Raw genomic sequence first — 144,179 nt, forward strand, 5'->3', positions numbered from 1 at the left:
TTGATTGTTAGCGAGGGCAGTAACGTGTGCAAGGGGAGCCATAGCCAGGCCCAGCACAGGAGCAGAGCGGGCTCTGGGGCTCACAGAATGAGTGACTAGGAAGCCATATGCTGCAGAACATTCTGCAATATTCCAGCATTCTGAGGCTTGTATGCTCATGGCCAAGGTCCCAAGGCAGAAGTGAGGTTCTGAAGCCCCCTGCCTGGGAGAGCTGGCTGAAATTCCTGGCTTTTGAGCAGTCTTTTCTACCGAATGCTGACCAAGAGAGGACTTGAGTTCCCTTGGAAGGTTGGAACTCAGGTGACCAACCCACCCATGTTTGCCTGGGACTTTCCTGGCTTTAGCACTGAAAGTCCTATGTCCTGGAAACCCCCTCATTCCCAGGCAGACTGGAATGAATAGTCAGCCTAAGGCGTGGTTTTCAACCTTCCTAATGCTGCGACCCTTTAATACAGTTTTTCATGTTGTGGTGACCCCCGACCATACAATTATTTTAGTTGCTACTTCATAACTGTGATTTTGCTACTGTTATGAATTGTAATGTAAGTATCTGTGTCTTCTGATGTCTTAGGCTCTACAGCAGCGGTTCTCAACCTGTGGGTCGCCTAAGACCATTGGAAAACACAGATACTTACATTACGATTCATAACAGTAGCAAAATCACAGTTATGAAGTAGCAATGAAAATAATTGTATGGTTAGGGCTCACCACATGAAGAACTGTATTAAAGGGTCGTGGCATTAAAAAAGCTGAGAACCACTGTCCTAAGGAAATAAGAGCCACACGCATTGACTGGGTATTTCAGTAACAAACCACAACAAAAGTCAGCGGCTTACAACAGCTGCCATTTTATTTGCTCACCGTTTTGCACTCTCGGTTGGGTTCAGCAGGGCAGGTTTTCTGCTCGCCTTCTTCAAGGCGATTGGTATGGCTGCATTCAGCGAGTGGTTCCGCTGGAGGCTGGGCTCAGCTGGGACGCAGAGACACGTGGGCCATGTTCTCTGTCCAAGTAACCTCAGGGCCTCTTCCTTCCCAAGTGCCTCTTTATAGCCGGGACGCTGAATGTCTACATAGAGGTGCAGGGCTCTTCAGAGTGCAAATCCTGCTTGCCTTCTTAGCCTTAGGCCTGGAACAGGCACAGCGTAATTCCACCAGATCTTATGGGTCAAGCCAGTCACAGTGCCATGCTAGCATCAGAGCGGAGGACTGTACAAGGTGTGACTCCCGAGGGGCAGTTCATAGGGGGCTACCGATGTAACAGTCTGTTCCAGGGGTGCAGGTGCTCACAGGGACTCCCAGGGGGCTGATGCACCCTAACCTATTTGCTAGGAAACCTTCCTTGCTCTCCTTATACTCTCAGAGAGAACAGAATATGAATGGCTTGACTGTTTTTTTTTTTGTTTGTTTTTTAATATATTTTATTGATTTTACACAGAGAGGAATTGAGAGGGACAGAGAGTTAGAAACGTCGATCGACCAGCCGCCTCTTGCACACCCCCCACTGGGGATGTGCCCGCAACCAAGGTACATGCCCTTGACCGGAATCGAACCTGGGACCTTTCAGTCTGCAGGCCGACGCTCTATCCACTGAGCCAAACCGGTCCTGGCGGCTTGACTGTTTAAAAAAAAAAAAAAAAAAAAAAAAAAAATATATATATATATATATATATATATATATATATATATATATATATATATATATATATATATATTGATTTCAGAGAGGAAGGGAGAGGGAGAGAGAGAAACATCAATGATGAGAGGGAATCATTGATCGGCTACCTCCTACACAACCCCCATTGGGGAATACCATCTGGGCATGTGCTCTGACCACAAACCGAACTGTGACTGCCCTCCCGCCCTCCTCCCCCATTCATAGGTGATGTCACCCACGGAGCCACGCCTGCAGGCATGACTAGTTTGACAATCAGAGCCCTCAAGAGCTGTAGGTTGGTGGAGGGCAAGTTTATCCCCATCATTCCTATTTCTGCTAAGCATAGAGCAGAGGATGGTACATCTCTTTTAGGTTTCTAGAAGGTTTGCAAGAAGCAACAGGTTGGAGGCCTAGGTTGACACTAAAAGGCCCGGGACGGACTCTTGCCTTGCACGCAGCACGCACCGGGGAGTGAGTGCCTCTGTCAGGGTCTCTGCTCAGGGCAGGGGTTACAGAGATCACCGAGGCACAGCACCTTCTCAGCATGGAACCTGCTCACCCAGGCCCCACGTCTTGTCTTAAGGTTTAAATGAATGCCGAAACCGGTTTGGCTCAGTGGATAGAGCGTCAGGTTGGATCTGGGCAAGGGCATGTACCTTGGTTGCGGGCACATCCCCAGTGAGGGGTGTGCAGGAGGCAGCTGATGGATGATTCTCTCTCATCGATGTTTCTAACTCTCTATCCCTCTCTCTTCCTCTCTGTAAAAAATCAATAAAAAATATTTAAAAAAATAAAAAATAAATAAATGAGTGCCAATATCGGCCCTCCTCTCAGTCCCCTCTACCTGCCTCTCTCCTGCCGCTCTGACCCCTGCACGGCCAGGTTTCCCAGCAGCTCCCCTGAGCAGTGCCTCCCTGGAAGGCCAGGTCCATTCCTTCTTCTCAAACAGGGAAGGTGAGGGTGCACTGGCCAGAGAGGCCCAGCGGGTACTCCTAGGAGACCAGCCCTGCCCCCTGCACTGCAGAGCAGCTCCAATCCTGCTGGATCCCACTCCCCCTGCCTTTACCTTTCTTCCCCCCACCCCCCCAACCTGGAGAGAATTGGACCCCTTCCCACCGCCCCCCCAAACTCCGCCTTAAAGCAATCCCTGAGCTGCCTGCAGGCTGTGGGGCTGTCGCTGGCTTCATCCCCTTTCTCTTCCTGCCCCTTCCTCCATCCCTGTGGGCGCTATCTGGTAATTTTGACTATCAGACCCCTTCCTCCGTGTCCTCTCCACACCCTGCCTGGCGTAGCCTCCAGTCCTGGCTCTGTCGCTTTAAGCCGGGTCCCCGCCGCCGCGCCGCTCCCTGATCGCTCCGGGAGCTCCCGCCGCCGCTCCCGCACCTCCCCTCCCGCTCCTCCAGCTCTCGCGCTGCTCCTCACCCTCCTCCTCCTCCTCCTCCTCCTCCTCCTCCTCCTCCTCCTCCTCCTCCTCCTCCTCCTCCTCCTCCTCCTCCTCCTCCTCCTCCTCCACCTCCTCCTCCTCCTCCGGCCTCCCCCCCTCCTCCCCATCACCGCCGCAGCCGCCCCGCGCCAGCTGCTCGAAGCCCGGGGACCCGCAGGCAGCCATGGCCGACATCAAGACGGGCATCTTCGCCAAGAACGTGCAGAAGCGAATCAACCGCGCGCAGGAGAAGGTCAGACCCGGCGGCGGTGCGGGCGGTGCGGGCGGCGGGGCCGCGGCGGCCGGGAAGCGGAGGGAGGAGGCCCGGCGGCGGCGGGGCAGGGCCGCCGGGGGCGCGGGGACGCGGGGACGCCCTGCGCTGCGCCGCCCGCGGGGACTGCGGCGAGGCGCCCTGGCGGATCCGGGCGCTGCGGGCGCTGCGGGCGCTGCGGGCGCTGCGGGCGCTCCGGGCGCTGCGGGCGGGAGGCGCTGCGCCAGGGGAGCTCGACCCGGTCCCCGGGCCCCGGGCGCGGGGTCTGCGGAGCCTCCCGTTCCCGCGCCCCCCGCGCGGCTGGGCCGGCAGCGCCGCCCGCTCTCCCGGCGGCGGCCGCGCGGCCAGAGCCGGTGCGAAGGTCGCCGCCACCCCGGGCTGAGCGCATCCGCCTCCGGAGCCCGCGCCCCGCGCCCCGGAGCCACCGCTAGGGATGCGCCCGCAGGCTCTGGCGGGAGGTTGCAGCAGACAGCTGTCCTTTCTCTGGGGGATTCACTGGTCACTGAGCGCGGCAGGCAGAAACGAACCCGTTAGCCCAGCAGACACCCCCAAATCTGTGTGGATCCGTAGGACTGGCCGGGGAGTGAGCCCTGGAGTTCAGCGCATACCTGCATGCGTGCACACTCTCCCTTCTGAGGCCAGTGACCTTCTCTGGAAGGTCAGAAGTACATGTGACCTGAGCCTAACAGTTCTTCTTTGCACATTTTTGTGCAAAGAAGGACGTTTTGTTAAGAAACCTGTATTGCACGGGTTGGTTCCCGAGACCCTCAGTCGCGTGGCCACGTTGGATGGTTTGTTTTTCTCACCCAGGGATGTGCACACATGGATCCCAGGATCGTTCTGCACAGCCCTGAGCGGCGGGAGAGGGACTGATGGGATCGGGCACAGGCTGGCCTGGCTGCCCAGACACTTCTTATAACGAAGACCTTCGGGGCCCTGAGGTCCTCGTCCGTGTCCCGAGCAAAGGACGCTCCTATGGCAGCTGGAGCGATGTACTTGAAAATGAACTTCATGGTTTCGGTCAGTCCCACTGTGGCAGGATGCTCCATCCCCGGGACGCTGGGTGTCTAGCACTTTGCTGTTTTACGGAAAGTCAGATGTACTGCCCTGCTCTGTGACAGGCTGGGCTGCCCCCCACTTCCTGCTGACCTAGAAGCTGGGCGGAATGGGGCGCTGGTCCCTTGGCCTGTCTGTGGGCTGAGTGAGACTGGGTGGCTGCCTCTAGCCCCTCCCTGCGCACATGCACACTCTCAGTGCAGTAAGAGGATTGCATTTCTTTTAATATCTAGCCCAGCTCAGCCTGCACTAGCCGCGGTCCTCTCCCGCTGCTCCTTCAGCTCTTGAGTTAGCAAGGTGCCTGCCCCCTTCTAGTCCCCAGTTTCTTGTCCCAGAAGTAGCCAGGATCAACTGGGACCTGAGCCAGGTTTTGTCATTTTATTTATTTTTTTCACACTGCATTTTCCCACTTGTGGGTATTTCCCCTGTCCCTCCGAGTACCTAACTTGAATCTTTGGTCTGAAGCTTTTCATTGAATCCACTTCCCATCTGTGAAGGAATTTAGTGATACAGCCTGCTTTTCACATGTTATTTCTTAATCTAGGTCACCAGCTGTCAATATGCCCAAAATAAATGAAAAGAAAACGTTACGTGTCTTTACAGAGCCCCTATGAATTGTTGAAAACTCGCTTCTTCGTTAGGAAGGTTACCTGTGTATCGTGATTGCCGTTGTGGCCGGGAGTGTTCCGTGGGCGTGGGGGTAGGGAGCCTTGCACAGGGCTTCTTCATTGGCAGAAGTTGCTGATGAAAAGTGCCCGTGGCACCTCCTTTGGGGGCTAAGACACCAAGAGGCTGGGAATATAGGGTCTGCCTTTGGGTAAGTCTTGTGCCCTTCCCCTGCCTCTTCAACGTGAGGGGAAGGGGCATGTGGGAAGCCACGGAAGGGAGCCCAGCCAAGCCCAGCCAAAGGAAGCTACTGGAGAAGGGAAAGCACAGTGTGGTGCAGGTTTCACTAGACATCACCCCGGTGGTTCCTTCTTTTTGCATTTTTGTCTCCTCCTCTTCTTCGCGCACAGACATTACTCCATCATAATAACTGTCTGCCACATATGGTCTTAAAACCCGTTCTCCTTGTTTTTACAACCAAAGGTTCTGAAAAGAGAGTCCACTCCCTGGGCTTTCTCATTATCTGTGCTCTCCCTAACAGCTTGCATGATTTTAGTTTCAAGTGCACGAGTGCAACTACTCTGAGAGGCTTTTAATGAATTTGAAATACATATTTTTTTTCTATTGAAAAATCCATAAAAGTTCACTGGAGACAGAATGAAATATACATATAGGCAAAAACAAAACAAAACAACAACAACCCTGCAACAAATTAGGCCATTCATAATTCTACCACCCAGGGATTTCACTATCATTTGATGTGCATCCTAGTAGATCTTTTCCCATGTGTATATTTATACAACCAAAGTGTAGACTTCTACTACAGTAGTTCCCCCTTACTCTCAGTTTTGCTGTGTATGTTTTCAGTTATGGTACCCATGGTCAACCACACTCTGAAAATATTAAAAATGGAAAAATTCCAGAAATAATCCATAAGTTTTATCTCAGACGTTATGGTGGGTATTGTGATAAAATCTTATCTTTCTTCTCCGTCTTGCTCGTGATGTGAACCATCCCTTGGTCTGGTGTCTCTAGCTGTGTACACGGTATCACAGTGCTTGTGTTCAAGGAACCTCTATTGTCTGAAAGTCAGTAGTAGCCCTAACACTATGTCACAATGCCAACATCATCCACCTCACTTCATCATCACAAGAAGAGAAAGTGAGTATCTATCTATCTATCTATCTATCTAAAATCTAAGTGACTGTTATGATGAACGACTGTAAGGCCAGTCAACGGGTCAGGATAAGCAGAAGTGGAGCTGGCTCCTCCTCAGCTGCCTGCCACTTTGGCCACAGGCGAGGATCAGGCTGAAACCCAGCAGTTTGACATCGCCCGAGGAGTCCCCAATTGTGAGAGGGCACAGAGGGACCCCACCCATGCATGAATCTGGGCCTCTAGTAGTACATCAGATATTTTGAGAGAGATTAGATTCACATGACTTTCATTACAGAACCTACCTAATAAAAGAGCAACGTGCTAATTGACCATATCTTCGCACCCACCAACCAATCAGAAGTGAGTATGCAAATTAACCCAACAAAGATGGTGGGTTAATTTGCATATACAGGTGCCAAGCAGCAGGGGGTGGGGGGGTGACATGCATCCCACACCACCCCAGCTGCTCTGGGCTTCTGGGCAGTGTGGGAAGGTGGAAAGGCGGCTCCAGCCAGAGCAAAGGTGGTGCCAGCAAAGGAAGGCCCATTCTTGCATGAATCTTCATGCATCTGGCTTCTAGTATTGTTATAATTGTTTTAGTATTAGTTTTTGTTATTAATCTCATTCTGTGCCTAATTTTTATTTTATTTTATTTAAAAAAATACATTTTATTGATTTTTTTTACAGAGAGGAAGAGAGAGGGATAGAGAGTTAGAAACATCTATGAGAGAAAATCATCAATCAGCTGCCTCTTGCACACCCCCTACTGGGGATGTATCTGCAACCAAGGTACATGCCCTTTTCTGGAATCGAACCTGGAACCTTTTAATCCAAAGGCTGATGCTCTATCCACTGAGCCAAACCGGTTTTGGCTGTGCCTGATTTTTAAATTAAAATTTATCATTGGTAGGTATATATAGAAAAAAAGCCCAGTATATATAGGGTTCAGAACTGTCCTCGATTTCAGGCCTCCACTGGGTGTCTTGGAATGTATCCTCCATGAATTAGGAGGGAATACTATATATGGTTTTGTAAGCTGTTTATTTCATTTAATAATCATGAACATTCTTTAATACATGTATATTTTCAATCAACATTTTATTTTTTAAAATACACTTTTATTTATTTCAGAGAAAAAGGGAGGAGAAAAAGATAGAAACTTTAATGATGAGAATCCCCTGCTGAGGACTGAGCTTGCAACCCAGGCATGTGCCCTGCCTAGCAGTTGAACTGTGACCTTCTGGCTCATAGGTCGATGCTCAACTAATGAGTGACACTGGCTGGGCTCAATCAACATCTTAGATGACTGAATAGTATTGGAATGTATAGATTTTATTGAATCCCTTATATTTTGGACATTCTGTTTCCACCATTCCTCTTTATAAATACGTACAAATCAGTGAGAACATGAGTAGGGGAAATGTATGCATACACCTTAAGCATCTCCTTAAGTAAATTTCTAGAAGAATTATTGTTTCAAAGGTACACTCATTTTTATTATAGTTATATTAGATTAGGGTTATTCTCAATTGCCACACCCCAGCATGCTGGTTCTCCAGTCTTCTCAGCTCTTCATTAGTGATCTGTTGTCTCCATACTTGCACATATGCCCACAGCTTCCCCTCCCCAAGATTTCTTATGCTGTCAGGATCCTAAAGTTAGGATTTTATCAAACATCGTACCTAGAGTTATTCATTCCGTTCCACTCCACTCTATTCCATTTTTAAGAAAATGCTCATGTGGGTATACTAGATTGATTTCAAGCCTGCAATTTGAAAACCATTATCCTGAAGGAACTCTGGCATCCTTTTCTATGTAAGTTGGCTTTCTTTTGAACCATTTTGTCCATCCAAGGATGTGTGTACGTGTGTACATGTTTGTGTGTGTGTGTGATTAAGTTTCAGGAAATAGTGATGACTATCACTTTAATTTTGCATAATACTATGTATATAGTCTTATAACAGTCTTCCATTGGTAAATTCTTTGAACTCTATGATGATGGCACTTTCAAAAAATAATGTGAGGTACTTTGGAGGTGGTGAGTATAGGAGGGAAAGGATGTTTTAAAAAATATGTTGTTCTGACTTTTTAAAGTTGGGGATTTCTATTTTACTGTTTGGGTTTTTTGTTTGTTTGTTTGTTTGTTTGTTTTGTTTTGTTTTTGTTTTTTTCCTAGCCATTTACACTAGGGGGCATCTGAGTAGAACTCCAGAGGAAATAAGTGGGCTGTGGAGTTCTGTGAAGGGGATAACAGATGTAAAGATTTCTTGTGTTGTGGATATAATCTTCCAGATATTCTCAATAATAGCTGACATTTGCATAATGAAAGTGCCATCATCATAGAGTTCAAAGAATTTACCAATGAAAGACTGTTATAAGACTATATACATAGTATTATGCAAAATTAAAGTGATAGTAATCATTATTTCCTGAGAATACATCATGGGCCAACTTTTAATGTAGAGGTCCTTAAACTTCATTCTTATTAATTCAAAATACAAATTTAAGTGTAGTATTTAAGTGGATGTACTTCCTGAATGCGAATTTCTTATTAGGAATGATGTTGGATAAAGCTATGGATGAGATCTTAGTTTTGAAATAGTTGCTATGATATAATCATATATCACATTTGATTACCCTGAAGCTACTTAGAACAGATGTAAAAAAATCAGCAAACCACCATTTTGGTCATTTCCATCTTATTCTCATATAGGTATTTAGTTGAAAGTTTATTTCAGAAGTGGAAAGAACCTTAAAGTGCTTATAATGATTTAATAAAATACACATGGGCCCATGCATAGATGCAGTTTTGTTATGGCATCTAATGCTTCTTGAATAAAGGATGCTAAATGTGCATACTCTAATAGTTGTGTATTCCAGTGTGAAGTCAATCTGGTAGAATCAATTCATTCGAGCCATTTATTAAGAATTTAATGTGTGAAAGGCACTTGCTAGGTACTTGTAATAAGCAGCCAACATGGATATTGAGCATAGAGACCAGTAAGAGTTACAAAACTTTGGACATAGTAGCTACATAGTTATTAATGAAAAATCATAATGAAAAGTTCTGGGTAAAGTTTCCCCTTGACATGGCGGCAGGACACTGGTTTAGAGCTGACTTGCTCTCTGAATTGTTGGTTATACAAAGATCCTTTTGCACAACCACAGAGAACTCCAACCCAGTCTGCTTTCATGGATTTGTAGGATCTCTTATCTTAAGCCATCAGAAATTAAAAATAAAAATGAAAGCCCTTATAAAATTCTTAAATGTCACACATCTAGAAAGATTAGTTTGTCTGTAAAAGATTTAATTTTGCTTGGATTCCCAACCTTTAATGAGAGAGAGGGAGAGAGAGAGAACACACACACACACACATAGTAACAGCTGGCATCAACTTGACTTAATTATGTTGTGGGCATGAACTTGATTATCTTGCAGGCAGTTGGTCTTGAATGTAGGAATAATCTGGTTAGTGATTTGTGGCTTAGAAAGAACCTTACATTTGACAAGGACTCTTCTGCAGCACAGCCTCTTCTACTGGCTAATGGTTGCTAACAGTTGAATAACATAGACAGTTCTAGAAGAATCTTCCATGTTGTGGTAGCACAGCCCAGAACAAAGTGGCACCTTTTATATGCCCTATAATTCCTCAATATTTGAGACATTTGTACAAGAAATCCTGCCTCTTTAACCCACACACTTCTGTAGCACACTGTCAACTTCCTGCCTGCTCTCTGTCTAGTGGGGTCTTCTCTGAGTCTCTAGGAAGATGTGTCCAGAGTTTTCTTCCCACCTCTCTAGGAAATGCTGTGAGCAGGGGGCCCGCCAACATTTCGAAACAATGGAGAGGGCTCTCCTGAGACATATGTGGGGCCTTAGTTGCTCTTGTCAAGCATAGAGAATGAATCTAGAGATTGTATGACTCCAGGGAAGTGTTTCCTTAAACTGTAATTAGGACTATTTGGGGAGCGGGTGAGTTAAAATGCAGATTCCTGGGCCTAGTTACATATTTACCAGAATTTCTTAAGTAAGTACTTGGAAATATGCATTTTTAGTATGCCCCTCTGGTAATTCAAAAGCTTAATGAAGTTTGTAAAGCACACTGCTTTCGGAATGGGGGCTTTGTTGAGATTTGTGGTGGCTGTGAGTTGCTAGGTCCATGAGTTGCTAGATCCACGTCAGGGTGGTAATATGAAGAGTAAGCTTTCTACCACCCAGTGTTTAGACATTTATCTGCAGTGCAGGAAAGAGAAGAAGGTGAAAAGCAGTGTTCTTATGGAATACTCAAAAATACCCATAATCTGATAAGAAGAAGAAATAAAAGGCATTCAAATTGGAAAAGAAGTAAAACATCCTTATTTGCAGATGACATGATACTGTACATTGAAAACCCCAAAGACTCCATAAAAAAAAAAAATGACTAGATTTAATAAATGAATTTGGCAATGTAGCAGGATACAAAATTAACACCCAGAAATCTATGGCCTTTTTATACACCAATAATGAACTTACAGAAAGAAAGACTAAAAGTAAATAAATAAAACACACACAATCCCATTGACCATTGCACCAAAAAAAATTTAGATACTTAGGAATAAACTTAACTAAGGAGGTAAAAGACCTGTACTTGGATAACTACAGGACATTGAAAAGGAAGACTTATTAGTAAACAAATGGAAGAGCATACCATGTTCATGGATTGGTAGAATCAACATCATTAAAATGTCCATATTACCTATAGCAATCTACAGTTTCAATGCAATCCCCATTAAAATTCCAACAGCATATTTCAAAGACCTAGAACAAACTCACCAAAAATTCATATGGAATAAAATAAGACCCTGAATAGCCTCAGCAAACCTGAGAAAGAAGAACAAAGTTGGAGGAATCACAATACTAGATATCAAAATGTATTACAAAGCCATGGTTCTCAAAGCTGCCTGGTACTGGCACAAGAGCAGACATATAGACCAATGGAACAGAACAGAGAACCCAGAAATCGACCCTAGCCATTATGCTCAGTTAATATTTGACAAATGAGGCAAGAGCATACAATGGAGTCAAGACAGTCTCTTTAATAAATGGTGCTAGGAAATTTGGTCAGATATATGCAAAAAAATGAAACTAGATCACCAACTTACACTACACATAAAATCAAACTCAAAATGGCTAAAGGACATAAATGTAAGACAGGAAACCATAAAAAAATCTTTGAAGACTACATAGGCAGCAAAATATCAGACATATGTTGTAGCAATGTCTTTACCGATACAGCTCCTAGGGCCATGGTCTGCAAACTGCAGCTTGCGAGCCACATGCGGCTCTCTGGCCCCTTGATTGTGGCTCTTCCAGAAAATATCAGGGCAAGTCTATTTTGAAGAAGTGGTGTTAGAAGAAGTTCAAGTTTAAAAAATTTTGCTCTCAAAAAAAATTTCAATCATTGTACTGATGATATTTGGTTCTGTTGACTGATGAGTTTGCCGATGACTAGACTAAGGTGTTGCATAGATTAGCAATATGATTTCAGAGAGGAAGAGAGAGGAGAGAGATAGAAACATCAATGATGAGAGGATCATTGAATATCCCCCACTGGGGACCAAGCCCCAACTCAGGGCATGTCCTATGCTCTGACCTGGAATGGAACCTTGACCTCCTGGTTCATAGGTTGATGCTCAACCACTGAGCAACACCAGCTGGCTGGCTGATCCTTTTTAAAATTTTTATCTCCATGTTTATGTTTCCTATCTTTTTGGTGATATTCCCATTGAGTTAATCTATTATTTCCCTAAATTCGCTGAGCATTCTTATAACCAATGTTTTGAATTCTGTGTATGGTAGGTTGCTTGTCTCCATTTTGTTAAGTTATTTGTCTTTCATTTGGGATATGTTTCTTTATCTCCTCGTTTTGGCTTTTTCCCTGTGTTTGCTTCTATGTATTAGGTCACATGTGTCAAACACAAGGCCCGCGGGCCAAATCCAGCCCGCCAGGCCTTGCAATGTGGCCCGCACCGCGCTGTCATCACTGCACTCCACTGTCAGTTTATGACATTGTCAGTTTATGACTGTTCAGTAAACCATTCGGCCCGCGATTTAGGCTGGATTTTAGATTTTGGCCCCTTCTCTGATTGAGTTCGACACCCCTATATTAGGTAGATCACTATGTCTCCTAGTTTTGGTGGGGTGACCTTAGGCAGTGGGTATCCTGTGGGGCCCAGTGACACAGCCCCCTTGGTCATCTCAGCAGGAAGCTCCAGGTACCCCTTCCGCATTCTCATCCTCCCATGTGGGCTGTGCGCACCCTCCTGTAGTTGAGCCTTGACTGCTGTTGGCACGTTAATGGGAGGGATGGGCCCCAGGCCATCAGGTGTGAGGACCATTGGAGACTGTAAGAGAGGAGGTGCTGTGCAGGGCCCCATCTCACAGAGCAGAGCGCACTTCAGCAGGACTCTGGTGCCCAATGAGTCTGTTACTTGCATGTTGCTCATAAAGGTGGTTGGGTAATGTGTGGCTGTCGTCTGAAGCTATTTACTGGGTGCAGTGGTTCTGGAGCCTCCTGGGAGGTGAAGGCCAAGGACAGCTGCTTCATGTGCCCTGCTTGGGGCCACCCACCAATGAGCTACAAAGTGATTGGCAGATGGTTACCACTCATGCTGGGCTTGGAGGTGCCAGGGAGAGGCTGAGCTGCAAACTGAGACTAATACCTGGAAGTGGAATTACTGATTCATTGGGTTAGGCATTATTTAGTGTCAAGAGATAGTGCCAAAAAGTTTTCTAAAGCAGTGTACCAAATTTGCATTCCTATCAACAATTGTGAGAGTTTAGAAAGCCTCTATCTTCAAATGATAAGTTTGGTGTTGCAAACTAAGTTGTGTATCCCCATAGGACTCATATCCTTTGATGAATGAATGATTTTTATCTTTGTACTTTTTGCACAGAATCATAGGAACTTGCTATCTGATGTGACAGGGAAATGAGATATAAGTAGCCTGGGTCCTTCACACTACAGAACCACTGTCACCTCCTGGGCTACCTACATTAGAACAGTTGTATGACAGCAAAGAGAATTCTATCTCTGTAAAAGCTTCTGTGATTTTTTGGCTTTTATTCCTGTAGCTAAACTTCTGTACCAAGGTTTAGTTTGAACCGTTTGAAAATGCCATTTTTTTGTGAATCAAAAATGGTCAAATATCATAAACTTCATATAGTTCAACGTAAAAACATACAATCATTTGATCATTATTTTGCACCTACTGTCTGCAGATGCATACTGTGAAAGTAGAGAGTGTTTTATGGAGGATGCAAAGATGACTCAGACACGGTGGAAAAATACTCTCAGTACAGAACACAGGATAATGAGCAGGTGCTTGATAACTTAGAAATTATTCAGTTTCTGTCAGTTGAAAAGATTGATCCCTTTAGTTAAGACCTCCTGGGTTAGCATGTAAGATCTTTTCATTCTAATTAGTTGAAAGGCAGCCACCTCAGCAGCCAAATATATCAATGGATGGCCTTGAGGTTTGACCTTGGGTGGTATTTTCACTTGTGTTGTGATGTGAATGGCCCATCTATCCCCATTGTGTCTTGTGCCAGTGGTAGGCACTGATGATGCTGTCAGGGACTGTTTAGAGCTGGTCATGGTACTTTAAAAAGGGCTACTTTTCTTGTATTTTCCAATGAGGCAACTTAGTGCTATATTTATATGTTTTCAATTTTCCTTTAGAATAGGTAGCAAAAGGGATCTAAGTACATATTTCATACATCTAAGTGTCTTGTTTAAACTGGGAAAACCTGGTACATAACATATATTTCTTCTGGTTACATGCAAGTTTGCTAAAGAGGTGCCCCAGACAACAAAATTATGAAGTATTTTGCTCTCCTGTGACTGACTTATTTCAGTTAGTGCCATGGTTGGTAAACTGTGGCTTGCGAGCCACATGCCGCTCTTTGGCCCCTTCATAGTGGCTCTTCCACAAAATACCATGGCCTAGGCGAGTCTATTTTGAAGAAATGGCGTTAGGAGAAGATTAAGTTAAAAAAATTTGGCTCTCAAAAGAAATTTCAATTGTTGTACTGATGATATTTGGCTCTGTTGACTAATGAGTTTGCCGACCATATGGAAAAAAAAATGCCCTATGCCATCTTTTTTTTTGTTGCTTTATTTTATTTCTTTATTTATTTTTTGGTTTTAGGCACTTCTAGGAAGTGGTTTTCATGGCTGTGATAGGGAGGGACCATTGCTTGGAAGCACATTCCTCTGCCCAGGCTCCTGGAACTCTAGGGATGGCCTCGGGCAGTCTCCACGTGCCAGATTATTTCTGACAAAACGCCTAGACATGTTCTGAGTCAATGGCTGCTGCTGCTGAGTCTGGGCAGGAGGGTTTCTGGATCTCATCAAGCATCAGGAGGGAGGAGGGAGCCTAGCAGATGTTTCTCAAGTTGGCTTCGAGGGGCCCTATTTCTGGCACTAAGTGAACAGAAATACAGGACCATCTCTGTGGAAGAAGAGAGTCCTTGCTCATCCAAGGCCCTATGCCTTAGCCCTCATGCGTGCTGCCCCTTATTCCTGCCTGTGCGGACTGTGATACTGTTCACTGGCCCTGGACTCGTTCCTGTTTAAGAATCAGGTCTGAAAGCAGAGGGCTGATTTCAGCAGCCTGCCTCTCCCTCAGCCTTGTAATTTGATGATTAGCCTCTTCTTACTAGACATCTTACCTTCCAAGCGAACGGGGTTGGTGCCAAGAGCCGGTGATGGGTCTTTGACCAAAGCTTGGCTTTTGCTTGAAATAATTCTCTTGGCTTCATGATTATTTACTATTGACTGAATACGGCACAGTTAATACAGTAACAAAAAGAAAATACTCATTCAAGCCGCCCATTATGTTGCTGAGAAAACACACTTAACCTTTCTCGTCACCTGCTTTCCCGCAGGAACGTTCCTAATGCAGGCTTGCCAAGGGGAGCTGGGAAGACTGAGAGAAAATGGTCCTGGCAGGATTTTGATTGTCGATGCAGGTGGGCAAGTGGATTAAGAGGATTTGCTGCTGAAGCATTTTTATTTTGCATAAGAGGGAGGCAAGCAGAACACTTTAATCAGCTGGTCACAGCATCTAGCGACCAGGCCTTCACCTTGACTTATTTGGATGTGGTCCTCATCTCTGGGCCTTCGGTTTGATGTCAGTATTGATAGTTGGTGTTGGAAGTGACAATGAGTGGCATCAGTGTATAGGGGGGTAGGGGAGATACATAACAGAGATAAAACTATCAGCCTCCTTCCCTCCCTCCCTCCCTCCCTCCCTCCCTCCCTCCCTCCCTTTCTCTCTCTCTCTCTCTCTCTCTCTCTCTCTCTCTCTCTCTCTCTCTCTCTCTCTCTTTTATCTGGGGACATTGGGGGAACTGATCAGGATAATAGTTATAGCAGTTGCTACAGAATGGAAAAAGCCTCAACAGAGCTCAGAGTAAAGAATTAGGAAGACAAGGAGCTACTCGGTAAAGAAAAGGTGAAAGAAGGAGGCAAGAAAGGAAATTTATAATTTAACTCGAGGCCCAGTACATGAAATTCATACATGGGGGAAGAGGGGGGAGGTCCTTTTAGCCCACCTGCAAAGATGGCAGCGCCCTGTGCACAGTTAGCATCTGGGCAGAGGCCCACCAGCCTGCCCTCCCTCCCTCTATGGGCCGGGGTGTGCAGGACGCTGGGGGTCATCGCCAGGGCACCACCACCAGGGTCCAGTGCCTGGGCCACTATGGGTGCCACCATCTTTGTGATGGAGTGATGGTTAATTTGCATATTACTCTTTTATTAGATAGGATTTTCACAACAATATTGGGAGATAGAGAGCTTTACACTGACTTTTACAGATGAGAACATTAAGGTGCAGCGATTATAAAGTGGCAAAGAATAAGAACAGCTGGTGTGACCTTGAGGTCGCATCTAGGATGCCTAGGCCATGGATACATGCTCAGACTCCCACAGTCCTGCACACCTTTACAGCTATGTCTTATGCAAGCCAACGCAGGAGCTGTGCACACTGATTTTATGAGTAGCAACAAAAATTGCTTGATTTATATCAGTTTTTGCACCAAAGCAGAAGATAAAAGAAAGTTCTATCTTTTAAGTAATTTTCAAAATGCTTTACAAATAGAGTTTTAAATAGATTTAATGTTTGTAACATTAGAAATTAGTTTCACAAAAGCTTAGATGTTACAAGTCTTAGATCCTTTCGTGATATATGCAATTAAAATAAAGTCCATTACCAGGAAAATGGTGCAAGTTCCTCCTTGTCGCACCCCGCACTTTCATTTTATTGTGCAGTCATGGAAATAGATGACTTAGGAGACACTAGACCATTTTCCAAAGATAGACACAGAACCTCTTGGTTTCTCTCTATCCAGCTAGTTCTTGCTTCACTGGAGGCCCTAAAGGGCCATCTCATACTGCTGCGTTTGACTACTATAGCCTCTTTAATGCTAGCTTGAAATACTGCTTAAAAATACTCTGCCTTCAAAAATTGGAATGCATCATTAATATATAACCCAACGAACATGTAACTATTGTAGTTTTTTGGGTTGTCTGCTTTGGAAATTTCATTACAGTGGAGTTTATAATTAAGAAAATGAAGTCACACCTGTCAAAATGACTATCATCAATAAATCAATAAACAAGTATTAGTGAGGATGTGGAGAAAAGGGAACACTCATGCACTGTGGGTGGGAATGCAGATTGTACAGCTCCTATGTGGAGCTTCCTCAAAAAGTTAAAAATGAAACTGCCTTATGACCCAGTGATTTCACTTCTGGGTATACATAGGAAGAAATCCAAGACACTAATTCAAAAAAAATCTATCCACTCCTGTATTCATTGCAATATTATTTACAATAGCCAAGATATAGAAGCAACCTGAGGTCTTATCAGTAGATGAGTGGTTTAAAAAAGTGGTGGTACTTATATACAGTGGAATGTTACTTGGCCATAAAAAATTATGGAATCTTACCATTTGTAAAAATATGGATGAACCTAGAGGTATTATGCTAAATGAAATATGTCAGACAGATTTTATATATATATATATATATATATATATATATATATATATATATATATGTATAATTTCCCAAATGTGGAATCTAAAGAACAAAATCAACATGCAAACAAACTCGTAGATGCAGAGACCAGACTGATAGCTGCATCTATGGGGGTTAAGGGGCTGCGTGAAAGAGGTAAAGATATTAAGAACTACAAGATGCCAAAACCGGTTTGGCTCAGTGGATAGAGCGTCGGCCTGTGGACTGAAAGGTCCCAGGTTCAATTTCGGTCAAGGGCATGTACCTTGGTTATGGGCCCATCCCCAGTAGGAGGTGTGCAGGAGGCAGCTGATCGATGTTTCTAACTTTCTATCCCTCTCTCTTCCTCTCTGTAAAAAAATCAATAAAATATATTTTTAAAAAAAGAACAAGATGGTAGTTACAAAATAAGTATGGGTTGTAAAGTACAACCTAGGGAATATAGCCAATAACTGTGTAAGGTGCCACGTGGGTACTTGAAATATCAGGGAGACCACTTAGTAAAGTATAGGATTGTTTGACCACTATGTTGTACACTTGAAACTAATACAAGGTAATATTGAATGTAAACTATAATTGAAAGATAAAATTTTAAATAAAAATTCTTTTTTTTTAAAAAAAAGGGGGAATGAAGTGACTTTAAATGCTGGCTAGATTCTTTGGTGTTGGGGGCAGCTTCTATAATTATTTGGGAACTTCAGAAATTAGTAGTGAAATTGAAAAGGTTCGGTTGGTAGGATCCAGGACCTTTTTTGAATGTGTCATTTTTAAGTCATTCTTCCATCAGCATTTACGTACTGAGCCTTTTTGGACACCTTGCTCACTGCACAGTGGCTGTCATGGGAATCGGTGCCATTTGGAAGAGTCAGGGCAGTGCCGTGATTAAAAGTATGGGGTTTCCCAGAGGAACTGAAAACAGGTGTTCCAACAAAAAGTTAGCCATGAATATTCATAGTAGCATAAGTCATGATAGTCAAAGGTAGAAGCAACTCAAATGTCCATCCAATGAGGAATAAATAAAAGTGGTATATACATACAATGAAATATTACTTATCTTAAAAAAGAAATGTGTCCTGAGACATGCTACAACATGAATGAACCTAGAAAAGATTATGCTAAGTGAAAGAAGCCAGATAATAAAAGCAATTTATTGGCTGAGACCATTTATATATATATATATATATATATATATATATATATATATATATGAAATATTCAGTATAGGCAACTCCATGCAGACAGAAAACACATTAGTGGTTGCCAAGGGCTGGGGGGCGGGGGGGTCTCATTGCTTAATGGGTACATTATCTTTTGGGGCGATGAAAATTTTCTGGAACTAGGTAGTGGAGATGTTGGCACACAGTATGAATGTATTTAATGCCACCAAATTGTCTATTTCAGCTAGTTAACATGGTGAATTTCATGTTCTGTGCAGTTAACACGATTTCTTTAAAAAAAAAAAAAAAAAAAAAAAAAAGTATGGGGGATGGAATTGGACTGACCTGGGTTTGAGTTTTGGTTCTACCATTTATTACTTACTGTGTGAGCTTGCGTGTGTTACATAATATCACTGAGTTTCTGTTTCTTCACCTCTTCTCTAAAAGATAGAATTTTCTACACTACCCAGTTGTGAGGCTTAGGTGAGATAGCACATATAAGGGAGAGTGGTAGGCCCGTGGTGATGAAGCTGTTTTTCTAGCGAGGTTTGGCTGCAAATACTCAAAATAGCAATGTTTGGCTCAGTGGATAGAACATCAGCCCATGGACTGAAGTGTCGGCCTGCTGATTCCTGGGATTCGCTGATATTGGCAGGAACACCGCAGAAGTGACGCAGTGTTCTCAGTGTGTTGCGTCAAGGCCTTGGATAGTGTAGTCAACACAATAGTGTTTATCCACATCCTGATTTCTGGAATCTGTGAATAGTTATCTTACCTGGCAGGAGGGGCTTCGCAGATGTGACTAAGTGAAGGATGTTGAGATGGGGAGACTGTTTTGGCATATCCACGTGGGCCCCATGTCCTCACAGGGGTCCTTATAAAAGGGAGAGGGAGGCAGGAGAGGCAGGGCAGGAGATGGGACGAAGGAAACAGAGGTTGGAGGGATGTAGGGCCCTCAGCTAGGGAATGTAGGAGGCTTGCAGAAGTTGCAAGGCCTTAGAGCCCCTGGAAGGATGCAGCTCCCGACACCTTCGTGCTGGACTAACAGAACCCATGTAGCCTTCCATCCTTCCAACCTCTGTTTCCTTCGTCTGGATTTCTGTCTTCCAGAACGAATAATGGATTTGTAGCACCTTAAGCCACTAACTGTGTGGAAACTTATTATAGCAGCAGCAGGAAACGGATACAGAGATCTGCCTAGAAAGCTGGACTCCTAGGTGATGTGGAGAAGGTCTCTGAGGAAGAGGGCCTGGTGACCAGGTCGGGCCTCTGTGGCCCTTGGGATCGGGGGTCCCATCCTCCTCATGGGCTCTGCGGCACAGTCCACTGTTGGCCAGCACGGCGGTCCTGGTCACCCTCAGGCATGTGGCTGTTCTTAACATTTTCCGTCATGGAGAACGCTAGCTGGGGTAGGATGGACAGTGGACTCCAGAAACTCATGCACTGCCTTCACCTGGGTTTTCTTTCGTATCTATGTAGAAAATGTGCTGGCAGTTTCGCATTGATACTTGCAGGTAATCACTTTTGCTTTTGGGATCTAAGTAATACTCTGGGTCGTCTGTAGCTTTCTGATTTTTGTTTGTTTTTGTAGGATGTTAGGATGAGATGGAGATTCAAGAGGGTGAGGAGCCTGCTTGCTCTCCTTGAGGGACTATACTTTTTCTTCCCGAGAGTTGTCAGCAGTGTGAAGAGGCAGCTAGGATTAGCCCATATTCCAAAAGTGGAAGCAGAGACCCGCAGGGCTGGAGTCACTTGCACAAAGTCACACGGTGGAGCCAGGGTCTCAAGGCAGGGCCGTGGGCCTCAGAGGCCCTGGTCTCTCCGCTGCACCACCTGACCTCAGAGAAAGGGGATTATGCTAATGTTTTTAATCCAGCAAACACTTAACAAGCAGTGCTGTGCTCCACACAGTGAAGGGTTGAGAGAATAAACATATGATTAAGAGACAGCTTGGACAATGGATGCAGACAACAGGGGGTGAGGATGAAGGCAGGATGGGGGGGATTGGGAGGACAATGGGGGGAGAAGAACACATTTTTAATACCTTAATCAATAAAGGGGAGGGGGGATGAATGAACAGGGGAAAGAGATAAAAAAAACTTAATTATAAGCACAATGTTACAGATATCAATAAAAATGATCTGACACAGTAAAAAAAAAGAGACAGCTTGTATTTTAACTGTCTTATAAATTTGTTTTTTAGAGCATACCTTTGAGTGGCCTGGCCATGAAATCAATACCTGTTTGATTATTAAAGGGCCCTTAACAAAATGGAATTTAAGTTGAATTGAGCAAAATAAAAAAATAAATGAATTTAAGTGGAAGTATGGCAGAGGTCTCTGGCCTCGTCAGCCGAGGGAGGCTGCTTTCAATGGGGTATTAGTTTAGCCAATCCAGACAGAGGAATGCAGACACCTGCTCCCAGTTAGTGTCAGGAGGAGCTGCGGGACAACTCTCGCCATGGGAGGGGGCCTGCGATGGCAGCTGTGACCTGTGCCTTCGTGTTTGGATGCCTGGCCATTCTCTCCGCACGTCCATCACAACAGGATGGGTTTTGGCTGGGCCTGGCCAGCAAGGTGCCCCCATGCTGACAGTGGAAAAAGCTGAAGAGGAGAGCCACTGGGTGACAGGAGCCTCGGGAGAGGTCAGTCTCATACTAATGAGCTTCAAGGAAAAGACGAAAATCGACATAACGAGCAATCATTTGTAATGGCCTTTGAATACTGGCCACTTGGTAGAAGAACATGCTGTACCTTTGGCTCAGTGTCAGCATGGGGAGCATTGGTCTAGGTCGGTACCTGCCCCTTTATAAGCGTCTTCATGTTTTATTCAGATTGCCTTGTCCCAAGATTGAACAAAGAATGCTTATCTCAAGCTCACTGATGAAAATAGATACAAAAGCCCCATATAAAAATGCCACAAACAGAATTTAGAAGAGCATTAAAGGAATGGATTATCCTCTATCAGTAGGATTTGTCTCTTAAGTGCAGGGATGATTTAATATTTAACATAGCTTTTAATCTGTTATATTGAACAATAAGGAATTATCATGTTTCCTAGGTACAAAATGGTTAAATATTGACATTTTCCTATGGTTCAATGTAAAAATGTAGCCAATCAATAGGTAACAATTTCAATAGGTGTATAAAAGTCTATGATAAAATTCAGCACTCATGATCAAAATATTCTTCTTTCCATGATAAAAAATAACATTAATCATAGCCATTCTATTTAAAATAAAAAATATAAAAAGGGTTCCCTAATTAATATTATTTAATGTTGATCCAGTATTTCTGGCTAATTCAAAGAGATATGAAATAGAAGTAATATTATAAAATGAATGTGACATGATTAACAACTACAAAGAAATTTTTAAATATTTAACTAAAACTCATGCAACTATTTAAATTATTCAGTGATAAACTTAATACATATATGTACTAAGTCTCATATATACTAATTATACTAATACACATTAGTATATATGAGACAAAGAAACAAAATTTTGTCATCAATATTTAGAAGGTACGGTAAGAAAAAATATTCTATCTAACATAACAAAAATATAACTCTGGGCAATCCTACTAAGCAGTGTGTGGGAATTACATAAAGAAAATTGTATATTGAGAGTCATAGTTATTAGCTAAGTGATGGATAAAAGTATCTGAATGCATAGACCCATGTACTGTGTTCTTTAGAAGGACAATGTTTTAAGGATGGCAACACTTCCCAACTTAATCTCAATTTAAAAAAAATCCTAAAAGAATATTGTCAGACAGGAGTACATATGAAATTTTGGATTAGTATCAGAAGACTCATCTAAAAAATCTATACACAGATTAGATTAGAAAAAAATCTTCATGGAATCATCATATGATAAAGGGGAACAATGAAAATATATTAAAGGCATAGTCATTAGTAGTCAGTTGTAGAAAAATTGGCTAATGGGTAAGATTGTGAATTATGTAAGTCAACATTATAAATATAGTTATATTATAAATAAAAGACTTCAGATGGATGAAATATAAAAATGAAATTAAGTAAGAATATAAAAATTAAAGATGTATATATAACTGAATCTGTGAAGAACATGAATTTTCTAAACATAAAAGCAACAAAACAATAATGTAATTTTGATCGCATAAAAATTTAAATATAACTTTGTTTAAAATGTATGAAGCAATATTTAAAAATATAACTAAAAAATATAATTTGCAACATATGATAGTACTACAATTCACCTTTGAACAACATGGGTGTGAACTATGCAGGTCCATTTATATGTGGATTTTCCTCCCCCAATTGACCTTTGCAGTTCAAACCCATGTTGTTCAAGAGTCAACTCCATGGCTGGGGATCTGAGTATGCTGAGGGCCGACTGTAGTTATGCCTGGATTTTCCACTGCAAGGGAGTTTGGTGCCCCTAATCTCAAACTGTTCAAGGGTCAACTGTACATCAAAAGGTCTTATAAGTTAAAGTGACTTCTTTCTTTCTTTATTTATTTAAGTCATAAAACCAATTATTTAATTGAAGCTATAAAAAAGAGGCAATATAATTGGTAAAATAATTAGAAAAAGATATTTAGCATGTTTCAAAGATTTAAAACAGTTAACAGGACACTTTACAAAAAGTTGTGTGGGAAATAGAAATTCTTAAACTATACATAGAAATGTAACATTACAGAGTATCTTATAAAATACAATGACTGAAATATAAAAGGACTGTGTGTACTCTAAATCTGACTTCTTTAAAATTTAAGTGAATTATTTAAACTGAATGTGAAATATTTAAAATAGACTAGCAGGGAGATGGACTAATGACTAGCTAAGGTGGTTCTTCAAAGCAGCAATAAATATGATTTAGAAAGATATGAAAGCCGAAGCCAGTTTGGCTCAGTGATAGAGCGTCGGTCTGCGGATTGAAAGATCCCAGGTTCGATTCCGGTCAGGGGCATGTACATTGGTTGCGGGCACATCCCCGGTAGGGGGTGTGCAAGAGGCAGCTGGCCGATGTTTCTTTCTCATCAACGTTTCTAGCTCTCTATCTCTCTCCCTTTCTCTCTCTGTAAAAAATCAATAAAATATATATTAAAAAAAAAGAAAGAAAGATATGAAAAAGGTCAGATTAATTGGTAATAAAAGAAATGCATTTACATTTGGATTTTCACTCTCAAATAAAAAAGAAAATGAAAACAACTCATTCCTTGTTGGTGAGGGCCAGGTCAAAAGGTCACTCTGCCCAATGGCTGATTTGGAGTGTAGTCCCTGAAACTATGTTCAACCTTTGATTCAGTAACTCCACTTTCAGGAATACTTTGCAGTAGTTCCCTCCTCATCTGGGGTGTACTTTCCAAGACTCTGAGTGGACTGCCCTTACGTGACATTCGGCATGCAGATGTTTTTGTTTAGCCCATTTAGTGTTAGTTTTTCAAAAATACATATTTAAATGTCAGGAGGCCTGGCATTCTCTCCTGGCAGCAAACTGCTAGAGCGGAACAGGTGCCCGCTCTAGATGTGCTCTCTCCTGTCCAGCTTCAGGCCGATCGCCTACCTCTGCTGAGCCTCAAGTGTCTTTACCATAACATGGGCTAACAGTCACTACCTCACACATTGTTAGTGTGGATTATGTGCACACAAAACCTCTAGGAAAGTGTCTGATCTGAGGTAGCTAAGCAGTCAGTGTGGAGTATTGTCCCCCAAAGAGCTAGTTTGTAGGGTTCAGTTGGATATTTTGGGGACGTGTTTTGGGGGTATCAGAAGGGATACTTTGGAAGGATCTTGGAATTCACTGGGATCATACATGTATCTTGTGTACAGACCTGGCAGAAACTTTGTCATCTTAGACTCCTCTCTCTCTCTTGCCTGACATCCAGTCCATCAATAAATCATGTCAGCTCCACTTTCAGAACATACCTGGAATTTGACCGCTTCTCACCATTCTCTCTGATCTAGGCCACCTTCATCTCTCACCTACTTATGGGACTAGGCTCCCAGCATGGCTTCCTGCTTCTGCCCTTGACCCTTGCAATCCGTTCTCCACAGGACCACCAAAGTGTGTCAGGCCTCTGGTCAACACCCTCCATGGGCTCCCCATGTCATTGGGGTAAGAACTATTGTTCTCACCATATCCCATCAGCCCTCACGATCTGGCTCTTCCTTATCTCTTTAACCTCATTTCCTACCACCCTACCCCCAGCTCTCTCCACTCCATTTTTCTCTTCTCTGGGTCTCTTATTGCATCTTGAGTATTTCTGCCATCTAACACTACATATTTTACTCACCGTCTGACTATTTCTCTCACCAGTTTCATACAAGCTTTGGGAAGAAACTTTTGACTATGTGTTCTCTACTGTACCCCCAGTATTAACAGTACCTGGCGTTTACTGGGTACCTCACAAATGTTTGTTGATGAAGAAACAAAAGTTAATGAAAACATGTAACTAAGTGGGATCTAATGTGGCATTCCTTTTCCCAAAGGGAAGCTGTAAAGTAATGCAGCAAATTAACACTTGCTATTTCTTACAGAGGCTCCTGTGACCGAATAGAGAGTAATAAAGGGGAAATTATAGGTCCTTTAATATTTTTCCTTGATTAAATGGAAGAGCCACCCAGGAGCACTGCTTGTTGACCCTTGCTTGGTGCTGAGTGCTTGCTCCCTTAACACACACATTCATTGGGAGCTCCTGGAGCTTTTCTTTCTTAACCAATGTCAAAGCAATTTAGTGGATAGATTCTACGCTGAAATAATAGATTCTCTTTCATCAGAGTGAAATGGATCCTTTTAGACACACAAAAATGATGAAATGTTTGAGATGCTTTATGGTTTCTTTCCTCTAGAAAGCCTTTCATTTATATCAGTTAGCCAACATATGTATCATGTCCCTACTATGTGCCAAGTGTTTTGTAAGATATAAAGAGAAGTATTAAAGTGATGTCTGCACTTCAATAACTTGTAACTCATTAAGAGATAATGTGGGTCCATAAGCAATTGCCAGGGGAGGTAAGTACAATAAAAGAGATCCAACCTTAATAGTCATTGGGGACTTGGACTATGCCAGATACCATTCTCAGTGTGGGTCAAAGCACATGCCGTTCTTTAATCAGCTGTGAGGCAAGTATTCCCACTTCATCGATTACTGAAGTGAACTTAAAGTAACTGGGTCAAGATCACACACAGGATCCTGCAGTGGGAGGAACCAAATGTGAATCAAGGTCGTTAGACCCCAAGGTCATTTCTCTTTCCATTCTACCATGCTTGAGAAGGTGCCATGGTTTGTGAGGAAGGAAATGTGTGCAGGGAAAGACCACAGAGAAAGTTGACTGTCAGGGCAATTTACACACCAGTAGTAGTAACTCAAGAAGATCAAGCCCTAATTTTCCCCTGGAAGCACCTCCTCTGCAGCACTCACGGGTGGTGTCACTGTTGTTTTTGATGGCACTAAATACTCCTAACTGCTGAACCTTGTGCCCCACCTGCCGTGGGAAACACTGGCGTCCAGAGCTGTTTCTTAATATCTAAGGTGGTCTGAAGTGCAATTAACGAAGGGCATGGAGCCCAGAGTACAGAATGACTTGGCTTCAGCACCTTGATTTACTTGCCCTCTTAAGGAGTCTTAAAAAAATTATAAAATTAACATTTCGTTCATTAATACCCAAGAGTTTCAGAATAGATGTGGATACTATATTTGTGTGTACATTAATATAATTTATATTTGGGTCAATGTTACTTTGGACCCAAGTGCGTTCCAGGGAAAAGAATGCAGACTTTGAAGTCAGAAGGACTTTATTTATAATGTAGCTTCTACTGAATCAGTGATGTAATCTCGGCAAGCCTCTATTTTTCCACCAGCAAATTAATAAAAGTGGCGATTAAAGAGATGTGTAAAGCGCTTAGCACAGGATGCAGGACTGAGTGGGTCAGCAGTAAATGGTTCTGATGGGGGTGATGATGATGGTAAGTAAAATGTGGATCTGTGTTCCCAACATGTGTGGCATAACATAAACTACTGGTTTTCCCGCGTTGAGACACACGCTTTCACCTTGCATACTGCATTAGCTTTAGACCACTCCTTCCATCTTGGACCTTGATTTCCACACGAATTTGATAAATGTAGGAGAAAGATCAAACCATCTTGTCTAGAGCTGACTCACTAGCAATTAGCACATTCGTAGCTTGATTTGTTGCCAGTGCGAGTTACTATCTAGAGTATTTTGGAAATTGAGCAGCTGCTCTTGACTTGGGATGCTTCGTGATTCCTGCCACAGGATAGAAGTATGAAGGAATTACTGTCACTCACAAAATCTCAGACACCACTGGTATTCTAATGTAAGGTGTATTTTGCTAAAAAAAAAAAAAAAATGCCTTCTTAAAAAATTCTGGTGAGAATTCTGGATGGAGAGGTGACAAAAAAATAGCAGAAGCTGGGTGATGGGTATATGAATTTCATTATATAGTTACCTGTACTTATGTGTAGGTTGGAGAATTTCCATATTAAAAAATTTCTACATTAAAAAAATTCTGGGCTGCTTGCCTTTCTGTTGAAATATTCAAAAGCCATAGGCATGCTTTAGTCCCTGTCTGGACTTTGTGCAACCATCTTTTAGATATTGCTTCATGTATTGTGTCATTATTTGTAGGATGAGGTGTTTTAAAAGGGTAAAAAACAAAAGGTGAAAGCTAATTTCAAAAGAAATGTGAGAACATTATCTCAGTGCAAAGAGATGAAGCTTAGAAAAAAAATCTCTCAGGATAGCTGCAACGTGACTGTCCCCTGATTTAAGGATTTTGTAAGTAAAATCCTCCATGTATCCCAAATCCTTAGCTTAGCATACATTTATATTTAACTTTCCCATCAGAAGTAATCAATGCTGAAGCATTATTGAAATTTAGAAATTCTACTCTATATGGCACTTACATGATAAAGGATGCTCAAAACTAGCTCTCTCTGCATGTAAAGAGCCTGTCAGAGTAGATACAGGAAAATTCCATGGACACGGTGGACTGTCTGTTTAATAGGTCCATGTATTAAAGGCTTAGCCTACATTTGGGTCTGTGCGTGCAAAATAACATCAAAACCTAGTATAAAGTGCTTTTGTCACATTGTTTCCTCAAGGATGTTTATATATAAATAGAATGGATTTTTCTTAAGCCGGGAACGTGTCCATGGGACTTGGTGCCAGAGATGACCTCAGGGCTTGTGGTCACCTTCAAGCTCCATCCTCTTACTTAGCCAGAGTCTCTTAAGTGCCCTGCCAGAGTTAACATGGTGTATGCTTCTCTCCTCCCCTCCAGCTAATAGCTGGTGGTCAAACTTCTGTCTCCTGCCCTATGCCATGCCAACCAGAAAAGTGATGTTTGTTTTCTTCTTTCCAAATGAGTTATGGTGTAGAACAGGGATCGGGAACCTTTTTTATGCCAAAGGACATTTGGATATTGACAACATCATCTATTTGATAGGATACATAATATAAATTTATGTTGCTATGAAAAAGCTCCTAAGTTTATTGAATTTTGAGTCCCACCTGGGTTTGCTTTGGCCAAAAATGATTTTGTGTGCCTTTTACTGCCCTTAGGCCAGACGTTCCCCACCCCTGGTGTAGAGCTTGGATCTTGGAGTCAGACAGAACTCGTTTTTAGGCCCTGATACAGCTTAATAGCTCTGATACTTGGGTCTCATAAATTCTTAGGTTCCTCATCATAAATTGGAAATAACGGCGGTATCGACCCCATTGCTCTATTATGAAAGGAAAATAGATAGTGTTCCTCACGTAACTGGCACCCAATAAATGTGTGAATAACGGTTGTTATTATGATGATTCTGAATCATTGACTTAGAGGTCTGAGTGTTTGAACATGTCACTTGCTGCTGCCCAGAGTTGGATATTGCCATCTTTTTTGGTTGCCATGGAGAATTCAAAGATGAATATTTTGCCATTCTTACTTGGAAGGGAAGAGATGAGAAATTTCAGTCTGAAACCAGAAGCACATGGGGGGAATATAGACCCTCGTGGCTATTTGACCAACTTACACATGTGCCCTTGCACACTGGATTCAAGCCCAGATCTTTACGTAACAGCATTTTATTTAGGAAGACGTGAGGACACAGCTCCATCTGCTCAGTCCCTGATGACTCAGCAATGGAATCAGGCCGTGTGCCCAAGAGAGTACAGAGGGAACGCCTGCTGCCCATGCACATCCATTGCCCAGGTTTTTCACTAGAAACCTGGCCTTCTAAATCCCTTCTAAATCCCTAGGTGGCCCTTTCCCTTTTCTACTACACGATGAGATTCATGGTTAAATGCCAAGAATTACTCACCAGAGAGAAACAACATATTCCTGAGGGTGTGCTCTGTTGTACTCAGAAGCCAGCCACTGGGTGTGTTTTTTCTGGGGCCACTTAGTAGGAACTCTGGGACAGGTCTATGTCAGACGCTGCCTGTGACTGGCCTGCGGCTACCTAACAGGAGCTACAAAGTTATTCATGATTGTTAGCTGCCTTCACTGGGGTGTGCATGGGAGAGGTGGGCCATGCTGTATGCCAAGGCCAGCCTCGGCAGGTCAACCAAGGTCCAAGAGCCCATGAGACCTGCCTCCCCTGTCGCCTGCCCATAAGGCTCACTTTCTGAAAGATTTGCACGTTGGATAAGGCAGGGTTTTGGAGAGTCACTATAGTTGGGTGAGTGTTATTACCAAATAAATTTTCAGATTTGACACCAATGCTGTGCCTGAGGCTACTCAGCAGAAGTCAGGGTACACCAATCCCAGCTGCGATTCCTCCCCTTTGGCCCATGGACCTTTCCAGTGGGTATGGTCCCAGGCCTCGTGCAGCTCACCAGACTAATGCAGATTCATGTTTGACTATGTGGGCAGAGGGTTCAATGCAGGGACAATGGCAGCCGTTCCTCCAGCGCATGTCTGGAAGCCACAGGACTCAGTTTCCTCCTGTATTCCCCTCCTCCTTTCTGCCCTTACCCCAGCCAACATCCCATCTCCTGGAGCCCAGGGTGTTTGTGAGCTGGACCTTTTGGGATATACCTGGGTTTTCAGCAGCCTTCTGTCTCACCAGGTTGGACAGAATCCCTGCTGATTTTCACAGCCAGATGTTCTATAGGCTTTTCTTGTCAGCACTAGTGTTCCAGGCTAAAATTCGTTTCTCCTCAGAGGGGACCTCTGCAGCTGAAATACAGTTCCAGATACTCGATCACCACATGTGAGTGAGAGCCAGCTCACTTGGTGTCTTCGGCCCTCCTACCAGTCTCGACATGGCTTCTTCTTTATATCTTTCATTGTAGGACTTCTGTTCAGCTAGTCTTCAGATAGTATTTCAGGTTGATTGTTCTATAATTTAGTTGTAATTTTGATGTGGTATGGGAAGTGGTGAGTATACCATACATACCATACATCTATCTTTTCTAGAACCACCTGTTTGTGTTTTTTAATTGATTTTTTCTTTTTCTTTTTCTTTTTTTTTTAGAAAGAGAGAGACAGACAGACAAAGAGAGATCAGTGTGAGAAAGAACATTGATTATCTGCCTCCTGCATGCTCCCCAACCAGAGGTACAATAGAACCTGCAACTCGGGCATGTGCCCTGACCAGGAATCGAACCTGCCACCTTTTGGTTTATGGGATGATGCTCCAACCAACCGAGCCACCCTGGCCAGGGCATGTGTTTCTGTTTTAAGCTAAGTGTGATTATAAAAGAGTCCAAAAATGTTTTTTTCCCAGTAAACTAAAAATATTACAGTAAGCCAAGATTAATTTATTATTGATGAAAAATAAATTTAGTGTGCAGTGTTTATAAAGTCAACAGTAGTGGACAGTAATGTCCTATACTTCACCTTCACTCCCCTCTCACTCACTGGCTCACCCAGAACAACTTCTAACTCTGCAAGCTCCATTCATTGTAGGTGCTTTATTCCAGCTTACCATTTTTTTTTTTTTATCACTTTAAACTATATTTTTACTGAACTTTTCCTATCTTTATCCAATTAGCCTGTTATGCTTTTATTTTAGGAAAGGTGAAAAAAAGCTACAAGGGATGGGGGAGATTGCAGGGGTACCTTTGCTACTGCATTCCGATCAGGTTTAGAGAGGACAGGCATACAGCCACTCCTCTGCTTGGCTCTGATCCCAGCTGAATGCCTCATAAGAACAAAGGGAAGGTGGCAGCAGAGGCTGGGACATGGGGGGCATGCCAGGTGGAAAGAGCATCAAACTGCCCTTTGATGATTGCCTTAGAATCCTGGCTCTGACACAAAATGTCATTATTTTTTAAAAGGCATTAAAAAAATTAACATTTAATTATACAAGTATTCATGGCTGTACTTCCCAGGTTAAAAACCAAATTATTGCAGAGAAGACTAAACATTTTTTATTCTTTATGTCCAGTGCCCGATGGTGAGTCTGCACAGAGTAGGGCTGAGCGCATATTTGCTCACAGATGAAGGACACTGGAATTCATACTTATCCTACTCAGTCATTGTGAAATGTTTTCATAATGATTTTTATGAAGGTAATGGTAATGAGTGCTATTTCTGGATTTTGGAAAAACCTAGGAAAAATAGAATTAAAAACTTACCCATAGTCCTGCCATGTGAAGATACTGTTGGTAAACACTATCATTCTTTTGTTCTTCCCATAAATATTTATTTTTGTAATAAGGGGCTTTTTTTGTTTGTCCCATTTTCCAGGCCAGCTGTTTCTTTCTTATGAGTGGCAAAGGCTGTGTGAATGTCAGCTGCAGATTGTGGATCTCATTTTCGTTTTCTAAATCTTATAATCACAGGAAGAGAGAGTGAGAGTTGGCAGGGATTCTTACCTTCTGTGTCGCTGTGAGTGCTCACCTGTGTGTTGCGGTCCCTGCTGTTGGAGCAGGACCTGGCAGGCTGGTGCACAGATGCTGTGTGTGGGAGCAGCAGTCTCCAGCTGCAGGATTCTGATACATTAGCTGGGGCCATGAATGCGCCATAGGAATAACAAAGCACTGCTCATCTCTGAGGTCTTGCACATTTGTGATGTCAAAGAAAATGAGATTGTCTGTGCTTGAGTGGTGACCCTAATTGTGAAAATAAAGATGATTCAGTAATGTTGCTAGGATTGCAAGGTGACCCCTTAGGAACAACAACAACAACAGCAACAAGAACTTCGGTTCGTTGCTTTACACTTTACATCAAAACCACCCCAGAGACAGCATGGCTCCTACTGCGTTGGACACTGAGAGTCTAGAGCCAACCTGCATGGCTCCAAATCCTGGTTTTGCCACTTATTATCTGTGTGACTTGGATCACGTTACTTCCCCTCCGTGTGCCTCCATTTTCCCATCTGTAAAGTGGGAATGATAATAGCAGCTATCTCAGGGTAGTTGTGAGGAGGAGTCACTAAATTAGTTAATATGTGGAACTATAATTTAGAACAGTATCTTCCACAAAATGGGTTTCGTACAAGTTATTGCAATTGTTACTATGATTTAAATAATTAAATATTTTATCTAAGGAAACTGTAAATAAACCATGAGGAAAATTAATATTAATTTGACTTTATGAGTGGGAAAGGCTCCTTAAGTGTGTAACAAGTGCAAGAAATCACCAAGGACCGATAGATTTAATTACATAAACATTAAAGTTTATATTGTATAGGATAAGAAATAGAAAAATATTTACCATATTAAGAACTACATTAAAAAAAACAACAACACCAAAGTAAATAGTTGCAACAGGCTTGAGAAATAGAGAGATGATAGTTAGGCTTCAAACCCAATTTGGTACAATACTAAAGTTCATGCTTTGGATTTATGTTACATTATATTATGGTTCATATACACTACATTTTTAGGCTATGTTCAAAACTGTTCATGAACATTTATCTGAGTGTATGCATGTGTGTACTTACATATATGTATTTCTTTCTTGCTTGTTTCATAAATGGTATGTCATCTTACGGTGCCATCGAAAGTGAAAAATGCCAAGTGTTAAAGACAGGGAGAGAAGAAAAAGTAGGAACAGTGTAGGAAGGCCAGAGGCTGAGCCTCAGTACAGCTGTGATTGACAGGGCAGCGTAGGAAGTTGAAGCAGGTTTGACTGCCATTGTCCATAGCCTGAATCTACCAAATTACTTAAGGGATGTAGGGATGGATTTGACAGTACGAGGAGCAGAAACATTTCTCCTCAGTTTTTAAATGACTTACTGGTCATTTAAAAAATATATATATATATTTTTATTTATCAGTGATGAGAGAGAATCATTGATTGGCTGTCTCCCGCATGCCTCCCACTGGGGATCAAGCCTGAAACCCAGGCATGTGCCCTGACCAGGAATGGAGCCAGTGACCTCTTGGTCCATGGGATGACCAATTCAACCAACTGAGCCTCACCAGCCTGGCATGACAACAATTTTTAAGGGCTTTCATTTGAGTAAATATCTGTTACCCTTACTTCGGCTTAGGCTTGCTTTTAAACTGCGGCTTTGGAACTCTGACTCAGTGTAAGATGGACTTAAATGAACACTAGTTGATGTGCATCCAAATGGTGTATTTAGACCCTCAGCAAACTGTTCTGAGAGACCAGTTTTGTTCTATGTCTATGTGTGCGTGCACGTGAACTGTAAAACTGTACACATGCCGCCCCTCCCCATGGGGTTAGGTCATCACATGGGAACAGTGATGACCACGGCTAGAGATGTTCTCCTGCCATCAGCCAGGCCCTGGCAGGAGATGGTTAGATGGTTCAAGATGGTTAGATGATTCAGCTTAGATGGTTCAAGAGGTTTAAGTGAAGGGACTGTTTGCACACGTATGGGAAATGTTAAGGGAATCAATCAGAGACTATTAACAACAGCAAGAAGCTGTATCCAAGCTGTAAGCCTGAAGAGGCAAGGGGAGAAAGTTGTGCAGGCAGACCCAGTGAGAGCTGGAGTCATCAAGGAGGGGTCTCTGGACAAGAGCTATAGGGTAAGAGACATAAGCACTGCCAGAAACACTCTCAAAGCCAGGACAGAGCAGAGGTTGGCCTTTCTCTCCTTGCCCTTTTCGTCCCCTGCTGCTGCTTCCCTTTGGCTCCAGAGATCAGAGCCCATTGCTTCAGCCCTACAAGGTGCTGGGATCTGCAGAGAATGGGTGTGGGGCCGACATATGGTTAGGTCTATGGAAGGTCTTGAAGTGAGTGGGTTATCACATGATTTTATTTCATTAACTGTCACCTAAATGGGGGGAAGAGACAAGAAAACTTTAGTTTGGTTATAAACCCCCCTCACCCATTATTTGAGCCTGGTTTACATTGATATTCATATAGGTCCATTGATGGCAGTAGGAAGTTAGTATTTCAATAACCTGCAGGGGGCAGGGGTTACACTGTAGGGATTTCGTTTGTGAACAAGTGGTTTCAGGCTCCTGTGTGGGCCTCTAGCCAGGAGACAAACAAGGGAGACTCATGGACTCTCAGTGATTCATCCAGGTGCTAGAGCTTGTGCCAGGCAGAACCTGGACATTAATTATTTGCTTACTAGTGGCCCGGTGTACAAAATTCGTGTGTCCCTGAGCCTGGCCTGCACCCTCTGCAATCTGGGACTCTACAGGGATCAGGCCTAAACTGGCAGTTAGACATCCCTCTCACAATCCAGGACCACTGGCTCCTAACCACTCACCTGCTTACCTGCCTGATTGTCCCCAACTGCTTCTGCCTGCCAGCCTGATTGCCCTTAGCTGCTCCCCTGCTGGTCTGATTATGCCTAACTGCTACCCTGCTGACCTGATTGCCCTCAACTGCCCTCCCCTGCTGGCCTGATTGCCCACAACTGCCCTCCCCTGCTGTGACCTGTCTCCTCCACTGGGACCGACCTCCACCATGCCAGGAGCTGTGGGACCCCCAGGGCTCACTGCATGGAGCAGCTGCTAAGACTCCGCTTCTGCTGTGCACGCAGCCATCTTGTGGCAGCCATCTTGTAATGACATCACACGTGAGGGCACAAGGACCACCTAGGCTTTTATTAGTATAGATGTTCCTGAAAGATGGCTCATTTCCTCGTGTTATATAGATTTGGCATTAAACTAAAATAATTACTCCTTAGGAATAAGCTTAAGGCTTTGCCCAAATCAGAGTTCTGTGGTCATCAGAACATCCTATGTGACAAATCAGAGTTCTGTGGTCATCAGAACATCCTATGTGACCTGCTACAGCAGAACCTGCCAGGTGGTCCAGGTTGAGGAGCCCCATTTTAGAGGTGCCAGGGCTCCCAAGTCAGCTCTCTGTGGTGCAGCTCAGAGTTTCCCCTATTGTGCTTAGAAGAGCATTGGTTTTATGAGATACTCCATTGACAAAAGGGTTGTCTGGTCATAAATATTTTGGGCAACAACTACATTCTGCATCATCCTCTTGGAGAATCCACATGCAGTTGGCATACTAAGGCCATTTGAAGTCATCTAGTTTCCTAGATAATTTTCTCTAAGAGTGAGTTATTATTTAAATCTACATTTATTTGCTTATCTTTTGTCTTTCCAACTAGTTATGTAACCCTTTAGAGTGGCCCTCAACCCCGTAAGAGAGTGCATTACTACAGTCCATATCCAGAAAGAAAGCACATTTTAGTTGTATATGTGTGTACTTCAAGATCAGAGTATAGCCGGGACCGGTTTGGCTCAGTGGATAGAGCTTCGGCCTGCGGACTGAAGGGTCCCGGGTTCGATTCCGGTCAAGGGCATGTACCTTGGTTGCGGGCACATCCCCAGTAGGGGGTGTGCAGGAGGCAGCTGATCGATGTTTCTCTGTCATCGATGTTTCTAACTCTCTATCCCTCTCTCTTCCTCTCTGTGAAAAATCAATAAAATATATTAAAAAAAAAAAAAAGATCAGAGTATAGTGCAGACATTACTTTTCTCATTTCCTAAGTTTGTAGCTTAATATTTCATAAGCAGCCTATCCAGCTATGTATACTATCCATCCCTCCCTCCTCTTCCCTCAGGGTTTTTTTTTTTTTTTCCTTTGGCTCTTCCCCAGGGTCTCACATTCATTGGGGAGAAGGGCATTTGGAGTTTCTGAGGCCCTGCAGATCCTTCTAAGACAGTGGTCGGCAGAGCCAAATATCAACAGGACAATTAGTCAAATAAACTCATTAGTCAACAGAGCCAAATATCAATAGGACAACGATTGACATTTCTTTTGAGAGCCAAATTTTTAAAACTTAAACTTCTTCTAACGCCACTTCTTTAAAATAGACTCGCCCAGGCCGTGGTATTTTGTGGAAGAGCCACACTCAAGGGTGCCAAAGAGCCGCATGCGGCTTGCGAGCTGCAGTTTGCCCACCGTGGCTCTAAGATAGGGGTGTCGAACTCAATCAGAGAAGGGGCCAAAATCTAAAATCCAGCCTAAATCGAGGGCCGAATGGTTTACTGAACAGTCATAAACTGACAATGTCATAAACTGACAGCGGAGTGCAGTGATGACAGCGCGGTGCGGGCCGCATTGCAAGGCCTGGCGGGCTGGATTTGGCCCGCGGGCCTTGTGTTTGACACATGTGCTCTAAGAGAATTAGGTCCTTCACACTCTTTGGAGACACCTCATCAAAATGGAACTGCCTCCTGCTAAAACTGGCTGCTTTTCACAGCACAATTTAAGTATATTTTCTGCTGACAAACCCTGTCATGAGACTCCAGTAAGAGGTGATGAGGGAAAGGGAAAAGAAAAGAATATGAAGGGGAGAGAAAAACCCTATTATGTCCAGAGGAGGGAGTAACTCTTAGTATTTGAAGATACAGAACACGGTGTCCTGCTCACAGCCAGTGCTGAGTGGGCATTGGGTTACTATTGCTACTTAGGTTTGGGAGGAAGAAGCAAGAATTGGTTCAGTGCTAATGATGCTATAGCATGCAAACCCCTGGGTTAAAGCCTATTTTCTATTTTCTGTTTAAAAAAATCACAGGGCATTTCACATAGATTTGCGCTTATTTACAACTCTGATTGTCTGATGTTAAATCCCTTGTTTGCAATCCAAGTTGTTTGAAACATTGGTTCTGAGATACAAAACCAGATACTGCTCATCTGGTTTCAGTTGTTGCTCCCACATGAAAAATCGGGAACATCCATCAGGGGATGTGAGCAAGTAAGCAATTACTTGTCATTGGGGGCTGGCCAGGAAATACTTCATGAGGATGTTTCTGTTTCCTTTATATTAAGTTGTTGAATGTCACTGAGGCAGAAAATTGAGTCTAATTCACATACTGTGGACAAAAATGTCATTAATCAGAATGATTCTACTTCCTATGGAATGGATTGAAGAATAATCTTTTCATAAAAATCTCATTGTGATGATTTTACTAAAAGGCAAATTAAACTTGAAACAACTAGAACCCAGCCAACCATCCAGGACATTAAAATATTTGGGCATTTTTCAGTAGTCTGCTTTAAGAGAATGGGGGGAACACTACTTGAAGACTATGCATTCATTTTATTAACCAACGTTCAACGTGTATACTGTGATCATTTCAGCTTCAATCTGGTTGTCTTGATTTATAGATATCTATAAATCTATCTATCTACCTAGATATCTATCTATCTATCTATCTATCTATCTATCTATCTATCTACAACAAATGCTGAGAATAATGACTTTGGTTCTTTCATTTACCTGTAGGATTTGACACTTGACATTGACTTTGGAATTTCTAGAGCAAACTTCCCAAACTTGCATGTGCAGATGAATCGCCTGGGGATGTTGTTAAACCACAGAGTCCAATTTAAGGGGTCTGGGATAGGATGGAAATTCTGCATTTCTAGCAGACTGCAGGGGAGGCTGTGGCTGCTGGTGTGAGGCCCCACTGTGAGTGGCAGGGACTCAGAGAAGGCAAGGTAAACAAGATGAAAGGATTCCATCAAATAATCAGTTTTACTGATTGCTTAATAAATTTATCAGGATGGCCAATTCTGGGAAGGCATGCAGTAAAAAATTTGAAAGTGTTTATACATCACTTCTTTCAATTAACCTGGCCATTATATGGATCAGACAATAGTATTCTTTCAATTTTGTGACTAGCCAAGTATTATATACTGTAAATTACTGTTTATCTTTAACAGGCACATGGAAGCAGTAGGGAAACAATCAACATTTTAGAAAGCGAACTCACACCTAGATGTTTTTAAGAGAGCAAAGGATTCTACAAGATTGTGTATAATAAGGTGCTAAACCAGTGTACCAGTGAATCTAAAGTAATTATCTCATGAGAATGCAGTCTGTGGAGACATTAACTAGAAACATGCCAGTTATTTTTCCAGAAGCACAGTCCCAGTTTTTTTCAGTGTTGATTTCTGTTCTACACCAAGGCTCTGTGTTGGATTTGATTTCCCCAGGAACATGGAGTAAGACTTATAAGAAGCTATTTTTGTGGATTTATTTTCTTTCACTGTGCTCAGGCTGTACTAGGCACCAAGATCAAAGGTTTAGAATGAGATTGCCATTTTTGTGGGACAGGAGAAAGTCATCCCATTTTGAGTTTTCTATTCTAAAAGTTTGGCAATGTCTCTAAAGAGCTTTGGAGTGGGATTTAGCATCATTTTTCATTCCTTTTCTCAAAATTATTTTAGCTATTCTGTGTCTTTATATTTCTTTTTAAATTTTATTTAAAATATTTATTGTTCAGAGTATTACAGATGTCCCCCTCCACCTCCACCCCATTTCTCCCATCCATTTTTTCTCACCCTGCCCCAGGCCATCACCAACCTATTGTTGTGTCCATAGGTTATTCATATCACTGGAATAAAACCAGTTCAAATGCCATAAGATGTAAGCATAACAAATAATACTAATGTAATATGTATATATATATAAGCCCAGCAACCAGAATGGCAGAACGACCAGAACTACCAGAAAGACCAGTGGCTATGACACCCACTGCAGCAGTGAACAGGCCTGATCTGGGCTCCCAATCAGCCCCCACACCCCAATCGGGAGCAGGGCTGGCCAGCCTACTGCCTGTGGCCCCTTCCCTCATATGGCCCACCCACAATCACTCCCCCCGCCCACTGGCCCAGCTGATGAGACCCCATTGGGGCAGGCCGGCTGGACCCAACTCATGCACGAATTTGTGCACTAGGCCTCTAGTATGCATATAAAGATCTTTAGTTAATCTCTTCCCACCTCTACCCCCAATCCTCTTTCCTCTGAGATTAGTCAGTCTGTTCCATGTTTCCATGCCTCTGCTTCTATTTTGTTCATTAGATTTCTTGTTCATTTATTTTGATTTTTAGAGTCAATTGTTGATAGATATGCATTTATTGCCATTTTTTTAATTTATTTTTTTATGTTCTTCCTCTTCTTAAAGAATACCTTTCAACATTTCATGTAATACTGGTTTGATGGTGATGAACTCCTTTGGCTTTTTCTTGTCTGTGAAGAATTAGCTTGTCAATTTCTTCAGAAAAGCCTGTTAGAATTTTGATTGTGATTATGTGAATTCTCAATGGTAGAAAGTTGTCATCTTAGCAATATTTATGAAAGCATGGGAAAAGTCATTTGGTAAAAGGACAAACAACTTCTGCACTTTGATGCCTTCAACCGAAGGCTGACAACAACCAACTAAACACTTTGTAGTGATAATTATCCTTTGTTAATTATCCTTTGTTAGCCTTTGTTAATATGTAGGGCTCATATTCCTGAAAAGTGCTTTTGTTGACAAAATCCCATTAGACTTGCTTATTGTGCAAATTGTTTTTGGAAAGATTATTTGTGTTGGCTTGTTTTTAGACCATCCCTACAGGGTGACACAACAGAGGCACTTTCCTAGAAGTGTGTGGATTGTTTTCATTCATTATTTGTCACAGTTGAGAGGTCACAGGATGTGGGAGACACTAAGCTAGGAATTTTGAGACCCCAGTTTTCTAATCCAGGATGCCCTGTGGGGAGGGTGAAGGGAAACAGCAAGGGGTTTGATGGAGGCCCTGGGCTGGCTGCAGTGGAGGTTGCTGGGGACCTTACCCTCCAAACCTGAAAGGAAGGGAAGGGAGCTGTTGTCAGGACTCCCAGAGATGAGATGTATTGTAGGGGGAACCACCTGCAAGGGAGAGTGTTGAGGTAGGGAGGGAGGGAGCCAGGGGAACGAGTGCCCCAACCTCTTCCTCCTCCCGCCCTGCCACGTCCTGCTGGCACTTTCCCGACAAAAAGCAGAGGGTCAGGTTGGGAGGCTGGCCCTTGGGGATCCACTTCCTGGAGCACTGAGAGCGGCATGTGGATCTGGCAGGGTACATGTAGCATATGCACCATAGAAGCGTCTGCAAGTATTTATGGATGTTCCAGATATAGCTTTCACTTATGCAAGTATTGTATGGATGTCACTCAGGGCCTCCAGAGCATTAGTGTGTTTTCCCCTCCCATTTGGTCATGCAGTAGGAATTCTTACTCATCAAACTCTGCTTTTCCAAACACCTCCCTAAAGTATTCCCACATGGCAGATAGGAGGAGTCTGGTAATACAGCCCAATGCAGCACACTCATAGCACAATATTCCTTTGAAGTCCTTATTTTGTTTTAAAAATTTATGTACATTATGTGTGTCCAGTTTGAAAAAATATCCATGTTAACCACAGGAACATGGTGATTTCAGCTCGAGGAGCCCACATGGAGTCTAAAGAGTGGGCCTCCTACAGAACTAAGGAATTTCTCTTCCGTGCTAATCAACTTCCTGCAGATAAGACTTTTAACATCGCTCTAGAAACTTGCACTGCTGGTGTTGCTTAGTGGTTGAGTATTGACTTGTGAACTAGGAGATTATAGTTCGATTCCCGGTCAGGACACATGCCCTGGTTGCAGGCTAGATCCCCAGTGACGGGCACGCAGGAGGCAGCCAATCAATGACTCTCTCTCATAACTGATGTTTCTCTCTCTCCCTCTCCCTTCCTTTCTGAAATCAATAAATTAAAAAAAAATATATATAGAAATGTGTGCAAGAATAGTGCTGCGCAACTTACTTATTTCTTTGTTTATTGTGTTTGTTGTTTGTTTGTGGCAATTGCATGTTCTGTGGGTGAGAAGTACTTTCAGCTTCGATGCCCAGGAGCGGGAGGCCGTGCGCTTTGGCCCAGGTGGCCAGAGGAGCAGCCTTCTTCCCTCCCAGGTCTCTCTCTCCTGCACCGCATTGCCCTCTGTTCGGTGCTCTTTAAGGAGAGGTTATTCAGGCACTCGGAGTTCCTCCTTAAGCACACATCTTTAGAAAATAACCACAAGAACAAACTGAACTGAAAATACTGTGTCCACCACTTTATCAGAACTCATTTCCAGAAAAAGTACGGTTTGATTTTCAGTATATTAGCAATCTCTCCCTTCCCCTTCCCTCGAGTCCCCTCCACACCCTCCCCTTCAAATCTGCTGTTTATATAAAACTTGTCTTTTAAAAAAATCAGATTATTGTTCCTTTTGGATCAATAAACATTAAAGATAGAAATCACCAGTGAAATCACCTTGGGCCAAGGTCCCATTGGTCTATCTGAAATCCGTAGTAATCGTGAGCCCTGCCATTTGGCTTTTAGATGACTGTTTATGAACTTGTGGAATTTTTGGTTGTTCTCCAACCTGAGATTATGCAGATTCCCCCCCCCCCAAAAAAAAAAGTTCTCTAAGTGCCCCACAGCCTTTCTCTTTTCCTTTTTTCTTTATTCACAATGTGTTTGTGAAGCAGCAAGTGTCAAATTACCATAAGGCATTATTTAATTTTAAAAAAAGAGGAAAGTTTGCTAAAGAGGGCGGTGGCCTTCCTGAGGTCACTCAAGGGCCCCAGGCAGGACCGCAGTGGGGACTGTGGTGTGAGGATTCTGGTCACAGTATTCTTTCCACCAAAAACACCAAACAGGGAGAAAGCAAACTGTTCTTAGTATTGGGCCAGATGCCACCTCTGTCCCCAGGCCGGTTTTCCTGATTCCAGAGGAGGGGCATTAGCAGGTCTAATGGTGGTGTTTAAAGTTCCATTCCTGTTCATCTGAAACTCTCCTAAGTTGCTTCAGTAATGCAAGGACTCACCAGTACAGATGGTTCCTGGGAACCTAAATAGCTGGCTACTCCAGGCTTTCTTGGTTGTACTGATAATGTTGCTGACACATAGGTATTTCTTGGAATTAGAGAATTGCTCAAGAGATATTCATCGAATGGCAGAAAGAGAATTGCCAGCAAATCATGCTAGAAATAAAGATGGTTCCTTAGTCTTTACAATGTCCTGTAGCCCTACTAGGATCCTCTGTATCCTAAAAGGTTAGAGATGTGACCTCAGCAATACACGTAACTTTCTGCCATCTCATCTGTTGGATGAGCAGATCGGATTGCATAAAGCCGAAGCTCTCTGTTAGCTGCTTCTGGGTTAAGATGAAGGTATTAAAGAGAAGAATTAAACTTCTCTAAGCACCTTTCAGAGTCAGCCATTAAATTAGGCACTTTTGCTGTTGTTCTCATTTCATCTTCCTAGCTCTGGTATTCCTAAAGAAGAGGAAACTGAGGCTCATTGAAGTTGAAATTTTGCAGAGATGATCCAGGTCTCATTGGTAATTGTGTGGGGCCCAGTTTTATTTGATTCTCACACATTTTCTTTCCACTGTGCCCATGCTGTCTCAGAGCAGTGGGTCTGACAGAAGCTATGAGCCCCTCCTAAAAAGGCACATCCTTATTAGATTAGGTGGACAATTTCAGGTCCCTCATGGGCAACTTTGAATCTCAGCTCAGTTACACCAGTTATACCAGCTCAATGACTGATCAAGCTAGTTAACCTCTCCAATTTTCAGTCTTCTTATTGGTAAAATGAGGACATTGTATCCTCATTGTATCCTCGCTCATAAGATTGTTGGGAGCATTCATTCATTTTTAGATATGATGTATTTAGAATGGTGCTTGGCGTATTTTACATTCCCATAGATGATAGCTCACAAATTAGGGAATTATGGAGTTACGAAGGTGGGGTATTTTTACAAGGGGAAGTAAAGCAGGTACAATCCCCCCTCCCCCTTTTCCGTACTCTCTTTTTGACCTGTTTCAGACCCATCAGCACTCACAGCTCCCCTCTTGCCTTAGGCCATTTATAGTCCCAATTGATATCCAGGGTAGGGTTTCCTGGACTTTTTGTTCTACCAAGGGCAATGTTGTCCTTCATATTTGTAATGCAGTTCAGTGTTTTCAAATTGCTGATTCATCTTCTGCGGGTACAGTGGGTACCTGAGTCAGGAAGAGGGCCTGAGGAATCCGTAGGAAGGAATCAGGAACAGAGCTGCCCCCGGTGAATTCCTGGGTGCAGGCCCTCCCTGGCACTCTGGCCGCACATCTTGCAGCAGTTCCTCTGTGGGTAGATTGCCACTAGTTCAGCAGGCATGTTTTTCCTCAACTACATGGCCGGTGGTCAGCGGAGGAATATTTTCCTCGCACTAAGGAGCATGAGGATTAATTTAAAATGATCTGATGAGGTTGGAAGATCACTGTATTAGCTCTGCAATGTTGGCGTGAGGCAGCGCTCTATCCTTGCAGGAGGCCACGGAAAAGGAACATCTGGTCCCTCTCAGAGCCTCAGGGGATGACTCAGAGGCTTTAGCAGACTTCCTCTTCAAGGAATTTTGGTGTAAGTGTTGCATTCTGGGTTGGATACCGGAGGTATCAGGTTTCATAGGGAAGCTGTTCTGAGGCAAGGTGACCCGATGCAGAGGGAAAGGGCACACACCTGACTCCCTGAAGAAGAGGCTTTGGATGCCAGACTCACACCACATTCATCTTCCTCAGGCTACCTTTTTCCACATGATTTTTTTTTTTGGTGGGGGTGGGGAATGTAAGTTAGAGGACTAAGATGTTCTTATACATTGGGGAGGATAGAAGAGAACAGAATTCTGGAGCGTGATACCTCAGGAGGCAGGTGCATGATTGCGAGCAGTTGTGACCAGTATTCCCATATCTGCATTTTGGGACCTGTTCTCACACAATTTCCCTTCCTAGGCTTCTGGACTTTCTTTCCTCCATTGTGTTCTAATTCCCATTCGCCCCTGTTTAGGATAAACCTGCTCACGTCTGAGGCTTATGCTTCCCTGTACTATATGTTGTCCTCAAACAATACAAATCCTAAGGCCTCTCCAACGGGACCGAAGGCTGTGAATGTTCCCTCCCTCATCTGTTCTTGCTTCTCCAAAAGTGTTCCCCAGAATTAGCAGGAAGGCTCATGCCAGCCTCTGGGAGCCTGTGGCTGGTGTGCTATCGAAATCTGCCAGAGCAAGAGTGGAAGTCATAACGGTGCAGAAACACATCCCGCAGATGGCCTGAGGGCAGGACCTTGAGGGGCACACGAACCACACCAAAGGATGATTTATCCTTTTCCTCTCAAATGAGGACCAATTAAAACCACTTTTTAAAACCCGGAGGCTTACTCAGAAAGCAGTCCAGGGGCCAGTATCCTGAAGGGCAGTACATGCCCATAGACCACTGCAGGACAAACCGCTGCCCTGCACCTGCGTGTCCTTCACGGCCTCCCTCCAATCCTAGGCCAGGGCCTGGGCACAGTGTCAGAGAGCATGTGACACCTTCTCTCTGAACTTGCAGTGCAATAGGTGGGTGTGTGAGTCATCTGGGCATGGGCAGGTAGGCACCAATTCTCCATGTCCTGTGCAGAGACCACGGTCTTCCCATGCAGTTTGACTCTTGGATTTAATGGATATGCACATAATTTTATTCTCTCTCTCTCTCTCTCTCTCTCTCTCTCTCTCTCTCTCAATAAAGACAAAGTATAATGAGAAAGGTGCCTCCTTGTTCAGAGAAGACTAATTGCATTGTGTGATTCTCTTGTTGGCTTTCACAGTCTGGCTCAAAGTAACATGAATCACCCAGAGTCTGAGCCTTCATTCGATGCATGAATTTAAGGCACCCCAGGGGCCAATCCTGCCGTATTCTTGTAACCATTACTCTTGTCCAGGTATCCAGCTATATATAACCACATGCCTCTGACACCCCCAGGGCCTGCATCTTGACTTTCTTTGTGGTCCGTATCCTTTCCTCTTACGTTTTCCCACTTTTCATTGTAGGATTTGTTTTCTTGCTTGGGGTCACACCTCACCATAGTTGACCTTGCTTTGACCTTTGCCCCTAATTACAGAAGTCATTTCCACATGGAATGGAAGATTGTAATTTTTTTTTTAACTTAAAATGCCAACAACTTTTTAAAAAACTGCCACATCTGAGGCTTGTGCTTCTCTGTACTATATGTTGTCCTCAAACAATACAAATCCTAAGGCCATTCAAACGGAAGTGGCCTTAATTAAATATTTTATATTTTTATAAATAAATTAAATATTTTAATATTTAAAATATTAAACTATTTTAATATTTTAAAATTTATTTCTTATTTTAAAATATTAAGAGAGGGCAATATTCTCTTAGATAGTATTTAATTTGCATTGGACTATGAGGATTTGAGACTATCAGAAGTTTGGCCTTACGGTATGGGGAAACTGCGACCTCCTTGGGCACCTTACACATGAGCAATTGCTCTAGGAAAAAATGTGAGATTCACATCACTGGAGCAGCCCTTGCAACCCCAGCTGAGGACCTACCTGCTTTAGCAGATGCTGGGAGAAGATCTATTAGTTGAAATATTCAAGTTCCATGTTCCCACTTTTTCTTCCTACTGGATTTTTTTTAATTTGCCTATGTCATGATATGTATTTTCATCAGTTCAGAGCTTCGGCACTGCAGGCGGAGGGGATAAGAACAGGGCCAACCTGAGAAGAATATTCAGAGAGGAATATCCAGCATCACCTTGAAAAGAAAAGCAGTTTGGAAAGCTTATTCAACCTAGGGCATTATTTTGCATTTGAAAAACAGCAGCAACAAAAGCAGCTAAAGAAAGCCTATTGTCTCAAAAAGAGCAACATATCAATGTAGATACAATTAGCATTGAAAGCAAAAACCTAAGTCCTAAAGCAAAATTCAAGAAGCATAGCATTTTCTTCATTTTGCCTGTAGATGGGAGGTGTGTCATGCTGTCAATATCCGAATATCAGGTGCAGGAACATCCAGTGATCCTCCTGTAATATCAATGTGCCAAACTGTTTAGGCTTAATTGGTATTTTCATCAACACCAGTGGAGAGGTGAAGGAGAGGCCACCTAAATTATAAACTCGCTATCAAATATTGTGACAAAAATAAAACAAGATAAATGGCTGGATTTTGTCATCTCAGTTCTAGGCTTCAGTGTTTTTGGTGCCTTAGATATTTGCTATGTAGCCCAGCTGGGAGTGGCTTAGTGGTTGAGCATCGACCTATGAACCAGGAAGTCAACGTTCAATTCCCATCAGGACACGTGCCTGGGTTGTGGTTCGAACTCCAGTGTGGGCCGTGTAGGAGGCAGCCAATCAATGGTTCTCTCTCATCATTGATGTTTTTATCTCTCCCTTTCCGTTCCTCTCTGAAATCAATAAAAATATTTTTTAAAAAAAGATATTTGCTATGTAGAGATCAATCCTGTCACCTTCATTAAAGCTGCTGGAGAAAACACAAACTGCTTAAATGTAGGCAATTGCACATCCCTGGTTTTTGTCTCAGCTGGGCCTTGAGTTCCATCTAATTCCTGTGGTGTGTTTCTGATCTTATCTTTTCCAGTCCCACATTTGAACCATTTCCCTCCTCTGGAGTCTTTACCACAACCAACGCCCACCCCACCCCACCCCCGCCACCCTCCCAATTGGAATTCTGGGCAGATGAGCTACTCAGCCTCCACAGCAGAAATGTGAGGTCATCCTTGTTCTCCTCATCTGTCCTAATGTCATTAAGGAGCACAGATCTGTCCATGTAGCTGACTCTGGGCAATACTTGGTCTGTCCAAGGAAACCACAGTCTTTAGTCTTGCAGGCGGAGCCTTTCCATAGTCTGCCCTCTGTTTAACATGCCAGCCTCGTCTTCTCCCATTCCATGTCTCACACTTGCACACTCTTACACCATCCCAGTCCCCAGGCTGCAGCTCGCGTTTCTACAGCTCCTGGCACAGTGCGTGGCATGCAATCGGTAGTAGGTCAATATAAGTTGGAGATAGAAATGAACAGACTTCCTTCTCTGCTTATTACTCATTGTGATCAGCATTCTTCTCCAGGGATAAAGTCTAACATGAGAAATGTATTATGGATTCAAGAATTAGAAGATATTTGAACTATGACTCATTCCATTCACCCGTTTGATGAATAAGTCTCTTCTCTGACGTCTCAAACTATTTGTGAAGCTCAAATAGCTCTTAGGTCAATGAGCTAATTACCTCTACCAACAACCTATTTAATTTCCAGGAAACCATGATAAAAATTTTTAATGCAAAGTTTTTCTTTATATAGCTTTTATCTGCCAGTACTAGTTCTCGGTCTTGGCTTTTGATGGGACATACCTAATCCTCCCTCATGATGCTGGTACTTCAGGTTTTGGAAGACAGTTATGCTCTTTCCATCAGGGTCTCCTCTTCTCCCTGGTAACATGCCCAATTACATAATCTGTGCCTCTTACCTTCTGGTGTCACTCTCTCTGCTGTCAGCTGGCCCACAGAGACGCACCCGGACCTCCCTCCTGTCATGCTTATTAGTGCAGCTGAGATTACACTGGAGGCTTTGATGGCAGCATCCCTTTGCTGACTCATTTTAACTGAAGTCGTTTCCTTATTAAGTACAGAAACTGTGTATTCCTACCATCCATTCTGTTGCATTTCAGTTGAAAGTTGAATACATAAATATGAAACTTGAACAATTATATTTTTTTAACTTAAATTTCATCTCTTGAATTTCATCTTGTTAGAGAGGATTTTTTTTGTGTGTGTGTGAATTCTAATGATCATGACATTACATATCCAATATCCTTCCCTGCTTTTTGTCAATGCAAGTTTATGCCATGGATGAAATTATGCAATAGGGTTAGATAAAAATACCTGTAGTAATATATATTTATTGAAAATTAAACATATGCCAGGCATCATAGCTTAGCATTTCCATGTGTATTCTAGGTAGTTCCACACAACACATTAATGAATACCCTCCACCTTACACATGAGCCACTGAATCGGGTATAGGTCCCTGAGGGCTGCCTCTGGAAAGATTTCTTCCAGCTGATATTAATTCACTCACTAGTCTTTCAACTACAATAGTTACTAACAAATAAACTTACTTGTACTAGAATTTAATTCATAAGTTTGTTATATAAAATAACAGTATCACAAACTCCTTTTATTTATCTTTATGATGTTCCTGATTACTTTAATGACATACAACCATTGAAAATTTATGGAAAATATAGAAAATTATAAAGAAAAAATAATAATCACCCTGAATCTTACCATCCAGAAATAACCACTGTTAACTTTAAAATATTTATTAGTCGTTTTTGTTTACACTTATACATGATCTCATGTGTCTTCTTATCAATTCTTCCCTAGTTACAAGAGCCCAATTCTTTCAGAAGGCAGCATTTTTGGCTGCCTTTCAAAAAACAAAACAACCCTTATATAAGTGAGGATATTATTAGTTAATAAGAGTGATTATTTGTCCTTTTAATATTTATGTTACTGGATCCCTCCAGCTTTTTTAAAATAGTAAATTTGTAATGAGGAATAATATATATTTTATATTTTTCATATGTAATATTGGCTTGTGAAATTGAGCAATATATCAATAGAATAATTGGTAATGTGTATGAATCTGTATACAATTTTACTTTTAAAATAACTATCTTTGTTATTAACTACCATATGCCTTACCATCCCTAAATGACGTTTTAAGGACTGGGACCTTGGGGTCTCACCATCCTTCTAACCACTGCTCTTTCCATTAAGCGCTGTCTCTCTTGATCTATAATAATTGGGACTTTAAGGTCCTTCTTGAGAAATTAGAATTTGATTCAAGAAATCATAACAGGACTTAAAGGAGAGAAATAACAGGTCCAAAGGGGCATGTTAGAAGAGAGTTTGGCAACACTGGGAAATGAGAAGAAAGCTAGTGATGGTAGGATCTGATGGTTCAGCAAAGTAGGCCTTTAATCTCAGGTAAGAGGTTAAAAGTGCAAGGAAAAAGGATAAACCTGCCAAAACCGGTTTGGCTTAGCTGTAGAGCGTCGGTCTGCGGACTGAAAGGTCCCAGGTTCGATTCAGGTCAGGGGCATGTACATTGGTTGCGGGCACATCCCCAGTAGGGGTTGTGCAAGAGGCAGCTGGTCGATGATTCTCATCGATGTTTCTAGCTCTCTATCTCTCTCCCTTCCTCTCTGTAAAAAATCAATAAAATATATTAAAAAAAAAAAAGAAAAGGAAAACCTAAGTTTTGTTATTGTAAGAGGAATCATCATGGTTTTTGATTGATGCACTGGATATCTGGAAATAAAGACAAGTAATGCAGCCCCTGTGTTGGATATCACTCTCTATGACTACATTAAAAGTTTGACCTCTAAAGAAGCTTCGCATTTATATTTGAGGACCATTTTACAGGCATCTATTTGATGGGCTTGATCAGCCCATTGGTGCTGTCTTTGTGAGGAGGGCACTGTGAGGACTGGGGTGGGAGTATCTGGTTTGAATCTGGGTTCTGTTCCTTACAGAGGCAGGTTGCCTGCCCTCTCTGAGTCTCAGTTTATTCATCTGTAAAATGGGGATGAGCAAGTGGCAGTGAGAATCAGCTAAAATAGTAGACACAAAGTCCCTAACCTAGTAATTGACATGTAGAAAGTTCTCAGCAAATGCTAGAATCTCTGTCCCATCTCTCCTTTGTCATCTCTCCTCTGTGGCTGCTGCTATCAGGAAGCCACCATCAAGGTGTGAGTGTGCTATAACTCATGGGGTTCCAGGTCCTTTATTATTTCTTTAGAAGAGAAAGTGCGGGCTTATAATGTCATCTAATTATAATTTATTTATCCCTTTTTATACTCAGGATTCGTTTTTGTTGTGGTTGCTGTTTTATTTATACTGTTCAGTTGCTTTTCAGAAATGAAAAGCAAGGAATCATGATTTGAAATTCAAATAATGACTTTCAGCAAGAGTTCTGCCAGAGATGTCCACTGCTGTAGATGTGCAGCCTAGGAGACGCAATTTCTTGGAGTAGCCTGTAAGAATCCTGAATGAAAATATTAGAATAATAGTTTGACATATCCCTGTTTGCTTTCCATGAGAAGAAAAGGCTATCTATCTGTGGTAGTGGCAGAGGTATCAGACCTCAGAATGGGGATTTTCTTGAGGATAGCTAATCAGCCACTTACTTACTGTGTGATCCAAAGTAAGTACCAGATAGGGGTGCTGAGAGAACTGAAGAGGTAATGTGTAAACTACTTTCGGCAGTTTCAGGCACACACTAGGTCCACAATAAATGCCTGTCTCTTTCTTTTCTCCCAGTCTCTGAGACAACAGTTCCTTTTCACTAACATATAAACATGGGGAACTGAGCTGTGTGCTGCTTGCTCATTAGAGTTTGATAGCCTTACCAGGCCTCTGTGAACTGCTAACAGCATTGCTGGCTCTCAGTGACTAACTTTATCTAGGTAGACCAAACATTTATGAATAAGTAGATTTTAAGAATTAGGAAAAACCTTCATGTGATAAATACTAGATGCCTTTCCCCTGATACTTGAGTGTTTTGTGTGTGGGAGGTAATTTGGGAGACTTAGCTTTTCTTTGAAAAAGATTTAAAGGAAAATAGAAGCAATCAAGCAAAATTCTTCTTTCTTAAAGTTATTATGCTTAGAATGAAAATACGAGAGTAGATGAGAGGAGGTCTGGTAACAAGGCCAACAATTCCTATGTCGTTGAACTGTACTCCTCTTGCAAATGGCCTGTGTAATTTTGCTTTCCCCTGTCTTTCTTATAACAATAGTAATAAAAGTAATAATAACAATATTTTACATTTTCCCAGCATTCTTAAGTTGATCCTGTTATTGAACTATGATGATTCAACATCAGAGACAAGATTTTCATAAAAATCATGAAATAAACATGTGCCATACATTTTAATTCAACTCATCTATATATAAAAGCCAAGTGACCGATATGACCAGAACTGGAATGACCGGTCGCTGTGATGTGCACTGCATCTGGCCAACCACCCCAAGGCTGGCGCCTTGTTTTATTTGTGTTTGTATTTCTGGATACCAGTGCTTAGCATGGGGCCTTGTGTAGCCCAGTGCTCCTTTGAGTATTTATTCAGTTGGAAGAAATATCATTGGAAGATGGTGGAGGCAAACTTTCCGTATGCCTACCTCCAGTCATTCTAATACCATCCCTATGGAGTAAGTTCATACTGTAGTCAAGCAACGTTGGTTCACTGTTTCACAAGAATGTGAGCACCTATTCTGTATCAGGTATTGTGCCAGATGCTTTGGACAAAAGGACAAGGACTAGCTTTTGTATTTAAGTCTTGTGTCCTATTGGGGGAAACAGATACGTAAATAAACAAATTCAACCTCGCATGACACTTGCTGGAGGTCACACAGCCTGAGAGTGGTGGCACTATCCTTGACATCTAAGTGTGTTTAGCTCCAAAGCCACCAACCCAAGATGCTTCCAGAACAGAAACACTAGCGAAGCTCCGCATGAATTCTTTGCTTTATCATTTGACACCATTATTAAAGCAAACCATTTTGTTGTATTTGCAAATTAGGTCCTTCAGAAGCTTGGCAAAGCTGACGAGACAAAAGACGAACAGTTCGAAGAATATGTACAGAACTTCAAACGGCAAGAGGTAAGTGCCTTTATCTAGCTTATGGAATGGACATGGGTGGACAGTGTTTGCGCTTTAGCATGTAACCAAGATGCTTTCAGGCTGAAGAAAGAACTTCGTTGGGTTTGGTGTTAACCTGAGGGTAAAGCTTGTCAGTTCTCTAAGGCTTTCCGGTGGAGGGTGAAGGAAGAGGCGGCAGGCACTGCAGGGAGAAGACTTGTGCTTCTTCTCAGGAGAATCTCAGGAGATTAAGACTTCACTTCTCTGGAGCTTTTTAATGTAGTTTATTGATTTTTTAGGAAAGACGATGTTTTTGGTGATTTATATTCCACTAAGCATTAGCAGTAGTTATGTACTTTTGGCAAAATTACTTTAATTGCTGCCTGCTTCAAGATCATCCATTCTCAGTAGGGAGGCTATCTCCCCTATGGGGGTGAAAATTGCTTCTCGGTGGATGAAAAAATTGTACTCTTTTTATGTGTATATATTATATAACCAGATTTATAGTATATCTGTGGTATTAAAATTTCATGGGGGGGGGGGGTACATAAAAAAAAATGTCGGAGGAGACCATGATGGAAAAGAGTTGAGAAACACCATTTGCTTTAACGGACTGCTATGTGTTTAACAGACACATGAATAAAGGCACAGTTTTTGAAATTACTTGTTTATCTCGCTAAGGCTTAGCCTATCACTCTTTAGAGATCATGCATGAGGGTCAGGGAGAGGGAAGATGCAGATGGGGTCGCTGAGGTTAGAAGTTTCAAATCTAGAGGTCTTTCTAGAGGTGAGAAGAAAGCTGGGCCATAAGAGGCTTTCCAGACCCTCTGGCAAATGGAGTTTGGACATGGAACAAGGTAAGGACATGGGTTACTTTCCTGCTGCCATTTATAGCTACCAGTGTCCACAGATGACATTGGGGGCTTCAGGAATAAGTATTTGAGAAAAGAGAGAGAAGAAAGCTGTAATAGGAGAATAAATCATGTCCAAATAACCAAGAGAGCGTTGGATTTATAAAGATAGAAAATGGAATTCTTAAAGAAATGTTGGATCCAGGTCCATAAAATTAGGTATCTCTCTCACCCCCTCCCATCCCCTCAGTCTTCTCCAGCAGAACAAATTTTCTGTGTCTTTCAATGCTCTCATCTGGTGAGTTTTCATCCATTCTCTCATGCATTAGCGCAACACGCATACAGGTCATTGTCTAAGATCCAGACAACTTCCCACAGAAAACCTTGTCCATCAGCTCCCTGGATTATAGGGAAATCCCAATGTCTGCTTTAAGGGATTGGATTTGGATAGAAGTGACTCATGCTTATAGTTTTCTCTACTTAAGTATTTACACTCTATCCTTTGAAACCTAGTGTTCCCACTTGGTATATCCCCATGGAGCTAATTAGTTCTTTGTTCTTGGATTTTTTTACCTCTCACTTATATGACATTGTGATGTTAGCACCCCAGAAGGCTAACCTTGGGAAGCATCAAGTTTAAGAACACATTCATGACAATGAAGTGCTTTGCATTTTGAAAGTGCAGTGAATTTTTATTGCTCTTATTTGGACTTTGTTGACTGAACCAGATGAGGATTTTGTTTTGTTTTGTTTTTGTCTAAAGTGCTTTATGCTTTTTGCATAAGAAAACCAAGTATTGTCACAAAAAATTTTATTTTGAGAATGATGTTGATTATTCTTTTGGCCATGGTATTCATTGCTTTCTTATTTCCTCACAGTAATTTTATGACATTGCCTTGATTTTTCTAATTTCCATTGTTAAGTGAGGTTCTTATATATCTGCATAAATTATTGCTTTTGTACTCTAGGATCTTCTATCACTGCAACATTTAAAGATATAAAAACAAACTTTCTGGAAATATAACTGTATGTTTGAGACTTAGAAGTATAAATGAAACACAAGGGGACATTCTAAGATTCCAATTAACTTGTGTTGGGGAGGTTTTGTACATTCCTCATGAAAATATTCCTTTGTAACATGACATGTAGCAGAAATTAGGCAAGCTTTTATGAAGCACCCAGTCTTTGCACAGTTCATCATTTAGAAAGTAACAGATAGACAGTCAGCCAACGTTTATTGAATGTGTTCTGTGTGTCTGGTACTCTGCTGATATGTTACATGGACTGTCCCCCCTGATCTTCTGGGAGCCCCAGGAAGTAAGTGATGTTATCATCTTCACTTTACAGATAAGGAACCAGAGGTCCAGAGCAGTTCTGTGTTGCCCAGAGTTGCACAGTTCGAGGTAGCAGAGTTCAATATTTTAAAGCTGGGCAGCAGCCCCACAGCCCACCTACGTCAACACGATGCTCTATGAGTCACAGGTACAATACTCTGGAATCGTGAGAAAAAGTGAACAGTCGTTAGTTTTGTGAATAGAGTAGAACTGCATTACAAGAGCACAGAGAATGCTTTTAGTTAAATTATTCTCATTGACCTGCAGTAGATTCCACTGGGATGGGTCCGCAGTTGGCATCCATGTCTTTAAAGCCAGTGCCTTTGAGGACAGTGTTGTGACTGAATTGTGCCTCTCCTAAATTTATCAATTGGAGTTCTAACTAACCTCCAGCATACCTCAGCACTACACCTCAGACTGTGACTATATTTGGAAACAGGCCCAGTGAAGGGGAAATTAAGATCAAATGAGGTCATGTGGAAGGGTTCTAATCCAATGTGACTGATGTCCTCATAAGAGAGAAACAGGGATGAACACATGCAGAAAAAGACCATGTGAGGACACAGGGAGGAGGAGGCTGTCTGCCAGCCAAGGAGAGAGACCTCAGGCAAAACCAAACCTACCAATACTTTGGTCTTGGACTTCTAGCCTCCAAAATTGTGAGGAAATAAATTTCTGTGTTGTTGTTTTTTCCCCAGCCACCAAGTCTGGTATATTGTTATAGCAGCTCTCATACACTAATACAGCATTACAAATGGCAGTTTCAGAAACATTTTGGCTGTTACATTATGACTGGAGCAATGAGGGGCAAGGCATTTCTTCCCTTCCAATGATGCATCTCTGAAGCTTGATGTAACTGTTGTTTTTCTAGTACTTCCACTTTCTGTCTCATTTGGACATGATAGGACATTGTCAATAGCAAGCTGGCATCCATATCCCCAGAGAGAAACAGAGCAGTAAGCCTCAGGAAGTGTTATTGTGGGGGTGGAGCACCTGTGCAGTTTGCCTTAATTCCTAGGTCAGTCTCTCCCCTCTCCCCCATCAACAAAATTCAACTCTGTCCTCTAGGTATTAAGGCAAAAGTTGAAAAGATTTTGTATCATTCCCCTAATGTACCTCATAAGTCAAGTCTCTTCATACACAATGAAAGGGGGGGAAATTGGAATGGCTTTTCAAGGGTCACAAACTCAATTGCCTAAGGGCAATAAAGCATGTCTTCAAATTGTATGCAGCCTGCATGGTGTGATGAGTTTAATGATTCTAATAGGCATTTTCATCCCCCTGTGCACACAATGGGTGAGCTTTTCCAAAAGACAAGAATAGAGATCTGTATAAACTCAAGGCTTAAGGCAAACACATGGAAAAATAGTATATGTAATTACTAACTAGCTTTCTAATTTTGTTTTAGTGAAAGGTAGAAAGTATATTTTATATGGTCTTCATATCATAGCTGTACTTGGAGTTGATGACTCAGGGATAATTGGAAATTAGGTCGTGAAGCTTGGATAAAAATGTGAACAGTGAGATGTTCTCTTTGATATCCACTTCCCTCCCATGTACTAGCCCCTAATGCCATCCGTCCAGGAATGAGATTTCAAAATCCTCTCTGATTTCCTAACATATCTTTTGCCTTAATATGTGACAAAAAATATTAAAAATGGAGAAATTATTTTTTGAAATCAGTGCTGGGTTCTTAAGGCAGCTTCTGTTTACTCTAAAGAGCTCAAAACAAGAAGGAAAAAAAAAGGAAATTTTAGAGACCCTGCTGCTGTTACTTTAGAAAAACTCTTGTCTTCCAGTTTCATGCACCTGAACTTATGATAGGGAGAGCTCCATTTTCTGGTAAACCAAGAATGCCTGCAGTGTTTAGCAGACTAGCGTTGGCTTTGATCATAAGTGGAGTCTGATATTACATATCATTAGTCATCTGCTAATCAAGGTGCTGATTATTGCTTCATTAAGTCTCATCTCCTTGACAATTTAATTTTCTTCTGAGCTTCAAATATAAGAGAGCAGTAGCATGGCTTTCAAGATTGAGTTGACCTGTCTGAACTCTGAGAAGTTGAGCCAATTTTAATTTGACATGTTACTTAGCCTTTTCAAGAGAAAAATGTCAGTATTGGGCAAAAATAATAATGGAACTGTGAGACCTTCTGTCGGCTCAGGATCACAGATGAGATGACTGGACTTTTCTAGGTGAAATCACCACTTTGTGAAGTTATATCTCCTCAGATCAATTCTCATATATCTGTTAGTACTGCTGGGTTTCTCTTTGAGCCCTTTCCAAACATCAGTTCACAGTTAGTTTCTGAATTATAGGGACAAGTTAATGAAAAAAAATTGTCTGTATTGTAATTGTTCCCCCCCCCTCCTGTCTATATTTTTCTTTTTATAACAAAAATGATATATAAATATAAATCATTACATTTACTATATTTTAACATGTCAATTCAACATTGCCTGCTTAATGAGCATTAAATACTTAATGCCTTAAAGTGATTTGCTAGCTCTGTATAACCTATGAATAAAATCCATTGGATTTGATTTTGCAAGACAGGGCTGCAGTGTCATGAGTGTGGTAGTATGTGAGCGTGGTGCCCTGAATTTGTAGTGGTTGCTGTCCTGAGTTTAGTGTTTTAGAAAGTATTCATGCATTTTATGGATGGTGTCTACAATTCAGTCAAATTAATGCCTCAACACTGGCTTCTTTCTTCTGGGCAAAAGTGACTGACCTAACAAGAGTATACCTTCTATATTAGTCCCTAAAATCCTAGGCATAAAGTATTTGTTAGCACTAGCATATTTTTAATGCATCAGAATTTAGTGTATATAAATAATAAACAACTTGATTCATTAATTTTCACACACAGTTTAGTGCAGGTTAACACAGTCCTGTGTGAACACCCAATGCTAACATAAAGGTTTACCATAGCTCTTCTGTGTGTCCCAATCTATGGTAGCTCTTCTTACCAGCGCACTGGCTCAGCTTGGAGGAAAATCTGTCTGTAAATCTTCTGCTCTTCTGTGTTCTTACCAGAAAGCAATGGGAAACCTTGATGAGGTTGCATTTATTGTATAGCCAGTCCTTTGGCACAACATAGATGAAATCTTTAGAGGTTGAATCACAAACATGCCTGGGTGCTGTCCAGGGTTCTTAAGGGAGCTGCCTGGAGCCTAGCAAGTCTGGGAACCAACAAATGAGAGATGTCCTGAGCCCAGCAAGTCTGAGAACTGAACCCCTTTGCCCCACCTCCACCCCCATCCCCATCTTTGCCCCATGATACATACACTCAACATCATCATCTTCATCATCTTTATAATTAAGGAATTGGTGCTCCTGAGAATCAACCTGCTGCAAAAGAATCTGGAAACATTTAATTAGGTATGTAATGCGATTTGTTTGTGTTCAATAACAAAGATATCTGAATCCTCCCAAAATGATGTACCTTCTGCATTCTTTCTCTGACTATTTAGTTAGATTTTAAATTTCACCCTACTCCTTGGTGGGGATATCATGAGCAGTCCTCAGGAGTACAAGAAGAAAACAACAGCTTCAAGATGCCACTCAGCAAAGGAATAAAGGGAGTTTTTGACTGGAGGCAGTGCTTCTTGGACCTTCATAAGGTTTAAAACCATGCATGCTTTTTTGCATACCTGTTAATTTTTAATATCTTCCTGATGAAACCCAAAATGACTCTGTCTTGTTTTCCAGGATAGCTGGGAAGCAGGGAACTGGGGAGACTGCTTCCTTCTCATGAGCTCTGCAAGAATGTGGCACCCCAGGGAGGGAGTAGGTGGAGGTAGTTTTAATAAGGAAAGGAAAGCAGGCCTACTCCCTCGGGCTGTGTGGGAAGGAAGGGATCTGGGGACCATGTGGGATGGAGAAGTAGTAGCTCCTGACATTGATAAATGATTCAGTTGAAAAGAAATAAACAAAGAACCTCTAACACCAGAGTAACATTATTATACTCTATGCCAGGGCAAGGAATTCTGTAGGTGGTGAATCCTTCTTGGATCTTGTCAAAGAGAAGTATGAGTTGGGAATCAGACAACTGAATTATAATACACTCATTTGCTGTTATGTTGCTCTAAGCCCTGAGGATAGTGTGACCATGAGTCAGGATAATAATTTTATCTTACCTTGTAGAGGTAAGAAGGGAGAAAACATGCATATAGTCTCAAGGATATGAAATTTTGAGTCTCTTTCTATGCATGGGAGGGTGCAATATTCAAGGCTGCATAACGAAAGTGGTAATTTTCAGAGGAATTTGGAACAAATTTCCATGAAATAGCAGTGCTATAAGAATTTATTTCAAATGTAAAATGTCTTATAATTCACATGGAATAATGATGTTAAGAAAACTTTATTGTGCAATAGGTTTTGTGCAGAACTACTCTGTGGCATATTCTAGATGAAAATTTCTCTCGGGATTCTTTTACCTTTTTGATTCAAGTGAAATATAAGTGAAATTTAAAATGGTTATTACCAAATGATTTATGAGCCTTCATGCTCAGGGAAAATTATGAATTTTAACAATTAGAAAAAAAGTAAGTTATGTTACTCCTCACCTGAGGATATGTTTTTATTGATTGTGGAGAAAGAGAGGGAAAGAGAGAAAGAGAGAAACATCAATAGACATTGATTGGTTGCCTCCAGTAAACACCCCAACAATCTGGAATCCAACCAACAACCTTGTTTTTTTGTTTGTTTGTTTGTTTTGTTTTGTTTTTGGTGTACAGGGATGCTCTAACCCACAGAACCACTAGGCCAGGGCAGAAAGAAAGTTATTTAAATTAACTTAAGTTTACCCACTTAAATTGCACTCATTTGTTTAAGCCATTATTGTATAATTTGAACTTTCTTCCACTCTTATAGCTTAAAAAAAAATCTCTTTTGGAGATTCTTATTTCATTTAAAAACAATTATTGTTTCCTTGGGCTAGAATAAATCATTCCCTTTCTTGTTCTTAAAGAAAAACCAATGGCTTAATTGTGGGCATAATTTGACAGGCTTTCTTCCTTAAATATTGATAGTTAGGAGAAGAATACCCTTTGCTATTTCTAGATATTCTGGACAATTGTGGTAACTTATAGCCATACCACCGATAGCTTTGTGTTACTTTCTGAGGGAAAAGCATCCTTTTGGGTGAGAAGTTAGCCCTGTCTTAGTGCCTCTCACATTTCTCAGGGGAGGCATGGGCAGTGGTAGAGCTGAGGTCCTACAGCGCACAGAGGAAGCAGATGTCTGGGAAGTTCTGTTTTTCATCTCTGTGCAGTTTTCTTTCAACATCACAACAGGCAGGATAGTTATAAAATAATGGTTTCTCCCCATTTTCTCCCCTTCACCCTCAATAAATTGTTGTTCCAGCAATAAAGATGCTGTAGGTTTATTTTGTGGCTGCATGTGCCCTAGGCAAGCCATTCAGTACCCCCAAGGTCTACACTCAACCACGTAGAAAAATGTGGCCTTGGGGGAACCCAACCCTATTTAAATCCCAGTTGTACCTTTCAGAGCTTTAGGCTGCCAGTTGGTCTGGATCTGTCCATGTAAACCACATATCTTATTACAGATATTAATCTCTCTGAATTATTTGCCATCTGCGGTGACAAATGGTTCTGGGCCTTGCTGTCTTCTCTCAGAACCATTCTTCCTCTTTCCATCACTGGACCAGCACTAGAGCTTCAATTTGCTAAGCCATCCACTTTCTCTTTGACCTTTCTCATTGGATTTCCTTTCTGAAATGTTTTTGTAAATGTCTTTAGTGCTCACTCATTCCATTGGCTTTTTTTTTTTCCTGTTAGATTTCAGCCTTCTCCATCTTGCAGCATTTCCACTGTTGATGGTGGACCATTATATCAGGTTGTTTGGATAGGTTATGCTGTAGCAGCAATACCTCCGTGGCTGTATTTCTCACTTAGAAAAATGTGAATGGTAGATGCACCTCATGTTCCCTTCGCTCTATGACTTATGGTGGAGAAGTAACCCCGCTCTGGAATAGCCCAGGGCTCATGGGGAGAGAGAGAGTTGGTATGACTATGATGCTCAGAAGCCGCATGCCACGCCACTTCCCCTCACATGTCAAGTCCCACAGCCATGCTTAATATGAATGGGGAGGAATGTCCAATCCTCCCCAAAACAGATCTGGAAGAAAGATGCAGTGTAGATGTGACAAGAATAAAATATCCCAGAGCCATCACTTTTCAAAATTTTGTGTATTCAGAATCTACACAGTGCCGGTCACATCATAGATATTTAGTAGCAGAAAGACCTCTTTCTTCCCCAAATTCTGACATTTTGTAGTGATGTTTCGGACCTTGGCCTGACTCTTCATCCTCTATCTTTACAGGTGCTTATCATCAGCCTTTTCTCTTTATTCTCCTCCTCCTTTCCCTACAGTTTCCCACTGCACTTTGATGTTTTGGAAATCCAACCTGGGTTGTTGTTGTTATTATTATTATTATTATCATCATCATCATCATCATAATCTAGCTTATGGCAATTTGCCTGCATGCCCCCTACTGGGGATTGAGCCTGCGACTCAGGCATGTGTCCTGACTGGGAATGGAACCAGAGACCTCTTGGATCCTGGGTCGATGCTCAACCCCTAAGCCACACCAGCCCGGCTCCACATACTTATGTTCGTTCAAGAATGAGCCCCTGGCAATAATGATTCTGACACTTACTGATTTGTACGTGTTCCAATGCAAAATAGAGACAGAGCACTCAGCATCTCTCTGTTTGTGTGTTTTCCAGGCAGAGGGCACCAGGCTTCAGCGGGAACTCCGAGGATATTTAGCAGCGATCAAAGGTAACGTGTGTGCATGCGTTGTTTACGGAATGCTACAAGCACAGGTTGTTCTTGGAATTCATGAGTGACAAGATGGAGAGTTAATTACAACACCATTTGGCTTTCTGGCAAGATGGCACTTGATCACAGGTGTTCAATCCACCCACTCCCAGATTCCCATTGGCGTGATCATCATCTGCATGTGCAAAGGGAAAAAAAATACAGGGCATCCCCCAAAATGTATACACACTTCCACAGCTGATAGCTCAATTCTGAGAATGAAATGCATTTTAATGAACACTGTCTTTATAATTATTCAACGTGTGTGTACACATATCTGGGAACACTCTATATGTCTGCCCTGATGCTGGAAACTAGGAATAAAGCCTCCCACATGCAGGAGATTTCTAGGAAGAGCTGTGAGAGCAAGCTCGAGAGCTTGTTTCAGAAAAGCTGCAGCTGGTTTACACCCTGAGGGAGAGCATGTCCCAGGAGAGACACACACACTTCAGCCCTCTAGGTCTGCGGTCGCCAAACTTTCAGACCTCAAGGACCACCAGTGCTTCCCGCACCATCAGCTGGTAACTGCTGCTCTAGTTGAAAGGGGCAAGAAACGTGGCAGAGACAGGTGTGGAGAATTATCAGGAGTCACAGCCCTGGACTGTCTGTGGTGAGTGGAAACCAGCCACACCTGTATCCCTGCCACTGTCTGGGGACAGAAAGGCGCTGGCATTGGTTTCTGCTTCAGCCATAGGAGGCAAAGAAATGAGGCCCGTGGTTAAGAGAGGAGAGAGCATTAGGGATGAGGGTTCCATTGCTTCCTGCCCTGTGTCATACAGCTCCCAGCACGGGGGCAGCTCCTAGTGAACCCATGGGTGTAATAGATCACAAGGCAGATTTTGAGATTAGTGGGGAGAGAATGGATTGTCTCAAGGGGTATTGGATAAACTGGCTAAACACTCAGAAAAAAGTGAGATTCCCATCCTCGTACTCCCTTCTTCTTAACTCCAAACATAGTTAAAATGTAAATACATGTACAAAGAGGTATACTAAAATAATAAGATAAGATAAAATAAAATAAAATAAAATAAAATAAAATAAAATAAAATAAAATAGACTTAGTCTCTAGTCTTGGGTGATGAGGTCTTGACCATGGTAACCAAAAGACAAAAAGACATAAAGGAAAAGACTGAGAGATTTAACCTCATAAATATATAAAACTGATATATGTATGTTTAAAAAATTTTTAGGCAAAACATTTAATGAAAATGAACCAAAATATAAAGATGAATTGTTTGAAAAAAAATTATAGAGGTGTAAATAAAACCAAAGGGAAGGTGATTTCATGTTTAAAAACATTAAATGAAAATGAAACATAATACCTAACATCAGCAAAGCTGTAGGGAGCAGAGTCCTTTCTGAAAATGAAATGCATTTTAATAAACACTGCATTTATTAAAATGAGAGCAGTTTGGCAAAAGTTTTTTTTTTAATTAATCCTCACCAAAGGATAGTTTTCCCATTGAATTTTAGAGAGAGTGGAAGGGAAGGATGGAGAGGGGGCAAAGAGAGGGATGGAGGGAGGTAGGGAGGGAGGGAGGGAGGGAGGGAGAGAGACATCAACATCGACTTGGGAGAGACACGTTGATTGGTTGCCTCTCACACATGTTAGGTAACAAACCTGCAAGCCAGGTAATGAATGCCCTTGACTGGGACTTGAACCTGAAACCTTTTAGTGCATGGTATGATGCTTCAACCAACCACGCCACCCAGCCAAGGCTGACATTAGCCTTGGTTTACATTTGCAAAGAAGTGAAGCTCAGAGAATTTTACTTCCACAAACTTACAAACTTCATAATTCACTGCACTCAATAATTAACCTCAACTATTATTATTAGAATAGTCCAGTCAGAAAATAGAAGGCACTCTATGTATTTCTTTAATTATTGATTTAGGATTAGATTAGATAATATTTCAAACACAGAATTTTTTTCTGTTAGCCGGTTTTGTAAAAGGCGGAATAGTTTGTTCATTGAGTGAATTGGATCTCTTCCTCAAATTTTATATATTTTGGTGTAGTTTACCACTTTGTGGAGAATGTGTTTAAGAAGACTGGCATAATTCTTTTCCTTAAGGTGGTCTAGAAGGAAAATCCCTTAGTGAAAGGTTAGCTCAGAGAGACACTGGGGGTATCATCCAAGCAACCTTTCACTCCACTGCTAATGGCAGTGGAGTGAAAGGACCTCTGTTTTCCCCCATCACCTTTTACTGACTGGATGATGTTAACAAGTGGAACCCCACAAACGAGATTCAGGTACATTACTTTGACCAAGACTGACTGGAATGAAATTTTAAACAGGTTACTCAGAGTTTATCAGAACCCTTAATATATCAGTGTAATTGCCAGAGGGCCTAAGGGAGTAAGCGGCATTTCCCAGTTATTTGACTGTGGGATACTTTTTTTCTTTTCAAAATCTTACCGAGTTAGAATTCCTTGGAGCACATTTTGGGGTTTTGGGAGCACACTAAACGATGAGGGTTTTTGGTAAGTAGATCACAGTTTGCATTTTCAGAGTGCTTTCCTGGCCAATTTTTCTGTTTCCACAGAAAGAACTCGAGCCACCTCATGCTGCAGGCAGGATTGTAGAGGAACAAGATCTGGCCCTGGAGAGGTGGGGGGGGGGGGGGGGGGGCCCTGGGTCTAGTGTCAGGATCAATCGTGGGAAAATCACTGAGCCTCTCTGCTGCCTTGGTTTCCTCATCTGTAAAGTCCTCCACTTGTTCTTCAAAGCCCCCAAATCTCCACCTCTGGGATTCTGTGAAATTGGGTGAAGCTCTACTCATCATCACTGATCTTGGCGTTCTTGGGTTTTTTTAAGGTAGATCTTATGCTCTCATTTAGTTTAGCAGCGGCCATCCCATTGAGCCTTAATGATGGCCTGACACCATTTGAGAGGATGGAGATGAGGGCAGTGCCATCCCCGAAGAGGGCAGTGCCTCACTCTACTATGTAAGGGACAGGATGCCAGGCCAGGGATTGTCTTTCCTAGGAACTTACACTTGAATGGACCAAGAAAGAGAATCTACCTGGTCATCAGGTTATAAGCTGTACCAAAGAAGGAGGTTGCTACTGGAAGGAGCATCCTGTACAAAAGCTCAGGAAGCAGGAAGGAGCATGGGCTCTTGAGGGAACAAGGAGATTAGTGAGGGGCAAGCAGGAAACAGCTGCATGAGACGCACAAAGAGGCGCTAATGTATTGCATTATCCTGGGAGTTTATTCTGCATGTGGGAGAGAGTGTCATTACATTATCACAGGCAAGGGAATGCGTGACATGATCAGGTTAGCATTTTAGAAAAATAATGATTGTGGTTGTTTGGAAGTCAGGCTAGAGGAAATGGAACTCCAAGGAGTTTAGCTCAATAAATAGCCAACATTTACTGAGCTCTATGTGTGAGGCACTGACATAAGCTTTCACTGCTTCATGTCATGTGATTCTCACTGCACCCTATGGCAAATCCCGTTATTGCTAAGTAATGTGCACTTTGGAAAACGAGATTTGGGGTAGTTAGGTAATTTGCCTAAGATCACACAGATGGTGTATGATGGAACCAAGATTTTGATAAAGGCCGATTGATTGCAAATAACAATCTTAATTACTATGTCATACTGCCTCCAAAAGTAGTTTTTAGGAAGGCTGGCATTTGACCGTTTGCAGTGTGTTAGGTACTTGCTGGACCGTTTGCATGGATTGTTTTACCTCATCTAAGTAATGGATGATGGGTGCCTTTTGTGGGCTGGGGCTGTGGGCCTGAAGGAAGAGACTTCACCTGAGAATCAGGCAGAATTGGCTTGTCTTGCTGACAAATTCCGTGTAGGAGGATGCATGGAAGAGTACTTCCAGTTTCCTAACTGGGACCACTGGGCAATATTCATGAAGATGGGGAAGAGGAGGAGGAGCAGGTTTTGACAGGAAAGTCAGAAGTGCTGGTGGGACCCCCAGGTGGACATGCCCGGCAGAGATCCAGTGGGTGGGTGAGGAGGCCAGACAAAGGGACAATGAACACAGAGCATATTTCTCTAAGGAGAGTGTGACCACGTGGTGTAATGAATTGTATGTGCCTTAGGTGTCAGCATGGCCTCGCAGTAGAGTTGGCTGTTCTTGAGCTGCTTACAATCTGGGTATTTTACCTTCCCCTCTCCTCCACTGCTTGACACTCTAAAGACTTCCTTTTACTTGAGGCAACCCCAGTCTTCTTCAACAACTCCCTTCTCAACAATGGGTAAAACTTGCAATATTTCAGCTATTCTGTTGGTGGTTTATAGCTGCTGTTGGTTATTATAATAATACATTTTAACTGAGATTGCCTTTATCTAAAACATATACCCTCAGGCAGCTTAAGCAAAGAGGACTCATGTAGCACTGTAATCTATGCAAGGTATCTTTGGTGACAAAGAGAGATTCACAGATTTGGCTGCAAATGTAAATAGAGATTGTTACAACAAATGCCTTGGAGAAAGTCCAAAATTCTGAAGAGGGAAGTAGTCCCTATCTAATAGTAAAACAGAATTCTCCTATGAAAATCACAAATCTTCTGCTTTAATGTTGACAAATTGCATTAAAGGAAACAGGTTTTAGCTTTGTTCCTCTTACATCTGTCAGCAGAGTACATTCTGAGTCCCTGAAATCTCCCTGTCAGTCTCTCTGTTCCTTAAGAGCAAAGCGTGTGTCTTGTTCACTTGCACATCCACCCAGTACTTTGTCTAGAGTCTTCTAGAAACAATTTCTATGTCAAAGCAGATTCTTTCCACATTATCCATCCCTACTGAGCCACACAGCAATTAGTAGTTACTTTAGGCTGCTAGACACATTTACTGCCACATTTTGCTTTGGACCTCAATGAGTAAGGTCACGTGAATGTTATTTTAAGCTTCCATTCACAGTTTTATTTTTACCACAAAGGTTATTTGTCCTGTGATACCATTATTTCTTTTTCTTCCTGCTAAGGCATTAATAACCTGTCTGAACAGCTATTTATAAGGATAAAAACTTCAGAAGACTTTCAGGGGGTCATCCAGCACCTGACGTGGTTTGAATTGCAGGGGCACATTGTTAGCACAGAGGCTTGTACTTGGGGAGGGGTGAGTGTGGAAACTGGAGCTCCTGTTGCTGCCGCCGCCTCACCATGACCACACGTACAGGGGAGAGCATCCTCACGTGCTGGGGACCGACCAACGCCGCTGTGTGCGTGACTTTTGGCTTTCTGCACGCCTACGAGACTCTCACTTCCTCCGAGGACCTGGAGGCATCACCGTTTCCCCCCTTGCCTGCCTGGGCTTCATCTTGCGTGAAGGTGTTTCCGCCTGTTGTCAAGGACTCCTTTCACAAGCTCAGTGAGGTGCTTCATGGAGAGGGGCATGGCCCTGGGTCACATTCCAGCCAGTGATGTGCAAAGACCCACTAGGAATTTCCTTCTTTTCAGGGGGAGGAGACCGGGGGTCATTCTGCACCCAGAGAGTGAAAAAGCACTACCAGCTACAAAATCACATGCTGACTTTTATGCATCCTGTCCAAGGACGTACGTCTGTCATTTCAGACATCTTCTTTTGTTTTGTTTTTCCTCTCACAGTTGAACCCAGAACGGACTCCCTGAAATCCAACCAGCATGCGGCTGAGTCTAGATGGCTGCCGCTTCCCGTTTAACAAAAGTCTTTCTGTCTTTGGTTCACTGGCATTAAGTTATGAGATGTGTCTTTGCTTCCAATGACAGCACTGGCTCATCCTCTGCGCTCCCTCTACCCAGCCCCTTTTCCTATCCCCTAAGGACAAAGGCCCAGGAACCAGCTCAGCCAGGTCACACCTTCTCCATGTCTGCAGCCAAACATTGCCCCTTGTCTCCATGGCAACCCACACTTCACCTCCATGTTTTGAAGGAGGGATAGAAAAGGTTTGGTGATTATTTATATTGCCATGTTGCACCCGGAAACTTTATATCTTTCCTATTATTAATAGCCAAATGTCTTTCTACTGAGGATTCTGACCCATAGAGTTAAGAATGTTAAGCTTTCTGAGAGTTCTAATATAAAACATGCTTTGGATGCTGCCAACAAAATCGGCACCATCTAACTGAGTCCAGCTGCCTAATTCTACATATAAAAATTTTACACTGGGAAAAAAAGTACAATTGAAATTGAAGGGTGTTATGCCTCATTCGTCAATGTATAAAAAACTAAAACCTAAAGTTGTCTTTGTACAATCTAGTATTCTCTCACCAAAATTTTGCAATATTTTTATGACAATAATTTACCAGATCCATGTTCAAACAATTTTGAAACTTTCAAGGTAAAATTAATCCCACCAATGCCATGATCAGTGAAGAATGCGGCCTCTCAAAATTAAATGTGTTAAAACCAATGCAAAGTCCACAATACGTAAGAAAGGTGACCAATCTGGTGATCCTTTCTGCAACCTATGAGCTATTAAAAACAAAAAGTAAGCCTTAAAACGATCAAAACTAACCATTTCTACCAAGAAAATATGTATATCTATCTTACAACAAATTATTAGATCCAAATGACTTAAGTGCCTAATATTATAATTAAACATTTGAATTTTCCATTATTTTTTAATAAATCATTTATTTGTATAATTTATATACAATTACTTTTTTTTCCTGGCATTTGTTACTATTGAGAATTAAGTAATATAACTTTTGTGTTAACTTGAGGAAGGGGTAGCTTCTTCAAATTTGTATAAAATGCCACATGGGCTAGTGGTAGCCTTAGTTTGGTAGTGTACTTAATAAAGAATAAAATGACAAAAAATAGTAAAACAATATATATAGATTTTAATAATATTGCAAAAATAAAACCTTTTGTTCTCCTTTGAAAATTGTTAGGCTACTTAAACCAATTTCAACTGTTATGTCCTAAAAACCTGTTGATTTTGCTTCTACCTGCTTCTAAAAAATGCTTTATTTCTTGTATTTAAAGTCATTTAAATTAATTTCATTTTAGGACTCTGTAGTTTTATGGACAAGTATTCTAGGTGTCCTATTCATTTATGGTTCCATGCTGCTTGGCAATTGACAGCACACAAACAGGGCATATTATTATTGTTGTTGTTTTCAGAATAGGACACATGGTTGATATTGTCAGGACCCAATATCTATCATTATCACAGTAATAACAGAAAATGCTCACTGTAATCAGATAAATCTTATAGACCCTCAAGCAAAGATATAATTACAGATGCAGTTAGCAGTTGTGCCTTTACCATTTTTGCTTTAAATGATTAACAAAGATTTTTCTCTCACTTGGAAGGAGGAAGAAACTCCTCACCTATCTAACAGGAGTTGTTTTTCTCCAACACCAGGCATGCAAGAAGCCTCGATGAAGCTCACCGAGTCGCTGCATGAAGTCTATGAGCCTGATTGGTATGGGCGGGAAGATGTGAAGATGGTTGGCGAGGTAAGAGCCAGAACGGCCCCACACAGGAGGCCTCGGGGGGCTTCTGCGAGGCTCCTACCTAGTGCTGCTCACTCAGCCTGTTCCTCAACCGCCTCTTACCTCTCCTCAGCCTTAATCATGAGGGGACAAACACCAGGTACATTCACAGACACCATATACATATAGTGTTATGTAACATCTCCGGACTTCGGTATTCTCTTTTGTGTAGTCATGGCAACAATAAGACTTTCCTCATAAAGCTATTGTGAGAATTAGATGACGACATGTGTACATATGCATATGTATTTAACCCAGTAATTTTCAATTGGTGCAATTGGTGTACCTCAATGGGTGGGCTGCAAGAATTTTGAAAACATGCAATATCTAACTATTTAGTCAGAAGCACTGACCTTTTTTCCCTTAGACTTTGTTAAAAAAAATTAACAACAGCCAACACAATAATAGCCACCCTTTGTGAATGAATCAAAATTATACCTATTTTTTGTTAGGTCAGCAAAAACGCATATTTTTGGTGTGCCATAGGATTTTAATAATTTATGTGTGCCAAAAGATGAAATAGGTTGAAAATCACTGATTTAACCCAATGCCTATACATAGAAATAGTAGTAGGAATAATAATAACTCCAAATATTCATTGTGTCTTTATCATAATTGGAAAGTGCTTTTCCATATGACTGTACGTTTTCTTTTCTCTCTGGGAAAGCTTCAGCAATGGTTTATTGCTTGTTTGAAGTGGTTTCTAATTTCCTAGAGGGCTTTGGAAGCCTTCTGTGTGCAATTCTTCACAGTCCCGAAGGGAAGAATGTGGGGTTCTACATTCTTTTTAATAAATATATTTTTATTGATTTTAAAGAGAAAGGGAGAGGGAGGGAGAGATAGAAGCATCAATGATGAGAGAGAGAATCATTGATTGGCTTCCTCCTGCACACCCCACACTGGGATGGAGCCTGCTAACCTGGGCATGTGTCCTGACTGGTTCATAGGTCAATAGTCAACCACTGAGCATTCTTTATTATATTCTTTATAATTCAGCACCAGAAATATATTTGTTAAGGAGCTAAACCTTTAAATAACCCATATTGTCATTAGAACTGGTAGCCAAACAGCCTAGAAAATGTATTGTATTATTAAAAAATCCACATTTTTTTAGCATCTGCTATCTGTGGGTGTATTACTTATCTAATTTTTTAGTTTCATAATTTTTTGGAAGTTTAGTGAAAGGTATTCATTTATTTCTTTTTCTTTCAGAAATGTGATGTGCTATGGGAAGACTTCCATCAAAAACTAGTGGATGGGTCCCTGCTGACACTGGATACCTATCTGGGTCAATTTCCTGACATAAAGGTATTTTATTCTGTGTCTATAAAGCAAAGAAACAAATGGTTCCATGTGCTTATTGAAACATGGGCAGGAGGAATCAAAGACAGTTGGTAACTTTTCATTTACTTATTGAGATTTTTATTCTGTCCTATCAGTTTGAAATAAAACGTAGTTACAAAATTCACATTTTCCTCTTTTGTTAACGGCCTCAGCTTCTCTCTATATAAATCTTTTTAATCATATAGATATCAAGTCAGAAATCATAGATTCCCACCAAATTTTAACCTTTTTTATTTTGAAAATGTTTTATATACCACTAGAGGCCCGGTGCATGAAATTCGTGCATGGGGTGGAAGGGGAATCCCTCAGCCCAGCCTGTACCCTCTCCAATCCGGGACCCCTCGGGGGATGTCCGATTGCCTCTCACAATCCAGGATTGCTGGCTCCTAATGGCTCACCTGCTTACCTGCCTAATCACCCCTAACCACCTCTGCCTGCCTGCCTGATCACCTCTAACTGCTCCCCTGCTGGCCTGATCACCCCTAACTGCCTCTGCCTCTTCCCGCACCCAGGACCCAGGATTCCCTCCTCTGGTAACAGTCATCCAGGACCTGGGTTTCCCTCCCTCTGGTTGGCCTAGGGCACCCAGGATATGAGGTGGCTTCACTGGGGCCAGCGGCAGCTGCAGGGGACTGTGGACCGGCAGGCAGCTTTGCCTGGGCCACAGCCACAGGCTCTGGAACCCGGGACCATGGAATGGGTGGCTTGTCCCTGTATATTGGAACAAGGCTGAAACAATCTCTCTCTCTTGCTGTAGAATACACATAGAGTTTCAGCCCAGATAGAAAATTGTGGAACCATTTCCTATGACGAATAGTTGAGGAAATAGCAATATTTAACTTGGGAAGGAAACAATTTGGAACTGTAGAGTAGGGGGGAATAGCTGTTTCTGATACTTGAAAGAGTTTTCTTTAGTGAAAAGGAAGTTAGAAATGGATACAGACTTAATTTCTTTAGAAAGTTAGTACCGAGTGATTATGGAATGAATGGGTTATTGATGGGAAGGAGGGTTATGATTAAAAATACTGAGTGGAGAATTTTCACAGCATGAAACACAGTTGACTTCCTTCCCTCCCATTAAAATCAACAGGCCATGTGTCTTAAAACTTCAGGCAAATTTCCAAATATTTACTGCAGCTCATCAGTGAGGTCTGTGGAGTACCATTCATGAGGGGTTGTGTTTGACTTCTCCAACTGTGATTGGCAGGGCACCCAGTGTTATGGTTCTTATTATGCAGCATTAATGTCTGGAACCAATGTTGTCACAAGAGCCAGCTTGTCACTAACCCAGGCAGGCTTACAGCTGTGAGCAGTTATTGTAAAATGTAGTTTAGATTCTGTCTTAGCGACCAAGCATGAGCAACTAATTATATACTTACAGCATGATGCCATAATGAATCCCAAACTGGGGTAATTATAGAAATTTTTAAAAAGCAATATATTTTTTTTTACTGCATAAGGTCAGTTCACAGTGGGAAATCTAAAGAAATTTAGATTGGATTGGATGGATGAAATAAGAATTGTATCATATATAACAGTAAAAGCATAATATGCTAATTAGACTGGACTTCCTTCTGGATGGCCTTCCAGACAACCTTCTGGATGAGGCTGCAGCAAGTGGGGGATGAGGCAGAGGCAGCTGCCTCCATAGAGGGGACCAAGCCCCAAGCCCCTTGCACGAATTTTATGCATCGGGCCTCTAGTTTTCTATATAAAAGCTAAAGTACACTAACTCTACCCTTACTTAGGAGATTTGCCTCTTCCCCCCCCCCCCCCCCACCAAGTTTCCCAAATATCAGATAGGTAAGGAAGTAAGATTGATTTGTTTTTCTAATGCAAAACTGTCTGCACCAAAATAAGGAATGGCCTTCAGCATAGTCACTTCTACAGGGTGAGTTGTACTCTGTAATTGACTTGTCACCCAAGAAAATGAGTCACATTATTTACTTCACTTCTTGTTTTGCACAGAATCTAAGATGACCCAGTGCACTATTTCATCTTATTCCCGGGCTTGGAAGTAATTGAATTTTGGCTGCTTTCGAAAATCTAATTCATCTTCAGAGAATCAAGGTTTTGCTTCTTGGAGCAAAGTCCACAAAGCAGAGCTTTATACACGTTTACCTGTCGTTACACAAGGCCACTGTTTCAAGGGACAGCTTTCCTTTGGTCTAACAGATATTTGCTAAAAATGATTAGCTTCTATCATCCCATAAGCCATTGTATCCACCATACTTTATTTGAAGGGTTCCTTTCTACCCTGCCTGGGCTTATTCATCACTTATCTTTAAGTGAATGTGGTGTGTCAAGCCATACTTTCCACTACGAACAACAGTTGGAAATGGTAGGTACAGAGGCTAAAATGAAAGCGATTGGAATGAGAGAAACTGCCCCAGCCCGCCTCACCAGCCCTGAAGGGGCTGTAGAGGAATATCATAGACTGCCAGATGGTAATAATTGAATGACAGATTGCCAGAGAAACCCAGGAGCTGGTAGAAGAAGTTCTACCAAGAGTTGGGAGTACGTCTTGGACTGAGTGAGGCAAGTGAGGCCATTAGGATTCAAAATTATGAGGAAGCACCTCTTCCTGGCTGGTGATCCTGCACTTACCTGAATGTGTGCCTGTGGTGTCTCACTTGCCTCACCCTCCTTTAGGCTGGTGCTGTAGGGGAGCTGTTATCTAATTTATCATTTGGTACAGACTTCCTAAGCAATTCTGGACAAGTTAGAGGTTGATATCTTCTCTCATGGGTTGTTACTTATTTCTTATGGGTCCTATTTCATAATTTTTTATTGAACATTTTGCATCACACATAGAAAAGTAAAGATTGAAGTAATATTTATGACTTTTTTTGTCCGATAGTCAATCTAACTGTAACTTGAGCTGGGTCTGGGTTTTGTTGTCACTGTTGTTACTTTCCATGCATTCTGGCTTTCAGAATCCTTTATGGGCTATCGTGGGTGTTTGTGCTTGTGAAAACACCTGCTAGTATAATGTCTTCAGACTCTTAAGTTGAAGTCTAGTTTGTGCTTCTTTTTTGACTCACATACTGTGAGTCCATGGACACCAGAGAGTTTTTCTCAGCGTTCCTGCTCCCCATCAGATTTAAGTTGTCCTTTTATGCCTGCATTGCAGAGTGCATGTGGTCTTTTGCTATTGCCTGTCCTCCAGTGGTAGGCAACTATTGCTTGTTTTCAGTACTAGACTTGCAGTGGGAGCAGGGCTGTTTTCTGTTATACTCTCGTGGCCTTGTGTTAGGTAGAATTTACCTAGTGCCTGTGATTGGTCTTGAGCAGTAGTTTTCTGCCTCTGCCCTCGTGAGAACCCCCCCTCTGCTTGTTATAGGAGTTGTATCTTGGACTCAAGGAGATTTTATGTCCCTCCCACGTGAGTAGCCACTTACCCTCCGTGTAGCAATTACATCTGCAGGTATTCTAGGGGCCACAGGGGTTCTATCCTCTCACCAGAGCAAATTGGTTTTGCTTCTATGCATTAGAATCAGCAAATCTTCTCCTGGCCTCTGTGGGCGAGAGGATCTGTTGCTATCTTCTCCAACAGCTTAAAGCGTTTGTTCTTCTAAGAGGAAAAGATCCCTGGAATTGGTTAGGGCTTTGTGTCCACCCCCTAGCTGTCATAGATCCATCCCTCATTCTCCCTGCACTGTGAGGGAGTTTCTTGTCCTCCACCTTCTGACACATCCAGAGGAGGCCCAAGGAAAGAGTGCCCCTTAAATGCAATTTCCTCTTGTGTCTTGACACCCAACTATTCTAAACTACAGGTTAGCCCCCACTAAGCCTTTGATGATTTGTTAAAATTTTAGTTGACCTCTTCTTACCCATTTGCATCTAGGAGACAAACTTTACCTGTGCCCTGCCAAAGGTGAAATGGCTTGCATGTCTCCTTTCTCACTGGAGGGACTTGTCCCTCTTTAGAATTGAGATTACTTTATTGTCTGGTGACCTTAGGTCTCTGGTACAACCAAGAAAATTATGTTTTTATGTATTACCAGATTTTTTCTTGTTTATGTGGGAGGGATATTCTTTGCAGCTCTTTATGTCCTCACCGAGGATGGAAGTCTCTAGGAATCAATATATTGTTTTAAGCCCCTGAGATGACTCCAATGAACAAACAGATGGAGGAACATGTCAAGAAAAAGGATTTTTTTATTCCTAAGAATCTACTTTAGAGAACTGCTTTATAAATCTGCTGTCTGTGTGAGTGTAACTAGAATTATATAAAGTCAATTCTACTATTTTGAAAATAGAACATTTAAAGATTTAAAATACAGGCTAATACCACTTCTAGAATTTTTCTGGTCTTCGACTATAAATTCTGCTTTCCATTCCTCATGACTAGTTTGATTTTTTTTATCATAAGGGAAGACATTTACCTAATGGTTTCCACATAAATGATTGAAGGCAGTGGTCTGATTTCCACGGGTCACTTGTCTACTTAAATTCCAATTCACCTTGATCTCCAGCTAAGATCTCTGGACAAAGAAAGCATTTTAGCAGAAAAAAAATAAAAAATAAAAAATAAATCTCTGACCAGGTGTTTTTCTTAATACACATATTTTCCTTCGGCAGAATCGCATCGCCAAGCGCAGCAGGAAGCTGGTTGACTATGACAGTGCCCGTCACCACCTGGAGGCTTTACAGAGCTCCAAGAGGAAGGATGAGAGCCGAATCTCCAAGGTAGGGATTGATCTTCCTGTTGAAACCATTCCATATTCCGTGACCTACAGCAACTGTGCTTTAAAAAAATGAAATATTGTATTTCCTTTTTAAAGGCTATTGGAATCAGGACAGAATTTAAACTGAAACATGTTGCTTGTGGGCTGCTTCCCATCATTTTTAGTTAACGATAAGGTTTTTGATGTTATTGTAGATTTCACCTGGGTGACACGACTCATACATTTTGATCAGAATAGACTTGCCTCGCCCCCACTCCCAAACAATGCTGTAGGATGAGAGAAAGGAATGTGTCCCTGCGCTTTCTCTCTGTGTTTGTGCTCCACACTGGATGCTAAAATGCAGATACAGATAGGAACCGAATTTGAAAATCTCAGACATAACGTGTGATTGAGAGTGCAGACAAGTGCTGGATTTGCATAGCATTCATTTTCTTTTAGGAAACTCATATTAGTAACTTTTACAGTATGTCAGTCATTTACAGATGCCGCTTAATTGATGGCATCTGATAACTACTCCCTTCTCTTCCGGTCTTGCTTCCTCCTATCTGCCTACACACAGCTGCCTGGTTTTCCTACAGCACAGATTTAGATATGTTTCTCATTGCTTAAGTCTTTTAATGGCTTCCATGGCTGGTAGAAAAAATTTAAATTGCTTAGCACAGCATGTGCGACCTTCTCTATTTGCTTGTGACTCACCCCTTTATCCTTATCAACTTCCCTGAATTTTTTTCCCTCTCCTCTCCTTCTATGCACACATCCTGAGCTAGAGGCTCCATGATTTACATATCAGTTCCTGAGCAGCCACAATAACAGCTGTTCTTCATGGGAGGCCTCAGAGATACCAGCCACATGTTCAACACTTCATCTCCATCCCCTTTCCTTAATACTCCCACCACCTGTCAGTGGGCATTACTGTCTCCATTTTATGAATGAGGTCGCTGAGGTAAAAAGTGATATGACAAATTCACAAGGTTAGTGCACTGAAATTCCAACCCAGGGAATTCTACCTTTATGTATTGCAATGCTTTAGCCTCTCCCTTCTTCATTTCAATGTAATTTAGACTTTCCACTAGACTGGGGGTTTCTTGGGGAAGCATCCATATTTGCATCCAGAGCAGTGCGTAACAGGCCATTCACACATTTTTATAGAATGAATGAATCTGCCAGAGAATGTAAGAGCACCCATTGTGTTTAATTCAGTTTTCCTAAAATTTAATGTTTCATATTTATTGAATAAAAATGTAGGTATTAAGCAGGCTGTTTTTTCTTCTACCCAAAATATTTCCAGGATTTCATAAAGCTATTTCCATTATATATTTAATTAGAGGCCCGGTGCATGAAATTCGTGCACAGGCAGGGTCTCTGGGCCTGGCTGGTGATCAGTGCCAATCGGGCCGTACAGCTGCCGGCTGGGGCTTCCTTCATTCCACACCACTCCCTGGTGATCAGCACATGTCATAGTGATGGATAGAACTCCTGATCTCCCGATCGAACTCTCGAGGGGACACTTTGCATAGCAGCCTTTTATATATATCGATGATTAAGTTGTGTATAGAAATGGCTTGTGGTATGCTATTTATTTATTTATTTATTTTTAGTGTAAATGCATGTTATGTGTCATTTCTAGGCAGAAGAGGAATTTCAGAAAGCACAGAAAGTGTTTGAAGAGTTTAACGTTGACTTGCAAGAGGAGTTACCATCTTTATGGTCAAGGTAAATATGTTTTTGTATAGGTTGTACCTGTCCCTTTTAGAAGTTTAAGAAGAGTATCTTGTAAAATAAAAATAAAGTGGGGCCACTATCTTAAGAATAAGTGAGGGAATATATAAAAAATACTGAGATAGCTGCTCTCTCTCTGAGCTTTAATGATGATGAAACATTGGGCTCCCTTTGCTTGCTGGAATCTTACACACCACAGGGTACAGCTAAGCCATGAGAAGCCCCCTTCCTCTGCCCTATCATCTCACTCTGTAAATCCTTTATTGTGTACGGGCACATTCCTATTTCTCAGTTAGTATTCTTATCATAAACTTCCTGAGTACATGTTTAATCAATATATTATTTGGTATCTAAGTCCTTTCTTGCTCTTGATTGAGATTTGGAACCTAATCAACCAATTAGGATTCTGGGCTTATTTTTGATGATGCCAGTGAAACAGAAACTTGAATTAAATCAAAGTGTAATTTACACAGATGGATTCAAAAGGATTGAATTACACCAGAGTCCAAAGAGCCCTCCTTCAGAGCAGAGGGAACTGGGGTTGCTGGACTGAATCCTCGGGGCTGGCTAGTGTGTTACTGTTAGGGAGCTAAATAGCCTAAGGGACTTTGCTCATGTCATAGAACACCTGCCTCCTCCCCTCAATGCCTTTGCTTCACCGAGAGGCTTGAGATATTTGTGAATGGACAGCTTGTATTTTCATTTGTTCAATGAAAGCACACTCTGACTTTAGCTGAAGAATTGTAATTGATTTATAGGTCTTTTATTTTTTTTTTTCCCATTACACAAATTTCAGAATCGAAATATACTAAAACCAGACCATTTACATTTGTAAAAATTAAAAATAAACTTCACTATCTCCAGACCTTTATGATACATGTCTGAAATACAAGTAAATGCTTAGGGCAGTGGTTCCGAAGTGTTATTTCTGAACCAGTGCCATCAACAGCACCTAGAGCTGGTTTGAAATGCCATTTCTTCACCCCCACCTCAGACCTGCTGAATCAGAAACAAACCTCCAGGTGACTCTGAAGCACCCTCCGGTGTGGGAACCATGTCAGGGTATCCACTGCATTTTAGGAGATGTGCGCTAGGCTGAAAAAAATGTTATTTTTGTTCATATATTTGATCAGGAACAGTTGGGCATACTTTGGGTTAAGTATTTTATTTAACCCAACGTATTCAAAATGACATAAATAAAACCTGTTTTAATACATGTCATTGCTATGGGTAAGTGGGAAGAGATCAACCAAAGAACTTAATGCATTTATGCATAACCCATGATCACAGACAGTAGGGTGAAGGCCTGTAGCTTGGAGCAGGGTCAGGTTAGAAGGGGTCAATAGAGGAATGGGGGGACACTTTCAACAATAAGTATATATTTTTTAAATATAGTTTTGCTCACCGGTCTTTCCCTTCTATTCTTTCCTCTTTGCATCTCCACATGGTAGACGAGTTGGGTTCTATGTCAATACCTTCAAAAATGTCTCTAGCCTTGAGGCCAAATTCCATAAGGAAATTGCCGTGGTGAGTAATGATATGGAATATGAAGTAAATGAACATTTATTCTGGAAGCAAATGAAGTGGCATAGCATTATACAAAGAATGCGTTCGCTTGCATGTTATTTTCAATTGTGTATTATTACTCTCGGTAATATTTCTACAAGTTTTTTTGTTAACTCTGGTTAAGAAATATATTGAAAGTTTTAAAAGTTTATTTGTGTTTGTGACATTTTTGACACAAATGCTAACTTTTCAATAAACCTTTTTTGGGGGGGCAATAGCCGGAGTAGGCATCAAAATGATTTGCAGCTAACAGACAGGTGGCCTCTGTCCCCTTAGCTTTGCCACAAACTGTATGAAGTGATGACGAAACTGGGCGACCAGCATGCTGACAAGGCCTTCACTATCCAAGGTGCTCCCAGGTAGGCCTTGTTCATCAGAGCCACGTTCATGTCTATTCACCTCTAACGCAATGCTTGTTGTAAGTTCTGCAGTCTGTATCAGCCTATGCTGTTTTACTCATCCTATAAAGTTCTAATATGAAGGAGCCTTCCCATATACCAGAGGCAGACACCAGCCTTACCTAATTCTATGCTTTCTTATATTTTTAAAAAATATATTTTTTTTATTGATTTCAGAAAGGAGGGGGAGACAGATGGAAATATCAGTGATGAGAGAGAATCATTGATTGGCTGCCTCTTGCATACCCCACCCTGGGGACTGAAACTTGGGCATGTGCCCTGACTGGGAATTGAACCCTGACCTCCAGTTAATAGGTTGATGCTCAACCACTGAGCCTCGCCAGCAGGGATGCTTTTTCACATTTACCTTCAGCCCGAGATTTGCCCATCATGGCCTTTTCTCATCTTCCCCATAGAATTGACTCTCTGCCTCTTGGCATTCCATGGGAAATGAGAGCAACGGTATAAATTTTAACATATGATTTCTAGTTGTGCACTTGTTCTTTCTTTGAAGAAAGGAATTCCCCAAACTCATAACCATTAACCCTGATATTTATCACTGGTGATGACATACTTAAAGAATCCATTTTGAGAAAGGATAGAGAAAGTAGGTGAGACCTCACCATCATCTTACCTCCTAACTCCACCTCACAAACACTCCATTGCTTTGCTTGTATTGCGTATGGTTATTTTGAGTGTGCCAATCAAGTACACCAAAGGCCCAGTGATCCACAGGCAAAGTATCTGTGTGGCCAGGGTTGTTTGTCTTTATACCAGCTTTCTCCTGTGATTTTGGAATCCCTTTTAATCTGTCCTTCACAGGCATTATATACTCAAAGAGTGCAGACATTGGGCTGGAAATCCAAAGACCCAGCTTTCAGTTTTGTGACTCTATATGCAGTTAACATGCATTGCCTTTTTTTTCTTCATTTTTTTAATTAAGGTATTATATGTGTACATATATTACCAATTCTCGCCCCTCCACCCCCAACTCCCATACATGCCCTTCTTAAGTCCAAGAGCCTCTCTGGTTAAAGATCTCATTTTTTTCAAGGGGGGAAAGATGCTACTGGAATAAGCAGTGTTAATAGGCAGTGTGACATTCTACATTTGCAATTTTAACATCAATGTATGCACCCATACAAATTACATTTATAGAAATACATATATTTCTGTAAGTATGTAGAAATATATGAATATATATATTTCTATAAATATATAGAAATATATGCCCCACCATCTCCATCTGTCAGTGTGAGGTCTCTCTGAAGGAAGCTGATATTCTTATCTTTGCTCTTTACATCAGCTGTATTCATAGTCACTGTATGGCTTCTGGATGTACTAAGTGGGCATAAAGTGTATCTTCTCCTTCTAAGGGAAAGAATGTTGCCTAAAAGAATGCATGAAATGGGTAGACCTACTATTTCCAGTATAGCTAGGAACAAAGTAAGAAGTAATATCAAAATGACATTTGGGTGTTTCAGAAATAAAATACATCAACCAAATAAAAAACATCTCCTTTATGGAGAGATGAAAGGAATAAATGCATCTGAAAACTTCTAACTTGATAAGTCAGATAAAATGGAGAGAGTGGGGCCATGGTCACTTAACCAATGTTCCTTTCGGTTTTTGTTCAGTGTTCCTCTGCAGAACGAGGTGTGCGTGAGCTCAGTGGGATCTATCTCAGTGAAGCACAGACAGGGGCCGGGCTTCCAGGCAGGGGCCGTGATTGCTGGCACATGGCCCAGTCCTGGGGCGTGGCCTTGCTCTCCCTGTAGCACCCATTCCCCTGTAGAGCGTGCTGCTGCGTACATGCTCATGTAGTTTGGGATGAAGGTCCTGTTCCCTCAGCGATAGACTTTTGGAATTCTTAGAGCCAAAATGTATCCCAAATGCCCTCTTAGTCATTACATTTGGGCTGTTCACAGCACCTGGCCTGGTGCCATGGATGTGGAGGGTTGTCAGTGAATATTTCTGACTCTGGCCCATCACATGATTTGTTTGCACATTTCCAGGTGCCTGAGCTGAGTCATTGCTCTTTAAGGTGTGGAAGCAGAAACAGTTAATGGAATTAATTTCCAAGTGATATCAGGAAGCACTCCTATGAAATCTTAATGAACATCATCCTAAGAATGCCTTTTAACATAAAAGTTATACTTTTCAAGAAAAGTTTTTCTATAGATGACGACATAGCAAGATTCTCCCGTAAATCAACAGTGAAATTAGTTCATTCAGTTCAGCTAATGTTTGACAGATTCTCGCAGGACCTGTTTGGGTCAGTGGAAAGAACAAGGGTTGCATTAGTAAGGCCTGAATTCAGATCCAGTAAATTGCCAAGAAACTTTAGGGGTTTTCAGCCCCTCTGCGTGTGTATTGTGGTGATGAGAGACCATCTATGATCAGGGTCTGGCACACAGTCGTCAATAAATGGTACTAGTTATTACATCAACGTTCATAAGCATCAGGCTTAACCTGGAAGGGGAATAGATAAGTAATGGCTGTGAGGGCTCAGGATTTCTCAGATAAATAAACACTGCTCCTTAGAAGGCCCCTTGCTCACATCTCCTGTATTCGTTCATCTAGTGACTCGGGTCCTCTCCGCATTGCAAAGACACCATCACCGCCCGAGGAGCCTTCACCCCTCCCGAGCCCGACAGCCAGTCCCAATCATACGCTGGCACCTGCATCTCCCGCACCAGCACGGCCTCGGTCACCTTCTCAGGTAGGAAGAGATCAAATACATTGCCGTGACTAGAAGAGCGTCTGGTGGGGTGACCCATCTGGGATAGCCCTGGGGTGCTGGGGCATCGAGAGGAGTTCCTCATTGGGAGATTTGAAGGGGTGAAGCTTTAGGCATTGTGATTGTCACTAAGGAGTCAACTCATTTTTCTTATTTGGATTTTTATTTCCTGTCACACCCTGTACCTGAGTGTTTATCTCAGGCTCTCCTACTCTTCTCTGCTCCTATCTCTTTCTTCATTTCCTAAAGCTCAGTGTAATCCTACGTTCTCTGAGAAACCTCCCTCCTGTAGCTCTTTAGGGGCAATTTATAGACATGAAAAGCTCTTTTGTGTATATGTGATTTCACTTAAAAAAAAATATATATATAGTTGGTTTTAGAAAGGAAGGAAGATGGAGAGCGAGATAGAAACTTCAATGATGAGAGAGAATGATTGATAGGCTGCCTCCTACACTCCCAACACTGAGGACTGAGCCTGCAACCCTGGCATGTGCCCTGACAGGAAATCGAACTATGACCTCCTGGTTCATAGGTTACGTTCAACCACTGAGCCACACTGGCCAGGCTTCACCTTTTTTTTGTATCACCCGCCATATATTGTACATGAATAGACACTCAATAAAAGTGTAGGAAGCAAATGATTGAAAGAAACAGTTAGGGCCAGGGAAAGGCAAAAAGAGAGAACATTTGCCACCCATTTCTTTCCTCCTTTGGATGAAAACGAAATTCCATTGAGAAATCTTGAAGTCTCTAGTGCAGTTCAAGCTTTCAAGTATATGGCTGGGAGGAAGTAAGTAGAATCCCAGGAAGATGTATGGAACCAGATAGACCCTTAAAATTCTTAGGAAAATATTGGAGTGGGAAATGAAATGCTGGCTGCCTGTACATGGTCTCACCGATTCCAGTGAAAAACTTGCTTGACTGTAGTTTAAATTTTTTAAATTATTGCTGAGTTGAGAAGTCATATTCAGTTGCTTCAGAGAAGGTATGGCCTTCTTTCAACCTGAGAGTCACAGGCACCTGCCTTGGTGCTGTGTGTAGCTCTTGTGTTGAGTGGATGGAGCATCAGAGACCAAATTTTTTGATTGGGCCAGTGCTTGTCAGTGCTCAGGGAGACACCCCAGCAGACAGCATTGCTTGCCTACACCAGGTAGGTTTGTTTCTATGTGCAGATCTGCATTTCGGTTAGTGATCTATCTGTCCTCCCAGCTCTGTTCATGCGAGATTTCTGCATGTCTCACATGTCATCTTTGGCTGAGTTACGTATTGCTTGTGTTTATTGCCTTACAGACGAGGAAAGGACCACCTGTCCCGCCTCTGCCTAAAGTCACCCCGACAAAGGAGCTGCAGCAGGAGAACATCATCAGTTTCTTTGAGGACAACTTTGTCCCAGAAATCAGCGTGACGACGCCTTCCCAGGTGAGTGCCTCGTACAGCGGTGGGATGTCCATAAAGCAGCATGGCCGAGGGACTCTCAGGGCCAGCTCTAAAGGGAGTGGCAGAGCCCCAGACAGTTTGACTCCGTGGTTATGATGTCAGGACTGAAGGGTCTTAAGTTCAGTTCCATTCAAGGCACATACCTGGGTTGTAGGCATGATCTCCTGTCCTGGTCTGGGCATGTGCAGGAGCCAACCAACGGGAATCTCCCTCGCTCTCACAGAGATGTTTCTCTCCCTGTCTCTCCCCCTCCCGTCCACTCTCTCTAAAAATCAATGGAAAAGGTATCCTTGGGTGAGGATTCACAAAAAGAAAGAAAGTGGCAGATGTCAGGGCCAGCAATATAATTTCAGTTGCTTTTCAGGTTTGCTCGTCTAAAGCATTTTCAAGTACTTGAAAGTGCTCACATTATTTTCATTTATTAAGATTATGTAGTACATACTTATTGCAGAAAATGGGAAAGTACTGAAAAGTGTAAAATGAAGAATTCTAATAATCACTTAAAACATACCGCTCTTAGTCACAAATATGCTTTGACTTATTTATTTTAATCTTTCCCCCCACCCCCTCTCGTTATATTTTTGCCCACAATACTCAAATTGTATTGTTATATACTGACTTTTCTCTGTAATCTCACTGAGCATGTTTTTTTTCATGCCATAGGATTATCTTTTTTTTTTTTTTAATAAAAAAAAAAATGTTTGACCAGCGTATTCTGTCAGATGGATTTAGCAACCTCTGATTGTGACCACAGTTTGTTTTGAATTTTCCAAGATTTCACCGGCACTTTGGTGAACATCAATATAAACGAATTCATGTTTGCACCTTTATTACTTCTTTTATATGATTTCCCACTACAGAATAGGAAAATGAAGTTAAAGAGGTGAACATTTAAAGTCTTTTGCCCTTCAGTGGGCTTTAATGTATCCATGCACAGGATTTGGCAAATGGAACCATCAGTGTTGCCCTGGGTTTCCAAGCATCTGGTGCCGGTGCTCCACCCCTGGCCGCCCTTAGGGCACGGTAGACCTGTCTCTGCCAGGGGCTTGGCTGACCCCTTGTCTGGAGAATGGTCTTGACTTCCAGAGCTGCTCCTCCTGTCACCAAAGCCAGCTCTTTGTTTTAAGAGGGAACATCCCTAGTCATGCCAGTATCATTCCTCCCAGTGTTCTCAGGATCAGAAGTAATATTTACATTTTGCAAGATGTGTGAGTGCAAGACTTTAATGACTGAACACATCAATAGCAACACTGCATACAACAGCCTAATGATAGTCACATAGAATAATAGAGGTAATGTACTGACATTAGGGGGTTCAGGAGATAGAAAGCGGTGCAGTGGCAAATCATAATTTGTCATTTTTTGGGGGGCCATTTCTCAAGAGACACCGTGCTTTGGGCTGATTTTTTCCCTTCTTCTGTGTGAAATGCTGTTTTTGTGTGGGTTGCTGAATTTGGTAAGCTACCCAGGGTTTGAAATAAGATTGAGAAGGTCCTGTAAGGAGGGGGAATTGCATGTTTATCAGCACAAGGAGAAATCATGCCTGTGGATACACAGATGTTGCCAGGAATAGCTGCCTGGAACCAAACGATCTTACTCAGCACCTGCTGGCACCAGACATTGCTGTGCTGTCTGTTTGCTAACAGCCCAGCTTCATTCTCTGCTACAGTTTCCAGTCTAGAGTGTTTAGGGCAAAAGCATTCTTACTGTCATGTTGCTTTCACCTGGACCCTCTGAGAGCATCTTCCCAATTGTATCACAAAGGGAGAACGTGGCCACCTAGACGCCATGGGTGCTCACCTAAGGACATCTCCATCAGCAGCCGAGGCCACAGAAGTAGAGGAGACATAACACGTGGACCAGTCCTGAAATAAAGATGGGGTTCAAGCAGTTTGAAATGTGTTTATTTACAGTTTGCTGGCTCATAGATAAGGGTCCTTCATGGGGAGGAGGGGAAAACGGTCAAAGCAGTTTTTAAAATTACAAATCGCTGAAGAGGCTGCTAAGTACTTCTGAGAGCATGAACTTTCACTGGTATCGCTGAGTGAGTGTGCTAGGAAAAGTCAAGAGTTGGGAGAGAGGGACAGCAAGCACCTTTCAAAACAACCTTCTCCGGCCGCTGCTGCAGGGAGACAGTTGGCTGGTAGAGTACCTGCTGGCGTGGCCAGTCTTTGGGCAGGCTGCGAAGTTGTTGGGAAGGGAGGGATCTTATCAATCTGCCAGGCGATTTTTTTGCAAAAACTACCTACCGGAGACATTTTGGGGGGGGGGGGTCAGTTTCCTTTATATGATTTTATTTTAACATGGGGAGGAAGCAGAAAGGCATTTCTGTCATTTTTTTCTGAATCTGAGAAGCAGCATGGCTCTAGCAGGTGGACACATGGAAGCATTTCCATGGACTCAGTGGCTGTTAGTCTCATGTCATGATGTCAAGAGAAGGAGTGAAGCAAAGTGTCATATTTCCATCTACTCTTTAGCTTCTTGAGTGAGATAATCTGGTTTATTTTAAATTTTACAGGTGCTGACTTTCCATGAAGCATCCTAACAATTCCCTTCCTTGCTTGTTCCTCGGTAGATACAGATACAGCCATTTTGTGTTGCTTTCGCCATTTGGGTCCCATCCAGCAGTGTCTGATTTATCAGATCTGGGCTGGGGCCAAGCACCTGCTTTTCTAACAAGCTCCCAGGTGATGCTGACACTGCTGGTCTTAAGATCACATGTGAGAACCACTGTTTCACAGCATCGGGATTCCTTCCACGTGATGCCATTTTGTGGCTGTGAACAAAGTACCACAGCAAATTAACGGATTTCTTCCAGGGCAAAAGTCAGCTGGGTCAAGTTGGACCATTTACAATTGTCTATTTAAATATAATGTGACTTTACATGTCCTATACCTAGAGCAGCTGGACTTATACACATGGACATGTGTGCTTATGATATTAGGTACATTGACCAGATTACATGTCAAGTTAAATATTCTAAGTGAATGGATTATCTGATCAGAAAAATAATGTTTTTAGACATGCACAGAGAAATGATTCAAAAATAAACAGAAATCTCAGGAGAAAATGAGATGCCCGCTGCCAAGAAGCAGAGTATTAAAGCTAGGAAGCTGAGATGTACTGAGAAGGTTTTCTCCGGACACATACATTCCATTCCTGTGATCTTCAGGTCATTATCCCTGTTTCAGAGATGAGCAAATCTGTCATCTTTCTGCGACACTGTATGGCTCCAGGGCAGACATAAACAGGCAACCCCTTTTTGCACTTCGTGTAATTCTATCAAATTACTCTTTGATATGAGTGTCTTAAGGTATAATCTCAAGATGAAGGGGAAAAAACAAAACAAATATACAATGAGCCTGAAAAAATCAGCTACACATTTCAAAGACAGCCAAACTAGTATTATGGCTATTTGATAACATTTTTACATAGATATACATGATTACTAATAGTAATTAACTACATTAGCTTCCATTTCCATGTTAAGTATATCCTATATTTTATGTACACTCTATTTGTTGTCTCTATCACTCACGGTAATCTTAATGGATAAAATTATTTTCATTGTATGTATGAAGCTCAATGAAGCTGAATTAATGGCTCAGAGAGAGACAACTACCCTGTTCCCCCGAAAATAAGACAGTGTCTTATATTAACTTTTGCTCCCAAAGATGCGCTAGATCTTATTTTCAGGGGATGTCTTATTTTTCCATAAAGAAGAATACGGTACACATTTATTGTTAAATGGAAATAAAGGAAATTTATTACCTATATACGGTACGGTAGTACAGTAGTTGTCAACACACACCAGACAAACTGAATCCTACAGTATCAAGAATTTACTCATTTATTCAATAACAATCATGTCATCATCTTCTGGAACGTCATAGCAATCCAATTCCTGAATTTCCTGGTGAATTTCTTGTGACTCCATTTCTTTCAGAAACAGTGGACCAAATCTCTCATGTTTAGCCTAGGGGGGGCCTTATTTTCGGGGGGATGCCTTATATTTCACTCAGAAGGAAACCTGTAAGTAGGTCTTATTTTCGGAGGATGTCTTATTTTCGGGGAAACACCGTAGTAAGTGATAAAATTGGGCTACAGATCCAAATTTATTTGTCTCAATCAATGGCTCAGCATAGCAATTGCAGTCTAATGCCTCTTTCCACCCATGATCTCTAAATTCCCATTTGAGCCTCCTTAAGGGGCTCCATTAGATTCCTAAGGGACTTGGCTGTATTTGTGCAGCCTGCAATCTTATGGAGGACTTACAGAGCATTGAGAATTCCTCTGCAGATCTTGAGGATCCCTGTTTGAGAGAGGTGGGGCTGGATCTCCGGGGCAGCTTGGAAGAGCATGGGAGTCACAGGTATCTGACTGCTGTCCTGATCAGCGGCGTTGCAGATGGGGGACCCAGGGCATTATATAACTTCCTTCAGTTCAGTCTCCTCATCTTTAAATGGGGAAAAAGATGCTATCTGTTCTTCAATTTTTTGTAATTATTAGATAAGCCAGGTAAATTGCAGATTGGGGAATAGGGTAAAGTAATTCTTTTAAGGCAATAATGTTGTTGTCATCAGACTGCAGCAAAGTGCACGAACACAAGTTAGTTTTTTACCACAGTGCCTGTCTAGCACATTCTAAGTGTAATATGTGTTTTCAAAATGTTAAAAATGTAATTTGTACCGATATAAAAGTTGTGACAAAACTCATGCAGACTTTGAATAGGGGCCAAGGGAATCAGTTGACAGTTTTGTGGCTGTAACTCGTAAAGAAGGAGGGATGGGTCTCAGTAGAGCATTATCCTTGTGAAATTTAAAAAAGCATAAATGTGAGGAGTAATCATACTGGAAAACAGATAACTCAAGAAAGAGCTCAAAATCAACACCATGATGTTTAAGCAGATTTTCTTCTACAATGAGTGTAAACTAAAAAATATACATATATTATCTGCTATGGTCCCAAGTTTTCCATACATTCCTGAGTTAAATTATTTTATGTTTATGACCAGTATTAATTAAAATAACTCCTGTTCTTTTAAGTTTTTCTCTAAACAGCTGTTCTTATATAATACTTTATCCATTGTTGTGATATTTCCATTTTTAGACAACAGATGGTCAAAATTGAAGCTTATATGAAATATCAAACACATGTAACTTGAATTGTGTGAAAACCAATTTGAATTCTCTTTACCATGTCTAGTTTATGGAGACTTTATTTCAGTTCTGCCTCATACTGTGTAACTTGAGCTTGGGTTAGGCCAACTTCAATCCCACATTGTTTTTCCTATATCATGATACTATAATAAATGAACAAATGTTAATATTTCTTTCTATAAGTTTTTGCTATTATCATAGTAGGACTTTAGTTCTGTGTCCTATTTGACTTACCATCTCTCTAATCCAAGAATGTTATTGGGCTAAGAGCTCATTTTGTGATGAAATCTGATAGTCCAGAAAAACAATATTATGGATGAGGAATGGATACATGAAAACTAACTCTAGGGATAGAGTACCGCTGAGGATGAGCCACTGGGGGCAGGCTACCCCTGGGATGTGGTCACAGTAGATAATGATCCCTTCCTTCTTCCTTTTAAAATTTAGCTTCACAGGGGACATCATAGCAGTGAGTTACTGTGATGAGTTGATGCCTTGGGCCATTTTATCCATCCGATCATCTGTAATTATTGACCTGAGATGTAGGAACTAGCAGAAAAGAGGAGTCCTTAGGTCTTTATGGCAGTAGGGTACATATCTCAGACATTCTCTTTGTTGGTTGAACTTGGAGCTGGCAAAGGACAGCAACTGAAACCTGAGCCACGTTCCTGGGCATCGCAGGTTTTACTTGGCCAGAGTTGGTCATTTCCCCTTTCATCACATTTAGCTAGTGACTCTGGGAGCAAGTGGATGAGCCAGCCTAAATGGTAAGCTACCACTGGAATATTGATGAATATTAGAGGATTGTGTGGGTTGTTTGATGAAGTCTTATCAGATTCAAGCTGTGCATGTTTTCTTTCGTTTTGTTTGAACAGAATGAAGTCCCTGAGGTGAAGAAAGAGGAGAGTCTGTTGGATCTGGACTTCGATCCTTTCAAGCCTGACGTAGCCTCTGCAGGTTCTGCTGGAGCGACCCACTCCCCCATGTCTCAGGTATTCAGTGGTTTGTATGATGTTGGAGATGATATTCCACAAATTTTAATAAGCTTGGAAGAAAGGGTAAAATGGAAAAGTTATCAATATCAGTTATTTTTAAAGCTCCCTCTACCATTAGCTTTCTCTGTCCATAGAGCTGGAATAACCATGCATTCCAGTTTGCCCAGGAGTCATCTATCTCAGAGTAATTATTCAGAGAACCTTTGACGGTTCTGTCTTGGTGGCTAAGAAGATCAGAAAATCATTCAGAATACTTCCTTCTCAGAGGCCTTGATGTGCAGGCAGACAGCAGAAATCATGGACTTCCTTTGCCTTACTCTCCAGTGTGCATTACTTTAGTGCAGAAGGGAAAGTAGTTCTGCAGTGGATGCTGTGATGGTTAGTGGGTGAGATCCCACAGCATTTCTGTCTGCAAGTTTGAATCAAGAGATACCTCTTTTTATATCAACTCATGATTATATGGATCCATAAGTTGTGGAACTTTGTGTGGATTTAGGACTAAGAATCTTTCAGATTTTTTTTTTTTAAAAGGTGACCTTGGTTAAATCTTTAAAGTCTTGATTCTGGAGAAAAAGCATTACTGCAGCTTGGAAAGTTGCACAACTGCTCTGGCTTCTCGGCAGCCATCATGGAGTCACCACACTATGATCCAGCTCTAATCACATCTCTCCTCCTTTGCTAGAAGTCTTAGGCTGAGGTAACATCAAGAACACAGCTGCTCAATTCTGTTAGCCTTTTTTCCCCTTCACTCAAAGTGATCTCCATTACCCATCACCTGACCCCATGCTTTAAATCCATGTTCTTACTGCTAGCAGAACACCTCACCTTGTGACCTCTGTTGTGTGCACACAAGTGAACACATCCTTTCATGATCCTGAGGCTTGATAAGCATGACGTTTTACATTCCTGCCTTCCATTGGAGAAGATACTGCGGCTGTCTGCTTTGTGCTGTTAGGAGCTGTGATTCTTAAGAGGCTATATAAAGCAAGAAAACATAAACCACCTGGATAATCAGAAAATGCTTATTAGATGCAAAGGAGTCCCTGAATTAATACCTGTGGTTTTCAGTGGAGCTGTTTGCTACTTCCCTCTCAGTCAGTGTAGAGTAGATACTAACCCAGACACCAACCAAGCTGTGCAGAGAGCAGGCTCACACCAAGTGGGTGGGTTCAGTCAGAACCACAGAACCCATGCTCTGTAGTGCAGATTCTAAAGGAGACATCTGGGGTCCCATCTGGAAACTGTCCCGTTCTTAAGTTGGCAATGCCAGGCTCTCTAACTTGCTGATTCAAAACAAGTACATAAACATGGATTAATTCTAGTTACAAAGGCTTGAGCAGAAAAGACTGTGACTTAGCAATAATTCTCAATCACAGAGGGCATCAGAAAAAGAGGTCTTTCTCCCCACTCCTGTCCCCCCCTTTCCCACACACACAGGGCAAGTCATTTTTAAAAATATTTTAATTGATTTCAGGAAGGAAGGCAGAAAGAGAGAGAGATAAAAACATCAATGATGAGAGAGAATCATTGACCGGCTGCCTCCTACATGCCCTCTATTGGGGATAGAGCCTGCAACCTGGGCGCATGCTCTCTTTTTTTTTAATTTAAATTCTTTATTGTTTAAAGTATTACATATGTCTCCTTTTCCCCCATTGACTTCTCCCCGGCCGCTCCCACTCCTCAGCACATGCCCTCACCGCCCTACTGTCTGTGTCCATGGGTTATGCTTATATGCATGCTTATAAGGTTTTTGGTTGATATTTTACGTGTCCTGACCGGTATTGAACTCGGGACCCCAAACTGGCTAGAGCAGGGCAAGCCATTTTTTGAACCATATGCTGAATAATAAATAATTTTTATATTTAAAATTCCAGTAGTAAGCATAATGAATCCATATGTTTGAGGATTATTTTCATGATTACCAATTACTTGAGCTATTGAAGAACTACTTTTCTGGGGTTCATGTACCATCAAACTGATCATAATGCCTCCTCTTCAGTTTGGTGTAAGGGAAAGAGGAACTAGCATTAGCAATAATTAGGATCTGCACATTTCCTCAAAGATGTGATCAACTGGCATCTAGATACCTTGTTTGCATCATTTAATTGTGTGTATATGTGTGTGTATTACAGTAACCCCACTCACCATGTTTCAGATACAGTTTCCTACTTGTATAGCAAGAGGCACGTTGGTAGAACTGTGCTATCCAATATGGGAGCACGAAGCACATCTAGCTGTCTAAATTTAATTAAAATAAAATTGTGTAAAATGAAAAAAAAAATGGTTCTGTGACACTAGCACATTTGAAGTTCACAGGAGCCACATATGACTAGTGGCTGCCATATTGGACAGCACAGATAGGGAACACTGTTACCACCAAAGAGTGTCCTGTTGAACGGTGCTGTATTAAATACTTCAAAATGCTTATTGTTTTATTTCAAGAACATTTATCATCTCAGTAATTTTTACATGCTTGGGATTTGTATACTAACAGTATTTTTGTCTCTTTGCTTTCAGACACTGCCCTGGGACTTATGGACGGTAAGAGTACTAAGCATTCTACATGTTGATGTATCTGGGTCCCTGGGAATTTAGAAACCTTGTTATATTTTATTTCATCTGTAATAGAAAGAAAGCCCAAACATTCTAAGTAATGATGCAGTCCCCTGACGGATCCAGGTATTATCAGCACCAGAAATAATGGTGAGGAAAGGGTGCCCGTGTGCCAGACTCCTGGATGAGCAAGAGTTTGAGATTCCCCTTTATGCTTCTTCCTGGGGTTATTGGTGGCCAGAAGAAGTGCTTTAGTGAAGGACATGCACATTTGTTATTGCTTATAGAACACAAGAGAAACATAAATGGGAAAATGTAAAGCATTGGCTACCCTGCTTAGGGAACAGTTTTCTTTCCTTTTTTCTTTTTCTTTTTTTCTTCACCTGAGGATATTTTCCCATTGATTTTTAGAGAGTGGAAGAGAGAGGAAAAGATAGAGAGAAATGTTGATGTGAGAAAGACACATAGATTGGTTGCCTCCTGCATGAGCCCTGACCAGGCCCAGGCTGGGAAGGAGCCTGAAACTGAAGTACAGGCCCTTGGCTGGAATCAAACCCTGGACCCTTTGGTCTGCAGGCTGACGCTCTATCCGCCCAGCCAAATCATCTAGGGCCTCATTTTTCTTTTTAATGAAGCTTAACAATAAGAATTTGAACTTTAGAGCCAGACAACCCCGGATTTGAGTCCAAACTCTACTACTGATAGCAATATGACTCTGAGCAGTTTCTAAAAGACTTCCAGCCTCAGCTTCTCTCATCTGTAAAGTAAGGGTAATGACACCTATTGCAGAGTGTTATGTGAGGATTGAGAGAGATATCGTTTGTAGAATATTTAGCCCAGTGTCTGAATATACCAATACAAGATAGAAGCACGAGGATACGTGCTTTCAGAATTCAGTGTTGAGAAAAAGATGCAAACAGGGCTTGAGGTGGCAGCCTCTGTGGTATGAAATTGAAGATTGGTTACACTCATACAGAGCCTCACATCGCTCAGACTAGTCTTTGTCTGCCCTGTCTTAGAACAGCCCTGGTCATTAGGTCTTTAGAACTCAACTTGAGTTTCATGTTTTCTTTCTTTCTTTCTTTCTTTTCTTTTCTTTTTTTTTTTTTTTTTTTTTTAGTGATACAGCAACAGGAAAGTTTAGAAGATCTAACTCTTCATGAGATAGTGGTCTTTTGAAGTGGCTTTGCTACTTTCTTCCCTAAAAACAAAACCCTGGCTATCCCAGTCCCTGCCACAGGAGCAGAGTTTATAATCTACATAGGATCCTTGAAGCATCATGGGAAGCTCTCAAGACAAGAGCTAAAAAAATGTTTGACTTGTATATTCACAAAAATGGATGCATGGATTGGCATTCGGGACATTTGAATTCTAGTCCCAACTTGGTGTTAATTTTCATGGAGAGTAAGAGGAAAATGCTACTTTTTTGTTATTCCAGTATTTTGTATCTTTAGTTGGAGCTATACCATATTTTTCTTCCAATGCCTGAAAAGGATATGGTGAGGGGGGAAGTATCATCCATGATGAATATTACTTTAGAGGGCAAACCTGCTAGAAATGGTAGAACTGACAAGTTTGGGAAATAATAGCTCCCTGGACATGATCACGCCATTTCTGGATCCTCTCCGCTCCCCAGTGTTGTTTCTTTGCATCCAGACAAAGCTCCTAGGATGGGGGGGAATCTGAAGAGAATCTGCCAGGCAGTCAGAGTAGCTAGTATCAGATCATCCTCCATCCAAAACCCACCTCAAAGGCAGATCCAAGTGCAGGCTGGTTGGGGAAGACTTTATTCTGGTATTGTGTCAGAGCAGACAGTGGTGGGTAATTTTGTGGTTGCTAGAGCTTGCTGCTGTTCTCATGCTTATTTATGTGAAACTTTGTATTTCAGAGTCTGCTAGAGCAATAGCTATAAAACATTGTTGATACTAGAAAATTGCAGAGGCTTTCTGTATGTTTCAGTTGTATAATCTTCACAGTTTTGGGACCGAGTTCATTCCTATCACAAAATAAGTTATAAAATTTCATCTCAAACCAGTGAAAACCACAGCCATTAGCAAAACATAGACTCTGGAGAACATGGGATTTTAATGTATGAGCAAATGTTTTTCTCTTGGCTTACGACTTGTATTATTATTTATTTTTTTACTCATGCAGACAAGCACTGATTTGGTCCAGCCGGTAGGTAAATATCCAGAAAATTCTGGATTTTTAAAAATTGAATATGTATTGTATACATGGTATATTATCTAAAATGAGCTTTGTTTTCTTTTCTTGTGGCATTGTCAGTCACAGATTTAACCTTACGCCACTTGTTTAATGTAATACTCTCTAGTTTTGTTTAACTGGTGCTACCCTACTAAAGAACTTTGTGTTTTTCATCAACTCTTACCATGATCTGTTTCATCTTGTGTTCTTTTTTTCCTTTGCTGTTCTGCGTACTCTAAAGACTGACTCTTCAAAAAGTCTTTCCTTGTGTAACCTGATCATGGAGGAAACTCCAGAGAGGGGGTTGGCCGAAGAAATTCAAAGATCTCAGATTGACCTAGGCTCATTTTCTTGGGGCCCTCATGCTAGTTCAGAGAGATTCAGCCAGAAAACAACCTTCGCTGTGTCTCAGGAAGACTCTGCATGTCTCTCTGAAGCTGAGCAAGACATGGGATTACCCATCGGGATGTTTCCTTCGGCTGATGGGCACACTGTAGCCGAACAGGGTGAGCATGTCCCAGGGCCAGCCCCTCCACGTGGAGATGAACAACTATCCCCAAAGCCCATGCCTGAGGCTGAATGTGCCATTGTTGCTTGTGTGGAGACGGAGCAGCCTTATGACTTACCTGACTCAGAGATGCCAGCCATGGAAACTGGTGGCTTCGTCAAAGAAAGTCAAGAAGATCTTAAAAAGTCAGAAGAAGAGGAAGAGAAAGAGAAGACAGAAGATTCTATGTGGGCAGGTGTGGAGACATGTGGAAAGGTAGACATTGGAGCTATTGCTATCAAGACACTAGAAGGTACAGAGGGATGTGAAGAGAAAGCGTGTGAAAGTGCAGGAAGCGGGGTAGTTGATCTTCTTAAGACAATAGGAAAACGGGACCAGGAGACCTTAAAAATCAGTGAAGAGGAAACTAGGAACGATCTAGGAGTTAGGTGTAAGGAAATTGTAAAGACCAATGAAAGGTATTTTGAGAACATTGACATATCAGAAAAAGACATGGCAGATGAATTTACTGACAGAGACAAAGTACTAGATGAGAGGATTCAAGTAATAACAAGTAATTGTGAAATTATAGAAGGCTCTGGAGGCAAGCCTGGCAATCACATAGATTGTTTGAATCTGCCTCTCCAGACAGACTCTGTGCCTAATATTGAAGATGCCAGCCCTGAGGGATGGGATTTATCTAGAAAAGATATAAAGAAAAATGTAGTAGGTCCTCCTAACCATGCTATGATAGATCATTCAGCACAGGGGGGTACAGATGCTGAAGAGATTCAATGTGAGCCTGTGTTACATGCACCTCAAGATGACAGGGATGGAAATCAGGCTGCTTATTTATCAATGAAACATGAATTGGCAGCTTGGTCTAGGACAGATCTTAATTATGCTCTGGAGATGAATGCAAACAGAAGAGACTGGTGTTTGTGTAAGGCAGAAGACTCATTAATAGAGGGGTCTGCAAGTACAGTAACTTGGAACTGTAGTCATACCATTAACTTGCCACAAATCATGAAAACAGACTCTTGGGAAACAGATCCAGGTCAAATCTTGCAGCCGGCTTTGGATTCAGCAATAAATAATATGGATATATTGGAATTCTCTGGTAGACCAGATGGACAAGCAAGTGGATTTGCCAGTTGTCTTGATTCTTTTAACCACTGGTTTATCAGTGATATGGGAGGCTTAGATAATTGCTGGGGACATTTTGATACTACTGTAGTTGAGAGCAAGAAAGAGTTGGAGGTGGACTTACAGGCAGATGTATGTGAGGGACAAGCCATTGATAGCTGCTGGAAACAAAGCCAAGAGAAAGTTAGACTTTTGTCTCTGGGAACCTCCCAGAATGTTAGCACCGAGAGTTCTGCTAGTCCCCAAGATGATGGCACCAACAACTCAGATTTATCTGAAGATGAAATTGCTAATCAGAGATATGGATTGTTGTACCAAGAAATTGGGGCTGATAAAGAAGAGGTACTTACCCAGTATGTAGTATAGACTAGACAAAGACTTCTGTAGGTTCTATTTTTCCTAATGTTTCCCTCCCACTTCATTGTCCATCACTGTCTTCTCTGAGGCCTGCCTATCTCCCTGACAGAATATCATTCTTGTACCTTTTACCTCCTGAAATCTGTGCAAACCAAACACAAATAGGTTGACCAAAGAAAGAAAGAAAGAGCGCTAGCTGGTTTGGCTCAGTGAATAGAGCATCATCCTGCAGATGAAATGGTCTTGGGTTTGATTCCTGTCAAGGGCAATGGCTCAGGTTGTGGGCTCGATCCCCAGTAGAGGGCATGCAGGAGGCAGCCAATAAATGATTCCTCTCATCATTGATATTTCTATCTCTCTCTCCCTCTCCCTTCCTCTCTGAAATCCATAAAAATATATTTTAAGAGAAAGAAAAGAAGAGAAAGAACAAGAAAAAAAGAATGATTATGCTAGAATTAATGAAAATCTGTTTATCCATTTACTCTGTTTATTTTTTATTTTTACTGTTCAATTATGAAAAATATGTAGATCATACTAACTACTATTTCTAAGTGGTTACCTCAATAAGTACACATGAAATGTTTCTATCCAAGCCTACTAAAACTGTAGAATTTAGGTGTCAAAAAAAATCTAACAAAATGATGTGTTAGAAAAATACTAAAAATGCTTCTTTTAGATTCTATCAATAGCCTGGAAAAAAAGAGCTTTTTAATCCCTTATGGCTCTTCTCCAGAATAATCTCATTATTAAGCAAGTGGGTTTTTTTTAGCACTGAGCCATACATTAACAGTAATTATACAAATGCCTTTCTTTTCTTTTTCTTTTGGTCAGCCTATTTAAAATAATACATTCAGCTTTTTTACATTTCCTAAGCACTTATACCTCTTGTATTATTTTAAAAATTATGGTGGTCATTATTTTCCAACTTATCTAATGGGCCTTCACTGATTCTACAAAATTAATGAAAAATAATGTTCTCTGATTTCTATTTCTGTTTAGGCTTCTGATGGTTCATTTAATGGATTCACCCAGGTAAGAAATCAACTTGCTGGCAAAATCTATCATTGAGAATAATGCAGATTTTTAAAACAAGGACCTTAGTGTCACTGGTATAGCATAATGATTGTGTCAGCACAAAATTTCACTAATTACAAATTCAGTAATGGAAACAGTAGTATTCTCAGCATTGTACAGGTGTTTTGACCATTAAATGGGATATGTCCAATAGCCTAGCACATATTGAGTCTTCCATGACTGTAGTTAGCTATTATTAATGACTAGAGGCCCAGTGCATGAAATTCCTGCATGGGGGTGGTGGGGTGTGTGTCCCTCAGCTCTTTCCAATCTGGGATCCTTCAAGAGATGTCTGACTGCCCATTCAAGATTGGGCCTAAATGCACAGTCAGACATCTTTGACCACATGGGGGCAGCCATCTTTTGTGTTGGAGTGATAGTCAATTTGCATATTACCTCTTTAGTATATAGGATTAGCCATACCGTGGGCTCCTGCCTTCTACTGATTCCTCTACTAGAAACTAGAAGTTGTCCTGATCTGAGAGATCCACTAGATTCAACTGTTTGAAAAGAGGAGATGAGATCCTTTTGAACTGATTAAATTGGTCTTTAGAAAAATATACATTTTAGGAGCCTTTTTGTAAAGATTCATATGAAACATAGTACACAGAACCATCCCTCTTCAGTGGTTCTCCAGAAAGGAGCAAGTGGAAGATCAGCTATCATAGGTTGGCTCTCCAAGGCAGTATTTTCCTTGCAAATCCATGGGATAGGAGCCACAAGATGGACGGTCCCATTCACCCTATATGTCCTGACAGATGCACAGTTGTAACCCACATAAAAGGCAGACCAGATGGCCATGGAGCTCATGGATTAAGGTCAGGAAACCTTGAAGGGAAACTTCAAACAGAAGCTTGTCTGTGATCAGTACTTTGTCTCAGAATATTAGACATGAAAATTTTCAAATTTTAACTTTTAGAATTTCTTGATTCAAAAGTTTGATTACTTTCCCCCATGTTACCTATAAAAAGATAAAACCCACTCACACACACCCACACCAAAATACAGATACAGACATAGAGAAAGGATTGTGTACCTCTTCCATCTGCATAAAACTCTTAAAAGTTTGAGTCATAAGAATTATTCATTTCTCATTTAAAAATTTTTATTTTTATCAGTTATAACTTAAAGAGTAGAAAATTTTATGAGGGATTTTTTTCTTTTTAAAATATTTTTATTGATTTTAGAGAGGAAGGGAGAGGTTTAGAGAGAGAGAAACATCAATGATGAGAGAGAATCATTGATTGACTACCTCCTACATGCCCCTTGAGGATTGAGCCCACAACCTGGGCATGTGCCCTGACCAGGAATCAAGCTTTGATCTCCCAGGTCACATAGGTTGATGCTCAACCACTGAGCCATACAAGTTGGGCTAGAAGATTTTTTTATTTAAAAACTTTTGATCATCACATTCCCTCTCCATTTCCTGTTTCTTAGAGGTAAATATTTCACATTTTTTAGAACAGATTCTCTGGTTTCACATCCTCCATCCCCTCCTCCTCCCCATATGGATGCATGGCTTTCTTATAATGCTACTCTTTGATTTCTAAAGCATAATCTATTGACTCATTTCTCTGAAAGGTAAGGACATAAAAGCACTTTCATCCTCCTACCTTCCCAGTTCTCCTCTCCCCCCTGCTTCATGCCCTTCCTCTGATATTGTTCTGCCACAGCCATCTGGACAATCTGTGGCAATATTATAATTAAAATATAAATGCTATTAGTGCCCAAATCTTGAAGTTTTTAAGTTATGGTTCATCATTAACCTGTAGAAGTCACACTTAGGTAAGATAATAAGATTGCGTTTCCAACATTTAAAATTTTAAATGTGTGGTTCAAAGCCACTAAATTCTAAGTCAGTAAAGATGTCCAGAGGACAAGCTGGAGACCAAAGACACCCTGAGGACACTGCCCTTTACTTAATGTCTCTCGTGATAGCCTCATCTTCTGCTAGCTCAGATTTATGTTTAGAATAAATATAAATTTATATTTATATTTATTAAAATTACTCTTCACTTTTTGTTTTTCTGACTATAATACCAGTACAAAGAGACTTTTAAAAACTTTATAGTGTGCTTATTGACACAGTTGATGAAAACTAATTTAAATGATACCTTTGTTATTTTTTTTTAAACACTTAGCTAGAACCTTAATGCTTTTAATATTGAATTTTCTCCTTAATTTTCAGCCCCAGGACACTTCATTATTCACAATGCAGACAGACCAGAATATAATCTGTAACTTGGTAAGTTGATTTTGGTTTGTGTTTTGGAGAAGTTGATAGCTACTACCGAATGTTCTAAGGTTGATAAATCTAAGTCATCTCAAGCTTGAATATTCAGAATGTAGTTTCTACAGCCCCTCTTTTCTAGGAAATAGGAAGGAAGGCTTCTGAAAAATCTCAGTGTGACTTTGAATGTGACTGCTTCTATTTATAAAGGCACAGAGATTGCACAAATCCGGTCTCCTAATTATGAGCTTCAGTGGGACGCCATCAATCCATCAAGGATATGGATGTTTCCGCGTGAATATAACTTAAGCAACAGGATTGAAAATGAAATCAACTCAGGAATTCATGTTTCACATAGATCATTGCTTTTTCTTGAACCTGAAGTTACCTCATTTCTTATCTCCTATCTTTTTGTGAATTGTAGAAGTAATGCATAGTAGAGATGTGATTCCTACTTTGACAAGAGATAAGGTGACAGAAAAGATTAGCTAGAGAGTGAGTAGGAAGCAGTTACTCTTGATATTTGAGGAAATCCTACATGGTGGACGTTGCAGTGAGCATTTCTAGCTCAGTAATAAAGTTAAATGAAGAAACTTGAGTTATATCACTTGTTTCTCATTGATACACTACAGGAAATTTTGCATCTTTGAGGATTAGTGCATAGGGCTATTTGTAGCTCACTGGTCTTCCATGGAAAACGTGTATAATTATCCCAGCTCCTGGCTTTTACATTGGGAGCTTGGAATTGGATTTAAGTAGAATGAATTTTTGGTTTTAGATTATTATACTTCTAAGTAAGGAATTCTGTTCTGAGAAGTTTGTCATAACAGTTCATTTGATATGTTTTCAAAGGCAAATGTGTCCCTAATAGGATTGTCATACTTCTGCCTTTTAGGTAACCAAATGAAAGGTAGTCTGTGTGGCTTTCAAATAAAGATTGAAATGTTTAAAATACAAATTACATTGGTGTTAATAATGGCACCAGAAAGACTCAAGTTTTAGGTTTATTGGCGGTTCTCAGCCTGGCTGATGATACTGATACTGGAAGACTAGATTTTTCACTGTCAGTTGTGAATGGGTCAAGAAAAATGGGGAAATATTGGTATAAAGGAAAGACAATGCATCATAAACTTACACCTATTACTTTGATACCCCCAGCTGGTGTAGCTCAGTTGTTGAGCTTCAATCTATGAACCTGGAGGTCACAATTCAATTCCCAGTCAGGGCACATGCCTGGATTATGGGTTTGATTCCCAGTAGTGGGTATGCAGGTGGCAGGTGATCAATGAGTCTCATCATTGATGTTTCTATCCCTCTCTCCCTCTCTCTTCCTCTCTGAAATCAATAAAACTATTTTTTAAATTTAAAAAAAGGCCAGTCATAGAATCCAGTGGTTTTTAATTTTCTCTGAGCATCTTCCTACTGCCAACAGCTGACCAACGAACTTCTTGCCCCTTTTCCCTGCTCTTGACATGTAGTCTCTGAAGCAGGTATCTTGCACCTTCTTTCCACTGGGAAACCCAGCTTGTCATGCCCAGCGTTGCATGTGCTGCAGGCACTGGCTCTCCCTGTGGGGAACTAGGAAAGCACAGTGAACCTACATCTCCTGGTGAGATGTGATTCGACAGGATGTTCCCAGGAGCAGGACAGGTTCCCAACATTTGGTCATTGACTGTTCCGAGCGAGGTGGAGGTTGAAGTTGGTAGTCAGCGGCACCCCTTCCAAAGCCTGCATTGCACAGCCCCACAGCACATTCTTTGAGATGTTGGTTTCAACCCTTGGAATCTGTCCACTTTGCCAGGGGCTCAGAATTACCTCCTTGGTTCTTTGCAGTTCTCACCACATTAGTTCTCCCAAGATTGGAGAAGTAAGACTAGAAGACAAATGACATATTGGAATGTGACTAGACTCTTAGGCCCACTCTTTGGTCCATCCCTCTTCCTCTGCATCGACTCACCTTCCATCTTCTCACAGAGGAGATCAGAAGGTGTGAGCCAAGTTTACACTACTGGTTTTGTTCTACAAGAATATTTCCATTTCTGAGACTCTGAATTAAAGCATTGTGGCATTCTGCTGTCATAATAAATGTGAAGAGCATCCTCTCCTCTCATGTATGATGATGGCTAATTGAGCAAATGATAGGAAATTATTACCAGTGCTCCTAACTGGGGAGGGCAAGGATTCAACCCATTTGCAATGTCTGTCACAGGATGCAGCCTTACGAGAAAGGGGTTGAACATGGGCACGATTCTGAAGACTGTTTTAGATCTTTTTCTGAGATATCATTCCCAATTTGTCTGGGTTTTTCTTTCTATCTTGACAAAATATTTACAATTTTACATTACCTTAGAAGGAATCAAAGGGCAACTTGTGTTTCCAAAGTTGAGTAGCTGATTTTATATACAATCGTGTTGTATCCTGTTTCACCCTTACTCATCATTCGGTGAGTTATAATCACTTACTCCCCTGAAATTTAGGTGTTGAGTGGCAATGCTGTGTTGTATACCTGGTGTGACATTATAGGGGAAATGTGACTTGTGGAGACATATTTGGTTCTCCTTCCTCTTCACGATATACCCCTGTTGCATTGTTTGACCTCAGCAAGCAAATGCAATTCGACTCGTTTATACTAGTAAACTCACCCTACTTACCTTGCCTTACCCAAAACATCAAAACTACTTCAGACTTCCAAGAAACCCAGGCTCTGATGTAAATCATTTATTCATTTTAAGCTATCTTAACTTTTATTTTTAAGGCACATGGTACGCATTTAACTCATCTTTTGAAACTTCTCTTGGCTCCGTAAAGGGCTTCAGACTTATTCATCTCATAGAATCAGCTCCCAGGGCACAGCCCATCTGCATGTGGATCTCTTGGTGGTTTGTCAGGTCGCCCTGCCTGTCCTTCGTGTGTAGGCCATTGGATAGTGTGCTCTCAAAGAAAATCATCTTGACTTACAGTATCTGCTGCTATGCAAACTTGTTCCATTATGAAGATAATTCTTTTGAGAGAAATCTTTTCCCATGAAGAACTCCTGAGTGTATATTGGTTGAATTTTATTTTACTCTCTCATAAAAATTGTATCAGAATGCCTCTGAAAAACACATAAAATATCACATTTCTGCACACTTATCTACCAATGCATCCTTCCTTTTATTCTGTCCTTAAAGAGAAAGACATTATGATCTGGGATGCATCGAAGTAGAGCATGTGGTGGGGACCAAAAGACAAATAGCTTGTTTATCTAACACTAAGCTATTCATTATTCATTTCCTCTAATCTCAGCATAACTTCCCCATCACTTCCCTGTGGAAGTTGTCTTGATGAGCTTAGGTGGGGGCATAGAACTAAAAGTGACCTTTGATTGCTTATGGTGAGTATCTGACAGAGTTACTGATTTCTCCACTCAGAGTACTAATGGTGACTTCTTGGTCCTCTAAAAAACACTCTAAAACTCTTACAGTTTAAATGTTTTGATGGAAAAAGAAAATCTTAATGTGCCCTCAACTGGCCACCCATGCAGTCAAAAAGAGTCCTGCTAAATAAATATGCTTATTTATATTAATCAGAATTGAAAAGGAGAACACTTTCAGTAGCCATAGTAACATGCATTGGCTGTGGTGTTTTTAATTGGCCCATTATTATTTAATATTGCTAATTTTAAAACCAAAGCAGTCTAGAGCTAAGAGACTGTAGGAGCTGGAATCGGGATGATGTCTATGCATAGATGTCTATGCAACAGCGATGAAAACCTCCCTGTTGGCCACACAATTAGAAAGTCTAATTGATACCACGGAGATTACTATCATGTGTAAGTTAATGCATTTGGATTTACATGTTGGGATGACTGCTCAATTTTCTGGTGTAACGCCTATCGGTAGGTTGGGAGGTCCCAGAATTGTGTGTGCCCTGTGAGCTCTTCCTCACTTCTTCCAGCTGGCAATGGTGGCTCCAAAGACCTTCTCTCTCTCTCTCTCTCTTTCTCTCTCTCTCTCTCTCTCTCTCTCTCTCTCTCTCTCTCTCTCTCTCTCTCTCTCTCTCTCTCCTCTCTAGCACTCTAGCATCTCTTATAGATGCCATAAAAAGTCAGTAGCCAAAATGTTGTAAGTAAAATGAATACCCAAAATGGTAAGTCTTGGGTAAGTCTAACTTCAAGGGAAATGACAGTCCTTGGTGATGGTAAAAAAAAAAAAAAAAAAAAAAAAAGAGGTTGGCAGTGTCCATTCCTAGATTTTCCAGTTCTGTAAAGGCCCATGATGCCAAGTGTAGGGCTTTTTCCCAGCACCGATTTGGTGAAGCTAGTTGCCTGTGGGACGATGAAGGAAGTCTTAATTGTCCAATATTCTGTACTGCTCTCTATTCATGTGTTACATCTTTTACCTCTAACCCTCAAAACAAACTGAAAGGCTGAGTCTGAACAGGCTCCACCAACAGAGCCGAAAGCAGAGGAGCCCCTGGCCGCTGCACCTGCTGAGGACACCCAGGCTGAGGAGCCAGAGGGGGCAGTGGTGAGCACCACCTCCCTCCCACCCTCCGCCAGCAACCCGGCCACAGCCCTGCTCATCTCATGATCCCATTTCTCCCTCTCATCCATGTTTCATTTGAGCTAAATCACCTCCATACCCGACATGTCTCCATGGGTTCAAATAACCTTTGTTCCTTTGACAGTGAAACTCTACTTTCTTTTATTTTTGAAAAGAAAAACATCCAGAGAACTGATCTTTTCTACCTTCTTTAAAAAGGAAGGGTGCCTTGATTCTTTCTGATACTCTCCCATTCGTGGTAGGGAGGTTGTAGAAATTGCAAATAATCAAAACTATTAATGCAGTGCTCTACCTTCGACTGCTAGAGATGTGCCTTCAATTAGAGACCAACCTGCAGATATATATGATAATGATAATAATTTCGTTGGTGTGTCTACAGATTGATTTCTTACCGTATTAGCTGTGTAGGGTGGTTAAGGCCAATGAAAGATCAAAATCCACGAATCTATAAGGATTCCTGTGTGTGCAGAGTTGCTCACAATCAAGTCTGGTGCTGTCTCTGCTCCATGCAACCATATATCACACCTCATCGCAAACTGGGACAAGCTCTAGATACACCATGTGGAATTGGATTGTATAACACCTGTGAAAGCATAGACTAATACCAAGAAATTTTAATTCGAAATACCAATGGAGAGTGAAACGCTTAATTATGAAATGCAGTTAAATGTTTCCCAAGTCTTTTAATCGGGGTGCTGTTTACAGAATCTGTACAAAGATGAAAACCAGTCTCCCTGTTTCCCAACATTACATGGCCTGGGTGAAATAATGAGAGAAATGAAAGGGATGTTTCTTGCTATTGGTGTTCTAGGTAATTTTGCTGGGAAAAAGAGTACATCATCTACCAAATCTACAGTTCGTTAATTAGTAGAAAAATAAACAATAGGGCAAGATAGTGATGGGAAATACAAATGAAGAATGACTCAAGAAACATAATTTTATTTTCCACTGAAAGACATAGACTGGACCAAGTCCTGAAGGAGAAACAGAAATGCCTTCTGCTAGACTGAGTTCCTCCTGGAGTGCCTCTGGCCGGACTTAGACTGGGGAGCGCTGACTCCCTGCTTCTGAACTGTCACTCTCAGAATCACAGAGATCTCAGTAACCCAATGCCAAGGGTGCATTTTCACATGGTGCCAGAATAGGATTTTGTCCACCCACCTTAGCCTTAACAAAGGAAGGGAAAGACACAGTTGGATTTTTTTTTTTTTTACTATGGTTTAATTAAGAAGAGAATTGATTTTAAACATTCTATGGAGCCTGGTTGGTGTGGTTCAGTGTTTGAGCATCAACCTATGAACCAGAAGGCCACTGTTCGATTCCCAGTGAGGGCATATGCCCAGGTTGTGGGCTCGATCCCCAATAAGGGGTGTGCAGGAGGCAGCTGACCAATGGTTCTCTCTCATCACTGATGTTTCTATCTCTCTCTCCCTCTCCTTTCCTCTCTGAACTCAATAATATATATTAAAGCATATGGATGATACCAGAAACATAAGGAGATGTTGGATAGGTTCAGATATTGATTTATAAATTACTTCAATTTTGAAAAGTTCTCATTAAATCTTTATTTTGAATAGCAATCCAAGCTTCATCTTCACCTGTGCTTTTAAACCACATTGATTCCATGCCCCAGACTATTGGATGTAAGGCTTACTGTTCATAATGCCCATGATTTTGTACAAGGGTATTTGATGTTGTGCAATAGATTGGAGATGTGAAATAGACAAGTCCATGTGTTAAATACAAGCTTGACAGTTGATTCTTCATGATTCCATTTCTCACCCATCCTAAGTTTTTGTTTTCTCATAATCCAAGTTCATTGTTTTCCCAAATCATAGTGTTAGTAGCTACCAAGTACCTACTATATCATACTGACTATTATATAAAGATCTATAAACTTTTTAACCATGGGTGATAATTAAAATATTTAATAAACTTTATGGTACAACCATCACTAAAACCAGCTTCCCTAATGTTTGGTACAGAGATGTTTGGAAGAATTCTTCATTCTCAAAAATCTTATCCCCTATAGATAGGTGAACTTCAGAAAGATAAACATTTTAGATTCCTTGTGAAGTACAAGGCAAACTGGAAAGTCGTATGACGGATTCAGGCACCTGCTGAGACTCAGAGATGCTGTAAGAACAGCACATACAGAGCTCACTATGTGAGCCACCCTCTCCAACGAGAAAATGTTTATTTTTTTCATCCTTGTATCGACTGAAAACTAATAAAAGGGGGCAGCTTACATCAGTTCAATTTTCCTAAGCTCATTAAAAATGACTCTCTTCCCTGTTTTTAAAATCGGCATCCTTGGGTGAAGTCAATTCTTCCTCATGTTCTCTCTTCTGCTTAAGAAAGTAACATCACATAGAATGTATTTTTGTTCTCTAATGTAGACTTACAGCTTTGTCTGGCCACAGTAACAGGAGTACATTAAAAACTATTTTTTCTAAGGAAGGTCTCTTCCATTGCTAGATGTGTGATGTTTGGTTATAAAACCATAAAAATCTCCACTGTGTCCCAAGCATTAATTAAGAGGCTGGCTGTGGCTGTCATTAGTCAAGATTGGATTGGCTTGGCCTTTCGAGGTCATCCTTTTTGCCGCTGAAATGTCACCACGCAGTTATTACTTTGAGTCTTGACAGAATTCGTTTTATGTAAGGTGAAGTTTGTGGTTGTTTTTTTTTTTTTTTTTTTTTTTTTTTTTTTTTTTTTTTTTTTTTTTAAGAGGCAAATGTAATTTCAAACAGGAAATTTTAACAGTGGTTCTCAAAGAAACCAGGGGCTTTCAAGAAAAGGTTAGTTATTACATTTGTGTTTGTTGTTTTATTCCTCCAACAGCTGTCATTGTCTTTAGTTTGTTCTACAAAAACATGTTACTGGTGTATCTGCAAGATGCATTTTAAAAACCAACACTTGCTACTTCTCCAGAGGGTTCCACGTTCTAGAAGCAATGACCCCCCCCTCCCACGTTGAGGTGGTTCTTACTGGTTACTTCAACAACCAGTCCTTGCTCAGTCCCCATCTCTTGAGTTTGCCTTGACTTTGCTTCAAAACGCACATCCACTTTTCCTACACACTTCTCCCACACACTTTGCAAATAGGTCCCCAGTAAAAAGGTTAATGTTTTAATACGTGTTGTTATTAGATATTCTTCCATGACCTTAAAGGCCAGAATAACCAAAAATTCACTACCTGTGGCATTTCTGCAGCAGATCTTAATTTTTAAAGAAGGTCTGGAGTTAATGCTGACAGATGTTGCCATGACAACACTGCCGCCAGCAGCAGAGCTGTGCTGGGATCTGGCTGCTGTGTGTTTATGATGGGGCTGCAGGCTATACCAGGAAAATAGATTGAAAAAGATGATTGAGATGAAGGTCGGGGGATGGGGGGGGAGAGGGGATATCCACAAAGTTTCTTATTAGAAATGAAGCGCATAGATGTACCAAATGAAGTGTGTCATAGGAGGTTCTTTTGAAAGGAACGCCAGTGGAGGCCGGTGTTTCCTGGGAGAACTCACCCTCCGGTCACACTGAAGGAAAATTATGGCCTTCAGTGCTTTAAATACAGTGTTCATAGAGAGGAGGTCTAGCTGCCAGCCTGTTTTTTTTTAATTAATTAATTAATTAATTAATTTATTTATTTATTTAAATTATTATCTGTGTACATATTTTAACATTGTCCCCCCTTCCCATACATAGCCTCCCTCCCCAGAGTTTTGTATCCATTGGTTGTACTTATATGCATGTGTACAAGTCCTTCGGTTGATCTCTTATCTCCCCCAGATCTCCCTACCCTCCCGGCTGTAATTTGACAGTCTGCTTGTTGCTTTACTGTCTTTATATCTGTCTTTTGGTTCATCAGTTTATAATGTTCTTTAATATCCATAAATGAGTGAGGTCATGTGGTATTTCTCTTTCATTGACTGGTTTATTTCACTCAGCATGATGTTCTCTAATTCTATCCAGGTTGCTGCAAATGATGAGAATTCTTTCTTTTTTATGGCAGCATAGTATTCCATTGTGTAGACGTACCATAGTTTTTTGATCCAATCATCTGCTGACGGGCACCTAGGTTGTTTCCAAATTCTAGCTATTGTAGATTGTGCTGCTATGAACATAGGGATGCATATATCCTTTCTGATTGGTGTTTCTAGTTTCTTGGGATATATTCCTAGGAGTGGGATTACTGAGTCAAATGGGAGTTCCATTTTCAGTTTTTTGAGGAAACTCCATACTGTTCTCCACAGTGGTTGCACCAGTCTGCATTCCCACCAGCAGTGCACAAGGGTTCCTTTTTCTCCGCAGCCAGCCTGTTTTTAATACAGGAATCTTTTCTTGGGGCTGTAATGACCCTAGTTCTGTGGTCAGCAAACTGCAGCTCACAAGCCAAATGCGGCTCTTTGGCCCCTTGAGTGTGGCTCTTCCATAAAATACTACAGCCTGGGCGAGTCTATTTTGAAGAAGTGGCTTTAGATGAAGCTTAAGTTTAAACAATTTGGCTCTCAAAAGAAATTTCAGTCATTGTACTGTTGATATTTGGCTCTGTTGACTCATGAGTTTGCCGACCACTGCCCTAGTTGTATCTTGCACTTTTCTCTAAAATGGATCCTGAAGAAAAAATACAATTGCTAGGATTTTCAGACAAGTCAAGAGCTCAAGTTGGATCCAGAATACGAGATAAGCAGCAAAAGCCAGGGCGGCCTGTAGCCACAATTCCCACTGTGACATGATCTTTCTTGGTTACATCCCAGTAGGACTGTGGGGGCCACTCCAGCTCCAGTGCTAACTGGTGGAGGAATCAGAACTGAAACTCAGATCCCCAGCTCCATCTCCAGTGCTACTTCCCATTTGTCACATTTCCCCACTTGTAAAGTGCAAGCATTGGGCCCTCGCTGGTTTAGCTCAGTGGATAGAACATCAGTCTCAGACTGAAGGGTCCCAGATTTTATTCCGGCCAAGGACACATACCTTGGTTGCAGGTTCAATCCTGATGTGCCTCTCACATTGATGTTTCTTTCTCTATCTCTCCCCCTCCCTTCCAGTCTCTCTAAAAACCAATGGGAAAATATCTTTGGGTGAGGATTAACAAAAGTAATAATAATAATAAAATAAAATGCATCGTGCTAGATGAGACCAGGGCCCTTCAGCTTTGGGCACATATTCACCGCTAACATATTCACCATAAACATAGCTGTGCGTGTCCAGGTACTGCCTTTCTAAGCATCCTCGGTTATAACTCTGCAATACAATGGATAAAGCCAGGAGGAGATTGAGTCACCTTCTTTTCCATGTCCCCATTCTCTACATATCTTTCTAAACAATGAAGTCTAAGGGCCTTGTTGCAAAAATAACATAGTGAAAGTCTACCCAGCCAATCTCTTCTCGGTGTTTTTATCGTAATTTGCTATTAACGAAGAGGGATTTTATGACATGCTTGCTTAGATGCTCAGATGCTACATGTATTTGAGTGAAGAGAGATTTTACTTATAATCTATGAATCACACTTTGAGGAGCAGCATTCCCAGTGTGTAAGTGAATGTGCTGGCTGTTGATAAGAACACACTTGAGCTCTCTCTCTCTCTCGAACGCCTCTTGTTGGTATTGGGAGTTGCCAGTAGGAAGCAGTGGGTCCCTGGCGGCACTCCGGGTCTCAAGATCCTTGTGGAACTCTGATTGTTGACTTGGATGTGGGTTGGTGTGAACAAAATCACAGAATTTAGAGTTAAATGCTTCCAATTCTGGTTTACTGGCTGTGTGAGTTACTTCAACTGTCAGTCTTATTTGACTTGTCTAGGAAATGGGGATATGATCCAATAGGGTTGCTGGGTGAGTGATGTGCTGTGAATGTCAAACACCTGGGAGATGCCTGAACAGCTGTAGAGTCACAGTCAATGTCAGTTTCCCTCACGGGCTGCAATATATTGAAACTGTCAGGCAGAAGCCTGGCTGTGGCTCAGGAAGATTACACTCATTTTGGGGGCACATTGGAGAGCCCAGAATTCAGTGATCTTTCAGCTGAGCGCCTCTGCCAAGAGCAAAGGTCAGAAAACAGATGCTCTCTGCCTCTGTGCCCTTTAGCCATGGAAAAACCATGTCTTAGCTAAAATTTAAAAATATACATATCTTGTATTCTCTCCTTATCACTTGTGGCATTTACCCTAGGAGAATTTTAATGAAATGAAGTGCATCCAGGGCACACATATTAGTAAATGAAGGTTGTATGAGAAAACTGAAAGTATTAAAGAATAAATCACAAAAATGATATCAGATTCACTCTGACCAAGTATTTTTTTTTTCATTTTAATGCTCATCATTAAATATACAAAGGAAGTCAAAACTTCAATAGTACCATATTCTAGAAATATTAGGCAAGCCTGGGAGAATTTTTCACAAACCAAGGCATGAAATGGTTCTTAAAGTATAATAACTAAGCCTGGTATGGAGAAGTATGTGAAATTTTCACCCATCCCCACCCGGGATAGCAGACATCTGGCATCAAGGGCCGCCCCCTTAGTGGAGAGGCAGTTTTCTGACGTGATTGTCATAACCCCATCACTTCCCACCAAAGAGACTGTTGAAGCTGAGTGGTAAAGCAGTCAGATCTGATTGAGAAAGTGAGAATTGCTCACCATTTCCAAGATGGCTCCCTGCTGACCCTTGTGATTTGCAATAGTCTGGGACTTGAGCACCCAAGTAAACACATGCCTAAGGGCAGCTAGAAAATGTTTAAATTCCTCTTTGCATTACATGTTTTTCCCTATAAATATATTTGGTCAACAGATAGTATATAGTTTTGGCAGAAGATAAGATAACGGTGTATCTCTTAACATTTGGAGTGAAGAGGAAAAGACAATAACATTGAATAACAAAGGCTTGAAATACTTTGCATGGTTTCAGTCCCCTGGTATCCCTGAATAATACATTAAAAAATAGTCACGAATCATGTTTTTCCTAGCAAGGAAAGTCTAGAAAACGTTTTTTTGATGTTGTTTTCTTTTCTAAATCTACAAATAGTTAACACATTGGAGTGCATAAATATAATAAGAGAGGAATAACCCTTTTACTAAAATCTTTTTCAATCTTGCCTTGATTTTATCTAGAGTTAACACTTAATCTGAGCAAAAGGATTCTTGTTTCGCATTGTATTTTAATGTTGTTCTATTATTGCAGCCAGTAAATATGCTGTGGAAATACTTTGGTAAGAGCAGAAAATGTGGCACAGATCCCAGACATAAAGGGAGAATTGGGCACCACTGATTATCAGAGCAAAGCCAGAGGCAGAGAGAGAAGGGGATCTAGGCAGTGGGCACGCCTCTCTTTCTGCAGGGGTCTACAGGCTCTGTCAAACCTGACTAGAGACATTAGTCATCACTCATGGACTCAGAGAAGGATGGAGGGCTATTAATTTATTCCCTTCCCTAAGTAGGTCATTCAAATTGTTTGCTTTTTCCCCTCCCTAGTCAAGTGGCGGTTTCCTTGGCACCCTGACTCTACCAGCATTGTTAATGTCAATATTTTTGTGATTTTTATTTGCCATCATTCTTATCAACCGTTTTTCTGCATGTTTTATGTCCCTGTGTGTGTGAGAGAGAGAGGGAAGGAGGGAAAGAGAAAGGAAAGGAGGGAGGGAGGAAGGAAGGGAGGGAGGGAGGGAGGGAGGGAGGGAGGGGGGGGTTAGGGTTAGGGTTAGGGTTTTGCTCAGTGGATAGAGTGTCGGCCTGTGGACTGAAGGGTCCCAGGTTCGATTCTGGTCAAGAGCACATGCCCGAGTTGCAGGGCTTGATCCCCAGTAGTAGGGGGCGAGCAGGAGGCAGCCAATCAGTGATTCTCTCTCATCATTGGTGTTTCTATCTTTCTCTCCCTCTCCCTTCCTCTCTGAAATCAATTATATATATTTATATATATTTCTGTTAACATAATATTAATTTTAATCCCCAAAGTAAAATATTGTATTATAGAAAAGTGTACTCTGCATCAGGTTACTTTTACATAGTCTATTGTCTGTAAATTTGAGTCAGAAGAAAGATTTAATATATATATATATATATATATATATATATATATATATATATATACATATATAATATATAATATATAATTGATTTTTTACAGAGAAGAAGAGAGCGGGATAGAGAGTTAGAAACATCGATGAGAGAGAAACATTGATCAGCTGCCTCCTACACACCCCCTACTGGGGATGTGCCCGTAACCAAGGTACACACCTTTGACAGGAATTGAACCTGCGACCTTTGAGTCCACAGGCCGACACTCTATCCACTGAGCCAAACCGATTTAAAAAAAATATATATTTTATTGATTTTTCACAGAGAGGAAGAGAGAGGGATAGAGAGTTAGAAACATCGATGAGAGAGAACCATCGATCAGCCGCCTCTTGCACACCCCCTACTGGGGATGTGCCCGCAACCAAGGTACATGCCCTTGCCCGGAATCGAACCCGGGACCTTTCAGTCTGCAGGCCGACGCTCTATCCACTGAGCCAAACCGGTCCCGGCCCAAACCGATTTTGTCAGAAGAAAGATTTTTAATGCTTTGCGATGAGCTGTAGGTGTGTGGTTTGTATTTTCCATCTCCCATTTCTGATTTCCATTCTGTGGGCACCCCCCCCACCTCCCTTTTCATATTCTGGGCCTGACAATTTAATATCTGAAACATTTAAGCTTTCCAGACTTAATAGGACAAACTGGGTAGAATTTATTTGATAACGGAAAGGACTGTCTAATGTTAATCACACCAGAAAGAAAAATCAATTTTTTGAAATATGTGCCCTAGGTACATTATACAAGATCAATCTAATACTCTGCTTCTTACTCAGTCTTTCTGATTTGAACCACTCAAATCAGATCAGCCTCGCTGACATTTCTCTTGCTAAAGACTCGGACTCCACAACCAATTTGTTCAAAATTAAACTTCGACTGTATTTTCTTCATTTCATTATTGCGTGTTTTAAGCACTGCTTAACCTTCCTCTTTTGACTGATCCAACCCCAGAAACAAAATTTCCCTTTTTTTCTATTATACTATTCCTAGTAAAGGACCCAAAATCTGATTTGACTTTTGATTATAATGAATATCTGATAGTAAATATGATTTTTTATTCATTCCCAAGAAGTTTCATGAGAAAACTCCCTAATTCCCCTCCTCCTCCCCCACCCCCCCTCCCCCCATGACTGTGATTTAGCTTCCGGGACCTTCCCCATGCAGATTTTCAAGTTTATGCTGAAATGCAGTTTTTCTAAATTCCGACTTTGCATGGTGAGGAGGCTTTTCATTTCAAATGACTAAACAGAAAAGGCTAGTGGAGGGCACCCCCTCACACACACCTAGAAAGTCATCTCTCAGGGTTGGCATCTGTCCCTTCCATTCAAATTCCATTTGCCACAGCTGACTGCAAGGAAGGCAGAGTGGATGCCCAGGAAAAAAGAGGAGTCGGGCTGGCTGGTGTGGCTCAGTGGTTGAGTGTCAACCTATGAACGAAGAGGTCATGGTTCCATTCCCCGTCAGGGCGTATGCCTGGATTGCGGGCCTGATCCCCAGTGTGCAAGAGGCAGCCAATCAATGATTCTCTCTCATCATTGCTGTTTCTATCTCTCTCCCCCTCTCTCTCCCTTCCTTTATGAAATCAATAAACATTTATTTTTTAAAAAGAGTTGGAGTTTTGCCGAACAGTTGGCAGCCTGCTGGCTATACCTAAAGCCTGGGCCTTAGGACACTATAAAGAAAGCTTCACAGTTTGATGAGCTTCAGCTGAGGGGAGAGAAGAGCGGGCTGAGTCTGACTCACTGAGACCTTGGAGACACCTGTTGGTTCTGGTTTGCAGATCCCACCTGGAACAGATACTGATGTGACGGATGCTACCTCCGTGCCGGCAGCAGAGGGCGCCCCAGCAGAGGAAGCAGAAAAGGAGATGGAGGCAGCGCTCCCTGCTGGGGAAGCAGCAAGTTTAGAGGAGCCCAAGATGGAGACAGAAACTGCAGAAGTCCCAGACAGTGACAGATGTCAACTAGAGGAACAGGAAGCAGCAGCGCCTCAGGTAAGTGCCCGGTGACGTGGAGGTGCTGGGGAGATGTGCCCGTGGGAATGCTCTGTCTATTGGTTAATGGCCATAACTCTTGGATGCTGAATAGGTTTGTAGCCATTTTGTGAATGCTGCTCAGTATTCTAGGGTTCCACTTAAGCCCCCAGGGCTACGGTGACTAGGCTGAAATTGAGCACAGGTAGAGGTAAAGGAAACTATGGAGAAAAGAATGAAGCACAGATGACAAAAAAAAAAAAGAATGGAGGCAGGAGAAGGGAGTATAATAGACTCACAGGGTGGCTGTGTGGATTATGTAAGAAAAAGGCCATAAAGTGCTTAGCCTGGTGCCAATCACATGCTGAGAACCCCAATAGTAGTCGTTAAATCACGTTACTATGATTATTTGTGGTTTTTATTATTAGAGTACCTCCACATTCACCCCACATTAGGCTTCTTTTACCAAAAGCCCATCCTTAGGTTGCACGTTCAAAAGGAAAATTGGTCACGTGAGCCTTCGTCCTCATACGTGAAGCTGGGCTTTGCCCCAGGTCGGGCTTTCTGAGACACGTGCTCAGAGGCAACACAGCCCCTACTCTGTGACTGTGGCCTCAGGCCCTGAGGCCAGAGCAAGCACAGCTCCTCACAACTCCATGCCAGGATCCTCTCCCTTCTAGAAGGTAACAGAGAAGAAGTGAGCTTAATGAATGCTTTCCATTCTTCTGATTACTTTACTCATCATAAACGCCCAGAAGTCTCTCCAGGGCTACTCAACGTTTGAAACTGAACGGCCCCTTTCCTCCCACTAAAAACACAGCGAGTAGCCTTGGTGTTTGGAGAAAGAACTTGTTGAAAGAGTGTATTATTTCCTCCAAATTGAAGAATGGAAGTGCTTTCGTCCACTGATGCCTGAGGCGATATAGAAATCATTATTATTGTAATCTGAAAAGCCATAACTATCTCCAGATGTCCATTATGTGAGCTAAATCCACCTCTCCCTCCTTGCTCTCACCTTTGTCAAAACGTAAGGGGGAGGCCGTGATCCTTTGGCCAACTCCCCGGACAGTGGAGTGTTGGAGTGGTTGGCGGGAGTCCTAATCCCAGAAAGGAACTGGGGTGTGGCTCTGACCATAATCAGCAAATGGGCCACGTCTGTACCAACCAGGTGGCTTCAGGCTCTCTGGGAGATCCAGGAGGCTCTGGGAGAAAAGCAGGTGGGCTATGGCAAGAATGAGTCCATCCTTGGAATCTCACTGCAGGTCCTTTCAGGACTGTCCTCTCCACCCGCCATGGCTCCACCCCTCCCCGGCGTCTCTTATCCCTCCTCCCAGTTTACGCAGAAACCTCACTCTTACCAGACTGGATGGTTGTTCAAGGAACCAGCAACTAATCCTACGAAGGAGACAGAGAAAGGAGGAAGGTCCTGCAAGGCGGAAGGCCCCAGGGCCAGAAAGCCTAAATCGGGTTTTGGGGAACCGCAGGAAGGTCTTTGAAATGAGGGTGCCACGGAGGGTGTGATGGGGAGAATGTTTCCAAAGGATCACCACGCTTTTCTTTCCTCAGGAGAAGGTCATCCCTTCTGTCATCATAGAGCCCGCTTCCAACAACGAAGAGGAGGGAGGACACGAAATAGCGGCAGGTGCAGAGCCCAAGGAGGCGACTGAAGACCCGGCTCTCTCAGGCCCCACCAGTGAGATGCCTGCGCCCGCTGCTGAGCAGAAGGCCCCTGAGGACTCCCAGCCCGAGCCCTCTGCTCTGCCTGCAAGCCAGGCCTCTCAGGAAGTGCCTCCCGGCTTTCTCTACAAGGTCTTTCCATTCTTCATTTTTAAATCCAGTGGCCAGTCGTCCTTCCTTTGCTTTGAGGCCCTTCAGCTCACACCTTTGGCTTCCGATGTTCATTTTTAGTTTTTGCCGCACAGACCTTTTTTCTGCACTGCTTTCCCCTCCCTCTTGACATCACATGGCAACAGGGCAGGGTTTCTGTGCTGTGGGCAAGGGAACTACAGTGATGTCTTTCCATGTTTAGCCAAGGATAGTTCAACGCTACGCCCCTTGTTAGTGAGTGGGTTCCTGCCTTCCACCTGAGTGCCCTCTGCTCCCCGCAGAGCTCCGTGGGGGCCTCCAGCCCTGGGCTCGCCTGCTCCCAGCTGGATTATACGCACCTCGGAGGGCAGGACACAGGAATCACCCATTTAACTCTGGCAACTCTGGCAGGACACAGCAGGGAGCCAATATGTATTTTAAAAGAAAGAGGACACATATGTTAATGGACTTCTATGAAAAGGAAGAGAGAAACCAGGCCAAAATTTGTGGGCAGGAGCTCTTGCTCAGAGAGGCCAGCAAGTGGTTCCATAGAACCTTTGTGCATTGAAGGGCCCTTACAAAAACCAGCCCAGCAGATACTAGAAATACAGGCTTCAACCACGTGGGAAAGGCAGCGAATCCTCCGTAATAGAACATTGTCGGGAATTAAAAGTCCCATCGTTCGGTTTTACATGTCGAATTTCAGGTCTTGGTCTTTTAAGAAGTATTAAATTTTTGATTGTTCGTGTGGGCGGGATTGCCTCGTCATGATCTTTTTCTTCTCTCTGCTTCTTAGTCAGTACCTGTTGCTGCATCCTATGGGATGGGGTGGGTATAGTGGATTTATGAATGAATTATGTGATGAAAACACTAAGCCTGTGGCAGGTGAGGGCATGTGTCCCACCGTGTTTTGTGTTACAGAACAAGGAATCAGGATGCAGGGTGCCACCGGAGGCCGGGCCCAGCTGGGCCCTCTGACCTCCTTACTGGCCACTTCACTGCCCACCCCCACCCCCTCTGGGTATCAGTATTCTCATCAGAAAAACGAATTTGGGGATAAGAGTAACTTCCAGCTCTGACATTTTATGATTCTACATGCAAACAACACATTTTAAGAGCTGATTATTTAATCTCATGGGTAGGGGAGGGAGGGGCACGGGAGAAATAAACCTGGGTGTGATTATAGATCGTTATTTAAGCTGCATAATGGGGCTCATCTTACTCTTCTACTTTTTAAAAATTTTCTATACTCAAAGTTAAAAGAAATCTTTCCAAAAAGGGAACTAGAAATAGATTGTCATGTTTAAAACGTAGGACAGGGAAAGAAGGAAGTGTATTTGCAAGAGACTGGACACAGGACTTGATTAAATCCTGATTTCATTATAACATGCAAGCCACAGTTTTCCCAATGCGACAGAAGCTGTGGTTAGAGGAACATTCAGCTAGGCATTTTCAGTTCAGGTTAAAAAAACAAACCATAATAAAGCATCTGTGATAGATAATTACATGCAAATCTCTAGCAAAATTATGATGCATTAAACTAATGCACAGCGTTTGAGCTCTAGCAGAAGGCATTGCATTACTAAATATGCGTCCAAGTGGCCCAGTTTCCGCATGCAAGAATAGGATGTGTTAAGTAAAGGAGAGGATTTCCTTTCTGCCTTCAGGAGCCTTCTCCTCCCCTGGGGAGGTACAGGTCTTCCTTTTTATCAGCTTGGAGATGCCATTGAGATGCCTGCAGATCCTCGGACTGTGAGAGTTTGACCTGTTTTTCTTCCTCACATTATTCAGTTCTTTTACAACCTTGCAGGTGGAAGCACTGCACGATTTCGAGGCAGCAAATTCTGACGAACTTACCTTACAAAGGGGTGATGTGGTGTTGGTGGTCCCCTCCGATTCGGAAGCTGACCAGGTAAAGGCTGAGATTGGAAAGGGCAGTAAGCTCTGTTGGTTTTTGCCTAAGGTTCATTTGGGCATGGTGACTTCCTGGAGCCGTTTGCATTTTCTGAGATGCTGCAGGCCACTTTGAAGAGGATTTAAGGGCTTATGACAACAGTATATCACGAAATTTAGGTTTGGGATGCTATTACATTGTTTATTTTTTATATAAATAGTTGACTTTTGTCAGTCAAATTTTCCTGCTTTTCTCACCTGTAGAAATTTTCTTACAGTGGGTAATTCATTATAGAGTCTGGATTCTGTTTTCTATCTCTGAGGTTTACTTCTTGTAGCAGGCATTCAAACCACTGGATAATTACCTTGAATCCATGGAAGTTTGTTTCACTCACTTTGTTAGAATGGGTCTGTTTCAGGTTTGCCATACTCTTAGGATAAATTCTTAGTCCTGGATCATTGTCTCTACCTCTAAGACATGCCCCATCTGGAATTTCAATAGAAATTCTGATGGGTTGATCAAGCCCTCTAACTTGATGGCATTTGAACTCTAAATTCTGCCTTCCCACCACTCATTTGAATCATCTTTTCCAGCCTTCCTGCTTTCCCAAGGCCTCTTGGGGGTCCCACTTATGCATTCATAGTTTGGGGGCAGCTCAGGATTTTAGAGAAGCTTCTCTGTGTATTTGGGGCACTTTCTCTATATGTCTCTTTTTTCAAGACATCCCCCATAAAAGTACAGCTGCTCCTCAGATCTATCCTCTGAATGCCCTGCATAACAACGACTGAGGAGAACCCCCAGGGGAAAGGCTGTACTAGCACAGATCCCACCTGCTCAGCACCCTACTTCCAAGAGTTAAATTGTCTCTGATGTCTGCCTGCTTTTGGTTACTCTCAGTGCCTTCAAATGGTTGTTATATAGGTACAACCCCTTTATTTATAACAATCCCATTATATAAACGTACATTTTATAGTATATATTTCATAACTAATAGTCATTTCTGTATTAAAATAGTTGCCTATATCTATACATATTAGGTCTATAAAAACATATAGTTTTTCTAGTGCTTAGAATTGCTCTGTGCAGAAGCATTTGTCTGCTACAAGCTATTTTACTATTACCAAAACTGGAAATTCTTAATCTACCACATAGTTTAAATAGTTAAAATTTAATTTTCTATTTGCCTCAGCTAAAGATTGATACTGGTTAGTAATAGTTCACTTTACTATATAAATTTTATTTCAGGATATACGTCTTGCAATTTATCTTTTTATTACATTTATTTTTATTGAGAGTATTACAGATATCTTGATTATAGGTTTATGCCAGTCCTTTACTTTTGTTCTTTGTTGAAACAGTTTTAAAGTGCTTGACTCTACTTGGCACCATTAGATTTTCCACTCATTATAAATAAAGTTAAATATAAAATATAGATACTTGCAGAGAAAAATGTGGCCTTTTGTGTGCTTACCCAATAAATTTCATTAAAAATAAAATAGAAAGAAAATATTTAGTTACCACCTTTTACTTTATGTATAACTTTGTCCTTCACACATATAACATCATCATTTAAAAAAGAATAATTTTGTCATCACCTAGGATATTATCAGTTATTTTATTGTCAATTTTTCCCACTGTTATTTTTTTCTGCCTTCAGAAATTGGCCTGTCTAAATGCTTATATTTCTTGTCTCTATAGCAGCATCAATTTATGGTCTCAGATTATATCACAAGAGAATGTATTCAGCTCCTTTAATTTTTGAGTTCCCATTTATCTGATGTACTTGAAACTTCATTGGGAATTGGTTCCGATTAAATCTGGCCATCCTTCATCTTAAGAGGGATCTCTCTCATGTGTTGGTTAACATAATAAAGATAGCCATGCCCCACTAGCTTTGCTTGTATGGACTGTATGTTCACGTTGTTCCTTCAGCTCAGCTTCAGCTCAGCTCAGAATGGGCTTATTTTCATAGGCAAAGACAGATGGCCATCTCCGTTTCTCAGTTTTACATGCCATCTCCTGTGCTGTATGACTATATATGGATGGGCTATTTAACCTTTCTCTGACTAAGTGTCTGCAGTTCCACAAAATAGACACATGTTTATAAACAGTGATCTATAAAGAATATACGAAGGTTTCCAACAAGAATATCATGACAACAAACTGCTTTGTACTTTATATAAACTTGAAAAATATATATATGATAACAGCAACCATAACACAGCAGTAACATCCGGCTACTTTTCTAGCCATTACTATTGGATCAGCCTAGGATGTGGTGGTTTACTTAGGTTACAAGATGTGAGCTGGGGGTAAGGATGACAGAGTTGTTTTTTTATTAGCAGGTGGTTCAGGATGAAATCCAAGAACTTGGATGGCCTTGCCAGCACTATATTCTAATCTAGCCTTTTGATCATCGGGACCCCCAGGGCAAGAAATGTTCCTGTGCATAACATCTTCTTACATGTATCCCTCTCTTTGTGCTGGCTATTATTCCTTTTTAAAAATATGTATATATTGAATGGATTTTAGAGAGGAAGGGAGAGAGAAATAAGGACAGAAACATCAATGATGACAGAGATCATTGACTGGCTGCCTCTGCATGCCCCGTACTGGGGATCGAGCCCACAACATAGGCATGTACCCTGACTAGGAATCTCCTGGTTCATAGGTCAATGACCAGTGACCTGTTAGCTCATAGGTCGACGCTCAACCACTGAGCCACACTGGCTGAACTTTGCTGCTGTAACTCTAACCCTTTTCTTTTCCTGGACAACTCAAGTCATACTCCAGTTGCCATCCATCAGCTATAGTTTATACAAAATTATAATATTAATAGCAACCTTCCGTCAGCCTCCCCACTGACCTCAGCACAGCAGTGGACATGTAACGTAACATGTTGGTGCAGAGCCACAACACTGACTACACGGATTGCTTTGTTTCACTGTTGGCAGTGTGGGTTTTCCCCGTGGCTGGACCTTGAAAGGCCTGTCTCTGTCTTGCAGGACGCGGGCTGGCTGGTCGGCGTGAAGGAATCGGACTGGCTCCAGTACAGAGACCTCGCCACCTACAAAGGCCTCTTCCCAGAGAACTTCACCCAGCGCCTGGAGTAGGGCCAAGGGCATTGCAGAAAGAGCCTGGCGTTGAGGTTTTTAAACCTTCTTGAAAACCTGAAGAGTTCACTTCTGCTATTATGCTCCTAATGACTTGCAGGCTGATGCCAGATACAGGTTGGAAGGCTATATCCACGGAGCATGTGTGCAAAAAAAAAAAAAAAAAAAGTGTAAGAAAAGAAAAAAAAAAAAGCAAATGAAGGAGAAAGTCCTCCCTGGTTCCCCTGTGATTCAGAACAAGTTTGTTTGTGCTTTGTCCGAGCTGTGGAGACTCTTGTACTTGACCCCCCTCCCACCAGTTCTAAAGTAGCTTTCTCCAGACCAGAACCTTAACTCTGGGCACCAGGTGTGTGGTGTGAGGTGCTGCCCTGCAGAAGCCGTGCTGAGTGATCCTGTAGTGCAAGATGGTTTCCTTCTGGGGCGGTGTGCCCCCGTGCCACGCCCCTTCTCTCTCTCTCTCTCTCTCTCTCTCTCTCTCTCTCTCTCTCTCTCTCTCTCTTACAAGTTTACTGTGTTTAAAACGAAACTGCTGCAAAAGTTTTCAATGTTCTTTTCCGACACACCTCTGTCTTTCTCTCTCTTTACACACACATATATATAGACATATATATGGACATTGTGCACGAGCTAGTTCCCATCACTCCCGGACCTATGTGTATGCACAGAAGGCATATACATAGCTGCTTTCTTTCCATGGTAGCCCTTTGCCTCCCCGGTGTCATTGGTACATGCATTGCTCTTATTCTGTCTGGCATTGCATTGCAGTTTTTGCCTCAGAACAAAGCCAGCCATCCCATTGCCAAAACAGTCGACAGTATCTGTGTCCGTAACGCGCATCGTTCTGGGTGCGATGACAAGAGGCAGGTCAGAGCTGCTGTCCCTTTGGAGAAAGGCAGAGCCTGATTCCCTGCATGTCCGGCTGCTGTGGCTGGAGGCAGGCTGGTCGGGATGAGCAGCGAACTTCCTAACGTCGTCTGCCTTTAAGAGATTGGCTAGAGATCGGGGCATAGAAACCCACCCCAAAAAGAACACTTCAAAATAAGCTCCTCTATATTTCCACCTCCTTCTATTTATGCGATTCCACTTCACGGATTGTCCTAAACTAAGGTATGCTGTATTCACAGATCATCTGTAACGATAATGTTCTCAGTGCTGTCATTCCGAATAAACCTTTGGTCCGCTCCAGCAACTACCTCGGTTCCTTCTGATGAGTCATTTGTTTTTGGAAAGCTGGTCTCAGTCGGATTCCCTACTGTGTTATATTGGAGTTGTTATTTGTGCAGAAATCTGCTTGTGACTCTTGGTTGTGCTCCATGGCTCCTTCCCTTCTCCCTCCCTTTCATTCTGGTGATTGCTGGTCCCTGGCCGTCCCCGCGGCTGACAATCACTACAGCACAAATAACAGCTGCGGACGGAGGCCCCGCAGAGGTGGCGGCTGTGGCCCCCGGTCTGTGTATCACAGAAAAACCTGACGACCTTCATAATCAGCGATTTCTTCTCACACCAGCCTCATTTTTTTTTTTTGGTCACCTTTCTTTTTGACATATTTATGTGTGTAGGCACATTAAAAAGAAAACTAGATCAACGGGATCTCTTCCATGAAGAGAATTTTCACAGCAAAAACCTTTCATTTCGTGTAGATGCTTTTCCTGCCAGTGTAATTCTAGACACAGTGGAAGCTGATCGAGGATACCCATGGCTAGACTTAGGATTTTGGTACGTATTCATGATTCACGGTTTGACTTCTCCGGGTGGGTTCCTGACGTTGATGTTTGTGTTGATAGGGAAAAAGCAATGATCCACCTGAGATTTTGGGGGGCTAATGTCCAGGGAAGCTGGATCATCATGAATGCTGGTCCAGCGCAAGAAAAGAAGGTGCACGGCCCAGCAGCACAACTGATGACTCAGCAAACAACATGCAGCATTGCCCAGCATGTCATAGAAAAGCCATCCCTGGCATTGAGAGTTCTCAAAAGAGCTTGAAAGCTAAGATTGAAAAAGCAGTTCTTACGATAAATGCACCTGATGTTCCACAAAAATCATTCATTGTCCCACCTCCTGGAGCAGTTCCCCTGGTGTTTCTCTGATGCTCCCCCCCTTCTCCCCCTCCTCTCCCCTGTCCCCCATAGCAGGTCCCAAAGTGAACAGCTTGGCAGGGCACAGCTCCTTCACCTGTGATATCCCTGGAGGAATTTAACAAGTTCTTCCAGGATGACATGCTTTCAATGAGCTGCTTCGCCTTCATGTGTAGCCTATGAAAGACTTTATAACACCAAAAATGTAATCAGATTATTTGTCTCAGGAATTTTCAGGATCCTACATTTTCCAAACCAGTGAAAATTCAGAGGGGGAAGTGGAAGCGATGGGATGGTGGTATTCTCCAGAAATGTCTATGGACACGGAATAAGCATTCTTTTCCATTTCAGTGCATTTCCTAAGGGACCTGTGAGTGGTTAGTTTCGAGGAATTCCTATGGTTACTAGTGTGAAAGGTCCTTCCATATCCCTTTCTCAGTTACTCCAATTCAAGTTCTCAGGCCACCAATCCACCTTGTGGCACGTCACCTGACCACATACTGGTGAGTTTGTACCGTAGTTATGCTTTATTACAAAGGGCCTTGACCCCAGAACCCTATCCAGGCCTCCTCTTTGTATTTTAAGATTTTCTGACCAACCCAGTGGCACTCAGTCCTTCAGATAGTCTAAAGGACCTTACTAGAATAAGAACAAGAAAGCCTATGGGTTTTATGGAACACACACCTTACTTGCATTCCTACCAGTACCACATATTGACATGCATTTAGACCTGCATTTAGACATGCAGGTATGTACTCGCTAAGCTCTCTGACAACTTGAATTTTAGCAGCATCTCAGCATAGCCAGGGGCCTGGGATGGGAGGAGCTCTATGCACCCCGCTGTCACCGTGCTCCCACAGGTCCTGCTCCTCCTGACAGAGCTGGGGCAGAATACCACATCTGGCCTGTGTGGGGCTGCCCGGGGGGTGCAGGTTCAGAATGTGGAGCCCTCTCTTATCACATGAAGGAGCTGTAACCAGGCCACTAGGCAGATTCCAGCAGGACCCCAGGCCCATTCTGATGGTCCACTCAAGAAACAGCCATTAGGAAACTGCAAACGTTACCGTAAGTCAATGAGTTTAAAGAGGACTGAAGCTCCGTGCTTTATGCCACGCAGCTTGCATGGCCGAGCACCTCAAAGCCGTAGACATGGCGGATTGCCTTGCTGGACTCCACTCCTCTGCAATGGAGCCCACGCTGCCTTCTGTTTTTTACTTGAAACCCAACGGAGAACCTTACGCACATTCCGTGCCAGGCCTTGCAGACAAGCTGGTCACACAGTTACCCAATGTGGTGGCCAAGCTCCGTCTTCCCGGCCTATGCAGCCGCTTCCCAGGACCCGGATCACTCCCACTGGCCATTTGCTAGCTGCATGGAGAAGATGGTGACCCGGTTCTCTTAGCAAACTCAGAGGATTGAGAGCCATGTGGTTCTCCACGTCCTTGACTCCACCTGCCTCAGACCTGCTCTATTATCCAGGCTCAGTGCTCTCTCCCCACCCCCACACCCAGCGCTCAGAGTGGGAATGTGATAGATTGTTCACGAAAGCCAAATAAAATAAAATAATGCCAAAGTAAGCTTACCAGTCCATCCCAATAGATTGCAACTCATTGGCTGTCCTTTTCTTAATTGTTTAATGGCAGAACCTGGTGACTTTTTCACTTTAAAGGTAATTCAAACACAACCCTAAGTTTATGCAAATTGAGAGGAAGTTCTTTCAAAGGATACACTTCCTTTTGGTTTCCAAAACCCCAGTAACTCCCAGTCTCCTCTGATCTCAGGTCCACCATGCGGGCTGGTTCATTCTTCTAGGCTGGGCCAGAGCCAGTGCTTGCAGGCTGGGTCCCCTGTTAGCTCTGACCAACACCTCCTGATGCATCCTAATGCCACATGCTGGAGCCTGTCCCCTGTCCTGCCAACGGATCATCAAACTCGGTGTCCTTGTGCCCAGCTCTCCAAACACCTACCAGTGACCACAATGTAATCTCGGTGGCATTTGATGATGCCACCAAACTTTTCCAAATATTGTCTTTGTTTTCCTCCCTCTCTGATTGCTCCTTCAGCGTCCTAATGTTTTCGTGCTGTGCCCAGTGGGTGCTGGAGTGGGGCGCGGGGTGGGACAATACCAGTCTCCATATCCCAGTGTGTATTCCAGCCGTCCAGAGTATGTTTCCTTTGGACTCAGTGTCCCGTGACGGCTCCACTCCCTCATGTTCGTTTCTTCATTAAACATTTGTCAAGCTCTTGCTAAGTGTCAGTTCCTGTGCACTGGGGCCATGTTTACCAAGACTGTGCTCATGGAACCTCCCACCCCCCAGCCCCCCGGGTTTCCTTTCTTCAGAACCCTGGGCCTGCAACGTGGGAGCCCACTGTGTGCTTCGTTTTCCATACTACACACACCTGCCTCCATTTCTTCCTCACAATGGTAGGAGACTTTGCCCTTTAACCGTTGCCACCTGATCTAGGAGTGGTCCTCATCCTGCAAAGCAAGACCTATGATCTTCCCTGATCTCTCATGGCCTTTCTTCCAGCTTGCCTGCACTCCTAAGTCATCTTACATAGACTGATATCAATGTTAGCATCCCTCTTTTGTCCCCCCACACTAATGATGAGTATGTATTGTATGTCAAATAACCCCTTTTGTTGCCCCCACACTGATGATAAATATCTGTGTATGTCATATCAAACCCTGTGCCTCTGCTTGTCTTCACTAATACTTGTCTCCTACTTCCTTCAGACCAGTCTTCTCACTTTCCATCCTGCCCTCCCACCAGGCCTCTACACCCTGCTCCAGTGCAATGCCCTCTCCTGGAATGCACTCCCCTTCATATTTGCTTCTGCAATTCCCCCTTCCCTCAAGGCACAGCTCAAGCCCCACCTCCTCAACAAAGCCTTCCTCACCACTCCCTCCTCTGCCTGCACCTATTCGGCTCTCTTCATTTAGCCCTTCATTTCCCCCACTAACAGATAAACTCTCCACCAGCCTGCTCCATGTTCTGAGTCAGCTCCAGGGGCCTTATATACAAGCACATTGAGTAATTTGTAGTCTGGCAGCTGCTAGGGACCCTACCAGTGCACGAATTTCATGCACTGGGCCTCTAGTAAAAAATAAATCTGAAGCATAATGGGGTGATGCAGACAGATGAGAATTCTAAAAATCCCAAGAAACTTTACTTTGTATACATATTTAAATTTACTAAGGGTATTCTCTTTAATTTCTAGAAAGGCCAAGAACCAACTACCTATAGAATTAACACAGTTCATCCTTTGGAGTCTGCTGTAGTTGTTTACAAGTGCACCTGAGTGTGTACACATGCACTCTCTCCCAGGCTGTGTTCATGCCCTTCTTTGGGAGTAAGAGCCTCAAGTGGTGGTTAGGCTTGGAAACAGATTAGCAGACCAGGTAAACACACTCATTCCCAGGAGTCACGGGACTCATGGGAATTAATATGTTTTTGTTAAGGGACCTACTCCAGAATAGAATTTTTCTAGAGCAGTATCAAGTCCAGAGGAAGCAAGCAACCTGCATTATTGTTGATCCAAATAAAAATAAACTTCCATTTTTCATTCTGCTACACCTATTATTTCAATATCTCCAATACCAGTTTAACTCAGAACCACAAATTATTAGAACTGGAAAACACCCAAAAACATCACCCAATCCTCTCATTTGAGGCTGGCAAAATGGGGGCCTGGCAAAAAAAGGAGTCACTTGCCTACAACTACCAAGAACATTAAGAATATAATATGCAAAACCTGTTTTTTGCCTTGTGTTTTATTCATTATACCGAGTCTTTGCTGCTAATAGACATCACTTACAGGGGCTCCAATACAGAGGAATTTAAATGTATAACATACCTCCAATGGCCAGGAGGGGATGCTAGAAGTTTGTGTAAGTAACTACATGCGATCAAAATACTTGCTGAAACCGGTTTGGCTCAGTGAATAGAGCATCAGCCTGCAGACTGAAAGGTCCCAGGTTCGATTCTGGTCAAGGGCATGTATCTTGGTTGCAGGCACATCCCCAGTAGTGGGTGTGCAGGAGGCAGCTGATCAATGTTTCTCTCTCATCGATGTTTCTAGGTCTCTCTCTAACTCTATCCCTCTCCCTTCCTCTCTGTAAAAAACAAAACAAAACAATAAAATATATATAAAAAAATACTGTACGTACTTTTTAAGCATGAAGCTTGTAATTGAAAACAAGAGGCATGGATACATGGAACAGACTGACAGCTGTCAGAGGAGAGAGGGAAAACGGGAGAGTAGAGAGAGGTACTGGATAAACGATGAAGGGATTAGCCAAAGAATATAGCTCATAGACTCAGATAACTGTGTGATGAGGGCCAGAGGGAAAGGGTGCAGGGGCTGGATGGAGATGGGCAAAGGGTGGGGGAAATGGGGACATCTCTAATAGTGCCAACAATAAAAATAGAATTTTAAAAAAAGAAAACAAATAGGAGTATAACAACATCACATTTTGCACTTAAATGCAACAACCCAAATGAGTACAGAAATCAATCCCTGAATCACAAACAGCCAAACAAGTTACTTAGGGCACAGGCTCTAGAGACTGGCTGATTTGGTTAAATTCTTGATGTTCTCTTTTTCAAGCTAGGGTAAGTCACGTAACCTACCTTTGCCTCTATTTCAGTAAGTCACGTAACCTACCTTTGCCTCTATTTCATCTGCAAAATGGGGACTGGTAACTACCACTGAATGCTTGCAAGAAAGAAAGAATGATGTACAATGTTCCACACTCAATAAAGGGTATTTTCTATCTTCTAATGGATCAATGATTCTGCTGTGATCTTTAGAAATTAGTGTTTTACAGAAGGCAATCAACTATTAACTCGAATGTGCTGAAGGAATTTTCTACTTTTTGAGGTCCTTCATATTAGGTTAGTTAATATTCTTCAAGAACATCTTATGCTCTTTGCTTACTGGCATGTGAGAGTTTTTCTCCAATTTCTGCAATCTTTCTGGAATATTCTTCATGGTCCATTATACTCTATAGTTTAAAAAGAAATTATATATAGAATGGTTTTTGGAACTTGTTAGATCTGGGTTTGAATCCATTACCTATGCCTTAAGTGACTCAGAGCGGGTGGAGCTTTTTAAGATTTCAATGATCTCATCTGCCAACTGTGGCTGATTACAACTACTTTGAAGTATTATGAAAGGATAAAGCTGTTTAAGAATTACAGGATTTAAGACTGACTTAAATAATATTGATGTAAAAAAAATAACAACCTGATCCAGTCCCTGGCACATGTTGGAGGACTCTCCAGAGTATAAACTTTTATTCCCATTTACAATGATTTTCCTAAGGACACACATCCTACAAGTGGCAGTGCCTGGCCTCGAGCTTTCATTCTGTCCTCACCAAAGCAATGCGCCCTCACAGAATTACGTGGCCTCACGTCAAACCCTCCCAAGTGCCCCTTTTTGTCAGCTGCTGCTTAAGAAAGATCACCTCCCCTCAGCACACTCCCTGTCAGATACCGATGTTGGCTGCCCAGCGAGCTGGATTCCAGGCTGAGCCCCATGACCAGACCATTCACGAGGAAAGTAAGCCTCAAAGACTGGCAGCCACATGGCATTGGTCTGAACTGGAAGTTCCCAGAGAACACATGCCCCTGGCGGCCATAGAGCCTTTGAGAAAAGCAAGCAAGATGCGAAGCTTTGGTTAAGGTTTCTGGGCTACACGCAACGTCCCTGGACACTGTGCCTGGCCCAGTCTTGCTGCAGCACTAGCAGGAGATGCTGCTGCTTTCTGGGAAGCCCTGGGAAGGTACAAAGCAGCACAGGCCCCAGAACATGAACCTGGCCCTCATGTCCCCCTGGTCGGCCTCTCTCTCAGCTCCACTGTCAACTCCTGCTTTAGTCCAGTGTGATGAGTAATGGTTTGCATAGAGTCACTGGTTCCCAACTGTGTCTCTGCCCACATTCACTGTGTGAGAATTGTGTTCACCAACAACTTCTTTTACAAGTGAAACGAACACACATTATATAATTCAATTTTATTGACACTCTTATGAGAATCTTCCAAAACACACTCATGATAAATTGTTCCATAAATATTTACTAAATGCCTACCTTATTCCAGGCCTTCCTCCACGTGCTTTTGATATAGAGGATTGTGCCCTCCTGAAACTATTGAACTGCCTCATTGTGAGCTCAAAATACTAAAGAGGGTAGACATTGATTTAGAAGTAATGAAATCATAGCAAATTCTAATAGAGGAGGGCAGTTAGGGGTGACCAGGCCAGCAGAGGAGGAAAGTTGGGGGCAAAAAGGCTGGCAGGGGAGCATTAGAAATCAATCAGGCTGGCAGACAGAAGCAGTTAGGGAAAATCAGGATGGCAGGCAGGTGAGCAGTCCGTGGTGAAAAGGAAAACTTAAATGTGAACAACTTTATAATCACCACAGGCCTTCTGAACTACCACCTTCTACCTCCTCAACATTCAACTCCCCAGTGTAATCATCTCAGAAATGGTATTTATTGCACAAGAGGGAAAATAGGACAATGGTCTCAGGAGGAAAATCAAGCTGTCTGAGCCAGCTCTTTCCTCTCTTTTCTCCTCAAAAAGACCCAAGCTAGTCTGAGTTCACATCTGCCCCCGCACAGGATGTTACAGGGCTGGACATAGGTTTCAGGGACAACTGCTGTCCAGGGCTAAAGGAGCCCTGATACATACAAAGATTTCAGAGACAACCACAAGAGAATCAGTTGACAGCTTTTAGATGATAATAGTAAGTAACAATAATATCTAATAATTACTACAAATGTACAATATGCCACAAACTGTATTGGGTGCCTTTAATTATTTAATCTGCTTAACTTTTTGAAATAGGCATTTCAAATTATTGCATCCATTTCCAGGTGAGGAATCTGAGGCACAAAGAGATGAAGAAATTTGCACAGGGTCAGGCAGCTTCTAAGTGACAGAGATGAACCATGATTAGTTGCACACATTTAAAAAAAATGCTTTAAGCCCTTTAGTGGGGCTCATTGGCTGAGCGTTGTCCCATACATGGAAGGTCACCAGTTCAATTGCTGGTCAGGGCGTATGCCCAGGTTGCAGGTTGGAATACATATGGAAGGCAACTGATCGATGTTTCTCTCTCACATAGATATTTCTCTCTCTCCGTCTCCCTCTCCCTTCCTCTCTCTCTAAAATCAATTAAAAAATATTTTTAAGAAATGCTTTAATGACATGGGAAGGAGCTCTGAATATCAGGTGAACTGAAAAAAGAAGAACACATAACCCTGCACATGTTCAATATACTTGAGGTCCACAAAATCACACTGCTATCCACATACATGCAAAGAAGAAATCTAGATGTTAACACCATACTGGTAATAGATTTGGTCTTGTGATATAATTATGGGTCTTTTTATATTTATCTTTACCTTGTTTCTCTAAAGTTTCTTCAATAAGCATCTTTACCAGCATGTCCCAAGGTGCCTCCATGGCCCCTTCACATTCATGCCAAAGAGCTCTGTGGAGAACATGAGCCTTTTCTGGAGATCGTGAGGCCCACAGGAAAGAGTAACCTAGAACCAGCAGCCAGTAAGAAAGGCCCAAGGTCCTGCCTGACCCACCACTTCCTTCCCTCACCCCAGTTAGGCCACACCCACTGTAGGTGCTACTGACTTGAGGTGCCCTGCCCCCAGGTCTTCACTGTCTGCCTTCTCTTGGAGGACACCACCTGTCCACAGGATGCCACTGCTGGAAGCATTCACCTTCGTGTCCTTCTGGGCTCGTGAGTCACACTCCTTGACCATTTCAGTCTAGATGAGGGAGCAAAGAAATTCTCTAATGTTTCTTCTATTGTCAGAAGCTCATTGGAAATTCTCTTCTTTTGCATACAGTTGGACTTGGGTTATCCACATTGGAGCAGTCCCGGATGTCCATTGCTGCAGAAGTAGGGGAAAGCATTAACATAGGCTGCAAGATAACAAGCACCAGTTTTGAAAAGGACGTCATTCACTGGTACTGGCAGAAACCGAACCAGGCTTTGGAGCATCTGATTTACGTGATCTCCACTAAAGGCCCCGTTCGAAGCCATGCAGATGAGAAGAGAAACAAAGTTGAGGCAAGAAAGAATTCTCAACTCCTCAGTTCAACCCTGCGCATATATTTCATAGGAAAAGAAGATACGGGTACTTACTACTGTGCTGGGTGGAACACACAGTCTTTGAGGGGAAGACTCACAGTCCTAGAACTGTGGAGGCAACTCACACAAGATCCCTGCCTTGGATTTGTGCCCACACCCACATCCTTCCCAACAGTGGCAACTGCAACCAGCACCCGCCTTCCCAGCTGGGCTTCTGGCCTCAGCCTCACCTTGTCTGCAACGCTTCCTGAGCTTCCCAGGAAGCCACTTTGGCTTATGCTTGCACATCAGCTTCCAGCCGATTCCATGAATTGTGCTCCCAAAGCTTCATTTGACACTATGTCCCAACCAATTAAAGTCTTGCCTGGGGACTGAGAGCACAGCGCCTGTGGCACTGTCCATCATCTCACCACCCAGGTTTCAGGCTGAGAGGGGAAGGGATGGCTGGAGCCATTATTATCACACCAAGGGCCCAGTGCATGAATTCATGCACCTTGAAAGAAATTGTCGGGCACGAGGAGGTGGTGGGCACAGGGGTGGGTCTCGGCCTATCCTCTGTGCCCCCACCTGGCCCCTCCTGCTGGGCCCCCGGTCCCATAGCCCCACTCCCACACTGATGGCACCAGCCATGCTCACACCCACTGACTGCACAGACCAATTGGGGCTGGCGCCAGCAGTGGATATGAGCAGGGCTGGCACCTTCAGGGGATACCAGCAGCACCTGCTGCCCCTCTCACCCCTCAGGAGCAGGGAGAGGTGGAGAAGCCCTCAGACTGCCAGCAGCCTCTGCTCACACCCACGAATGTCCCCAAGCAATTGGACTATGACTGTTGCTGGACCCCGGCAGTGGGTGCGAGTGGCAGCTCTGGTGCTGGAAGCGGGTGTGAGCAGAGCTATTGCTGGCAGTGGGTGCGAGTGGCGGCTGCCAGCCCCGATTGCCCCTCAGAAACAGGGAGAGGTGGAGAAGCCTTGAGGGGCAATTGGGGCTGGCAGCCACAGCACCCACCCACTGACTACACTAAGCGATTGGGCCAGCACCGGGCACTGGCAGCAATGCAAGCACTGGACAGGACCATGAAGCATGGGCGCAAAGACTTTTCAGTAAACACCAGAGGCTAGCCCTGATGACAGCAACCAGAACCCTCACAGGCTGTCTGGGGGTGGAGGTGACAGGGACAGAGGTGCATTGAGAATGCAGGGTGCCTGCCCGAGCACGCTCTCTCTCCCCCTGTTACTGTCTCCCGGGACACTAGGGCTCGCATGCAGGAGAAGCCTCCACACTCAAGTGCTGGGCCCCCATGGACAGCCTGCCCTGAACCCACACAGCATCTTCCAGGTTAGACAGGCCTCAGTCGCTGGACCCAGGGGCTGGTCGGGCTCCCCGTGGCTTAGAGCTGGAGCCGGTTTGTGAGGCTCGCCCTGAGACAGCTCACTGACCACCTGGCTTCCACGCTGTGCCACTGGGTGGCCCAGAGGCCCACACCGCTCCCAGTCCTGCAGTGTCAAGCCATGCTCACCACTTCGTGTGGGGACTCGGGCACCTTGACTCAGGTGGAGGCAGGCAGAGGCCTGCGGGGCCAGGTGCTGCCAAAGCCAAGAAGTCAGCTGGGACCTGCCCATCCACGCCACACACTTGTGCTTCAATCGCTGGCCAGGCCTAGGGACCCCACACGTGCATGTATTTCATGCATTGGGAATCTAGTCTTAACTAACGTCAATGAGGTATTTCAGTGTCTGATTTCTGTGTTGTAGTGTAACAGAAAAATAAAGGTCAGGATTCGTACCCAAGTCCTGAATCAACAGCACTTCACAGAAAGATGGGCTGAGGGGCTGAACATAGCAGGTGAGTCTTCATACTTCTGAAGCAATGCTTCTTTGGCATGGTATTTCATGGGGAAGTGGTGAGTGGCTATGGTAACCATTCTTGACAAAACCCAAGATGGACACATTTGTCCCAGAATATTTTCTATCCAGATCATGAACCCTCTAACCCAGTCTTCCCTGCACTTATGGTACACAGAGAGCCCAGAACTGGTCATAGCTGTAGCAGGTCATGAAGAACCTCAGGGAGCATCTGAGCCACCACTTCTTCTGAGAAACCAGAGCCAGCCCCGCCCCCTCCACTGGTCTGCTAACAGGGACCTCGGTGTCTGAGCTTCTCCCTGTGAGCTGCTTGGTGCACAGGATGCCACTCCTGGAAGCAGTCATCTTCATGTCCCTCTGGGCTTGTGAGTTTCCCCATCATTTCAGTCTACCAGACAGACCCAAGAAATGCTTTATTGTTACCTGTTTACATGTCATTTGCTCATGGAAGTTTATGTTTATTTTATTTTTTCTTGCAGTTGGCCTTGGGCAGTTGATGTTGGAGCAACCTGAAATATCAATCACCAGGGCAAGGGGTGAGAGCGTCCAGATACGTTGTAAGGTGTCCTCCCGCAACTTTAGAGGAGATTACATTTACTGGTACTGGCAGAAACCAGATCAGAGTATAGAATATTTATTTTATGTTGCCTCCATCACCAATATTGGTGGGAAGAACAACAAACTTGAGGCAAGCAAAGATTTTGACTCTTCCACTTCCACCTTGAGAATACTTTTCTTAGAGAAAGAGGATGAGGCTGTGTACTTCTGTGCCTGCTGGACTGGCAGACACAGTGTTAGAGTTGCCAGGATCAGCTGCACAAGAACCATCTTCAGGTCTGTGCCCACCCACATCCTTCTTAAAATGTGCCACCACAGAGGCTGCACACCTGGGCACCAGCCTGAGCCTCCTCCCCACCCCCACCCCCTCTCCACACACACACAGAACCTGTCATGTACTGTTTTGTTTGTAACCGTTTCCTGGCAATGAGGAGCCTGGTTGGAAAGTGTAAAGCACATGCCAACTTCCGAAATCTCAAAGGAGAGAGGTTTCTTGTATCTACAGACATAACTATGATGGGGGCATCTCCTGCAGGTCTCACTGATAGTTTCAGAGAGGCCGTCCCTCACCAACTGCTTCTCCACCTCCCGCCCTCTGCTTCCCACCCCACCCCCCAGAGTGCAAACCAACATGAAATATACCAGTCACTTCAAATTTTCATTAGCTGATTATCCTATGTCTCCCCTTCAGGACTGCATGTGCCATGAAAGTAAGATTTATGGCTGTAGGTGTTTAATAATTTTATTTATTTATTTTTGAAGGAGCCAATATTTTTAATTCGCTGTGAATAAATTGAGTGGAGGTAGACTGTCTGGGAGAGGGATCTAGTACTAGGTGGGGTACATTCCACTCCCCACCAGGTACTCAGTAGCCCCACTTTATGCCACAACTGCAGGAAAAAAAACACACACACCTCAGCACAAAGTAAGAGGTGCATGGGGTTGGGGCCCAGCCTTTCCTGCCATCCTGGCGCAAACAGGAGAGAGTCCCTAAGACCCAGGTGCTTTGCCCTCCTCCCCACTGTGACCAGAGGTGTGAGTCCCTGAGGGGAGTGGCTTCCTGGACTATATGTTGGGTTACAGACCTTCTGCACCTGACTTCCAGGCAGCACAAGCCTGCTCACAGCACCTAGAGCTCATAATGGAGCAGCCCCTCCCCCCAACTTCATATAATCTTTGCTCCAAGGGGAGAAACCTTCCAATTCATTTAAATTCTAATTCATTAAAACGAGAAGGTGCTGAGAAACTATATTTTAAAATAACCTCTCTGGGTGCCTTCTCATGCCTAAGACCAAGAGCAAATCTGTGCAGAGGGAGCATAACTTTACAAAAAGAAGCAGAGAGGGAGGGCCCTTCCTCCAGGCTGAGATTCCCCAGAGCAGGCTGAAAGCTCTGCTGGACACTGGCACAGACAGTGGAGTTGAACAAGGCCTCCTAGCCCCCCACGGCTGCCCCTCCCTGAAAGTAACAACCCAAAATGTTATTGGACTGAAGGGGTCCATTGGCTGGTGCACAGAAGGGCCCTGGAAGACATGAACAGGTGTTGACTCATTCTCTTTTCTCTCCTTTTGATGAAAACTGGGCTCATCCTGCACCCTGACTCACCTGCTTCCTTTTCCCTTGCACAGCTTCTCCCTTAATCATGAAGCCTTCTGGACCATGAGGTTCTGCTTGGCATCAAGTCATTTTTGGAAACAGCATCAGGTGTGTGGACTCTAGAGACAAGAGTTTTTGGTCAACTGACATCTGGGCAAGATAAACTGATTATTTCAAAAATTATCCTGGACCAATAAATAGAGACCATTCCCTTGACTGTGACTCTAACTCTCTTAATCACCATAATTAGTGATACCCCCCTCCCCCCCACAAAACCCATCCTCTGGGAACCATCAGGGACCCAGCCTTTGAGCATTATCTTACTTGTGTCTTTGGGCATGGGCCACTTCTTAAAAATAAACTCTTAGGAAGTACAAAAATGACACTCTGGTGGCAGGGCTGAGGTGTCTGTGTGCTGACATCTCAATTAATTTCTAAAAGCACAAAAGTACTTCCATGCTTCTGAATATGGTATCCTATATAATAAAAGCCTAACATGCAAATTGTCCCCTCCACATGGAATTATACCTGGAGTTTGATTGCTCAATATTACATACGCTGAGCACCAGGGGGCGGTGCAGAACATGAAGGGCATGGGCAATATGTTGCAACCTCTTGCAGGCTACCTGGGGGTGGGAGTAACAGGGATGGAAGTGCAGGGAAAATGCGGGGTGTCTGTCAGAGCGCCCTCTCACTCCCTCTGTTATGCTCTCCTAGGACGCCAGGGTTGGCCTTCAGGGGAAGAGCCCACACTCAGGTGCTGGGTGCCTGTGAGGAGCCTGCCCTACACCCACTCAGCATCTTCCGAGTTAACAGGGCTACAACCACTGGGACTGCAGGGGCTGGTCAGGCTCCTTGTGGCTTCGGGCAGGAGCCAGTCTGCAAGGCAAGCCTGGAGAGAGAGCACGGAATGCCTATCATGCGTGCTGTTCTGCTGGGTGGCCCAGAGGCCCACACTGCTCCCTGACCTGCAGTGTCCAGCACACTCACCATATTTCAGTGTGGGAGTCAGGTGGAGGCTAGTGGGGGATCGAGTGGCCCGGTGCTGCCCAAGACCCAGAGGTCAGCTGGAACCTGCCCTTCCATGCCAGACACTTGCACTATGATTGCCAGCCGGGCCGAGGGACCACACCCTTGCACAAATTTTGTGCACTGGGAATCTAGTCTTAAAAACTGTCAATGAGGTATTTCAGTGTCTGATTCTGTGTTGTTATGTAACAGAAAAATAAAGGCCACGTTTTGTACCCAAGTCCTGAATCAATGGCACATCACAGAGAGATAGAGGTAGGGACAGAACACAGAAGGTAAGTCTTCATATTTCTGAAGAAATGTTTCTATGACATGGCATTTCATGGGGAAGTGCTGAGTGGCTATGAGAACCATCCCTGACAAAACCCAAGATGGACACATTTATCTCAGAATATTTCTTTCCAGATTATGAACCCCCTTACCTAGTCTTGTTGAACTTATGGGACACAGGGAGCCCCAGAACTGGTCATAGCTGTAGCGGATCATGAAGAACCTCAGGGAGCATCTGAGCCACCACTTCTTCTGAGAAACCAGAGCCAGCCCCGCCCCCTCCACTGGTCTGCTAACAGGGACCTCAGTGTCTGAGCTTCTCCCTGTGAGCTGCTTGGTGCACAGGATGCCACTCCTGGGAGCAGTCATCTTCATCTCCATCTGGGCTTGTGAGTTCCCCCATCATTTCAGTCTACCAGACAGACCCAAGAAATGCTTTATTGTTACCTCTGGACATGTCATTTGCTCATGGAAGTTTATGTTTATTTTATTTTTTCTTGCAGTTGGCCTTGGGCAGTTGAAGTTGGAGCAACCTGAAAAATCAATCACCAGGGCAAGGAGTGAGAGCGTCCAGATACCTTGTAAGGTGTCCTCCGGCACCTTTAGCGGAGATTACATTCACTGGTATTGGCAGAAACCAGATCAGAGAATAAAACATTTATTATATGTTATCTCCATCACCGTTATTGGTGAGAAGAACAACAAACTTGAGGCAAGCAAAGATTTTCACTCTTCCACTTCCACCTTGAAAATACGTTTATTAGAGAAAGAGGATGAGGCTGTGTACTTCTGTGCCTGCTGGACTGGCAGACACAGCATTAGAGTTGCCAGGAGCAGCTGCACAAGAACCATCTTCAGGTCTGTGCCCACCCACATCCTTCTTAAAATGTGCCACCACAGAGGCTGCACACCTGGGCACCAGCCTGAGCCTCCCCCCTCACCCCCTCTCCACACACACACAGAACCTGTCATGTACTGTTTTGTTTGTAACCATTTCCTGGGAACGAGGAGCCTGGTTGGAAAGTGTAAAGCACATGCCGACTTCCGAAATCTCAAAGGAGAGAGGTTTCTTGTATCTACAGACATAACTATGATGGGGGCATCTCCTGCAGGTCTCACTGACACTCCCAGAGAGGCCTCCTCACCACCTGCTTCTCCACCTCCCGCCCTCTGCTTCCCACCCCTCAGAGTGAAAACCGACATGAAATATACCAATCACTTCATATTTTCATTAGCTGATTATCCTATGTCTCCCCTTCAGGACTGCATGTGCCATGAAAGTAAGATTTGAGGCTGTAGGTGTTTAATAATTTTATTCATTTATTTATTTTATTTTAATATATTTTATTGATATTTTACAGAGAGGAGGAAGGGAGAGAGATAGAGAGCCAGAAACGTCGATGAGAGAGAAACATCAACCAGCTGCCTCCTGCACACCCCGCACTGGGGATGTGCCCGCAACCAATGTACATGCCCTTGACCGGAATCAAACCTGGGACCTTTCAGTCTGCAGACCGATGCTCTACCACTGAGCCAAACCAGTTTCGGCTATTTATTTTTTTTTGAAGGAGCCAATATTATTAATTCACTGTGAATAAGTTGAGTGGAGGTAGACTGTCTGGGGGAGGGACCTGGTACATTCCACTCCCCACCGGGTACTCAGTAGCCCCACTTTCTGCCACAACTGCAGGAAAAATAACAAACAAACACCTCAGCACAAAATAAGAGGTGCATGGGGTTGGGGCCCAGCCTTTCCTGCCATCCTGGCGCAAACAGGAGAGAGTCCCTAAGACCCAGGTGCTTTGCTCTCCACCACACTGTGACCAGAGTTGTGAGTCCCTGAGGGGAGTGGCTTCCTGGCCTATATGTTGGGTTGCAGACCTTCTGCACCTGAGTTCCAGGCAGCACCAGCCTGCTCACAGCACCTAGAGCTCATAATGGAGCAGCCCCTCCCCGCAACGTCATATAATCTTGTCTCCAAGGGGAGAAACCTTCCAATTCATTTAAATTCTAATTCATTAAAACGAGAAGGTGCTGAGAAACTATATTTTAAAATAACCTCTCTGGGTGCCTTCTCATGCCTAAGACCGAGAGCAAACCTGTGCAGAGGGAGCATAACTTTACAAAAAGAAGCAGAGAGGGAGGGCCCTTCCTCCAGGCTGAGATTCCCCAGAGCAGGCTGAAAGCTCTGCTGGACACTGGCACAGACAGTGGAGCTGAACAAGGCCTCCTAGCCCCCCACGGCTGCCCCTCCTGAAAGTAACAACCCAAAATGCTATGGGACTGAAGAGGTCCATTGGCTGGTGCACAGAAGGGCCCTAGAAGACATGAACAGGTGTTGACTCATTCTCTTTTCTCTCCTTTTGATGAAAACTGGGCTCATCCTGTACCCTGACTCACTTGCTTCCTTTTCCCTTGCACAGCTTCTCCCTTAATCATGAAGCCCTCTGGACCATGAGGTTCTGCTTGGCATCAAGTCATTTTTGGAAACAGCATCAGGTGTGTGGACTCTAGAGACAAGAGTTTTGGTCAACTGACATCTGGGCCAGATACACTGATTATCTATTCCCTAAACTATCCAGGACCAATAAGTAGAGACCATGCCCATGACCATGACTCTAACTCTCTTAATCACCATGATTAGTGATTCCTCCCTACTTCCTCCCCCCTTCCCCCCCATATAACCTATCCCCTGGGAACCATCAGGAACCCAGCCTTTGAGCATTACCTCACCTGTTTCCCTGGGCATGGGCCACGTCTTAAAAATAAACACTTAGGAAGTACAAAAATGACACTCTGGTGGCGGGGCTCAGTTATCTGTGTGCTGACATTTCAATTAACTTCTAAAAGCACAGAATTACTTCCATGCTTCTGAATATGGCATCCAGAACATGCAAATTGTCCCCTCCACATGGAATTATACCTGGAGTTTGATTGCTCAATATTACATACGCTGACCACCAGGGGGCAGTGCAGAACATGAAGGGCATGGGCAATATGTTGCAACCTCTTGCAGGCTACCTGGGGGTGGGAGTAAAAGGGATGGAGGTGCAGGGAGAACACAGGGTGTCTGCCAAAGCATGCTCTCACTCCCCCTGCTATGCTCCCCTAGGACGCCAGGGCTGGCCTGCCGGGGATGAGCCAGGCGTCTGAGATGACCTGGAGAGAGAGCACGGACTGCCCATCATGCGTGCTGTTCTGCTGGGTGGCCCAGAGGCCCACACTGCTCCCTGACCTGCAGTGTCTAGCACATACACCATTTTCAATGTGGTTCTCAGGTGGAGGCTAGTGAATGCTCCAGTGGCCTGCTGCTGCCCAGGGCCCAGAGATCAGCTGGAACCTGCCTTTCCATGCCAGACACTTGCATTTTGATTGCCAGCCAGGCCGAGGGACCGCACCCTTGCACAAATTTTGTGCACTGGGAATCTAGTCTTAAAAACTGTCAATGAGGTTTTTCAGTGTCTGATTCTTGTGTTGTTATGTAACAGAAAAATAAAGGCCAAGTTTTGTACCCAAGTCCTGAATCAATGGCACATCACAGAGAGATAGAGGTAGGGACAGAACACAGAAGGTAAGTCTTCATATTTCTGAAGAAATGTTTCTGTGACATAGCATTTCATGGGGAAGTGCTGAGTGGCTATGAGAACCATTCCTGACAAAACCCAAGATGGGACACATTTATCTCAGAATATTTCTTTCCAGATTATGAACCCTCTTACCCAGTTTTCTTATACTTATGGGACACAGGGAGGCACAGAGCTGTCATATCTGTAGCAGGTCATGAAGAACCCCAGGGAGCATCTGAGCCACTACTTCTTCTAAGAAACCAGAGCCAGCCCCGCCCCCACCACTGGTCTGCTAACAGGGACCTCAGTGTCTGAGCTTCTCCCTGTGAGCTGCTTGGTGCACAGGATGCCACTCCTGGAAGCAGTCATCTTCATCTCCATCTGGGCTTGTGAGTTCCCTATCATTTCAGTCTACCAGACAGACCCAAGAAATGCTTTATTGTTACCTCTGGACATGTCATTTGCTCATGGAAGTTTATGTTTATTTTATTTTTTCTTGCAGTTGGCCTTGGGCAATTGACATTGGAGCAACCTGAAATATCAATCACCAGGACAAGGAGTGAGAGTGTCCAGATAACTTGTAAGGTGTCCTCTAGCACCTTTATAAGAGATTACATTTACTGGTACCGGCAGAAACCAGATCAGATTATAGAATATTTAATATACGTTTCCTCCACAGCCACTGTTTTTGGGAAGAACAACAAACTTATGGCAAATAAACATTCTCAAACTTCCTCTTCCACGTTGACAATACATTTCTTAGAGAAAAAAGATGAGGCCATGTACTTCTGTGCCAGCTGGACTAGCAGACACTGCATTAGAGTTGCCAGGATCAGCTGCACAAGAACCATCTTCAGGTCTGTGCCTACCCACATCCTTCTCAAACTGGGCCACCACAGAGGCTGCACAGCTGGGCACCAACCTGAGCCTCCCTCCCCACAGAACTTGAATCATGTACTATGCTGTTTGTAACCAGATACTGGGACCCAGAAACTTAGCTAGAATGTGTAAAGAAAGCCCAGCCACCATGGCTCAGTGACTGACTGTCAGCCTATGACTTAGGAGGATGTGGTTTGATTCCAGGTCAGGGCACATGCCCAGGTTGCTGGCTTGATCCCCAGCATAGGGAGTGCAGGAGGCAGCTGACAAATGATTCTCTCTCACCATTGATATTCCTATCTTTCTCCCTCTCCATTCCTCTCTGAAATCAATGAAAATATATATTAAATTAAAAAAAAAGAAAGTTTGAAGGAAATGCTGACTTCAGAAATCTCAAAGGAACACCTGACCTATTGCTTCACCTTTTCACACCCTCCCCACACTCACCTGGACAACCTGAGTCCTCACTTTCCTGCATCCTCCTGGATGACACTGTCTGGTAGACAGCAGGATGTCCCTGCTGGAAACATTTCCTCACTCTAAGCTTGTGAGTTGCTCCTGATTTATATCAACATGGATGAGAGATGAAAGAGATTTTTCTTGGTTTCCTGGCTCTATGTCAGATGTTCATGGGAATGTCCACTTTTTGTTTGCCACTGGACACGGGCCATTACAGTCATCAATTTTCAGAACAGGAGAAAAAGTGTTCATGTCTTGTATGATGTCCAATCAACATTTTGACAATAAGGTTATAGACTAGTATCAACAGAAACCAAACCAAATTGTATCACATTGGAAGTTAATCATCTCAACATAAACCCAAGCTCCAGTCCAGTTAGCTAAGAAAAACAATAAGAAAATATTTTAATAATTCTACTTCAGTCTTGACCATAAACTTCATAGTCAAACATGTGGGCACTGACTACTGTGCTGGTGGGACCCATAGCACGAGAGGGGCCAGGACGCCTAACTACAGCCTCTTCTGGTTTCTGCCCCACCACAGCCCTCCTTCAAGGCACAAACCCAGCGAACTCCTGCCTGGGCTTCCAGCCTCCACCTTGCCTTCTCTGCTGCACATCTGCATTTCCCAGGAAGCCAACAGTGCTCCCTCACATATTGGGCATTTTACTCAGACTTTCTTTAATAAATAACTGTGACTTATCTGACTTCCTCTGTCTCCCAGATCTGGGTCTTTCACTTAGTCACTTCTCTTTGCCACTGCTCTCAATGCCAAATGGAGATCATCATTACATCTACCTCACAGCACTGTGGTTGAGAGGATTAAATAAATAAGAAAACATTTAGAGTAATTGTTAATACCTTAAAATAACAATTTCTCAATAGATATTAAATGCCACGTTAATTTTAAATCTTATTATTGCACATGAAACATAATGTAGTTGTGAAAATGCTGCTGCGTGTGGGATAATTATGTTGATGAGATAGCTCCGAGGTACAAAATGAGAAGCTGAGTTCCACGGATTGCTCCGTCTCCCATATCTGCCAGCACCTGCAGTCCAGTCCCTTCATGGAGGCACCCAGATGATAAATGAGATTAGGGTGCCCTGAGTCATAATCTGTGTGCTGACATTTAATTAATTTTAAAAAGCACAAAAGTATTTCCGTGCTTCTGAATATGTCACTGAGGTATTTCAGTGTCTGATTTCTGTATTGTTGTGTAACAGAAAAATAAAGGACAGGTTTAACACTCAAGTCCTGGATCAACAGCACTTCATAGAAAGATGGGCTTAGTGGCTGAACATAGTAGACAAGTCTCCATATTTCTCAAGCAATGTTTCTATAATATAATTTTTTTCATGGGGAACAGCTGAGTGGCTATGAGAACCATCCCTGACAAAAACCAAGATGGACATTTATCCCAAAATATATTTTCCACATCATGAACCCTGTTGCCCAGTCTTCCCAGCACTTATGGGACACAGGGAGCCCCAGAACTGGTCATATCTGTAGCAGGTCATGAAGAACCCCTGGGAGCATATGAGCCACCACTTCTTCTGAGAAACCAGAGCCAGCCCCGCCCCCTCCACTGGTCTGCTAACAGGGACCTCAGTGTCTGAGCTTCTCCCTGTGAGCTGCTTGGTGCACAGGATGCCACTCCTGGAAGCAGTCATCTTCATCTCCCTCTGGGCTTGTGAGTTTCCCCATCATTTCAGTCTACCAGACAGACCCAAGAAATGCTTTATTGTTACCTGTTTACATGTCATTTGCTCATGGAAGTTTATGTTTATTTTATTTTTTCTTACAGTTGGCCTTGGGCAGTTACAGTTGGAGCAACCTAAAATATCGATTTCTTCAGCCATGGGTGAGAGTGTCCAGATACCTTGTAAGGTGTCCTCTAGCACCTTTAGCAGAGATCACATTCACTGGTACCGACAGAAACCAGATCAGAATATAGAACATTTAATATACGTTGCCGCCACAGCCACTGTTTTTGGGGAGAACAGCAAATTTAAGGCAAGTAAATATCCTTCAATTTCAACTTCCACCTTGACAATAAATTTCTTAGAAGAAGATGATGAAGCTGTGTACTTCTGTGCCTGCTGGACTGGCAGACACTGCATTAGAGTTGCCAGGATCAGCTGCACAAGAACCATCTTCAGGTCTGTGCCCACCCACATCCTTCTCAAAATGTGCCACCACAGAGGCTGCACAGCTGGCACCAGCCTAAGTCTCCATCCTCAAGGAACTTGAGTCATCTACTTATTGTTTGTAACCAGCTTCTGGGACCCAGGAACTTAGCTAGAAAGCCTGGCCACCATGGTTTGATTCCTGGTCAGGGCACATGCATTGGTGGAGGGCTGGATCCCCAGCATAGGGAGTGCAGGAAATAGCTGATAAATGATTGTCTCTCATGATTGATGTTCCTATCTCTCTCCCTCTCCATTACTTTCTGAAATTAATAAAAATATATATTTTTTAAAAGAAAGTGTGAATCAAATACTGACTTCAGAAATCTCAAAGGAACACCTGACCTATTGCTTCACCTTTTCACACCCTCCCCACACACACCTGGACAGCCTGAGCCCTCACTTTCCTGCCTGGGTGACACTGTCTGGTAGACAGCAGGATGTCCCTGCTGGAAACATTTCCTCAACTCTAAGCTTGTGAGTTGCTTCTCATTTATATCAACATGGATGAGAGATGAAAGAGATTTTTCTTGGTTTCCTGGCTCTATGTCAGATGTTCATGGGAATTTCCCCTTTTTGTTTGCCACTGGACACGGGCCATTACAGTCGTCAATTTTCAGAACAGGAGAAAAAGTGTTCATGTCTTGTATGATGTCCACTCAACATTTTGACAATAAGGTTATAGACTAGTATCAACAGAAACAAAACCAAATTGTATCACATTGAAAGTTAATCATCTCAACAAAAACCCAAGCTCCAGTCCAGTCAGCTATGAAAAGCAACAAATTTGATGCAAGAAAACATTTTCAAAACTCTAGCTTAGTCCTGACCATAAACTTCATAGTCAAACATGTGGGCATTGACTACTGTGCTGGTGGGACCCACTGCACTAGAGGTGCCAGAACGCCCAACAACAGCCTCTTCTGGTTTCTGCCCTCCTTCAAACAAACCCGAGTAACTCCTGCCTGGGCTTCCAGCCTCCACCTTGCCTTCTCTGCTGCACATCTGCGTTTCCCAAAAAGCCAACAGTGCTCGCTCACACATTAGGCCCCACCTTCAGCAGGAGGCATTTCAGACCATGATGTTCCCAAATCTTCATTCTACACAACTTCCTTATGAACTGAAGTCTCATCTTGGAATGAGTACACACAGGCCCCATTGTGCATATCACCATCCAAAGACCTCCACCAATGCAAAGACTCAGGCTGAGGGAGCAATCACTGTGCACCACCAGCATGCCTAGATATGGTACATACACATTACCACATACAATCATCATCACACCCCAGCGATAGAACCATTTTTGGCCCGTTTTAAAGACATTAAAGCTTTGAGAATTTAAGTACTTGGTCAAAGACAAGAAGTCCATGTGTTTTTAACTGGGCCATGATACTACTTGAAAACATACATATCACAATTCTATAATAAGCAAAACACTGGAGGTAAATCTGGGATGGAGCAAGCCCCCTATTGCTGGGAGAGGAGGAAAACAGTTCCTCACTTCACATTCATGGCTGTAGGAACATGATGCCAGCAGAAAGGAGGCCATAGCCATTGGGACCATAGGTGAGCCTACCCTACTTTGAGTGACCTCTGATTCTGATTATGCAATCAGAGTGGGAATGGACCAAGGGAAAGAGCAACTAATAATTGGCTGTTTCAGAGAGATTTCTGTTAGTGTTTTCAATTCTTTGTACACATGAATTTCTTCATCCTTCATAGTAACTTATGAGGTCTCTTCCATTATTTTTATGAGCCTCACTTTACTCATGAGGCAAGTGAGATATTTATTCTATATCCCAACAACCTTTCAAGACACACACTGATATGAAGCAAAGTGGGGTTGGACCCATTTAATCGAGATCCAGAGTCTGACTTCTAGTCCATAAGAGGATAAAAGAGGCGCTGTGCATTGTTCCTGCACACATGGAGTAAACAAAACTAACCTTGGAACATTATTGACACAATTTATTATTTTATACTGAATCATGTGACCAGGATTTGAGTGATCTGGAGTCTTCATAGAACGCAAAAAAATGTCAATGTTATCAATTTATTTTTTAAAATGTATAACAAAAATACCATTATTTCATAATGCACCTCTGAAATAATTGTGAAACAAATGACTACTCTTTAATCTATACATTACATCCTGTACATCCTGGGTACCCACAGTACATCCTGTACATCCTGGGTACCCACAGAAAGAATATGGACATCACCTTGCCTCTGTGCCATACACACTCCCTAATTTATTTGATCATTTCTAAGGTGGTGGCAACATAAGCATCCACACCACCTCCTCTTCTAAGGAACCCGGTTCTAGTTCTCAATGCAGGGAGGCCATTGGACTAAAGACGGAGATTGACAGGAAAGGCTGATATGGAAACAGCAGCTCGGCCTTGCTCCTCCATCTCTGAGGCACAGTCTTTTGTGAGTACATCCTGTCCCTGTGATTCCTGGCCATCATATTCTCCCAGTGTGCACCCAATAGATTTCTTGAACTTACATAAGGCCTTACTGGTTATCTAAACTTTTAATAGGAGAAAAGGAAAGAGAAAGACC

The 144,179-nt window shown here is 42.6% G+C and overlaps 1 protein-coding gene across 4 annotated transcripts; it reads left to right on the top strand.

The window, feature by feature from the left end:
- The first annotated feature begins 3,153 nt into the window (after window positions 1-3,153).
- AMPH (amphiphysin) lies at window positions 3,154-120,203 on the top strand. Of its 4 annotated transcripts, XM_084896415.1 has the most exons (22): window positions 3,155-3,330; window positions 50,980-51,060; window positions 59,979-60,033; window positions 67,387-67,481; window positions 68,730-68,825; window positions 73,446-73,553; window positions 75,180-75,265; window positions 76,723-76,798; window positions 77,114-77,196; window positions 79,819-79,957; window positions 81,266-81,394; window positions 87,447-87,563; window positions 90,084-90,107; window positions 92,274-92,297; window positions 92,566-93,087; window positions 95,314-95,346; window positions 97,577-97,633; window positions 102,025-102,126; window positions 112,005-112,217; window positions 113,763-114,005; window positions 115,813-115,914; window positions 118,902-120,203. In XM_084896415.1, the coding sequence occupies exons 1-22, from the start codon at window positions 3,262-3,264 to the stop codon at window positions 119,007-119,009; spliced, it is 2,562 nt and encodes an 853-aa protein (XP_084752541.1). In that variant the 5' UTR covers window positions 3,155-3,261; the 3' UTR covers window positions 119,010-120,203. The 4 variants fall into 4 exon arrangements, with proteins under 4 accessions (XP_084752542.1, XP_084752541.1, XP_084752544.1 ...); XM_084896416.1 differs by lacking the exon at window positions 102,025-102,126 and having other exon boundaries at window positions 3,154-3,330; XM_084896417.1 differs by lacking the exon at window positions 92,566-93,087 and having other exon boundaries at window positions 3,162-3,330.
- Window positions 120,204-144,179: the final 23,976 nt, after the last annotated feature.

Source organism: Pipistrellus hanaki, assembly GCF_964339955.1.
Source record: "Pipistrellus hanaki genome assembly, chromosome: 10".
Taxonomy (NCBI): domain Eukaryota; kingdom Metazoa; phylum Chordata; class Mammalia; order Chiroptera; family Vespertilionidae; genus Pipistrellus; species Pipistrellus hanaki.

Bases quoted from the DNA above. Each gene is read 5' to 3' on its own strand.
- AMPH (XM_084896415.1), top strand. From the start codon at position 3,262: ATGGCCGACATCAAGACGGGCATCTTCGCCAAGAACGTGCAGAAGCGA. The intron at 3,331-50,979 runs GTCAGACCCGGC...TTTGCAAATTAG, and splicing joins TCAACCGCGCGCAGGAGAAG to GTCCTTCAGAAGCTTGGCAA. The intron at 75,266-76,722 runs GTAAATATGTTT...TCCACATGGTAG, and splicing joins TTACCATCTTTATGGTCAAG to ACGAGTTGGGTTCTATGTCA.